At 40.9% G+C, this 144,179-nt stretch overlaps 1 protein-coding gene, 1 non-coding gene and 1 pseudogene across 10 annotated transcripts; 2 read left to right on the forward strand and 1 right to left on the reverse strand.

Annotated features, from left to right (window-relative positions):
• The first annotated feature begins 3,398 nt into the window (after nucleotides 1-3,398).
• On the forward strand, nucleotides 3,399-76,292 carry USP28 (ubiquitin specific peptidase 28). Of its 9 annotated transcripts, none has more exons than XM_037151321.2 (26): nucleotides 3,399-3,529; nucleotides 22,697-22,774; nucleotides 24,055-24,187; nucleotides 27,151-27,256; nucleotides 28,396-28,555; nucleotides 35,986-36,072; nucleotides 36,861-36,998; nucleotides 37,932-38,005; nucleotides 39,604-39,683; nucleotides 41,112-41,260; nucleotides 42,984-43,111; nucleotides 47,476-47,571; nucleotides 50,982-51,161; nucleotides 57,187-57,401; nucleotides 58,091-58,161; nucleotides 59,503-59,731; nucleotides 65,834-66,028; nucleotides 66,859-66,998; nucleotides 67,165-67,350; nucleotides 68,364-68,459; nucleotides 69,390-69,568; nucleotides 69,681-69,759; nucleotides 71,128-71,207; nucleotides 71,747-71,870; nucleotides 73,281-73,476; nucleotides 74,758-76,292. In XM_037151321.2, exons 1-26 carry the CDS (start codon nucleotides 3,473-3,475, stop codon nucleotides 74,931-74,933), a joined length of 3,432 nt encoding a protein of 1,143 aa, XP_037007216.2. In that variant the 5' UTR covers nucleotides 3,399-3,472; the 3' UTR covers nucleotides 74,934-76,292. The 9 variants fall into 9 exon arrangements, with proteins under 9 accessions (XP_037007216.2, XP_053526423.1, XP_053526421.1 ...); XM_053670448.1 differs by having other exon boundaries at nucleotides 67,165-67,278; XM_053670446.1 differs by having other exon boundaries at nucleotides 39,607-39,683.
• Nucleotides 76,293-110,734: 34,442 nt separating this feature from the next.
• On the reverse strand, nucleotides 110,735-110,898 carry LOC119053690 (U1 spliceosomal RNA). The gene has a single exon (XR_005083349.2). It is a non-coding gene; the product is annotated as a U1 spliceosomal RNA (small nuclear RNA).
• Nucleotides 110,899-130,563: 19,665 nt separating this feature from the next.
• Nucleotides 130,564-131,619, forward strand: LOC119053678 (protein FAM118B-like; annotated as a pseudogene).
• Nucleotides 131,620-144,179: the final 12,560 nt, after the last annotated feature.

The following is a 144,179-nucleotide window of genomic DNA, read 5'->3' on the forward strand; positions in this document are numbered from 1 at the left end:
AAATACAAGTATACATTTTCTTTTCCTAACACCTTACATTCCTTCACATTTATCCCACACAAGTTCTATACACATATTCAATCATATTGAAGTGGGATAAACTATATTTGAGGTTTGAGGTAAATAAATCCATCGACACAGAAAAAATTACCTAGCATTGGGACAAAAAGTTTTCTAGGAAAGAAAAATAATTCAATTTCTTCTTTGAGAAAATACTCTGGAAACGATTCCCCCCCTTTTTTTTTTTAGCATATTAACTACTTATCGTTCCATATTATTATTTTTCTTGAATATTATTGAAATGATTATCAGTTGATAATGTAATTATTCTGGAGCCTTTGTGTATGGGTTTTAAGGAGGAATGAGAGGGGATTTTCTGTGATGACAGTGTATATTCCATGATACCCACTTTTGTTATTTGATGACTGTAAAGCTTGCCAACTGATGACCAAGCACTGATATAGAGTGCTGATTAAATACACTGGTTGGACAGGGTATCTCTAGCTGATTACCATGTCCAAAAACAGGTGGCAGTTAAACCCAATGTGGCTATGGCTGTCGAACTGATTAGGTTGAATTTATTAATATGGAGTCATGTTTAGAACCATGTAGCAGAAAGCCACTTAATCAAAACTCAGGGGCCTGTATTAACCAAACGGACTATACATACCTCTTTCAGAAACATGCCTATAGACAGTTTCTGGTAGTCTTTTAAGGAAATTTTCATAAATGAGGGTAATAGGTTTCCTCCCACTTACACACATTAAATAACCAATTTCCTTAAATGAATTTGCAAAGATGAAACAAGAGTTGCTCCAGAGACACAGTAAAGACACAAAGATATAGAACTTTCTAGCAATATACAAGTATGCAATGCTGCAAATAAACTAAGCTAAGAAATCCATTTCTTTTATAATGACACTCCAGTTTGAGGCCATGAACACAGGTTTTGGTTACTCATGAAAAAAAAAAAGGCAAAGGCACAAAAAGTAGTCCTACAACCATTAGACACAAGCATAGTCAACTTGTTGAATGTGGAAGATTCTACAAAACTTACCTGCCAGGGAACGGGGACTCCTGTATCTCCAGGTGAAGGAAGTATCTATCCCTAGTTCAGGCTCCTTAGAGTAATCAGGTCTCTTATGGGAGCTGCACCTGATCTGCACCTGTGACCTTATGCCACAAGCTGTGGTCACATGCAGACCAGAAAGACCTGCAGGTGAAACCTCCCAATGGCATGGACGACAATGCCTGGAGCACAAGGAAGGCCACCATCCATATAAAATTCACACCTCAACAGAGGTGCTGTTGAGGACTAGGCCGAAGCAATGGTAAAAGCAGTAACCCTGAGAAAGGTCCTTCCATACCTCAAGTCCAGATAGATTTAGGATAGCCAAAAGTGTGCCAAGTGGATTACTGGTGTGATTCACACATGAATGTGAATAGTTACAATTTTCACCAAATTGTTGAAAATACAACTCAACTGGGGGCAACTTAGCCTTAATATGCTATAAGCATCTGGCTCAAACTTAACAAAATACTACCAAATTTAGTTTGAACATCAGAAAATCTAAGATGGGGCAACCTAGAAATTTTTTATTTTATTTTTTAATTTATTGAGGTAACATTGGTTAGTAACATATAAATTTCAGGTGTACAGTCTCATAATATGATATCTGTATACTCTATCATGTATCCACCACTTGAAGCCCAATCTTCACCATATATTTGACCCCCTTTACCCTTTTGTCCTTCCCCCATGACACTTCTCTTCTGATAACCACCATTCTACTGTATCCAGGTTTTAAAAAGAAATGTTTATTTGCTCATTTGTGGCTTTTTAAATATCCCACATATAAATGTATCCATATGGTTCTCGTATTTTTTTGTCTGATTTATTTCACTTAACATAATACTCTCAAGGTATTCTGTGTTCATGGATTGAAAGAATTAACATCGTTAAAATGGCCATATTACCTAAAGCAATATACACATTTAATGCAATACCCATCAAAATCTCAATTTTTCACCTAACTAGAACAAGTAATTCTAAAATTTATGTGGAACCACAGAAGACTCCAAATAGCCAAAGCAACCCTGAGAAAAAAAATACAAAGCTGGAGGTATTACACACCCTGACTTGAAACTATACTACAAAACTATAATAAGCAGAGCTGTATGGCATTAGCAGAAAGACACACAGACCAATGGGATAGAATTGAGAGCCCAGAAATAAACCTGTATTTATGTGGGCAACTAATTTTTGACAAAGGAGCCAAATGCATGCAATGGAGAAAGGAAAGTGCCTTTAATAAATGGTTTTGGGAAAATTGGAAGGCCACATGTAAAAGAATGCAACTATACTGCTGACACCATATACAAAAATTAACTCAAAATGCATTACTTAAATACAAGACCTGAAACAACACAGGGACACACACAGAGGCACTAAATTTATGGATCTTGGTCTCAGTAGGGTTTTTGTGAACTTGACCCCAAATGCCTTGTTGATCCTGATAAAGATTTTGACAAGAACAATGGAAGGGCCTGTGGGAGAAACTAGCGTTTATGGGAGAAGTGCTCAAACTCAGTCATCAAAAGAACCCTACTGGCAGAACTCTGATTAAAACAAAGCTCTGTGGTTGTAAATGCCCCTCTCCTTAAATTCCTTTCCCCCCTCTACTAAAATACCTCCCCATCTTGGTAGCAGTGCGGTGTGTGCACGAGGCTTACCGAGTCTGTATGCACTGAGTTGCAACCCTTTCTTTCTCCGCCCACCCCCTAATCCTTTTTGATGACAAAACACTTAGTGGATACTGTCTACACTATGCCCAGGTCGGTGTTAGGGCACCACGTTTGGCATCAGTGAACAGAGGTCTGTTAAGTTTAGAAAGACCACACTCCATTCAACTTCTGCCTCTCCTTATTAAAAGATGATTAATAATTTTATTTGTCACTGGACTTTGAAATAGCAACATGACCACATGGGAGACCCTCTATTTACACTGTCCCTAGACAGTGTCCCAAAATGGAGAACAGCTTTAACTCGTCCGAGGGAGAAGACTGAGCCACTAGTGAGTCCTAGAAATAAGTAGATTTGGAAAGCAGAACACGCAGAACAAGCCTCAGAGACCCAGAGACCGCAGTCCAGCAACCCACTTCCTGGACAATTACAGTAGCAGCCCCCGGAGAGTCGCTGGGGATTAGCCGGCGGCGGGCCTGGGTCACGTGGCCTACGTCGGGTCAGAACCCCGAGTGCACGAGAGCGCGCAGAGCAGCTTGCCCCTCGGCTGCGCTCACTGCGTGCGCGCTCAGGCCGTAGGCGGGGCGTGTGGGCCGAACCTCTGGGGAGCTTGGGGGCGGGGTCGGAGTGGGATGGAGGACGGGGGTGGGGCCTCCTCGTCTGCCTAGTCCGCCCGCTAGGCTAGGCTGGTGGCGGGAGGTTGGTGAACCGTGGAGGGTTGTCTCTGCCATGACTGCGGAGCTCCAGCAGGACGACGCGGCCGGAGCAGCAGATCGCCACGACTCGGTGGGCCCTGTGGAGGCAACGGGGCGGGCTTCGGCTCCAGCGTGAGGAGGGGGTGCGAGGCTGTAGCGAGAGTGGCGCGGGTCGCGGGCGGGCTGGCCCTGCCGGGGCTGGGCTCTGGGGGGTGGGGCTGCAGAGGGCGCCCGGGCGGTGTGTCCGCGAGGTTGAAGAAGGGGGTTCGGGAGGAGGTCGAAGTCTTTGCAAGGCTTGGGTTGCGGGGGTTGATTTCGGGTCGCCGAAGTTAGAGGTGATTAGATGTTTTGGAAAAAAGAAATAAAGGGCTGGTCGTGGGGTGTTCTGCATCAGAGATCCCTAAGGAGAGCGCTTCTCGGCCGCGATTAGGTTTGAGAAACTTCCAAAGGGTTGACTTGGGTGATTTTTGTTTTTAAATCCGTTTCATGGCAGTGTTGCTTTAAAGAGCCTCACGCAGAGAGAAGTTATCTAACTTAAAGTGAGGATTTATCAACACCTTGTGAAAGACCAGGGGCCCTAGCTACTACTTCCTATCTTCCCCTACCTCCCACCGCCGCTTTTTTATTTGTAAACGGAGAGCAGCCGCCCCATAGTGATTGTTATAGTAGCATTCATCACTTTAGGTTTTTTAAGAAGGGAGAAGGAACAGCTTGATGAATAGAAGGTTGCGGATAATGTTTTCCTATTATGTTAATTGATTGCAATCAGTATGAGGGTTTCAGAGCTAAGATGGTGAGAGTAAAAACAACTGGTTTGGGAGAAAATCTAAAGGCTAACGTTTGTGTGGAGAACCTTGGGAAGTGGGCAATTGGCGCATATCTTCTAATGTTACTTTGGAATGTTATAACCTCACACTACCTCATCACCCCTCAAACACTGCACTTTCTCAATACGAAATGGGAAACTTGTGCCAGGTATTCAAATTCGAGTTTGGAAGTGAGGAATGCCATAAAATATTTACAATACAAAGCTGTCGCATAGAAAACCTTTATACTTTTTTACTGTTTTCATGCACTCAGGAGGCCAATAGTATATAAAGTGAGCACACTTCCTTTTAAAACTCCTGTAGTATAATACCCTCCAGGTCAGGGGCTTGGAAAAGAAAGTATGTTCTAATTCCTAAGGGAAATTGCATTGTTAGGTGTTCACTAATACCTACTAGAATCAGGATTTTCTCTGGTTTCAGAGATCAGTGCTAATAGTTTTTAGGACAGTAACGAAAAACAGGTGGGAAAAGTCTTAGTTCTGAGACAGTTATGTTGATTAGAGTAGGGACCATTTTAAGGAAGAGCAAGTCATTTAAATTTGTCAGGACTGTCAGTTAAAACCATGTGCCCGTTAATCAGCTGCATCTTCATTTCCCTTTGCTACATTTGGGTAGTGACCCCTATCTCATCACTATCTATTTGAGTCTTTTGTATGTGAGGTGTTTGATGAACACTGTATATAAGTCATAGCTATTTTTGGAAAGCTTGGAAGACTAGTGGCAGTGGTTGGCTGGAGTAACTGATTCCTGGCTTCCTGCAGAGTGATGACATTAACTGTTCTTTCCAGTGATTCACTCCACAGAGACAGATGATAAGCTTGGTATGTTCGATAATGTTTGCCTTTTAATTTCTGCTAATGTAAAATGCTTGAAGTTGACAGGTCAGAGTGAAGGAGTCTTGTATGCAGAAAGTAACTCACATCTCAGAAGAGAAATTTTTATCAACTTCTCCCTCATTTGATAACTTTCGTGTTAGAATGGACTCTGTTTTGAATTCTCTGTAGCATTCTACATTTCTCTTAGAGGATCTTCAGTTGGTCTTGTTGAGGAGACCTCTCCTCCCTAGACATCAAGAAGCTATTTAAAACCTAGAATGTTCTCCTCCCTTATTGGTCAGTTGTACATGGGACATACAGAACCCTCTATAGTCTCCCAAGGTTTTTAGTGAGGGAGAAATATACTACTTTTGAAATAGGTTTCAGTATCTATTGGAACCTAAAGGAGGAGGATACTTTATGGTAATACTAAATCCCCCGGACTGCAGAATGATAATTGAGTATCTAAAGAAATTACAGAGAGGTCCTATATTTTAGTCAGTTCTTCACTTTGATAAAAAACCAGTAGTAACATTACTGTTGCTGTAGGATAAACAACTTGAAGTCAGGTTAGTTCTTAGAAACCTGTTGTCCTTGGCAGTGGTACCAGGGTTCATCACACATTCTTTCTGCTCACTGAAACCCTATGAAAACCTGCCAGCCTCAGTGAAAATTTAATGTCCTTTTTGTTTTCCCTCGATTTATTGGCTTTTCATTCTCATTTACCTTGTCTCATGAATTGTGATTTTTGGAGCATTAGCAAGTGAGTGCTTGGTTGCCTTCTATAACTCTCCTGCCTCCTCAGCTACACAGTACAATATTTATAAAATGTGTGGACAAAAAAATACCTCATGAGGCAAGGTCTTGCCATGTGTTTTGTTTCATCAAAGAAATTTAAAGCAATAGCCAAGTGAAGCAGATATATTTCAAGGAAAATAATGATGTTGATAATATAAGTAGTTAACATTGAGCACGTACTGTGTACCAGACTCTATGTTCAGAACTTAACATATATGAGTATTATCTCAGCACTTATGACTACTCTATAAAGTTTTCTTATGAGAAGGCTTATACTTGTTAAATAATTTGCTTAAGGTCACCCAGCTAGTAATTGGTACAACCAGAATTGAACCCAGGCAATTCCGACTCCAAGAACCAAAGATGTCCCTGATCCTACTTCTTAGTCAGTAGACCCATCCATTGTTGTGGGTTAGAATCTTTCCATTACTCTCCAGCACTCTCCTGTTATTTTAAACTTCCAGTTCTCCTTGCTCTCTTTCTAAAGAGATAATCTGTTTCTCTACCTAATTTAGCTTGCTGACATCTAAAGAGAGTTCTTTGTCTCATGTTTGTTTTGCCCCCTCTTCAGCATCTTTTCTCAGTGGAAGAGGTACCCATCATGTCTGCCTTCATTTCTTAGAGATGAATCTAGATCACTGGTGTTTGGACACCTTTTTGATTGTGACTGTTGCAGGGGGATGCTCCTGGTATCTGTGGGTGAAAGCCAGGGGTGCCACTAAACATCTTGTAGTGTATGGGACAGCCCCTAAAACAGAGAGTTGTCTGGCTTAATGTATCAGTAATGCTGAGCCTGAGAAACCCTGACCTAGGTGTCTTTCCTTATTCTCCTAAAATATCATACGTCTCTTTTGTCCTAGCCTAATGCCTAGACACATTTACTGTTGTCTTCTCCCATGAGACTCAGAATGTGGTTCATGGACGAGCAGCATCTGCATCACCTGGGAGTTTGTTAGAAATGTAGAAACTTGGGTGTGCTGGAGCCAGCTTTTACCACCTCTCCAGCTGATTGCGTATCTGTCTTCCCAGCTCTGTTTAGTGAACTCGTGTTGGTAGCTTGAACTTGCCATAGGAAATAAGCAAGCTCTACAAATCATCCCACTGCTGTTTGGGCTGCTGCCCTAGACCTATAGAATCACTATCTGCCTTTTGACAAGATCCCTGGTGATAAAATTTGAGAAGTTCTGTCCTACTCCACAGAATTCCCACTTTCCATTAAGCTATGAACACAAAATCCTCTTTTGCCCTATTCAGCTGTTGCCTTGTCCACCTCCTTTCTTTAATTGTTTACTTTTTGAACAGCTTCTAAATCTCCTTGTTTCTTTTTTAGAGTGTTTTTCCAATTACAGTGTAATTCCAGTTCACTGTAGAAAACTTGGAAAACAAAGATGCAACAAGATTAGATCTTGGCTGACAGGAGGCACAGCTCCTAGGCTGAGGTTCCCAGATTCCACGACAGTTTAAAGGTGGCAGCAACAGGTTCTGCAAATGCTCCAGGCAAGAAGAGAGCTGATTGCTCAGAGAGACCAGGCAGCAGAAAGCTAGATTGTAGGGTAATGAGTAGTTTTATGTGATCAGCATCACCAGGTTGCCCAGGAAGAGCCTTGCCAATAGAAGGCTTTTAGTATTTGTCACTGGCAAATGAAACCAGATCTTTTGGAAGTGACCGGCAACTGACCACTTCTGATCAAATCAGTAGTAATTATTTACTTATTTATTTTAATATATTTTATTGATTATGCTATTACAGTTGTCCCATTCCCTTCACTGCTCTGCACATCCCCTCCACCCACACCCCCCTTTTTGGCTTCTATAGTTCCTATATTATTCTTAACCTCCCCCTGTCTATTTTCTACATACCATTTTTACTACTTATTCTCTGCACCTTTTCCCCCTCTCTCCTCTTCCCACTTTCCTGCTGATAACCCTCCATGTGATTTCCATTTCTGTGATTCTGTTCCTGTTCTAGTTGTTTGCTTAGTTTTTGTTTTTGTTTTAGGTGTGGTTGTTAATAACTGAGTTTGTTGTCATTTTACTGTTCATATTTTTTATCTTCTTTTTCTTAGGTAAGTCCCTTTAACATTTCATATGATGAGGGCTTGGTGATGATGAACTCCTTTAACTCTATCTTATCTGGGAAGCACTTTGTCTGCCCTCTATTCTAAATGGTAGCTTTGCTGGATAGAGTCATCTTGGATGTAGGTCCTTGGCTTTCATGACTTGGAATACTTCTTTCCAACCCCTTCTTGCCTGCAAGGTTTATTTTGAGAAATCAGCTGCTAGACCTATGGACACTCCTTTGTAGGTAACTGTTTCCTTTTCTCTTCCTGCTTTTAAGATTCTCTCCTTATCTTTAATCTTGGCTAATGTAATTATGATGTGCCTTGGTGTGTTCCTCCTTGTGTACAACTCCTTTGGGACTCTCTTGAGCTTCCTGGACTTCCTGGAAGTCTATATCCTTCCCCAGATTGGGGAAGTTCTCCTTCATTGTTTGTTCAAATAAATTTTCAATTTCTTGCTCTTCCTCTTCCCTTGTGGCACCCCTATGATTTGGATGTTGGAATGTTTAATGTTATCCCGGAGATTCTTAAGCCTTTCCTCATTTTTTGAATTCTTGTTTCTTCATTCTGTTCTGGTTGAATGTTTCTTTCTTTCTTCTAATCCACACCATTGGTTGGAGTCCCAGTTTCCTTCCCACCACTTTTGGTTCCCTGTACATTTTCCTTTATTTCCTTTAGTGTAGCCTTCCTTTTTTCATCTAATTCGTGACTATATTCAGCCAATTCTGTAAGCATCCTGATGACCAGTGTTTTGAACTGTGCATCTGATGAGTTGGCTATTTCTTCATCATTTAGCTGTATTTTTTCTGAAGCTTTGAACTGTTCTTCCATTGGGACCTTTTTCCCTTTTTTTTTTTTTTGGTCTCCTGGTGCACCTTACGTAGTAAGGGGTGGAGCCTTAGGTATTCACCAGGGCAGGGCCACCCACGTCACTGGGTTGTGACTCTGTATGTGGGGGAGGAGCCAAGAGGGAACAGTGCTGCTTGCTTTGCTTTCTGCTGGTTTTTAGTCGCTTCCCTCACTACTCACAAGCAAAGTAGGCCCTTCTGGTGCTGATTCCCAGGTGGGTGGGCTTGTGTACATTTTGTGTAGGTCTCTCTAATGAACTCTCCTGTGAGGCTGGAAGTTTCTCCTGCTGCCGCCTCAACCCCCACAGGTGTTTTCAATCAGAGGTTTGAGGCTTTATTTCCCAGAGCTGGGACCCTGGTTTGCAGGTCTGTCTTGCTCCCCAGTTGTTCCTCCCAGTTTATCTGCATGTGAATGTGGGGTCTCCAGTCCTCCAGTCGCTGCCTTGCCGTAAGTCCTCCCCACCCAGTGGCCCTTCTCTGCCCCCCCTACCGGTCTGGATGAATGTTTCTTCTTTAACTCCTTGGTTGTCCGACTTCCATGCAGTTTGGTTTTCTGTCAGTTCTGGCTGTTTTTTGTTTTTAAATTTGTTGTCCTTTTTTAGATTGTGCGAGGAGGCACAGTGTGTCTACCTATGCCTCCATCTTGGCTGGAAGTAGTAGTAATTTTTACTATTTTCCCTCAGTAATTCAGGTAACCTGCAAGGCCCATTGTCATGCTTTTATTTATAAAAGAATGATTCCTTATTGACCATTGTTTTGTTGATGTTTATTTTGGCATTTGATTTTGTTGCTACTTATTATCAACTGTTCTGTTTTTTCTCTGAAAATTTTCCATGTATATTTTTATGATTTGCCATAGTTTCATCACAGACAGAAGTACCTTGTTAAGCTCTCATTCCTGAATTGGCTACCTAATTTACTGTTTTCGTAAGAAAATTAGCCCTGCAAAAGATGTCTAAATTTATTTAATACAGTCTTCTTCATCTCAATAATGCAGTAGTGGGTTTGGGCAGTTGAAGGCCTGGCCTTGGGTTTCAGTTTAGTGTTTGATTAGTACCCTCAGTGCTTCAGCTACTGATTTCCTGAGTCGTCCTCCTTTGGACTTTGGGTCCTGTATTCTGGTTCTTCTGTCTTTTCCACTGTGGGCTAAACTGTTTGCTTTCTTGGCTCTTACTGTCCTTTTATTAATCACTTCCCTGTCTGTATTGGTAATCTCTACATTGGGGTCTGCATTGCTAACCCCTCTATTTGCAGATGCTTGTTGAACATTTTTACTTGCATATCAGCCTCCTTGGCTGAAAGTATTTGCTGCATAGCTACTTTTCCCACACTTATTATAATAAGCATGGCAATATATACTAATAGTAAAAGCCTTGGCCTTGTGACAGTTACTGCCATAAGCATTTTTCTGTGCATTTCTAATACTTACAAAACTTCTGCAAGGTGTGAATAATTATGTTTTATTACTGATGAGGAAACTCAGACTCAGATTTAATATAGTTTATAAGGGTAATCTCGTATAGCTAATACGAGATTTTAAACCAGAGTCTCTTTGCCTCCGTATTATAGATGAGAAGTGTGGCTTACTTTTACTCAAGATTAAATTTTAAGTAGCAGAACTGGGACTTAAAGCCATCCAGCTTTCCCCCACTGATACACACCTTTCTAAAAGCAAGATTTTGACTATCACTTGAAATTTATGAAGCACTTTAGCATATGTTGTCATTGAACTGATATGGCAACCCCATAAAGAAAAATTCAGTGTGACTGGGAATGGAATTTGCAAAGTGGGACACCTCGTAAGTGATAAATCCAAACTCATAACACAGTTAATTGTCTCCCAGGACATCAGTAGTTTTCCTACAACCTCTAGAAGAATTTCATTGGATGGGCAGGTTACTATATTTTCTATTTATATAGCATTTTAATTTATTAACAATTTTTATGCATTATTTCATTTATAATAACACCAGTGCAATCAAAGCTGACGCTGTACTTTATCTTACAGATGTGGAAATTGATGCTTAGAAAAGTTGAGAGTTGCTTAGAAGTTAGTGTGTGCTGTTTCTATTATATAGGCATTCCAAATAAAAGGGGAGGTCAAAATACTAGATGCACAAAGCCATATTCAAGATCTGCCTGAGTAGGTGCTAGCAGCATGCTACGTGATGTCTGGTAGTCAGGTTAAACTTGAGATGTCCTAAGCAAGTATTTCCTGTGTCAGTATTACTGGTCAAGTTAGTACTTTCCTGGTGTTCTTTCTCTTTTTTGGTGTGTGTGCATGCGTGTGTGTGCACGTTAGCAAACACCCAGTAGCAAACAGATTTCTCTTGATATTTATTCAGTTGAGAAAGTCATATCAAATGAACTGAAGCATATGATTCAGTGCCGTTTAGTGTATTCACAGTGTTGTGCAACCACCACCTCTGTTTAGTTCCGACATACTTTCATCCCCCCCAACAGAGAGCCCACAATCTCTGAGCATCCCTCCAGCCCCTGGCCACGCTGATCTGGTTCTGTTTCTGCATTTACCTGTTCTGGATATTTCATATAAATGCAGTCATAAACTATGTAACCTTTTGTGTCTGGCCGTTTTTACTTAGTGTAATGTTTTTGAGATTCATCCAAGTTGCAGCATGTATCAGTACTTTATTACTTTTTTTAAAGATTTTATTTATTTATCTTTAGAGGGGAAGGGAAGGAGAGAGGGAGAGAAACAACAATGTATGGTTGCCTTTCGTGCGTCCCCTGCTGGGAACTGGCCTGCAGGGAACTGGCCTGCAACCCTGGTATGTGCCCTGACTGGGAATCGAACCTCAATTGTCTGGTTCGCAGGCCCGCGCTCAATCCACTGAGCTATACCAGCCAGGGCCAGTACTTTATTACTTTTAATGACTAATATTCCACTCTGTGTATCTATTATAGTTTACCCAGTTTTCCGTTGGTGGACATTTGATCTTTTAACCTTTTGGCTGTTATATGAATAGTGCTGCTATGAACATTCATGTACAACTATTGTTTTATAGATTTTATTAATTTATTTTTAGAGATAGGGGTAGGGAGGGAGAAAGAAGGGAGAGAAACATCAATTGGTTGCCTCTCACATGCACCCTGACCTTGGACCAAACCTGCAGCCCAGTCATGTGCCCTGCATGGGAATTGAACTGGGGACCTTTTGCTTTGCTGGACAGCGCCTAACTAGCTGAGCCACACCAGTCAGGGCTCATGTACAATGTTTGAGTACCTATTTCTGATTCTTTTGAGTATATACCTAGATGTAGAATTGCCGGGTCATATAGTAACTCTGTTTTACTTTTTTACCAGGAACTGCCAAGCTACTTTCCACAGGAGCTGTACCATTTTATAATCTTGCCAGTAATGCATAAGGGTTCTAATTTCTCCACATCCTTACCCAACACTTGTTATTTTTCATTTTTTTGTTTTGTTTTATAATAACCATTATCGTGTGTGTGTGTGTGTGTGTGTGTGTGTGTGTGTATGAGAGAGAGAGAGAGAGAGAGAGAGAGAGAGAAGTGGTATCTTCTGTAGTTTTGATTTTCATTTTCCTAATGGCTAACAATGTTGTTAAATATCTTTTCATATGTTTATTGGCCATTTGTGTATCTTTTTTGGAAAAATGTCTATTCAGGTCCTTTGCCCTTCTCTTTTTCTGGCACATACGAATTAATTAATTATGATTAAAAACCATTTCCAGTGCTACCTGTCTGTTGCTTCTTTCGGTGCCCACCACCGTGCCCCACTGCCCCACACCACTGTGCTTAGAGGGGCTGTCACGCAGCTAATGGACCTGATGTGACCGCACTTCCCAGTGCTGCCACAGGAAGTCCAAGTTTCTGAACAGGTTTTATTACACACACAGGGGCTGGGACCCAGACCTTCTTGGCTGCTGCATTCCTCACAGTTACAAGGACATTGTCAGATCCTCTCTCTTCCTCTTGACGTGAATGTGTGTCTGCACCCTTTTCATTTTTTTAAAAATTCTCACTCAAGGATATGTTTTTATTGATTTTAGAGAAAGAGGAAGGAGGAGAGACAGACCTCAATTGGTTGCCTCCCATATGCTTCCCCACTGGGGCTTGAACCCCCAACCTAGGTCCTGTGCCCTGACAGGAATTTGAACCCACAACCTTTTGGTGGACATGATGACTCTACAACCAACTGAGCCACCTGACCAGGGCTTCACGCTTTCCCTAATGAACTTCAGTGTCCACTCGTTCCTCCACTGCACATTGTTGATAGAGGGCAAAGCCACATACCTCTCAGGTCACGTTCCATATGAACTTGGTGTGCTTGGGGGAGGCACCTGGCACGGTGCCTGTGGCTTGCCTTGCTCATGTTCTTGGTCACATTGTGGCGCTTGTTGAGGTCAACAGCGCTGGGATAGTGCAGAGCCACAGCTGCTGCTCGTCAGTGGCCGCTGCAGTAAGTGGAAGGGCAGTCCTTTGCCCATTTTTGAATTGGCTTCATTTGTCTTTGATTGTTTGAATTATAAGAGTTTTTAATATAATCTAGATACTAGACCCTTATCAGACTTATGATTTGAAAATATTTTTGCCTAGCCTATATGTTGTCATTTCACTTTGTTAGTAATGCCTTTGATGCACAATTTTTTAATTTTGGTGAAATCCTGCTTATTTATTTATTTATTTTTCTTTTGTAGCTCATACTTTTGGTATCATATCTAAGAATCTATTGCCAGATATCCAAGATCATGAAGATTTACACCTATATTTTCTTCTAAGAGCTTTATAATATTAGCTCTTGTACTTAGGTTGTTGATCCATTTTTTAGTTTATTTTTGTGTGAGGTGGGGGGTCCACCTTCATTCTTTTGCATGTGGATGTCTTGTCCTAGCATCATTTTTTAAAGGGACTATTTTGCCCTATCAAGTGGTCTTGGTACCCCCATCAAAAATCAGTTAACCACAGATATATGGGTTTCTCTGAACTTTTAATCCTAATTCAGTGGTTTGTATGTGTTTCCTTGTGCTGGTACCACACAGTCATGATTATTGTAGCTTTGTAGTAAGTAATATTTGAAATCAAGAAGTGTGAGTTCTTCAACATTGTTCTTTTTTCTGTATTGTTTGACTATTCAGGGTGCATCGAAATTCCATATGTATTTGAGGATCAGCTTTGCCATTTCTGCAAAAAAAGGCTGTTGGAATTTTGATAAAGATTGCATTGAATTTACAGATCACTTTGGGGAGTATTGCTGTCTTAACAATGTTAAGTCTGTGTGATGTTAAAATTTATGTTTTAGCTTGACTGGGCCATGAGGTGCCCAGGCAGTTGGTCAAACATTATTCTGTGTGTGAGAGTCCTCCTGGATGAGATTAATGTTGGTGTCTGGAGACTGAATAAAGCAGGTTGTCCTCCCTGATGTCTGTGGGCCTCTCTACTCAACTCAGGGCCTAAATAACAAACAGGCCAATTAAGAGGAAACCTCACTCGACTGCTGGGCTAGAACATCAGTTTTCTTCTGCCCTCAGTCTGGAACTTACTCCATCAGCTTTCCTGGTTCTCAGGCTTTTAACTCAGACTGGAACTGCATCACTTACTCTCCTAGGTCTCCAGCTTGCTAACTGTGGATCTCGGAACTTCTCAGTCTCCATAATCACAAAAGCCAGTCTGTATAATAAATTAATTTACTGCCCCAGCCGTGGTGGGAAACTGGCAGTGTAGGGTTCCTTTACATGCACACTACATCCCTGTTGGTTCTGACTCTGGAGAAACTTGACTAATCTAGTCTTGAAGTGCTGGATATCTTTCCATTTATTTAGGTTTCCTTTCATTTCTTTCTCGGTGTTTTGTACCTTCTAGTGTCCAAGTCTTTTACCTCCTTGGTTAAATTTATTCCTAGGTATTTTATTCTTTTGGATATTGTTGTAAATGGAATTATTTTTCTTAATTTTCTTTTCAGATTGTTCATTACTGCTTTATAGAAACACAACTGATTATCATGTGTTGATTTTGCTTCCTGAAAAATTGCTGAGGTTGTTTATTAGCTCTAGTACTTTTTGTGTGGATTCTTTGGGGTTTTATATGTCATATCAACTGTGAATAGAGATAGCTTTGTGGTTTCCAATTTTCTGTCTTTTTTTCTTACCTAACTGCTCTGAGGCTAGTGCTTCTAGTACAGTGTTCCACGGGGTGGGCGAAAGTGGGCTTCCTTGTCTTGTTCCTGAGTTTAGTAGGAAAGCTTTCAGTCTTTCACCAGTAAGTGTGACATCAGCTGTGAGGTTTTTGTTTTTTTTAACTAAATGCCCTTTATCATATTGATGAAATAGTTTTCTGATTGTTTTTTCTGATTGGTTTTGTCAATCAGAATGATCACTTTTTCTATGTCAATCAAGATGATCAAATTGAACAATAATAAAACAATTATTAAAAAAAGATGATCGTGTGTTTTCCCACCTTCATTCTATTAGTGTGGTATTATATTGATTGATTTTCTTTTTTTCCTCAGTGCCACCATTTTTATTGTCCAGATTATTGACATTTATCTATTGCAATGATATTTTTTTCTTTGTGCATTTCTAATTGAACACAAAATGCATACAGTTGAATTAGACTGGAAATTTAAACCTTTTTTAAGAAAACGTTGCTTAATTGTTGCTTTATCGTTGACAATTACAGTTGTCCCCATTTCCCCCATTACTTTTTCTGGCCCTGCCCCCCCCCAATCCTCCCTGACATCTGGTCCTTGTCCATGGGTCCTTTATACATGTTCCTTGACTCGACCCTTCCCCTTCATTGGTTGGTTTTCTTACTGCTTTTATTTTATGTCATTGGCAATGGCATCATCCTAGGCATCCATTTTTAAATATTTGACTAACATTTGAAATGTTCAGAGTATATCCTACCTTTCTGTTTCTCCAACCAGTATTCGGCCAGCTGCTTCACACCTGGCATATTCACCTGCAACTCTAGTTAAGCTTTCTTTCCCTAGTCTCCTCCCACTTTTGACTGGTTGTTCACATGTGCTCAATTAATTCCCTTAAATTCCCTCTCCCCCCACCCCCGTATTTCTTTCCTGCTGAGGAACTTGGATTTGTTTTCCATTGTTCATCAGGTCAAGTCTAAACTCAGGCATTTAGAACCCTTTCTAATCTAATGCCACATCAAAAATAGAAGCTGCACAATGGGGTTCACCTAATAAGAACTTAAACTTTTACTGTTAGATTTCTAAAATTGTGTAAGCATGGAAACCTGATTTCTGAAATCTTTCCCCATACTTTCCTTGTTTCTCAATTAACCTTAGTGATATGTATATTGCTAAAAATGGCATTTTCTTGGCCCCGGCGTGGTAGCTCAATTGATTGGGTCAGGGTTGTGAGCTTGATCTCCAGTCAGGGCACATACCAGAAGCAGGCAGTGCATACATAAGTAAGTGGAACAACAAATTGGCACGGCCAAACAAAAAATTGTAACTTCCACTGCTGAAAGTCTTTATGAATGAAAGAGTTTATCAGGCCATTGCTAGCCCCAAAAAGAAAGAAAAGAAAGAGAAGAAGAAAAGAGAAAGAAGGAAGACAGGTCTTAGGGTATGAAGTCTATCTAAACCAACCACAGCAGCATGGCTAGATAAGAAAGACAACTTGTCCATCTGGGGTGTTTGCAAGCCTTTTTATATGTCAAGGGGGAGGGGAGAGAAAGGTGAAAGTCGTTCTGAAAGAATTTGTGTAAGCTGTAGACAAAGGGGATAGGAGATGGTGAAATGGGACTAATTCTGGGATAGGTGCAACAGAGTCTGTAAGTGTTCAGTCCTGTGGATTAGGGCAGGAGATTGGAATTTCATGGATAAATAAGAAGCCAAGTTTCCTGGGATTCTGTGGCACCTGGTTATTCTCTCTTTTGGAAACAGCCACCTGGAAATTAATACAAAATTCCAACAGATATAGTGGAATGTGAGCAGTTTTTTGTCAGAGCTGGTCTTCAGCTATTTTATCAGGCTAAGTGTTCTGTCTTTTTCTCTCATTCTCTATCCGCTGTGATTTTCATTTAGATTATCTTAGAATTTTTTTCTTGTCAATATGTTAGGTTTTTGTTCTATGGGTAAATTGGCCCAACAGAGTTGTTGCTGAAAGAAAAACTGAAAAAGCACCAGGGCTCTTGTGGACTGTTCTTGTCTTGTGCAATTTGGAAAGGGTAGCGGCAGTCTCAGAATGCATTGAAACCCTGCTGTCCAGACTGGCTTTCTGCAGTTGCTGCTGTGCATTTTCTTTGACTCCTAAAGTTATTATTTTGCCTTTCTTGGGTACTTGTTTTATTTTAAAATTGAAAAACCAGATCTTTAATTTTTGAGGGAATTTTGTTAGTCACACCTTGGAATTTCTTTGGAGTAAAGGAACATTTATCAATATTTACTTAGTTTTAAGTAGAGAAATGTTTTGTAAGAATAGACCATTGAGATCAGGAAACATGTGCATCAGAGTGATGAGAGTAGCATCCCTGTTTGGAAGAATGAAATAACCTAGATAGCCGATTGTCCAAATACTAAACTGGAGATTTTAAAAGTAAACTTTTAGTAATCTCACAAGTTTGCCTCCTCTAACGAGAGAGAGTTTTAATTAATTGCAGTGGGATTAGGCCAGTTACTGTTAATTACAAAAACTTGACAGCTTAACGCTTTTATTGTCTGAATAGTCCTGTTTACTGCTTATTATGAGTCTTTGCTGTTAGTGAACCTCTGTCCTGAGAAGTGAACTGGATTATGCCAAGACCAGCTAGTAACTGAGGCCAGGAAGCTTGAGTTCCTTCTTTCTTGTGCCTGCCTGTCTGTCTTCACTGCCTCTGGGCAAGGAAAGAGAGTACTTTCTGTTTAATGAAAACAATGTGAATTTAGCTAAGGGAAAGCAAACCTGTTGGCTCTTGTCAGTCATTGGACGTGGTTATGACTGGAGGGCAGGCTTTGTCTTGTCTCACGTTGGGTGTATAATATGTATGTAGCAGCATCGCAGTGGTGAAGGTAATATTTAAATCAGTGTCCCGTGGAGTTCCAGAAGAAACTATGGATTAGTAATACAGTAGGATCCTAGTTATCTTAGTTTGTCTGTTACTGTAAACTTAACATTCAGTGTCTAGTACTTACTAGGATTTTAGTTGTGGGTACCATTTGAGACTTAGTTTAGCTGAATATTTATGAAGATTGAATCATGTAATAGCAGTTGTTTGTGTCAACAGCATAGCTTAATCCTTTGTTATTCAAACTCTTTTTAAGTATATTTTATTGATTATGCTATTATAATTGTCCCAATTTTTTGTCCCCTTTATCTCCCCTCCACCCTGCACCTCTCCCCCACCTCCAGCATTACCCTGCCCCTTAGTTCATGTCTGTGGGTTGTACATGTAAGTTCTTTGGTTTCTCTGTTTCCTACACTCTCCTTAACCTCTCCCCATCTATTTTATGCTTACCAATTATGCTTCTTATTCCCTGTACTCCCTCCCACTTCTTCCTCTCCCCCTCCCCACTGAAAACCCTACATGTGATCTCCATTTCTGTGACTCTCTTTCTATTCTAGTTTGTGTAGGTGTTTTTTTAGGTTCATTTGTTGATAGTTGTGAGTTTATTATCATTTTATCATTCATAGTTTTTGATCTTATTCAAACTCTTAATAGCTATCTTTGATTTACCTTTTAATTCAAGACATTTGATGACAGAGTAGGTTTTGTAAACTTTAGTTTCTAATTCCTACAATGAAGATAATGATTCTTACCTTTAAGGGTTATTACAAGGATTACGTGTATGTGAAGCTCCTAAGGTTGTTGACACAGAGAAGGTGCTCAGTAATGTTAGTTACCACTGTTGTAGGCACTGTTCTGTGGAGAATTCAAATTAGGTAGTATGTTTTATAATTCCCATTTCATACTTAAAACAATTAGACAACCAAATGATGAGAAATACCCAGTAAACACAGTCTCATTCATTCACAGGCTCATCTGTTCCCTCAACAGGAGAAGTTAGAAGGGGGAGAGAGCAGTAAGGACCAGAGTTCTTGGGAGTGACTTTAAGGGAGAGGTAAAATGATTATAATCTTGGCATTCCATGGTTAATCTACAAGAAATAATAGAAGTAACACTTCAAAGGCATGAGAGGGTGTAGGGTAGGTGAGTTTGTGAGGTAAGGAATAGTGTAGTAGAAAGGGTTGAGCAGGGTAAGGGTAGAGTCGGGTAATGGTCTTTTGAATAATAGCAAGATGAGGAATTGGGATTTGAATGAACATGGAGAACACTGTTCCTAGAGCTGTACAAATGGTTTTACAAAGTCCTGACTGGTGTAGCTCAGTGGATTGAGCATGGGCTGTGAACCAAAGGGTCACCAGTTTGATTCCCAGTCAGGGCACATGCCTGGGTTGCGGGCCAGGTCCCCAGTGGGGGCCACGTGAGAGGTAATCACACATTGATGTTTCTCTCTCTCTTTCTCCCTTCCTTCCCCTCTCTCTAAAAATAAATTTAAAAATGATTTTACAGAGTTGTCTCTGCCAAATAGCTTTAAAAAAGGGAAACTAAAAGTATTTCCCTTTCCTGAGTGTATTATTCTGGATGAATTGATGTTCACTGCTACCTATTATAAAATAGAGAAAGGGGAAGGGGGCTTTAATCCATGGCCAGATGTAATGATCAGCAAATTATGTAGTATTTACACACCATATGTCATCGATTCACATTTACTTGACATTTTGAGGTCTCTGAAGCCGAGATGCTCTTCCCACTTCCTGTCATCCAGATGGGATGTGGTCGTCATTGTCTGCACATGCTGGGCTTGGTTGTAGCTGTTCCTGCCATCACTGTCTCAGCAGTTGACTTACATGACTGTGGGTACTGCACGGTTAGTTTACTTGCCATTTAAAGTGTCTTTAAAAAGATCACACTGTGACTCTACATTTAAGTGGGGAAAGAAGTGTGTGAAGAAAGGCGTGGGGTCCTGGCCCAGCGGCTCCGTTGGTTGGAGTGTCATCCAGTGCGCCGGGGTTGCAGGTTCTATCCCAGTGAGGGCACACACAGGACTCAACCACCGAGTGCATAAACAAATGGAATAACAGTCCATGTTTCTCTGTCTTTCTCTAAAAAAAATCAGTCAATAAAAAAAGAAAGGCATAGAAACAGAAACACAGGATATAATTTGGTTTTATGTGAAACAAAATGACTACAGTTTCATATTTTCTTGCAAAGCTACAATCAAGTGTTTTATGGGATTTAAGGAAGGATGATGCCATAGGTATATTAAGTTTTGTTATTGAAAAACATGTAAAGGAATTGCCTACAGGCCAGGCTCTGCACCTGAAAGCAGGGGAAATTGCTATATTTCACAGCGTAAATAAAATTTTAGAGCTACAAGAAACTGGTGTGACCAATCCATGTGTCTCCTAGGACTGTCATGAAGGCATTGTGTCATGGATTAAGCGGCAATAGATTTTCTCCTTAGTAGTGCATAAAATACTTTTTATAACTGATGCAGCTTAGATTCAGTTAAAGATAGTATTTACTTCAAATACAGTATTTTCCCGATGATAGCTTGTTTGAACATACTGTACTTTTAAGTAATCAAAGTTGTGATTATTTGAAGGTAGACAAAAGAAATAGGAAACTGGTTAAGATGCAAAGGTTGAAGTCATAATACAAGAGTAAAATATTTCTGCCTCATAGAGGATCTGTTGCCTGTTTTGTTTTTTCAGATACTGCATAGCGTAGAGGTTAGAGTACAGAATCAGTTAGGCAGCTTGGGGGGTCAAATCTCAGCCCCACCCCTTACTAACAGTAACCTTGTATAAGTTATTTCACCTCTCTGTGTCAGTTTTTTTTTTTGTCAAATGGTCATCATGTCTCTCTCAGGTTTGTGGTGAGGGTTAAATTAGTTAATACATGTGAAGTGTTTAGAAGAACACCTGGCTAAAAGTAAGCAGCCTGTGTTACTTATTATTTTTTTACTGGGATTGTTTTCTGTCAGTCTTAAGTATCAGTTCACATACAGAGTAATTTGAGGTGAAGATGTAATTATCTATCCTATTGTTATCTTTTTGGCTACTGTTACATGTCATATGATACTCATTTCCCTCTTCCAATTCTTTCTACCTCTTTTGGGGGTATATTGATTTTTTAGAAAATTGTGTATGATTGAGATGTATAGGTTCATATACCCAATAAAATCAAATGGAATTAGAATTAGTTTGGAGAAAATTTTTAATATTTTATTTTTCTAAAAGTCACATGCTTTGTGTTTTCAGCATCTGCCAAGCCTAAATCAGGACACCTGCTTGTCTGTCACTTTCCCAAGACACAGGCAATGACTTCCTGTGACAAGACTCATAGCCTCAAAGACTGCTGGCCTCAGCAGGGTCAGGTTCCATTTCTAGCTTACAACTGCGGCCTGGGATTAGAACAGAAGGACTGACTACAGGGATGTTTCATTTAGTTATTTCTAGTTGTGTGATACTTAAGTGTTGCACCAGACCGTCAGCTGTTGAAGAACATGCGGTACTGTGGCTGTTGTAGCTGGCAGTGAATGTGCACTGCCTCTTGAGGACATGCTACTAACTGAAAAATAGTTCATGTGAACCATCAAGTACTGAATCCAGGCCTAATTCTTGGATAACCTTAGGAATAGTATAAATTAGATTTCTTCTCACTGAATTAAATGTGAACTATTTCATTTTCAGTGTTCATCTAAATAGTTATTATCTTCATTTGGACAGCCAATTGTTTAAATGAGCTTACTTGTAAATAGTTGTTTGGGGTTAACTTTTGTCTTCATGCAAACAGGATAAAATGTTCCAGTGAAGATGTTACGTCTGGAAAGGGTTATAAACTGATCTTGTGGTACAAGATAGGTTTTTCCATGATTCAGATCAATGAAGAGAAAGCATTCCATAGTGTATTCCCCCTGGAATTTTATTTACAATTCAGAAAATTCTAGCTTTATCTATACTTCATTTTAAGCAATTAAAACTAAAGTTTTAACTATAATGTTGGTGATAGTCATTTGTTAATTACATGATTGGAAACTTATTGTCAGTGAAAAACGGCACATAGAAATGGCATGTGCAGTGAAACGTAACATAGCACAACTTCGTATCTGTTCACACTCCCTGGGTTCCAGATAGAACCTACTCACTTACATACTGCTCACAGAAAGAAAGGCCTGAGGCACTTGAAGCATCCCTTAGGCTAGAACATTACATTTAAATGTTTTGTATACTCATAGTTTTACTGTTTACTTCTATTTCTTCCACGAGTGCCAAAGCATTTGCGAGTAATAGAGTGTCATATCGTGATGTTTCTGGGCAGTGTTGGGGCTGGGACAGTTTTCCCTCACTCCTTTAGTTCTTCTGGCTGATTGAATAATTCAGATGACAAACAGCAGGTTAACAAGAGAAAATCAGATTTTAATATGTGTCACAGAGAATTCACATAAGCATAAAAACTCCAAAGACTGAGTCTGTATGAGATAGATATGTCAGTCCGGACAAGAAAGAAGAACCTGAGATTCCCAAGGGGAAATAGGCAATTTACAGGTAGAGGACAAAGTGGCAAGTAAATTCTTGCTAGGTGACTCAGAAATAATGGGACACACTTCATTCACATGTGCTGAAGTGAATATGCTAAGTTGATTATGCTAAGGTCCCCTTCCTGAAGCAAGTTTTTCTGTCTGAATCTTTTTCAGTGGGAAAGGGGGAGGTAACTTTTCCTATTTTGCTAACACTTTGTTTTCAGCTCAAAATATTCTGCATGGCAGGTGGCACATTCCAGGAGATCCTACCCCCACCCACAACAGTGAAGAATACAAGTCTCAGGCCTTTTTATTTAAGATGCTTGTATTCTTTAAATGTGTTCTAATTTATGTTTTGACTGACATATGTCTGTGGTTTTTTGTTTGTTTCTTGAATATAGAGCTGCCAAATGCTGTTAAATCAGCTGAGAGAAATCACGGGCATTCAAGACCCTTCTTTCCTTCATGAAGCTCTGAAGGTTAGTTTCAAGGCTTCTTTTAGTCAGTGGGCTTTAAAACAGTTGTCCATATCATAGTTATGTCAGCACAAGCTATTTTAATGCCAGAATGAAAATGTATTTAGGGACAGAAGCTCTACAGGTCAAATAACCGAGTATCTTCAACATGCAAATTAGAAGGATAGGGGAGTTTTAGAAGGGGGAGACTGGCAGTGGGGGTGAGGGGAGCACCCTACTGGGTAAAAGAAATTTATGGAATATCAACCAGTTGCATGGTATAGAATATATGGATCCTGACTCAAACAAACAAACTAAAAAATATTTGCACCAGGGAAGTTTGAAATGGTTGTTATTTAAAAACTTGCCATTTACTCTTAAGATGTGATGATAGCATTGTGGGTTATATTTTTAAAAAGATGTGTTCTGAAGTGTTGACTCATGAACTGACAAGATGCTTAGGGTTTGTTTTAGAATATCTGGGTAGAGGGCAGGATGGGTAAAACAAGATTGGCCACCTTGATAATTGTTGGTACCGAGTGATGGGTACATGGTGTTCAGTTATATGTTCCCTCCACTATTGTAAATGTTAGAAAGTTTCCTAATAAAAAATTGAAAACAAATATAAGTATGGTCACCACTACAGAATAGGTAACTGCTTGGCATTTTTATTGTAGGGGCTGACTTCATTTAGAATCTCTGTGTTAGTTGCCAACCCCCTTTTCAATACATCATGCTGTATCTGTGAAATCAGGAGGAGTATTGTTGCATTCAAAGTGGAGAGAGCAAATAACCAGCAATATTTCTTTCTTTTTTGCATGTTGTGATCAGTCATAGCATAGCAGCTCCTTTCCTGTGAACAGGAATTTGATACATGTTTTAAGCACAATGTCTTACTATTCTCCACTGTCCTCTTTTTTTTTTTCTGCTTTCTACCCTAGACATATGCCTAGACTTACTCAGGATGTCACCAGGGTAGTAAGAAATTATAAACAAAAAACTAACTCATTACTTATTTTAAATGCTGTGATGCTTTACTTTTTCATTTTTTAAAAGATTTTATTTATTCATTCTTAGAGAGAGGGGAAGGGACGGAGAAAGAGAGGGAGAAAAACATCAATTGGTTGCCTCTTGCATGTCCCAGACCAAGGACTGGCTGGCAGGCAACCCTGGCATGTGCCCTGACTGGGAATTGAACCAGTGACCTTTTGCTTTGTGGAACAATGCCCAGCCAACTAAGCTACATGGGTCAGGGCTGATGCTTTACTTTTTAAGTTTTTATTTTTATTTTTTTCCCTCTTTAGGCCAGTAATGGTGACATCACTCTGGCAGTTAGTCTTCTCACTGATGAAAGAGTTAAGGAGCCCAGTCAAGACACTGTTGCTACAGAATCACCTAAAGGAGAGAGGAGTGCCACCAACAAAGAAGTATTAGCAAGTAAGTATGCCTTGTCTTAGTCCTGCTCCAAACTAGCCAAAATAAGAGATGAGTATGTGTGTTTCCTATTAATCACATCAACCCTTTGGAAATAATGGTAATGATAGCTAATTATTAAACCATTACTATGTGCCAGGCATAATTATAAGCACTTACATGGTTTCATCATTCAACACTTATTTCATGAGCACCTACTCTGTGCTAGGCACTCTTAGGCACTGGAGATGAACAAAATAAATAGGAATTCCTGCCTTCATATCACTTATTTTTTCAAGGGGAGATGAACAATTTATATAGCATATTAGAGCATGATAAGTACTATAGAGAAAAAGTAAAGGATGGAAAGAAAAAAAAGAGTTCCAAGGATTAGATTTGAAATAGGATGGGCCTTTTGAGAAGGGGTGAGTGAGTGAGTCGTGTGATGCCTTAAGATGGGAATATACATTGGTTTGCTTGAGGAGCCGCAAGGAAGCCAGAGCTGAGACTTAGTGAATGAAGAGGGCAGTGAGAGATGGGGCCACAGAGTGGACAGGAGGCAGGTCATGCAGAGCCTTCGTAAGTACTTGGCTTTTATTCTGAGTTAGAGGGTTAGCCAATGGAGAATTTGGAGGAGGGGGATGGTCCAGGCTGTTTTTGTTTTCTAACATCATTCTGACTGCTATGTTGGAAACAGAATGTGGAGGAGTGGCTAGTGAACTTGGGTCAGAGCAGAGAGCCAAGGACCAGTCAGGAGGTTATTGCAGATGATGTTGGGTGGGCCAGGATGTAGTGGTGGAGGGGTGAGAAGTGCTTGTTTTATGGGATTTGTTGACAGAGGAGATAAGGTTTATGAAAGAAGAGTAAAAAGTGACTCAGGGTCCCCCCCACCCAAGCAGATGAAAGGATGGAGTTGCACTTAACTGACATGGGAATGACTGCAGATGTAGCAAATTTGGGGTGGAAGATGAAGCGATCGGTTTTGGCAGTATAAAATTTGGGATGTCAGTTAGACATCAGGTGGAGTGTTAAAACACGCCATTCAGGTGGAGGGGAGAGATCTGGGCCGGAGAGAGATAAAACTTGGGATCATAAACCTGTAAGTGGTTTGTAAAGTTATGAAATTGGTGAATTCTCCAAGGGAGAATGTATAGAAAACAGAAAAGGTTTAGTGACTAATCATTGGGCACTCCCAGTGTAGGGAGGCCTGGGAGATAAGGAATGTCCAGGGAGGTTGGAGGAAGACCAAGAGAACTGAGGGAGTGGTACTTCGGAAGCCAAGGAGGCTTCCAGGAGAAAGCCATCGGCTGGTTGGATGGTGTTAAGGGATATTTGGTTTCTTTGTAGTTTTGAGTGATTCTGAGTAATGCTGATATAAATATTCTTATATCTGTCTATGGCACACACAGTGACTTTTTCAATCAGTATTTTGGAAAACTCATCCATGTTGAAGGTTATAACTGTAGTTCATTTATTTTCATTGCTGTGTAGTATTTTATGGTCTGAATATACCATAGTTTATGTATTTATTGACTTTGGGGTTGTTTCACATTTTTTGCTATTATAAACAAGGCTGCCGTGAGCTATTTGATTTATATTACTTTGTATAGCTAGTGATGTTGAACATCTTTTCATGTACTTGCTGGCCACTTGTATATCTTCTTTGGAAAAATACCTGTTCAAAATCTTTGCCCATTTTAAAAATTGGGCTATTTGTCTTTTTTATCATTTAGTTGGAGGAATTCTTTAGATAGTCTGTATATAGGCCCTTTACTAGATATGTGATTTACAATTTTTTCCCATTTTGTGGGTTCTCTTTTCACTTTCTTGATGATGAAGCCCAAAAGTTTTTTTTGTTGTTGTTGTTTTTAATTTGGTGTCAAATTTATCTATTCTTTCATTTGGTTGTTTGTGCTTTGGATATTATCTCCAAGATGCCATTGCTTAATGCAAGGTCACAAACATTTTAGCTGTTATCATGAGGGCACAATCCTCTGTAAGCTCATTTTGTAACTGGTGTGAGGGAGGGGTATAAAAGTCACTCCTTTGCATGTGCCTATCTACTTGTCTCAGTACCATCTGTTGGAAAGGTGCTTTCTGTTTTGAATTGTCTTGGACCTAGTGATGAAAACCAGTTGACCATAAATATGAGGGTTTATTTCTGTTCCATTGATCTGTATGTTTTTCCTTAGGCCAGTAGCCCACAGTCTTGACTACTACAGTTTTGTGGTTTTTTTTTTTTTAAATTAAATGCTCTTCATTGCTGATGTATAGAAGTTCACTTAACTTTTGTACATTGATCTTTTATCTAACCACATTTTATTAATTATAACTATTTTCTGTAAATTATTTTGGGTTTCCTTTGCAGGTGATCATCATTTGTGAATTATGACAGCTTTGTTTCTTATTTCCTAATACTTATATTTTTATAAATTTTATTTTTTGTTTTATTTTCTTATTACCTAATCAGAACTTTCAGAACCATAGTGAATAAAAGCCTTGATAGTAGACTTGTTTGTCTTAGTCTTGGTTTTCAAGAAAGCATGTTTAACATTTCATTCACCATTAAGTATAAAATTTGCATTGGGCTTTTCATGTGATCTCTTTCTCAGCCTGAGAGTATTCTCTTCTCTTTCTAGGTAGCTTGGAGTTTTTATTCTTGAATAGAGTTCGAATGTTATCAACTACTTTTATCTGTTGAGCTTATCATTTTTTTCTTTAACTGTTAAGATAGTAAATTTTACTGGTCTGTTTTCTAATGTTAACTCAATGTTTCCTATAGTGAACCCAACTTAGCCTTAATATATAATCTTTTTTTACATATTAGCAGGATTCTGTTCACTATTGTTTTGTTTAGGTTTTTTGCATTCGTAATATGTGTGAGTTTGAATATATCTAATTTTATGAATGCTTTTACATTTTTCTGCAATACAGAGAGAACGGTGTTTTCTGCATGTAGACTAATTAAATTTCAATGTATCTTACAGAAGTAATAGACCTTACTCATGAGAACAAAGATGATTTTCAGGCTGCTATTGCTTTGAGTCTACTGGAGTCCCCTAAAGTTAAAGCTGATGCACGAGATCTTAACAGGTAATTGATTTAATTTATAATCTTTGCTGCCCACATTAGTGTGTAGGTCAAAGGCAATAGCTCTTGTGTCATTCAAGAACAATTCTGCCATGCTCCTTTAATTGCACCTGAATTAAAAATTTTTAGGAGGAAATTTAAATTTCACATTAGCTTACTTACTCTGGTTCACTTTTGAAAAAGCCAGTTATAAATATCTCATTGCATCCTGTGGTCTGAGTAGAAGACTGCAAATGTTGTACTTCATAATTGGTGATTGATGGTGGGGGGGAGGAACCAATCCTAAACTATCCAATAAATATTTATGTCCTTATAAACTTTGAGCCTTTGTACACTTTGAGGGTTATGTTGACTATTTGAAAATGAAATAGTGACTCAGCTACCTTGTCTCAGAAATGAACAGAGAATATATCTTTTGGTACCAATTGGTACTAATTTGGTGATTGTTTGGAATTTTTCACAAATACCAGTTCCATTGGGGTGGGCTGTCAGTTTCCAGATGTGTTTATTCCCTCGTAGTGTTGAGTTGTTTCTTTTAGGGAGACACAGGGGCGTGGTTTGGGTACCAGACAGTTGGGCTCTTTAGCAGGCTGTCTCTCTGCCTCATTCCATGACGGTGGTCTGAGATAAGGCGCTGCTGTTGAAATCTAAAAGTTTTCATATGGTAGCCATAAATAGTTTTGAGTCTTCAGTCAGTTCTATCTGGGACCTTATTAAATAATAATCTCTGTTATGGAAGAATTAATATCTCAATGTTTAAACCTTACTTTTCACTTAGGTTATAATCTTTTTTTAAGATATTATTTATTTATCATTAGAGGGGAAGGGAAGGAGAGAGGGAGAGAAATATCAATGTATGGTTGCCTCTCGTGTGTACCCTGCTGGGACCTGGCCTGCAACCCAGGCATGTGCCCTGACTGGGAATCGAATTGTGATCCTCTGGTTTGCAGGCCCATGCTCAATCTACTGAGCTACACCAGCCAGGGCAGGTTATAATCTTATAATTACTCTGTAGCCAGTAATTACCTAAAAAAGTTTTCTGGCATTTTGAACAACCTATGAAAGGTTATCAACATCCTCCATATAGTAACTGTTCTTTAACTTTTTCCTTTTTTGATGTGTGGTATGTTGGCACAATGTAGGATGCACGAGGTAACTGCTGCAGAAACTAAACGCTCAAAGAGAAAACGCTGTGAAGTCTGGGGGGAAAACCCCAATCCCAATGACTGGAGGCGAGCTGATGGTTGGCCGGTTGGGCTGAAAAATGTTGGCAATACGTGTTGGTTTAGTGCTGTTATTCAGGTATGGTTTTTTAAAGAGACAATGGCGTCTTCTGGAAACAAATTGTAATTTATTAAACTGAAATGTGAGAAGCCTAGCTTTAAAAACATGGAAACACATATGTAAAATGGGAAGGTTTCCCCACGGCATTATTGTGTTTGGTTGCTTTCTTGTGTTTTGGGGTTCATATGCTCTGGTGTCTAAATTGGGCAGTGCTAAAAAACAACGTCTTCTGTGGTTCTAAATATGTCGAATGGGTGTTTTGGATCAGCATTTAGTGAAAATCGCGTTATAGCAGAGCAAGAGCTAATGACGAGTTGACTGTTGGGCAGCCAGTCGGGAACAGAGAAGTGGCGTATGTCGTGGAGGAGGAGAAGGAAGTCATTCCAGAGGCCTTTAGGAGATCAGAGCTGCGGGGTTTGGGAAGCGATTAGATCCAGGGTCCGTGCAGGAGACGGCTGGGAGAGACTCCCAGGTTTTCTGGCTTGGATAACCAGGTGGATGAGAATGCCATTTGACACTTCAGAAGGGCTAATTTGGGTGCGTATTAGGAATGAGATTTTAGTTTGGTTTTTTTCCCTAATATTTATTAGGTGGCAGAGCCAAGATATGTAAGAAAAATAAGATAGGTTGTCACTTAAAGAATCATGGACTATTAAGGTACGCTAGTCCAGAGTCCTCATTTTAACTTTTTATGTTTTCTGAATCCGCAGATAATGCTCTTTTCATTAAAAATACTTCTAAATACTTAAAAGAATCACATTCTAGACAGTGGGCTCCCTGAAGGCAGAACCAGTGTGTAATTCACCTCTCAGGGGTTCTTGAATAGATGAATGAGTGAGTGAATTGAGTGGGTGAAAAAAAGTGTGTCACATACTCTGTGATACAGAGGGATTAAGAGAACAAAGCCAGGTTGTTGAGGAAGACTTGAGAAGCCAGATGACCCTCCAGGGCCCCACCATGGCTTTGGAGTCCCTCATGTGAGAAATGGGCAGACTTCGCCCCATCCTCCTTACTGCAGTGACGGGAGCACTCACATCTGGGCTGCTACCCCTGCAGGTGGATGGCCTTGCCTGTCCCGCTTTCACTGAGCTTCCCAGGTGAACAGCTGAGTTTTTCTCTTGATGACGTGACTGGGTTGCCCATCTTCCCTGATACACATGTGCAGATTTTCCTCCTAGTATCTCCAGAGAGGGCCAGGACTCCTCCGCCACCTTCATGCTCCTGCGTGACAATCTGGATTTACTTTGTGAAGTGACTTTTAGGATTAATTTATCAGTAGGCTTCCAGTTTTAACTAAACCCAGCAAGAAGGCACAGAGCATCCCTGTGGACCCTTCCAGCTCCATTTGAAAAGCCAGCCAACAGCATACTCCCCACAGGGTTTGCTCCGATGTGCCCATCACCCTAGTGTCTGCTGCCATCCCACTCCTGGAACCACCTGCCTCCTGACAGAGTGGAGCCAGGAGGGTTTGCAGGGTGGTCATGACCTCCAGTCTCAAACCCAGTCACGTGGCCCAAGTGCTGCTGTGACAAGGGCACTCTGCTATTGGGATGGCCCTGGCAATTTTGCACCTCAAAACACTGATTCTTGTGAGGGCAGGCCTCAGGAATCAGTTCAGTTGTATACGTGCTGAGTTTGAGGTGTCACATGAAGGTATCTTGTGGTGAGTTAAATATGTATATATAAATATATGTGTATGTATATATATATATATATGTCTATAGTTAAATAAAAAGATCTGGGCTGCAGATATAATTCTGGGAATCAGTAGCATGGGTGGTAATAAAGCCAAGGGTTTCTTAGGGGTGTCCAACCTTTTGGTGTCTCTGGGTCACACTGGAAGAAGAAGAATTGTCTTGGGTCACATATTAAATACATTGCAAGACATAGTCAAAAAAATCTCAGTGTTTTAAGGAAATGTATGATGTTGTGCTGGGCTGCACTCACAGCCAGCCTGGGCCACGTGCGGCCCAGAGGCGGCAGAGTGGACACCCCTGGAGACGAAGTCCCTTAGAGAGAGAGTCGCCTCTCTGGAATTGTCTTCAGACGTCTTACACCTCATGTGGCCACGAGGCAGCACTTGATCCTACCTCTTCAGTCTTCTCCATCATCTTGCTTGACTCAGCCAGAAGTGGAACCCTCCTTTTCCACACAAAATCCATGCATTCATGTGCCAGGCACTGTTTTAGCACTGGGGAAACAGCAGTGAATTAAACAACCCTTACTCTCATGGAGTTTACCTTGGAAAGAGTGGGAAACACAGTAAACAAAATATGTATCAGGTGGTAATAAGTGCTCTACAGACAAGTGAGTGAGGGTAAGAGGAGCCCAGAAAGGTTTGGCTACAGAGGGAGGGCTGTTATTTATATAGGGTGGTTAGGTATGACCTTTTTGATGAGGTGGACATGTGAGCAGAGGCCTGCATTAGGGAAGAGAATGAGCCATAAACGTACATAAAGAATATTTCATGTAATTATATAAACATAATGTAGACAGAGGGAAAAGCAAGTCAAAGACCCAGGTTCAGGAGCTTCCTTAATGAGTTGAGAAATAGGAAAGAAGGCCAGGACTGAGTGATGGGGGAGAGGGGGACAGATAGCAATGAAGTCAGAAAGGTGGAGGTGGGGTGGGGAGCTTAGATTCATGATGAGGATTTAGGATTATATATGACATGGGAAAGTGTTGGGAACTTTGAGGCAAAGAAGCGATATGGTCCTACTTCCATTTTAAGAGGATCACTGGAATCTGGCTGAGAATAGAATTTGGAAGGTAATGTAGAGTTAAGGACATCAGTCAGTTCTTGGAAACGGAGATTAAGAACTCTGCCTGTATTGACATCCCCTTCAACCTTCACTCCTGTGAGAGATATCGTAAAGAACTAGCAATAGAAGGATAAGGAAGTAAGCTTTTCTGCGAAAGCATGAGCGGTCACATAGGAAGGGAATGTAGGAAAAGGGCAAGAGAGTGGTAGGGGAAAGAAGAAGAAAGAAATGATGACTCCCAATTAAAGTTGACATAGTTTTTAATAATCATTTGTTCCTGTGAAATAAGCAGCCAGTTTTTTTGGAGACAGGGTGGTGAAGTGATAGAGTCAGATTTGAAGTGGAGTGAAAAGTTTAAAAGAGGTGTTGCAGACAGTGGGAAACCAGTTGGCACCAGATTTCTAAAAATTTGAAAGTCTACTTGAGGTTGTCAACCTTGAACATATGGTGGTATCAGTATGCCCTGTTTTTATTGGGACTTCTTTTTAGCAGTGCTCTGAAACTTGAGTGGAAAATCAAATTCATTTAGGTTGGAGGACTTGCGGGGTATGATGAAAAACATAGGGCAGTTAGAGAATTTAATGAGGGGTGGTTACAAACCATGGAATCAAAACTAGAGAGGGGGAAATGAAGACAGGAAAGAACTAATGGGGAAAAGGAGAGGTCAGTTTGCCCAGGTTCCTGATGAAATCGAAGGATAGCATCCTGTGGGTAGTTGAATAAATGAGCCACAAGACAGATTATGGTTCAAGAGTGGAATTTTCTGAATTTGTGATCTGAGAATTGGCAGTTTTTCAGGCATGGACATATCCCGGGTATGGCTTTAAGTGTGGGCTTAGAGAAGGAATGGAGGAATATGCCACTAGAGCGAGGATGCTCAGGAGGACAGAGGGTCGCTAGGCTGAAGGGATGAACATGTGCCTTTAAGTTCAACATCTACTGTATGTCTAGAACTGTTCTAGGCCCTTGAGATCCAGGAGAGAACAAAACCATGACAGAGCCTTACCATTATGGAATTAACATTTAAATACATTTATATAATATGTTAGACTGTGATCAGTTGTGGGGGTGACTTTGCCCTCAAGTCCCCCTGTCTGCCACAGATGAAAGTAACACTATCAAGACATGATCTGCTTGGGGAGGAGAGGTGGCCAATTTCTCAGAGGAAAAAGGCCAGGAGCCCCTTCCTCCAGGGGCTTTTATTGGGTTGCAGTACACAGGAATACAGGTGGCAAGGATCAAACAGTAGATAACATATCAAAGAAATCTGAGGGCTTAGTCTGAGTCAGTGTCTGTCAGGAAAGGGGGTTGCCGAAACTTTGGGAGACATACTCATTTCCTGCTCGGACCCTTATCATGTGAATGAAAGCACTCTTAGCAAAGCAGGCTTCACAGAACTTTTAGGAATTCTTTGTTATGCCAGATTACCCCAGATCCCACTCTGGCTGGCGGAGGACCGCACTGCCTCCCCATCATAGGTTTTCAGGATTAGAGCCAGGAAGTGCTTCTGCCAGAGGACATGGGGACTTGGGCTGTGTCAAAGCTGGGGTGGTGAAGGTCCATCACTCCCTCTTTGTTGCAGTCCCTGAGTCCTTCCATGATGGCCTCCCAAGTAATCGTGTCTGGCTTAGGTTGCCCCTTCTCTGAGGAGTCGTACCTGTCATGGACTAATTGACCAAGCTTTGGGGGCAGGGGGAGGAAGCAGAGGCAGCGTTTGCTACCAGAGACAAGCTTTGTCTCCTTGTGGATCATATTTCGGAGGTTGCTCACTCAGCCTTAGCCATAGGGGATAGTTAAAACTCCTGAAACCAGGCAGAGCAGTTCCCAACAATCAGTGTGATAGAAAAAAGATCAGGGTAAGAGCGATTGTACTTGCTGCAGGAGAGATGGAAGCAGATTGCAATGTAAACCATGATGTTAGGCTGAGATGAGACAGGAACAAATGCCAGCTATGCAGGAGGACAAGGAGTGAGCCAGGTGGCTGTGAAGAAAGAACATTCTAAGTCGGGGAAACCACGGAGCAATACTTTAAAATGGGAGTGCTGTGTCCAGGAGTCCCAGTGCACATGAATGTGCACAGGATGTCTGAGAAGTCCCAAGTGGCAGAAATGCTAAGAGTGGAGGGAGAGTCATTGGAGAGGTGTTGTCTTTTTTTCTGTGAGAGATGGGGAGTCACTGAGGGCTCTTAACAGAGGAATGATGAACTCTGACCTAAGTTTTAGAAGCCCACTCTGGCTACTGTGAGCAAAGGTGCAAGTGGAAGACCTGTTAAGGAGGCTACTCCAGTCATCTCCATGAGTTGCGATGGTGGCCTGGACCAGGTGGGTAGCTGTAGAAACAGAGAAGAGTCTGGATTCTTGATTTATTGTGGAGGTAGAGCTGACAGGATGCCCCATGGATTGAATGTTGACTGAAGCCTCCTAGAAGGATGACAGGACTGGGGGTTAACCATAAGAACTATTTCTAGGTAATGATCTTCGAGTCAGGAGCATTATTTGATCATTTTAGAAAGAGAGAAGAACCTGCATGGCAAGTAAATGGTACAGCGGAGTTTCTGGAGGCAGGGTGACCATGTGCAGTGATCCAGGTGAACAGTGATGGGAGTTCAGTTAGAGCAGTCGATGGGGAGGAGGTGGTTATATGTAGCACCCCAGAGGGTGAGTCCAAGGGCCTTCTTCCTTATTAGATGTGGGTGGTTAAGAAAGGGAAAGGATTCAAAGATAACTCTGAATTTCTAAACTTTGATAACTGGAGAAAGGATGTGATTAAGTGATAACAGAGAATACAGGAGAAGCAGATGTTGGAGGATCATGTAGATAATGGATTGGGAAATGGGAGTGAGTGCTCTTTGGTGTTTTTTAAGAACAGTAGTATTTTGAGGGAAAGCTTGACTTTGGTGAATGTGAGGAGATGGAGTGACATAACTGAAAATGGGAGGCCATTTTTCTCTTGGTAGAACTGAAGACCTGGAAAATTACAGGGTGGTAAGCAGAGTAGGAGTGTAACTGGGTTAGCTAGACAGTTGAGGTGGAAGAAGACAGTGAGCCGTTGGTCCCAGTCCAGTTATACACTCACCCTAGTGGTTGAATCCCATTGGGCCTTGTGATTGCATGAGGGAAGTTGGAGACCAGTTGTCTACCCTGGATGCTGCTTAAGCAGCCAAGGAGCAGTGAACAGCAGCTACTACCTTAGTGGACGCCATGCATCATGGGAGTGAATGGAGTGGAAGGGCTGGTTAGCATGTCCAGAATGAGTGGTAGATGGGGAATGTAACTGATCCTTATCACTGACTCTTGGTCAGCATTGTTAAAAAACAAACAAACAAGTTTAACAATTTTGCAGTATGAGCTTGTGATTGATGCTTTAAGTAGAAATCAGGACTGTTTTAAAGACTTAAGGTTCAGTATTTTTGAACACATATTCATCTAGGATGTAACTAAGTTGAGTGAACTGTAACTATTAAACAGTTTTTAGCTTTTCTCAAGTTCTGTTGTAGGATGTACTTAAGCAGTAAGTGTTTAGGTCAAAGCAGTTGAATTATATTAATTGTCACTCTTACACCTCATTACACTGAATGCTGTTTGGAAGCCATACTTATTTTTTTGGTAAAACTCAATATAGGATCTGTGTCTACATTTAAAAAATGAAACATTTAACAGGAACCTAATCAAGAAAACAAACAGACAAGCAAAATATCACCAAAGACACTGAAATAGAGAAGAGGCTGACAGGGACCAGAGGGGAGAGGGGAGGGAATTTCAGGGGAAAAGGGGAAGGGTTTATAGGAACAAGTATGAAGGACACATGGACAAGAACGGGCTGCAGGGGGCGGGTGGAAATGGGAGGGAGGTGGCGAGGGCTGGGCGGGTGGGCTGGCGTGGGAGTAAGAGGCAGAAAACTGCACTTGAACAACAACTTAAATAAAAACAAAGAAAAACATTTGGCAAAAAAAAAGTTTCAGTGTGCAGGCTGCAGGGGCTTTCATTTAAAAGGTAGTTTGTGATAAGGAGTTATGGTCAGTCATATAAGGAATTTGAAGAACATTACCTTTCAAAAGATATTCATAGTAGAAAAATGTATGATTTACAAAACAATTAAAAGAATGCTTCTTTCTCTATACTTATTACCCAGCTTCAGAAATAAATATTACCGATCTCTGTTCTATTGAATCCCTGTGTGCCCATCCCCAGTCCTATCCTCCCTCCCCTCAGATATGATCACATATGTATGAATCCTAAACAGTGTGTAATATGACTTTATATATAATGATACTTAACATAAATAATATACTCTATTAATATAAAAATATACTTTTTCTGCAACTTTTTTCACACAGTTCATATGTCTGTGATCCATATTGATTCTTGTAGCTCTTGATTAATTCATTTTCACTGTTGTCTAGCAGTCCATTTTATGAAAACATGTTTTCTACAAAATTATTTTAATGACTGCATAGTAGTCTACTGTATAAATATGCTGTAGTTTATTTAGTCTATTCCTCTTGTTAGTTGTTAGGTTCTTTTTAGGTTTTTACTAAAGGGATTAACATTCCTTCAGCTCAGTTTTAATGCATAGTCATTATTATTTTCTTTGACATAATAGAAGTGGAATTACTATGTTGACAGTATTTTTTGCTTCGAGTTATTTTGAAGAAATGCTATGAATTCCTTTCTTTCTTTATTTCAGTCTCTCTTTCAGTTGCCTGAATTTCGAAGACTTGTTCTGAGCTACAGTCTGCCACAGAATGTCCTTGAAAATTGTCCAAGTCACACAGTAAGTTGCTGTTGAGGAATCTTCACTGTTGTTTCGTCCCTTTTGTCCCAAAAGCTTTTAATTTTTCGGCTAAAGTTAGTAACTATGATGCTTTTTGGCTTGTGCTAATGTTATTTTCACTTCAGATGGTTCTTTTTCCTTCTTCGTGACAAGAAAATAAGGATTTGCACAAAGATAAAGTTAAGTAGCAATACAATTGGAAAAATGGCTCCAAGAAAGCTATGCGTCATCCTGCTGGTCTCAGCATTCGGGAGATGCAGAAATCCCTGTTCTGTCCGTGGCCCTCTTCACTGTGGCCCTCTTTCACCTGAGTTCAGCAGCTTTCCTTAGCTCTCTTCTAAATGTTAGTACTTTCTTTGCACTGCCTCCTGTTCACATAGCCACTCAGACCCAGTGGTGCAGAAGAGATGACCAGATGCTGGCGGTCAGGACCTTCCTAGAAGAGGCTTTCATAGTTTCTTGCCAAAGGATGAAGCCTCTTGCCAGTGATCTATGCCTTCCCAGTATTTCACTTGGGTGACAGGAGGGAGGACAACAGCTTCAGAAAGCAAACCTGTTTGCTTTTCTGACACCATTTTCTCTATTGCTTCTACACTGATATTCTTTCAGGTTAGGGTGATCTGCTACAGAGACTGTATCAGAGCACTGGTAACATAGTTTGAGACCTGCCCCTGGTCTAGATCTAGGTAAATATAAATTAGGGAGCGATCACTGATGACTTTCTCTTTATATGTGTTAATTTTCCAAGTAAGAGGTTGTAAGAGTGCACATTGCTGTGTGTTTTACAGGAAAAGAGAAATATCATGTTTATGCAAGAGCTTCAGTATTTGTTTGCCCTGATGATGGGATCAAATCGCAAGTTTGTAGACCCGTCAGCAGCCCTGGATCTCTTAAAGGGAGCGTTCCGATCACCTGAGGAGCAGCAGGTGCAGAAGGCTGTTTTTGCATGTTTTCCCTTAAACTTTGTGGCATTCAAATCATAACTAATAATATTGTAATGTTGCTTTATTTTAACTGTATAATAAACTGTGAACATGACTGAACAGGCCTATGGGTGCCTGCCTTTGCCCTTTATAATGTCTCAGGAACAGGTGGTGGTAGAGGGAGAGAAAGAGAGAGAGTGTGTGTTGGGGGTGCAGGTAGGCTGATAGTTCTACAAAGGAATCTAAAGGGAAGAAGTAGTAGTCGACAGGAGAGAATTATACAGAGGCCCTTGAAGTAAGAGACTGGAAAACATCTCAGTGAATCCTAGCAAAGGGTCACTGAGAAAAGTAAAGTCCTTTGTCTGGGGATGGCGCAGATAAAAATCGTAGCTATCAAACTATCTAAACCTGAGTTCAGCGGCTTTTCTTAGCACTCTTCTAAATGTTAGTACTTTCTTTCCACTGCCTCCTATTAAAAAACAAAGCTCTCACTATTTGAGTGGCTTCTTCCTCATAAAATTAATTTTTTTCTCTAAGGGTCCTACAGTTCTACAAGATCTCAAAATATTTCACAAGTGTCCTGTCTCTATTCAGATCTCACACAAATTCTAGAGGAGTACCGTGTGTTCTTTCGACCTTTTTTTTTTTAAGGCCTAACTGGAAGATTTTGTTAGTTTGTTACAAGATGTGGCTGGAAGTAGCAAAATTCCAGTTTCCTTCCAGCCACATCTTAGAGACTGCCTAACACACCTTCTGTTTTATCTGTAGTAGCTGGGTTCCAGTATTGCTTGTATCTTTATGATATCCGGCTCTAAAATAGAAATGCTTTTATGGTAACAGAATCTTAGTTATCGGTGAGGTAAGAGCAAATGTTTGTTTCCCTAAGTGTAGTCTTGAGACTAACTCATATGCAAATTGTTATTTCCTCTCTTATAGCAAGATGTCAGTGAATTCACACACAAGCTCCTGGATTGGCTAGAGGATGCATTCCAGCTAGCTGTTACTACTAAGTGAGTGTCAAGGATTTGTTTGTACCTCCTACTTACTCACATTGGTCCAGTGAGAATTATGATAAGGGGGAAGGTTACTCAGGTAGAAACTGCTGGTTTTTACAAAACTTCATGGGGTAACCACTCATATATTTGTCCTTGTGTATCCCATTGCCTTTGCTTTTCTCTGAAGATAATAGGTAATCATGTCAACTCATATATTTTTTTTTTGCTAAAAGGGCCATAAATATTAACTTTGTTAAAGTCATAGCCTGTGCTATAAAATGTGTGGATGTGAACATGGTGGCCTAATATAGATACATAAAATTTAATCTAAGACAACTTTTGAAATCTATGTAGACTGTTAGAGAATAGCATTTAGTCATATCAGTCATTGAAAGAAGTGAAATTCAGGACAAAGATACAGGTATCCCTCACCCATTACAGGTGCTGTGAAGTTTGTTTTCTGAATTGCTAGAACTCTGTGTAGAAGAAATGTATAAGACAGCTGTGCATATAGAAACATATATAGTTAATAACAATTTAAGGTAGGCTTGTAGATATAAACTACAGTTGACCCTAGAACAACATGGATTTGAACTGTGTAGGTTCATATACACATTAATTTTTTTTCAGTGAATATATTAGAAAACTTTTTTGGAGATTTGTGACAGTTTGAAAAAACTTACAGATGAACCATATAGCCTAGATATATTTTTGAAATTTAAGAAAAACTTAGGTATGTCATGAGTGCAGAAAATATATATGTATTTTATGATTTTTAATAATTTCTCTAGCTTACTTTTTTGTAAGAATATAGTATATAATACATAACATCCAAAATAGGTGCTAATCAACTGTGTATGTTATCAGTGAGGCTTCAGGTCAGCAGTAGGTTATTAGTAGTTAAGTTTCAGGGGCATCAAAGTTATATACGGACTTCTTAAAAGATTTTATTCGTTTATTTTTAGAGGGAGTGAGAGAGAGAAAGAAAGAAGGGAGAGAAACATCAATGTGCAAGAGAAGCATTGATAACTTGCCTCTCGCATGCCCCCAGCTGGGGACCTGGACCACAACCCAGGCATGTGCCTTGACTGGGCATTGAACCGGCAACCTTGTGGTTTGCAGGATGATGCCCAGTCCAATGAGCCACACCAGTCAGGGCAGTATGTGTGGATTTTCACCTTTTCCCCTAACCTCCTTATTGTTCAAGGGTCAACTGTATTTTCATTCCATTACTATTATGCCACTGGGAAAATTTTTTTCTGTGTATTTGCCAATCTGCACAAGAGGGTTCCTCCTTTTATCTATGTACTACTTCTATACCTTGTCTACCTTGGAGAGAGAGATATATATATATGGAATGTATACAAATACATGTATTAGACTTTCAGCTCCTTAAGGTCAGGGATCATGCCTTGTTATCTTTGTGTTTTCAGATTTTAGCATATACTTGTTCAGTGAATGTTTGGATTGAAATAATTCATTACTTATTTTAAACTATACATGGCTCTTTGGAGTTTAATGAACATGTCCTGTTTTTGCTTTTGAATGATGGTTGGGGTTAGTGTAGTGCTTACCTTATTAAAATGATACTAAGTTGTCTCCTTTTTTAAAAGCAGCAATCCCAGGAACAAATCTGAAAATCCAATGGTGCAGTTATTCTACGGGACTTTCCTCACTGAAGGAGTTCGTGAAGGTAAATTCTCTGCTCTAAACGTTGATGCTAGTCCTGTGACCAAATCTGTATGACTGTGTCAATTTGGGAAGGCAGTGTAATGAAAAGGCTTGAGAATCTGACAAACACAGGTCTGAATGTTGGCTCTGCCTCTTAGTATCTGCGTTTATTGTGGACAGATTGTGTGAGCTCCTGGATCCTTGATCTCTTCACCTGTAAGACGGGCCTGGTCGTTGTCTCAGCGTTGTTACAGTAAACTGTGTGACATTCGCATTGCTCAAATCTAGTGTTAATTTTAGACACACAGTGATGTAACTCAATTTTCTCTGTTGTTTTTTTTCCAATGTAATATCTAATCTCAAAAGGTTTTATTGTGTTAGGCTGCCAGAAATGTTTGTCCACCAGAGAAGCCACATGTTGGACACATGAGGTTTTTTTTTAGTTTCCAAGTATAGAGAATTTTGAGCACATGGATAGACTAGTATAAAAGCTTCCATTAACTCAGCAGCTGTCAGTCCATGGCCAGTCATTCCCCATGTAACCCCTGCCTACTCTTACCCTTCTGATATTCTTTAAAAAAACAACAACAATACTGTCACTCCAAAGAAAATAGTATTTCTTACATCAAATATCTAGTCAGTGTTCAAATGGTTAATTTGTTGTATAATTATATATGGAGGGAGAGTGTGAGTGTTTATTTTTACAGTTTCTTTTTTTTTTTTAATCCTCACTTGAGGACATTTTTTCATTGCTTTTAGAGAGAGAGGGAGAGAGAGAAACGTTGATCAGTTGCCTGCCATACGTGCTGTGACCAGGGATCAAACCCGCAACCTAGGTATGTGCCCTGACTGGGTATCGAAGCCTCAGCCTTTTGGTGTGTGGAATGACGCTCCAACCAACTGAGCCTCCTGGCCAGGGTACAGTTTTATTTTAATTAGGATCCAAATGTGGTTCATTGATGATTGGTTGATATATTTAAGTATCTTTTCAAAATCTACAACCTCTCCCTCATCTGTCAGTCTTTTTTCCTTGAATTTTTTAAAAGAAATTGGGTTGTTCTCCAGTATTTATATCCCCACATGCTGATATTCTGCCGCTTGCATACCTGAGATACAGTTTAACATGTTCTTCTCTACTCCTCTTGTCATAAATTAGTAGTCGCAGCTAGAGACTGGATTCAGGTAAGGCTTTTTTAGGCAAACCAGATTTACGGGCGGTGGGATAGTCTTGATCTGGAGGCATTTAATGTCTGGTTGCCCTTCTCTTTGCAACGTTAGCTGTTGTTAATGGTCAGTGCCTGGATTCACTGGTTCATACAGGTTGCACTTCATATCAGTTCACAGGATGTTGTTGAATTAAGAAGGTAATGTCCTTGTGGTACCAGAAAAAAAGGCTTTGGATAGTGCTATGGTAGTAATGTCTTTTAAAAAGTAATGTTTCTTTGTCTAGGAAAGCCCTTTTGTAACAATGAGACCTTCGGCCAGTATCCCCTTCAGGTAAATGGTTATCGCAACTTAGACGAATGTTTGGAAGGGGCCATGGTGGAGGGTGATGTTGAGCTGCTTCCTTCCGATCATTCACTGAAGTACGGACAAGAGGTGAGTTGCTTATTTTTATTTGGTTTGCCGAAGACAAAGCCAGTTCACTAGGACTGAGTGTTTTGGCCACTCGTTTTCCCATCACATGTCAAATAACTTTACACTTAACAGAACTTCAACTAGTCTGAAGTCTGTCATGAGTTGATACGAGTTACTAAGTCTTACTATTTGACAAATAAATTCTTTACCAAAAGTATGAATTTGGAATTTGAGTTAATCGTGTAAAGGTTGCATGCTGCTTCTGATGTTTCAAGTATGATCAAGTTTCTCTCTTTCTGTTGAAGCCTACCTGTACCTGAGTAGGGAGAACCCACCTCCTCCATATTTTCGGAGGGTAAAAGTACAGTGATTAACTCCTATGGTATGCCATTTAGAATATTTTCCCTATTATAGTATTTACTGTTTTCAATTGTAACTTCTGCCTTTGCTTTAAATTTTCTTTTTTAAATTTTATATTCGTTTATTTATTTTTGTGGGTTGGAAAGAAAAGGGGACATTAGAGGGAGAACAAGGGTAATTAATATTTCAAGATTCTAGCTGGGTCAAGAATGAGTGAGTTGCATTTGCAGCAGTACTGTCAACACCACACAGCTTGGATTATTCTCTTTTCATCATATATTTTTGGACAAAATTGCAGCTTATATGATGAGTCCAACTCAATAATTACTATAGGAGAAAGAAAAGCTTTTTTGAATTAAAATAGGGAGCCTAACATGTACTAAGTCCTGATTGGCAGAGCTGAGCAGAGCTCTGTGGTGAATGTGCTTACAGAACGGGGAGTGTTTATTAGCTACTCAGCCCTCTGCAGACCTTTATTTAAGGGTGTGAACTCTTTAAATAGATAAATATATATGAAATCATTATGCTTGTTTGGGCTTAGCCCTGAGGTAGTCAGGCCATCTGGGTTCACCTCGTGCCGACAAGGGTATGTGAAGGGAATGCGGCTGTCTGTACCTTTGGTGAAGGGGACAATTTAAAGCTGTTCATAAAGACCTCTGGCATCCAGGTGAACTGAACAGAAATGCCTTTCCTGGTTCAGCTGTTCCTCATCTATGAGAAGTGACAGTTGAGATCTTTTTATAAGTTAGGCCTTTCTTTTCTTGAAATTCAAGGTAACATTGTGGGTTCATTTGTTGGGGTCTCTTAGAAGAAGGCTGTCAATTGTTGGAATTGAGAAGTTTTCTCAGAAACTTGAGAACTCATAATCATGAGGCTATTCCAGGTTTGATTTTTAGACACAAAGACGATTCAAATTATGGTTAATAGACTATAAATAAATAGTTCATAATATATGTACACGTATTAGTGTTTGTAGCTGATTCATAGAGATAGTTATCTCCTTACTTACATGCTACTTAGATCATAGTTTCTAATTCTCTGGTTAGACTAGCCATTTTCTTCAGGTTTTCAATCTCTCGAGTACCGATGGCTTCATGAATGAGTTGTAGGTGCTTGGTGCAGTTCCCGTATTTAAGGGTGGTCCTTTCTGAGATGACAGTGGAGTTGGAGTGTAGAGGAATGTTCAGCCATGTTCCCAGGGGGGGCATGACTCTGAGTCGTCATTTCCCTTAGGAAATGAGATTGAACAAAAGCCCTAGTATGAGTTTGTTTTGAATATAAATTCTATACCAAAAGAACAAATTTGATGAGGGGTATTTTAAGTCTGGCTGTTGCCATTTCCTAAAAATAACTTCTTTCTCCCACATTTCTACTCCTGGCATAGTGTTGGTTTACAAAACTACCTCCAGTGTTGACCTTTGAACTGTCAAGATTCGAGTTCAATCAATCCCTTGGTCAACCAGAGAAAATTCACAATAAACTGGAATTTCCTCAGATAATTTACATGGACAGGTGAGTGCTTCTGATGGATTGTCTCCCCCCCCCCCCCAAATTTCAGCAAGTTTTTATTCGGAATTTGACAAACTGATTTTTTTTAAAGATTTTATTTATTTTGTTTTTTAAAAAATATATTTTATTGATTATGCTATTATAGTTGTCCCATTTTCCCCCTTTGTTCCCCTCTGCCCTGCACATACCCTCCCACCCGAATTCCCCCCCTTTAGTTCATGTCCATGGGTCATACATACAAGTTCTTTGGCTTCTACATTTCCTATACTGTTCTTAACCTCACCTGTCTATTTTCTACCTACCATTTAATGCTACTTATTATCTGTACCTTTTCCCCCTCTCTCACCCTCCCACTCCCCTTTTGCTAACCCTCCATGTGATCTCCATTTCTGTGATTCTGTTCCTGTTCTAGTTGTTTGCTTAGTTTGTTTCTGTTTTAGATTCGGTTGTTAATAACTGTGAGTTTGTTGTCATTTTACTGTTCATATTTTTAATCATTTTCTTTTTCTTAGGTAAGTCTCTTTAACATTTCACATAATAAGGGCTTGGTGATGATGCACTCCTTTAACTTGACCTTAACTGGGAAGCACTTTATCTGCCCTTCCATTCTAAGTGATATCTTTGATGGATAGAGTCATCTTGGATGTCTTGCATTTCATGACTTCGAACACTTCTTTCCAGCCCCTTCTTGCCTGCAAGGTTGCTTTTGAGAAATCAGCTGCTAGACTTAGGGGTACTCCTTTGTAGGCAACTGTCTCCTTTTCTTTTGCTGCTTTTAAGATTCTCTTATCTTTAATCTTGGGTAACATAATTATGATGTGCTTGGTGTGTGCTTCCTTGCATCCTACTTCTTTGGGACTCTGAGCTTCCTGGACTTCCTGGAAGACTATTTCCTTTGCCAGATTAGGGAAATTCTTCATTATTTATTCAAGTAAGTTTTCAATTTCTTGCTCTTCCTCTTTTTATTCTGGTAACCCTGTATGATTTGGATGTTAGAATGTTTAAAGATGACCTGGAGGTTCCTAAGCCTCTCCTCATTGTTTTGAATTCTTGTTTCTTCATTCTGTTCTGGTTGAATGTTTCTTTCTTCCTTTTGTTCCAACTTATTGATCTAAGTCCCAGTTTCCTTCCTGTCACTGTTGGTTCCCTGTACATTTTCCTATATTTGAATTAGCATAGCCTTCATTTTTTCATGTAGCCATATTCAACCAATTCTGTAAGCATCCTGATTACGAGCGTTTTGAACTGTGCATCTGATAGGTTGGGTATCTCTTCATCACTTAGTTGTATTTTTTCTGAAGCTTTAATCTGTTCTTGCATTTGGGCCATGTTTTTTTGTCCCAGGGCACCTGTTATGTAGTGAGGGGTGGAGCCTTAGGTGTTCACCAGGGCAGGGCAACCCACGTTGCTGCATTTTGACGCTGTATGTGGGGATGGGGCCGAGAGGGAACAGTGCCACTTGTTATGGTCTCTGCCAGTTTTCAGTCACTTCCCCCACTACCCACAAGCAAAGTAGGCCCTTCTGGTGCTGATTCCCAGGTTGGTGGGCTTGTGTACATTTTAGGACCCTGTGGGTCTCTCCAGTGAACTCTCTTGTGAGGCTGGGAGTTTCTCCTGCTGCTGCCTCAACCCCACAGGTGTTTTCAGTCGGAGGTTTGGGGCTTTATTTCCCTGGGCTGGAACCCTGGATAGCAGGTCTGTCTCACTCCCCAGTTGTTCCTCTGGCTTATCTACATGTGAATGTGGGACCACTCAGTCCCCAGTCTGCTGCCAGCCTGGGTCTGTGAGTGGCAGCCTTACTTGCCCCAGCCCTCCAGCCGGAGTCCTCTCTACCCAGCTGCTGGTCTTCGCTCCTCCTACTCATCTGGATGAATGTTTCTTAACTCCTTGGTTGTCAGACTTCCATACAGTTCAATTTTCTGTCAGTTCTGGGGGTTTTTTGTTTTTAAATTGTTGTTGTCCTCCTTTTGTTGTGTGAAGGAGGCACAGTGTGTCTACCTACACTTTCATTTTGGCTGGAAGTGTGTCTTTGATATATTGCAGCAGAAGTGAGCCCATACTAAGTATATTATGCATATAAATCATTTTTTAAATCCTTATCCGAGAATAAATTTTGTTTATTAATTTTAGAGAGAGAGGAAGGGAGAAAGAGAAACATCGATGAGAGAGAGAAACATAGGTCGGTTGCTTTCCATATGTGTCCTGACAGGAGGTGGAACCTGCAAGCTAGGTATGTGCCCTGACTGGGAATCAAACCTGAGACCTTTCTGGTATATGGGATGATGCTCCAGCCAACTGAGCCACCAGGACAGAACAAGCATTTGCATTTCTGAGGAGCTCTCAGGATACTGCTAATGATGCTTCTTATCTCTGTACCACAATTTGGGGAGCTAGGTTTTAGGTGAAGCCCTGCAAATTTGAGGGTGAAGAACAGTATGTGGAGTACCCACAGTCTTTTCTTTCTAGTCTGGTTTATTGATGTATAGTTTCCATATGAAAAAAAGTTACCATTTTTAGGTATACAGCCAATGAGTTTCGACAAATGTATGTAGCCAGGTAACTACCGTCATTGCCAAGATATAGAGCGTTTCCATCACCCAAAAGGTATGTGTGCCCCTTTGCAGTCCATCCCTTGGCTCTGCCACTCGTTTTCTGGCCCTCTAGTTATGCATTTCTAGAATGTTATAATTAAGAACATTAATATTTAGTATATACCTTGGTGTGGCTGTCTTCTTTCATTTACGATTATGGTTTTGAGATTCATCCATGTTGTTGCCGGTATCGGTGATTTGTTCCTTAGTATTACTGAGTAGTGTTCCTTTGCATGGATGTTCCACAGTATTTTTTCCATTCACCAGTTGGTGGACATTTTGGTTGTATTCACTTTTAGGCTATTATGAGCAAAGTTGCTGAAACATTCACATAAAAGTCTTGGTATGGGTTTTAGTGCTTCTGGGTACAATACCCAGGAGTGAGATTGCTGGGTTGTATGAAAAGTACATGTTTATAAGAAATTCCCAAACTGTTTTCCGAAGTGGCCGTATAATTTTACATTTCTACCAGCAGTGTACGAGAGCTCCGTTTGCTCCAAATTCTTGCTGGTATGTGGAGTTATCAGTCTTTTTAGCATTAGCCATTATAGTGGGTTTATAGGACTGTCTTATTTTTTATTTATATATCCCTGATAACTAATGATACTGAACATCTTTTTATATATGTAATTAATGGTCATTAGTATATTTTATTTGGGGAAGTATCTGTTCAAATAGTTTGTCCACTTCTTTATCTGGATTTGTTTTATTCCTGCTGAGTTTTAAGAGTTTTTTAAAAAGTATATTTTGATACAAATTCAAATGTATCCTGTATGCTTGTCTCTTCTGGTTTTTTTCCAGTGTTTTTGAAGAGCAGGAGTTTGAGTTTTGATGAAGTGTAATACACCAGTTTTTCTTTTATAGTTTGTGCTTTTTATCTTCTCACTAAGAAATCTTTGCCGAACCAAGCTCACAAAGATTTTCTTCCATTTTTTTCTTAAAAATTGTATAATTTTAATTCTTAGATTTATGTCTGTGACCCTTTCAGAGTTTGTATTCATATGCAGTGGGAGGTAAAGGGTTTTTCTTTTTTCCGGGGGAGGGGAAGGCGGCCTGTGGCTGTCCAGTTATTCTCTCACCGTTTGTCGAACAGACGTTCCCATCCCTCGTTGAATTACTTTGGGACTTTCCTCAAAATTAATTCATCTTATATTTGTGGGTCTGTTTCTGGGGTCTCTATTCTGCCTGTGGTCTGGTCTTCTGTCAGTGCCACATTGTCTTGGTTACTGTGGTTTTATTATATATCTTGACCTCAGTATAAGTTCTCCAAGTTTGTTTTCCTTTTTTCAAAACTGCTTCGGTTACCCAGGTCCTTTGCATTTCTGTATAAAGTTAGAATCAGCTTGTCAATATCTACCTGATAGCAATTGAAATTTTGATTGGATTGCATTGAATCTGCAGATCAATTTGGGGAAATTGATTTAACAAGTTTTAGTCCTTTAACCATTAATGTGGTAGGATAGCTTCATTTATTTAATGCTTTATGAATTTCTCTCACTGTTTTGTCATTTTTATTGTACAGTTCTTGCACATATTTAATTGTCCATCCTTAAATTCATGTTTGATTTTATTGTAATTGATTTTTTTAAATCTCATTAGCTCCAGGCTGTGCCTCCAGAGGAAAGCTTTCATTTTTCACCTTTAAATATGATGTTAATTATGTTTTCATAGATGCCCTTTGTCTAATTGAGGGTTTCCTTATATCCTAGTTTGCCGAGACTTAGTGTTATCAATGTTTTTAAATATAAATTGTGTTTTGGGGCTTATTTTTTTTAGGTACATGTACAGGAACAAAGAGCTTATTCGAAGTAAGAGAGAGTGTATTCGGAAGTTGAAGGAGGAAGTAAAAGTCCTACAGCAAAAATTGGAAAGGTAAATCAAGGATACCTGTGCTTAGAAAGGTCTAGGAGTGGAACACTGAATTCAGATAATTTGCTTGTAAAATTAATTCAGAGTTTAAGTCTTAGCCAGTGTATTTCATAAAGTAAAAATTTTTTCTAAGTGTGCAGCAGTCTTCACATACCCAGGGATGTAAGCGACCCTGAGCCACGCAGTCAGTTGCTGGCAGTGCGCCGCAGAGGCCCTTCGCTTTGGCCTCCCGCCTTGCCACCTTTTTCACAAGCATGAGGGAGGCGGTTGTCATAGTACTTCTCTCCCTTTGTCTTGGGAAAACAGTTTCTGAAGTGTCTGGGAAAGGTGAAAAGCAATACAAATAAAAGTGCTGTTCTAACCCGGAGCAGTACTAACTGATTAAAAAGGCTAATATTTCTGATACATACCAAGTTTCTTGTCTTATAGAGGAATCACTCCCTTTTGTTTGTTTATTTTACACTCTTTCTGTGGCATCACCCCTATGATTTCCTAAGGGAGGAGTCAGTGTAATGTTCTACTCAAGGCAGAGCCTGTTGATTTAGCATTTAGGAAGGAATCTCATACACTGTCGGTGGTTTTTTCCCCCTTTATCTGCTTAACAGTTTTGCTGCTATCACCACCCCAGCTCTATCCCACTTCATTGCTTGGTCATTAACTTTTCTGAAAGGCAGTGCTTTGTATACCAGTCCGTGATAGACCTAGTACCACTAGTTCCCTCTGCTCTCAGCTCCCTCTCTCTCACTTAGGGAGAACTTACCCGAAACAACTATGATGGCTCATCTCTTTGTCTTAGTGCTTAAGCTGAGGATTGATTTCTCAGATTTTGTCCTGAGAATGATTTACAGGACTCTCCTTGCAACAATATTTCACTTTCAAAGTTTTAATGATACTTTTTAAGACTGGAAAGTTTTAATTGTTTTATAGAACCAAATATACCTGATGTAAGCTCAGAATACTCAGTTTACCAGTAACCAACAAGACATTCAGGTTTATTTGGATTTTAAAACAGTGTATCAGAGCATTTTCTGTAGTATGATATTGTTCTTTTATAAATAAAATGACTTTTTAAATTTCAGATCATTTAACTTGGGTAATTTTTTTATAAAGTGCTTGTTTATGTGTGACATACTCCTGGGAAAATAAATATACAAGACACTGTTCATTAGGTAGTGGGACTGAGATGGAGGTGGGTGACTTTTATGATTTCTTTTACACTATTTTGTATTTGAATTTTCTTACTAGGTGATTGTATTGCTTTCATCATTAAAAACCAAGTTCACCATTTCTTCTCTAAGATACCTTGATATAAAATTAAAAATAAGCCCTGGCTGGTGTGGTTCAATGAATCGCATTTTGGCCTGCAAACAAAAAGGGTTGCTGGTTTGATTCCCAGTCAGGGCACGTGCCTGGGTTGTGGGCCAGGTCCCCAGTAGGGGGTGTACAAGAGGCAACCACACATTGATGTTTCTCTCTCTCTTTCTCCTTCCCTTCCCCTCTCTAAAAATAAATAACTAAAATTTTTTAAATTAAATTAAAAATAAGATTTTTTAACATACAGTATAGATATCTTTTTAAAACAACCTTTGCTCCAATTTTATTAATTAATGCAGATGCTGCATTGTATAAAGTAGTTGATATGAAGGAATTCAATTAAAAAACAGGAAAATAATGTCATAAAATTGAAGATAAGTTTCTTTTCTTTTTTAAAAAAATTGTATTTGTTTTTAAAGAGAGGGGAAGGGAGGGAGAAAAACATCAGTGTGTGGTTACCTCTCATGTGCCCCCTACTGGGGACCTGGCCCACAACCCAGGTATGTGCCCTGACTGGGAATTGAACTGACAACCCTTTGTTTCACAGGCCAGCACTCAACCACTGAGCCACACCAGCCAGGGGTGAAGAGACGTTTCTTAGAGAAAAATTTTTCCTGAAATTTTATATGAGTATCATATTAAAATACAGCAAACCTGCAAAGAGTCACAGATACAAAATGATGGTTTAAAATCCTGTGGCAGATTATTAATATTGCATTGCTAGTAAGAAAATGTTTCCTTTGGTCCAGGCCAGTAGTATGTTAATTAATTCAGCAAACACTTAGGGCTTAAGAAGATACATTATTCGATAGACGAGAAGTTTAGTTTGTATACTGTAGGAGTTCAGAGACAAAAGATGTTTTTTTCCAGCATTGGAAGGATGACATATTGGGAAAGATTTCATGGAGAAAGCAGATCTTGAAAGAAAGCATTTAGATAAGCTGATAATAGAAATTAAGGCAAGGAAATATATTTAAGGAATAGAACAGTTCTTTAAGGTTCCTTTAGCTTTGCATATTCAACATCCTTTTTTAATGAAACTTGTATCTCTCTGCAGTATCCAGGTCCACAGCAGCAGTCATTCCATTTCTCCTCTGTTAGTGAAGACGAAGTGTATTCGCTCCATATCCTCTAACATATGGTTGACTTTGAGTTGCACTGTACTTATTTTCCGCTGGTGTTTTCATTTCATAGTGTGTTTTTTGATACAGAAATAGGCACTTTTCCTTCTTCCTAGTTCTATAGCTGTTTCTTTTTTTCGCTTTATTCGGAGAAGAAAAATGTGAAGTGACTCTATGTAAATAGAATCTCAGCATTACAGAGTTTACTTGTACCAGTTAGTCAACTTAATTATTGTACCATTTTAAACTCTGTGTACTCCAGTGAACTGTAGAATTCATTAAAGTAAATTTCTTTACTGAGTCTAACATGGACTAATAATGGCAGAATATTGGGTATTACTAAAATTTGCTGGCTATTTTGGTTACACACTTCAGGTATTTATGATTTACTAATCCCAAAGAAATCTTGAATATCTCGTGCCTGGTCTGTGCTGTCAGGTGTGTGAATAACAGGGAACTCAGGGCTCTGCAAAAGAAAGATTTGCTAGTTTTCTCGAACTTCAACCTTTATCAACACACACCTCCCCTCTCCAGCTTTCTTTCCCTTTTCCCCTAATAATTGTGAAGTGGTTGATGTAAAGGACAGCAAAGAAACCTCTTGGCTGCTAGTTCAACAGCATAATTTTCAGATTTGAGTACTGGTTATATTTCTATTTTCCTTTAAGGAATAGCATTTACTTTTAGGATCGGAGCCTAAATGTGACATGATAGTGGGAGAAAGAATAACTGGCATGACTTTGATGAGGAGACCATTTGAATTGTTTTCTGCCAGGTATAGAAACTTAGGTTAAGATTTTTTACTTTTGTAGTTAGAGACGTTTTTTGCCCTATAGATTTTCTGAGTAATGTATTAAATATTGTGTAGGCTTTCGCAATAGCTTTTTCATTGACTCTTCACACAATAACAGATCTTTTGTCAGCAAGCCTCAAAATATAAGACAGAACGGCCAGTAGCGTACCATTGTCTTTGCCTCTTAGGTATGTGAAGTATGGCTCAGGCCCAGCTCGGTTCCCACTCCCGGACATGCTGAAATATGTGATTGAATTTGCTAGTACAAAACCGTGCTCGGAGCGCTCTGTGTCTCAGAGTGACGCAAGCATGACATTACCACTTTCTCCAGTGCACTGCCCAGTCTCTGACCTGACATCCAAGGAAAGGTAATGGATTTCTTTAATAATATATACATATTTTTTGTGTTTAATTTGAACTGTGCACCATCTTTCCAGCTGATTAACACTCACCCCATATAAGCTCAAGGTCTATGAGCGTTCTGTCTTCAAAGGTAGGGTTTTGCCAACTGTCGCTTGGGAAAGTGTTCAAATTCCCACCAGGGCACTCACCTTGCCCATGGGACGGTTGGGGTTCAGATGCTCCCTGAGCTATCTGGAATGAGAGGAGACCTCAGCTCTTGCTCTTCTAAACATTTTAACTCTTCCTACTGAAAGTATGCATGGCTAAGTAAACATCAAGGAAAGGGAGGCTTATTCACAAATAGAAAATTAGAATATGGAAAGAACTGGCTAGCAATTGAAGAGGACGGCCTAGAGAGACTGATTATCCAGGGAAGAAGCAGGGAAGCCAAGGCTCGTGAGCCCTCTGATTCTGCTGTGGCTGAGGCACATGGGCACCCTCCGTAGCCTGGAGGGTCAGCTTGCATTAGATTTGATGTGTGTGTCCTCATTTAAATATCAAACAAATAAAAAACGCTAGAACCTATTTATTAAAAGGTTAGGTTTTTTGTTTTTGTTTTTTAAGAAAGAGCATCTTGCCTTGGCCAGGTGGCTCAGTTGGAAGAGTCATCCCATACACCAAAAGGTCACAGAGTTGATTCCCGGTCTGGGCAATACCTAGGTTGCGAGTATGATCCCCAGTTGGGGTGTGTGCACGAGGCAGTTGAGTGATGTTTCTCACATTAATGTTTTTGTCTCTCTCCCTTCATCTTTCTCTAAAATCAATAAGCATATGCTCAGATGGGAATTTGAAAAAAAAAAGATCACGTCTTAACTGCAGAATTATTAAATCAACAGCAGTACTTCCTTCAGTACATTGCAAAGCACTTTTCAGGGCCAGGGCCCCACATTGCAAACACTTTCTCGCATAATATGACGTTTAAAAAATATTATGGCCAGTACTGAGGTTCACATCAGCTTTCCATTGGAGACGAGGGGTAAAAGTCAGCTCATCTGAAAGCATCAGCAGCTGTTGATGATGGGGAGAGGGCCAGTTCTAATGCTACTAATCTCTGAGAGAGCTGGGGTGGGTGGACCGAAGCAGGTGCCTCCAGGGCCTCACTCCTACGGCCTCCTAGAGCACCTTCTGGAATGGGGAATATATTCACAGGCCTAAGGAAAACAGGGTCAGGCTCAGGCTGCACTGCCTACCCCAGGCTGGGCTCCTGCCTGCTCAGGGATTTGGGATAATTTGGGCTGTGTTTGTGGTGGAGCATTAATGCTGCTGTGGGGGGATAGGATGGGGATAAGGAGCTATCCTGGATTTTCTTTCTTTCATACTACATATCACATCTGTCAGCATATGCTGTTGGCATATCCAGAATCTTCCCCATCTCACCACCTTCACCATCTCACAGGTTCAGCCCACTGACATCCCTGGCCTGGGTTATGGCATTTGCCCTCTCTAGTCCTTCAACATATGAGCCAGAATGACTCCTGCATTTAAAATATGTCAGATCCTGTCCCTCTGCCTGAAACCCTGCAGTGGCTGCTATTTCCCTCAAACCAAAATTCAGTGTCCCTTCTGTAACCCACAGGCCCCCCCATCACTGTGACCTCATCTCTAACTGCCTCCTCTCCACTCCTGTCTTCCAGCTACTCTGGTCTCTGCTATTTCCTGGATGCTTCAAGGATGTTCCCATAGCAGGGTCTTTGCCTTTGATCTTCCTGCTTGAACCTCAGACCTTGCGTTATGCCTTACTCTCTCCTTCCTTTACGTCTCCTCAAATGTTTCCTGATCTGTGGGGCTCCCTTGGCCATCCTGTGTGAGACAGTACACCCCTACCTTAGCACTCCCCGGGTTATCCATAGCCATTACAGTCACCTGCCTATAACCCTGTGTTCACTTGTTAATTTGCTTATTTCCTGTCTCTCCGCTAGAATATAAATCCAATGAAGATTAGGGATTTGGCTTTGTTTTCTTCTCTGTCCCTAGAACCTAGAGTAGTGCCTGGGACATCACAGGCCCTCGGTAAATACTTGCTGAGTGAGTCAGTGAGTGAGTATGTGAGTACATGATGTGCCCACACTGCCCATTGCCCCCTGCCCCCCAGGGGTCTGCCACCAACTAGGAGATCCAAAGGACATGCAGTTCTCTCTCTCCTAGCCTGGACCAGCTGGGACCCAACAAAGGACACCTTCTGCACCATGGTTATAGCCATCACATGGGCTGGCAGAAAAACCCACACTGCCTAACCAGGGCCCAGCAACCTGACCAAAATTCTCTGCTGGGTCACTGCAAACAGAAAATGAGAGAAAGAGACCAACTCTAGGGCATATTTTTTGTTTGTTTGAAAGTGGAAACTTGTGGATGAGAATCACAGGAAAATTCGGTGATGGTTATTTAACTCCTTTTGCATTTCACAGGGCGGTGGGGAGGGGTCAAGCCGGCCTCATTGGAAATGGCACGTGGAGGACACTAAACAAGCAGCTGATAAATAAACCGTCTGAGACCAGAGGCCTTGGGAAGGAGCACTGGAAACTCCCAGGCCTTCAAGAGGCAGGGCTTGCACTGGGCTACAGACAGAATCAAGAGTGCTGTATAACAAGATATATAGGGTAGTGTTGGGGAATTGGTATTTTTGTACTCTATAGACAGTTTTGGGCACTGCTTTGTTAACATTATATGTGAAAATACACTTTTCCTGCAGTGCTTTCTTGAATTACTCAGCAAGGGTGTTCCTCTTTACATTCTGGGATGAGGGTTTTTCTGGTGAGAAGACGTCACCCAATTGATAATGGGAAAGACAACTTCAGAACTGCGCTCTGGAAGGCAGCGCCCCATCAGTGGTGCTGCCTGGAACCCTGCAGGTACCTGCCCATCTGCCTGTAGTGCACCACTCTGAAGTTCTTAATGCTCCTGTGCTGCAGTTGCCTTGCTTTTCCTGCTCCCTGGAGAAGACACACAAGCTTTGTCTAAGGCCCCCATGGAGGAGCTTTTTCTTGGTCCTGAGAAAAAATGCCTGAGGAGACCAGGCCTGGACTCTGGAGTACCTCTGGAAGAAGCTACAGATTGAAGGACTCTCTGGGGCTTGGCTGTTCCTGCAGAAGCCAGTAGAAGTCATGTTCTGAGATCCAGCTCTTCATTTTCAAACTGGTGGATGAGGAAACCACGAGGCTCAGTATAGCTCCATCATCCACCGAAGGCTTCTGCTGGCTACTCCCTAGGCTGACCGCTCTCACAGGACCAGGAATGCTGGTCTGAAGTGCTCCCCAAAGTGACAGCTTAGGCGGTGCCCAGATACTGGCAAGCCCATAGTGCCAGGTGACTTGGAAAGTGGCTCCTGCTTGTGTGCACCATCTCGAGTCCCAGAGAGAGACTGTGGGGCAGGGAGGGGCTTTGCAGGCACATCAAAGTGCAGGTGCCTGCTGGTGTGGAGGCAGAGGCCATGGAGGGAGAGTGAGGACTGCAGTACGGGAGTCTTCATGCTCGGCTCAGTCCGTTGGTTGGCACAGAGTTTACCTGGGTGTCACTGAACTGTGACGCCACCACCTGCAGAGATGGGTCTGAGTCATGAGCATTTGCTGTCCCCAGGTCTGAGTTATACAATGTGGGCTCCTTAGAATGACCTGGACTCTTGGACCCATTCTCTTGAAGTAGGGAGCTCTCAGAGATTAAGCTATAGGATGGACAGCTGGGATGAACTAGCCGTGTCCAGGCTGAGGGAGGAGGCAGTGTGCTTCCTGTTCCATCAGGTCTTATGGCCCCCCGAGTGCTGACCTTTATGTCCTCTGAGCTTGAGGAATGGGAAGCAGAATCCAGATACTCCGTCCACTGTAGTTCTTTACCAGAGGTAGTTACAGGGTTGAGCTCGGAGAATGGACACAGCCCAGAGAGGCTGGTGGGGTGAGCATCTGCATGTTTAAGAGGGCAGACTTATAGGAGAGATCTTGGGATAAGAATGTTAGTCTCCAGCCCTGGCTGGTGTAGCTCAGTGGATTGAGTGCGGGCCTGTGAACCAGAGGATTTTGGTTCAATTCCCAATCAGGGCACATGCCTGGGTTGCAGGCCAGTTCCCAGCGGGGGATGCACAAGAGGCAACCATACATTGATATTTCTCCCTCTCTCCTTCCCTTCCCCTCTAAAGATAAATAAATAAAATCTTAAAAATAAAAAGAATGTTAGCCCCTATAGGAAGCTGAGAAGCTCACTCTCCTCAGCGTCCAAAGCGGAGAGGTGGGCTGCTAGTACTCACCCAGGTAGGCCTGCTCCTGGAAGAGCAGCTTCAGGTAGCACTTTATTGGGCCATTGTTCCTGCTGGCAGAGACCAGGTGCTCCAATCCTGAGTTTGTTGGGTGACAGCTTTCAAGAGGGTCCAGAAGACAGAGGTTTCTGGTGTGCACTTCTCCCACCCCCTACCCCCCGCAGCCGCTTGAATGTGCTTGGCATCAGGCCCTGGATAAACAGCCTCTAGGGGGCTGCACAGTGTGGCATCTTCGTCTTCGGTAGTGATCACTGTGTCCAAGGACGGGTACTGTTCCTGCAACGCCTCCACGGGTCCCGCTAGCTGCTTCCTGATGACTGACCAGGGTGGCAGCCTGGGGATCCATTCCATCCCCCACCGCTGAGAGCATTCCCACTAACACAGCAGCTCCCAAGGAGAGTCACAGGATGCCTGCTAAGGAAGCAAGGGAGCCGCAGCCGTTGGGGCAGGTGGGGTGGGGTTGGACGGGCAGTAATCCAGGCCGTGGTGTTCCCAGAAGCTCCCCCCCACTCTGTGGCCTCCTGGTTACTGACTAAAAAGGTTAGGTTTTTATGTTTAAAAACTTACATTTCCCCATATTGATAATTATGTATGCATATAAGTGCACATCTGGGTAGGACATACCCAGTGTCTCTCTGGATTTCTTGTAAGTCAAAGCTGAAGGAAGTTTATGTTACTCAGTTTTTGTTGTTGTCTTTTTCTTTTTCTATTGTTCAAGTGCAGTTTTCTGTCTTTTACTCCCATCCTAGCCCACCCACCCACCCAGCCCTCTTCCCTCCTTCCCATTTCCGCCCCCCCCCCCTTAGTTTTTGTCCATGTGTCCTTTATACTAGTTCCTGTAAACCCTTCCCCTTTTCCCCTGAAATTCCCTCCCCTCTCTCCTCTGGTCCCTGTCAGCCTCTTCTCTATTTCAGTGTCTTTGGTTACTCAGTTTTAATGGGAAACCTAAGTACAGTTAGAAACTTCGTTTCTATTCCTGCTGGTTTATCTGTGTGTAGTTTGTTTGACGATGGTAGTAACCATTTACTTTTACATACTTAGTTCTCAGTTAGTTTAGGACAGTGGTGCAATACAGAAGTTAACATTTAGATTTAGAACTGAGTATTAGAAACTTACCTGAGACTACCAAGTTTTCCTTGGGAATGTAGCTACAGCGGTAGATCTGGGATTGCCTGCCTTTAGTCCCGCCCTCTGTTACTCTCCCACAGTACCACCTAGTTTGTGTTTCTGTGAATCAGATGTTCAGCTGGTGCTTCATTTTTCTTGCTCTGTACATTTGTTCCTGTGTTCACCTGTTTATCCCACTTTGGTAGGTTGCATCTTGGAGACTCTGCAGTTGATACCTCAGTTCTTCCCTTTTTCAGGTTCTCTCTTCTCCCTTCTTCACAAAAAGGCCTTATAACAAGTGGTGAGAGAGCGTGAGCCAGAGACTCAGGCAGATCTGGGTTTGATACCTCTCCACCGCTTATGAGTTGAGTGAACTTGGGTCCAAGTTTCTTAGTTTTTCTAAACCTTAGGTTTGTAATTGGTTAAGAGAGATAGTATCTCTATAGTAATAGTATCTGTCATATAAGCAAGTTGTATTAAATGAGATGTTGCATATAAAGGAAAGATTTGACTCAGTACATGTACATAGTGAATACCAACTTACAGTTGTACTTTTCCACATAGCAGCTTACTTTACAAAGCATATTTAGGCCAAGTATATTTTGGAAATGATCATACAAGCATGATTTGTCTTCCTTCAGTACAAGTAAAGAAAGCTCTTCTCAGGATGTTGAAAGTACCTTTTCTGAAGATTGTCTGCACAAGTCTACACCAGTGAATAAGCCCCTTCCATCTTCACGGTCTCCAGTGGAAATGCCTGCACACCCAGCTCCTCGAACAGTCACAGATGAGGAGATAAACTTTGTTAAGACCTGTCTTCAGAGGTGGAGGAGTGAGATTGAACAAGATATACAAGGTTGGCTCTTTAAAACTTGTCAAACAGCTACTCTTGGCCTCCTCTCTTTGTTTGACTATTTGGAAGTTAGGCACCTTGGGCACACTTGCTGCATTGCCATGTATACTGTGGAATTGGGGCCCGGGGATTACGACTTCCTTCTTCAGTTCCCTACAGGTTTCCTATTGGGTCACACACCCGTTACACAGCCATGGAAACATTTCTGGGGATTCTGGGGTGGCCTAGACACTGGTGACCACCTTTGGCTAGGGTTTTTCTGTACACTCACGGTCCTGGTGCTCAAACTCCTCCCTCCCGTTACTTTTTCCTTTTATCTGGGGAGCTAATAATAAAGTCAGATTACTGCCAAGTTCTTATTCACAGAAATTTAGCCCTGCCCTGCTCTGCCACCTTCTTTTAGGTTTTGTCTCTGGGACACTTATATTATACCCAAGTGACCCATTACGGTCTTTTTCTAAGTAGATGGTATTTTCTTTAAGAAATTTTGGTGCCAATGATAAGAGATAATTTTTTAAATCTTAATGTAATTAAATTAAAAGCCTTTAGAACCTAAAGCACTAACTGTGTGGTTTATAGAGTGAGGTTAAAATTACCGGAACCCCAGGTACAAATAAGCATTCTCTTTGTTTAGTTGAGTCCTTGACATGGAATGGAATTGTTTTAACTAAGTATCCTTTTTTTTTTAACAGATTTAAAGAATTGTATTGCAAGCACTACCCAGACTATTGAGCAGATGTACTGTGATCCTCTCCTTTGTCAGGTAGAATGAAATCGAGGGAAAGTAGCGAAGGAGTAGTCTAGTGGTGGTAATGGTGGGTACAAAAAGAAAATTGGATGGTTTTCTTTGAAAGTGGATGGGAACCTCCCTGAAATATAAGATAGCAACTTAGGGAAAAAATTGTTAGTGTGCTATTTTTTATTTTAGGCTAAAAATAAGTGGTATATGTTCTGCCATCAGTTGAAACCAAAATATGTTTGTTTGGATTCTGCCTTGTGTTATTTTTTGATATAGTAAATAGGTTTGCTCTCAAATATTAATACAAATTTCTCATATAATGGGAATTTAAGTAGTACAGTGGGGAAATGTGAACTAGGGATCAGTTACCTGTCATTTCCAAAGTCCCACGACCCTTTGTTTACCAGCATGCTTTCAAGGTTGTTTATGCGATGACTGTAAAAGGGAGGTAGGCAGGGTGGAAGTTCTAGTCATCCCCACAGAATTTTGTTTAGAGTAACAGTCTGGACATGGAGGGAAGGAGGTTCCTGTCCAGGGCGACCTCAGTGGCTCTCTGTGCCTGGCGGGAGGAGAAGAGCTGTTTCCGGGGTGGCAGGACAGGCGTGCGTTGTGTCAGTCTAGCGCTTCCCCACTTTCTCTTTTGAGTATATCAGACCTCTCTGCACTAGTAAAATCACGTCAAGGTACTGAGGAAATGTAAGTTTAACTCGATTCTATGGCTGACTTTCCCTTTTTCCACCAGTAGTTACTTGACACTTAAGTATTGCTTTATTTTCTGCTTATTGTGACAAGAAGTGCTTTTCAGATGTTGGGACAAACAAGTAGGTAGCTAAAAGAGTCTTCACCTCAGGTAGGTGTACAGTTCCCAGAAGAAACACAGGGACCGTGTGACTGATTCATAATGAAATGTGCTAACTTAAATTTTGTCTCTGTGCCAAATAAAATAGGCACAGAACAAGATAGCCGCTAATCTTGCTGTAGGTCCCAATGTGATAAGCATTTCTCAACGAAAGTGGTCAGGGTGCTTCTGCTTGTACATGAACCGAGTTCGGGATTGTGGGATAAGTAAGTCTGAGTTATCTTTGGTTTTAGATCCGTAACCATGAGAGTTTAGAGTTGAATGAGGTCTCAGAGGAGGTTACCTAGTTCAGCTCTCTGGTTTTAAAGATTTGGGAACTGAGACATAGTTGGTAGGTTCTAAGGCTGTGCATCACCAAGATGTTTCAGTGTGAGCCCTGTGACAAATATATGTATAGTTAGTTTTCTTATGTCTGATAGTTGGGCATAAATTTTTATTTTAGTAAGCTCAACTTTGTCAGATTACTTTGCTTAATCTAACTCAGAAATATGCTTTCTGATTTGCAGGTGCCTTATCGCTTGCATGCAGTTCTTGTTCATGAAGGGCAAGCAAATGCTGGACACTACTGGGCCTATGTCTATAATCAACCCCGACAAGTCTGGCTCAAGTACAATGACATCTCTGTTACCGAATCTTCCTGGGAAGAACTTGAAAGAGATTCATATGGAGGCCTGAGGAATGTTAGTGCTTATTGTCTGATGTACATTAACGACAAGCTCCCCCACTTTAATACAGGTAAAAATATGTTAGCAGATACTAAAGATAGGGGAAATATGTACTAATCAGGGAAGGGGAAACAGTTTAAACATTTTTAACCTAGCATTTATTATAAAGTAATGATGCATTTAAAAAATACATAGTACAAACGAGAATAAAGAGGAAGAGTAAGTTTGCTCTCCAGCTTCCATCCTAGAGCCCAACAAGTATCCATTGTTACGTTTCTTATGTGGGGTTCAAATACACTTTCTGCAGATGCCACATTTATTTATTGACATCTCTACCTCTTCCCATGTTCTTCCCCTCATGGGACATTTTTGTATACATAGTTTTGTACCCTTTGGAAAATAACTAAATTTTACAAGTGGATTTGCCTGAATAATTTCATACTTCTCATAATACTATTATTAATGTTAAGAGCAGTCATATTTATATTGGTACTTTGCTGTTTACTGCATGCTTTCAATTTTTATTTTTCTAATAACTTAGAAAATAACTTTAGAGTTATTTTTCTAATAACTCTAAAAGGGAGATAGGCAGGGTAGAAATTCTTATTATCTACCTTTTCCAGATAAGATTCTCTAGCTGTCCAATAAGTAAATAGCAGGCAAATGATTCAGATCCAGTTCTGACCCCAAATTCTGTACTGTTTTCCATATACATTATTATCTTCCTTTCACATCTTCTCTGAGAGGTCTTATGGCCAGCGTTTCACATCCAAGATCGTAGAAGGCTTTTCTTTCAGTCCTCGAACTTGACTGTGTCCAATAGGTAAGAAATTGTGTGAGGCCTTTTGCCCAGGTAGCAGGTTGTCTTTCTGATTCAGTAATGAGAGTGTTAGGGTGGGAGGGCGGGAGGTGAAGGAATGGTCACCCGACAGTAATTGGCCTTCATAATTTCGTATTTGCAGTGTGAAAGTAGGAACAGCTACTTGTGGGTGTTACTGTACAAGTAATGGTACTGGCTGTTGGTAGTGTACTGGAGCCTTGATATTACACGTAGGGCTCATTTTTATTTATTTTATAAAAATTTTACTTATTTATTTTTAGAGAGGGGTGTGAGGGAGAAAGAAAGGGAAAGAAACATTGATATGTGAGGAAAACATTGACTGGTTACGTTTCACATGCCCCAACTGGGGACCTGGCCCACAACCCAGGCATATGCCCTGACTGGGAATTGAACCAGTGACCTTTCAGTTTGTAGGCCGACACTCAGTCCACTTAACCACACCAGCCAGGGCTCTTTTGTATTTTTTAATCACCATATGGTTGTGTCTATGAGTTTGGTTTTTGTTTGTTGGGGTTTTTATTTATTTGTTTGTTTGGGGTTTTGTTTTGTTTTTGCTTAGTTCCTTTACCTTTTCTACCCAGTTCTGCAACCTGGCTCCCCTCTGAGAGCTGTCATTCTGTTCTCCATCTGTGAGTCTCTTTCTATTTTGTTAGTTCTATTTTGTTAGATTCCACATATAAGTGAAATTATATGGCACTTGTCTTTCTTTGACTGGCTTACTTCACTTAGCACAATGCTCTTCAGGTCCATCCATGTTGTTTCAAAGAGTAGAATTTCCTCTTTTATGGCTGCGTAGTATTCCATTGTGTAAATGTCTACAGTTTTTTATCCATTCGTCTCCTGATGGGTACTCCTGATGCTTCCAAATTTTAGCTATTGTAGATAAGGCTGCTGTGAACATAAGGGTGTATATGTTCTTTTGAATTAGCATTTCACGTGTCTTCACATATATTCCAAGAAGCGGAATTGCTGGATCATAAGGCAGTTCCATTTTTAATTTCCTTAGGTAACTCTGTACTGTTTTCTGCAGTGGCTACACCACTCTTTATTCCCACCAGCAACACACAAGGGTTCCCTTTTCTCCACATCCTGGCCAGTACTTGTTTGTTGATTTATTGGTGATAGCCATTCTAACAGGCATGAAGTTTTAATCTGCATTTTTCTGATAATTAGTGATTTCGAGCATCTTTTCATATATCTGTTGGCCAACTATCTTTATATTCTCTTTGGAGAAGTGTCTATTAAGATCCTTTGAGTGCAGTATTTTGTTTTTTTGCTGTAGTTTTGTGAATTCTTTATAAATTTTAGGTATGTCATTGGCAAATATGTTCTCCCATTTAGTAGGTTTCTTTTTTAAGTATATTTTATTGATTATGCCATTACAGTTGTCCCAATTTTTTCTCCCCTTTATCCCCCCTTCACCATGTACCCCCTCACCTCCAGCATTACCCTCCCCCACCTTAGCTCATGTCCATGAGTTGTACATATAAGTTCTTTGGCTTCTCCATTTCCTATACTATTCTTAACCTCTCCCCATCTATTTTATGCCTGCCCATTATGCTTCTTATTTCCTGTACCTTCTCTCCACCCCTTCCCACTGAAAACCCTCCATGTGATCTCCATTTCTCTAGTTGTGTTTCTGGTCTAGTTGTTTGCTTAGTTTTTGTTTTTGTTTTTTAGGTCCAGTTGCTGATAGTTACAAGTTTGTTGCCATCTTACTGCTCATAGTTTTTGATCTTCTATTTCTTAGATAAGTCCCTTTAACATTTCATATAATAAGGGCTTGGTAATGATAAACTCCTTTAACTTGACCTTATCTGGGAAGCCCTTTTTCTGCTCTCCATTCTAAATGATAGCTTTGCTGCATAGAGTAATCTGGGATGTTAGGTTCTTGCCTTTCATGACTTGGAATACTTCTTTCCAGCCCCTTCTTGCCTATAAGGTTTTTTTTTTGAGAAATCAGCTGCTAGACTTATGGGAACTCCTTTATAGGCAACTGTCTCTTTTTCTCTTGTTGCTTTTAAGATTCTTTCCTTATCTTTAATCTTGGGTAACTTAATGAGCATATTCCTTGGAGTGTGCTTCCTTGGGTCCAATTTCTTTGGGACTTTCTGAGCTTCCTGGACTTCCTGGAAGTCTTACTTCCTTCACTAGAATGGGGAAGTTTTCCTTCATTATTTGTTCAAATAAGTTTTTAATTTCTTGCTCTTGTTCTTCTTCTGGCATCCCTAGGATTTGGATGTTTGAGCATTTAAAGCTGTCCCAGAGGTTCCTAAGCCTCTCTTCAATTTTTTAAATTCTTATTTCTTCATTCTGTTCTGGTTGGATATTTATTTCTTCCTTTTGTTCCAACTTGTTGACTTGGGTCCTGGTTTCCTTCCCTTCACTGTTGGTTCCCTGTATATTTTGCTTTATTTCACTTTGGGTAGCCTTCATTTCTTCTTTAATTTTGCAACTGACCTCAATCAGTTATGTGAGCATCCTGATTACCAGTGTTTTGAACTCTGCATCAGATAGGTTGGCTATCTCCTCGTCACTTAGCTCTTTTTCTGGAGTTTTGATCTGTTCATTCATTTGAGCCATATTTCTCTGTCTCGGTGTACCTATTATGTTGTAAGAGGCAGAGCCTTAGATATTTTCCAGGGCCTGGCAAACCCTGTTCGCTGCATTTTGACACCGTCTGTGGGAGAGGGATCAGAGAGGGAACAATGCGGCTGACTTGCTCCACTCTAGCCCTGCTTTCCAACTAACTCTCCTGTGAGACTGGGAGTTTCTCCCACTGTGGCAACCCCTGCAGTATTTTACAGCTAACTTTGAGTCTTCAGTTTCCCATATACCCAGCCCCGCCTTGCCCATGCAGCCTGCCGCCTTGCCAGCTGTGCTCTCTACTAGGTTGCCCTCTCACGTCTCCATCCCACCCACCGGTCTGGGTGAATGTTTCTTAAATTCCTTGATTGTTGGAGTTCCATGCAGTTTCATTTTCTGGCAGTTCTGGTTTATTGTTTTTAAATTGGTTGTTGTCCTTCCTTTGGCAAGGAAGCGAAGCGTTTCTACCTATGCCTCCATCTTGGCTGGAACTCTGGTGAGTTTCTTTCCATTTTGTTGATGATTTCCTTTGCTATGAAAAATTTTTTAGTTTGATGTAGTGTCATTTGTTTATTTTTTCTTTTGTTTCCCCTGCTGGAAGAGATATATCAGAAAAAATACTTTTACTAGCAATGTCCAAGATTTTGCTGCATGTTTTCTTCTAGGACTTCTATGGTTTTGAGTCAAACACATTTAAGTGTTTGATCCATGTTGAATTTATTGCTTATGGTGTAAGAAGGTGGTCTAGTTTCACTTTTTTTCACATATTTGTCCAATTTTCCCAACACCATTTATTGACTAGACTATCTTTACCCCATGTTATGTTTTCACATCCTTTGCCAAATATTAATTGACTGGAAAGGCATGTGCTTTTTTCTGTGCTCTCTATTCTGTTCCATTGTTCTATATGTCTGTTTTTATGCCAGTAGCATGCTGTTTTGATTACCATAGCCTTGCAGTATAGTTTGATATGAGGTAGTGTGATTCTTCCACCTTTGTTTTTCTTTCTCAACATTGCTGTGGCTATTTGGGGTCTTTTGTGGTTCCATGTAAGTTTTTGTAATATTCTAGTTCTGTGAAATATGCTGTTGGTATCTTGATAGAAATTTTGTTGACTCTGGATTGCTTTGGGTAGTATGAACATTTTCATGATGTTAATTTTTCGTATTCATGTACACAGTATAAGCTTCCACTTATTTGTGCCTTTTTCAGTTTCTTTATTCAGTATCATAATTTTCTGAGTGCAGTTCTTTTACATCCTAGTTTAAATTTACTGCTAGGTTTTTTTTAAGCAGTTGAATGGAATTGTTTTGTTACTTTCCCTTTTTGATAGTTAATCATTGGTTATTTTTGAATATTTACTTTGTATCCTGCTACTTTACTGAATTCATTTATCAGTCTATTAATTTTTAGGTGGAAGCTTTAGGGTTCTCTGTACACAGTGTCATATCATCTGCAAATAAAGACAGCTTTACTTCTTTTTCTATTTGGATGGCTTGTATTTCTTTTCTTACCTGATTGCTGTGGCTAGGATGTCTAGTACTATGTTGAATAAGAGAAATGAAAGCAGACATCCTTGTCTTGTTCCTGATCTTAAGGGAAACACTTGTAGTTTTTGACCATTGAGTATAAGGTTAGCTGTGGCTGTCACATACGGTCTTTATTCTATTGAGATAAAGACCGTATGTGACAGCCTATCATTTTGCTGGATTTTTGCTGGATTTTATCATTTTGCTGGATTTTATCAAGTGCTTTTTCTTCCTTTACTGATATGATCATGTACTTTTTATCCTTTGTTTTGTTTATGTAGTGTGTCATGTTAATTGATTTGTGGATATTGTACCAACTTTGCGTCCTCAGAATAAATCTCACTTGAATAGGGTATATGATCTTTTTAATATGTTGCTGGATCTGGTCTCCTAATATTTTGTTGAAGATTTTACTGAGTTCATCAGGGATATTGACCTATAATTTTCTTTCTTTGTAGTGTCTTTATCTGGTTTTTGAATTATGATCATGCTGGCTCATAAAATGAGCTTGGAGAGTCTTCCCTGCTCTTGAATTTTTTTGGACTAGTTTGAGAAGGAGAGGTTTTAATTCTTTGAATCATTTTTATATTATAGAAGCACAAAAATGGAAACTGCCATTTGCTTAGTGAAAAGACTAGTTAATGGCAACCAATAAGTGGATGTTGTTGTTCTGCTGTAGAGTATTTTTATTTTGTTTTTTTTTGTGTTGGTCAAAACAAAAAAGGGTTAGGAATGAAAGTTAATCTGTGCTTCATATCCTGCTGTTTTTCATCATAGCTTTTAATGAACCAGGTATTATTGGCCATTTAAATGTTGTAACAGATTGCTTTGTGATAGCACTTAATCAAATAAACTTGACACAGTGTAAGTGTCTTGGAATTCAACTCTAACCATCTTGAGGTAGATATTCTTTTCAATAATGGAAGCAGTGGTTACATCAACAAAACTATTTTACTTGAACTTTCCTTTGGATATAATAGTTTTTCTGAATTTCCAAGAAATGTTTGGTCTATTATTATTTTGCCAGTGATTGGCATCTGTTCTAAATTTCTACATGCTTATATTCATTTACCAGGTATTAAGTGTGTGCCTACCTATTTACACTAGGCACCGTTATTGATGTGCTCTGTTGGCATTATATTATTAATACCTCTGATAGATTATGTATTTTCATTGGGAAGGACCTTTTGATTTCTCTACCTTTGTTCTTTCTCAGAGGCAGCCCCAAATGAATCAGACCAGATGTTAGGAGAATTGGAAGCCTTATCTGTTGAACTTAAGCATTACATTCAGGAAGATAACTGGAGATTTGAACAGGAAGTAGAGGAGTGGGAAGAAGAGCAGTCTTGTAAAATTCCTCAAATGGAATCTTCTACCAACTCAGCGTCACAGGATTTCTCTACGTCCCAAGGTATTTGAGAAGGGCAGTATGCCAGTGACCCAGCGGTAGTCCCGCTGCGCTTTGTCAGCCAGCACAGTGTGCGTCAGCTGGGAGAGCCGCCGCAGCGCGCAGCTGCAGCATCGTTCCCACGCAGCTGGTGTTGCACAACCTGACGGAATGGCTTGTGGCTTCCGAATGTGATCTCTGATGAGTAGAAGTACTGGCAGAAAGACTAGCTACCTGTACTTCTACTCTGTTTAGTTTTGCTTATTTCCCAGGTTGTAAGGTAAATTATGATACAATTAATAGGTAGAATTTATGAAAACAATTCTCCAAAAATGACCTTCACCAGGTCAAACACATGGTAGTGGAAGGAAACTAGACTTTGGGGAGCACGCAATAGAATACACAGATGTCAAATTATAATCTCGTACACCTGAAAATTGTATAATGTTATTAACCAATGGTACCCTGATAAATTTAATTTAAAAATAATTTATAACATTATTAATTATAATGCTATATGTAAATGTGTCAAAGCTCAAGAACTTTAAAGTGTGTGTGTATACAATATATATGAATTTTTTTTAAAGGTTATTTTCTTAACAGATTATGTGGGAAGCCTTCTTGGTATAAAGGAATATGACAAAGTTGGGAGTGCATTAAATTTTATGGGGTCATCATTGGGGTTTTGCTGAAGTTGCCATTTATTCTAGTCACAGTTTCTAGGGGAAACTTCCATAGACTTTTTTTAAAGGTTTGTTAGAAGGGTTGTATATTAAACTGTGTGTCCATCGTGCTCGGCTTTTACAAAGTTAATTATCATCAGGTGCTAATTCCTGTGTACAATTCTTTATCAGAGCCTTCAGTAGCCTCTTCTCATGGGGTTCGCTGCTTGTCGTCTGAGCATGCCGTGATCGTCAAGGAGCAAACTGCCCAGGCCATTGCAAACACTGCACGTGCCTACGAGAAGAGTGGTGTGGAAGCAGCCCTGAGTGAGGTGAGAGTCACTGAAGGAGCCTGGATCCCAGAGGGGCAGGCTTTCAGCAGTGATTTCTGCAGTTTTCTCACATTTTGATTATTCTGTATCTCTCCTGCATTAAACCAATCCCCCTTTATTTCTCCTGTTTTTTTCCTTACTCTTTCTCTCTGTTCTGCTGCCACAGCTTAAGGAACCTGAATCCAAGAAGCCCATGCCCCCGGAAGCAAACCTTGCAGAGCAGTCAGAACAGCCCCAAAAGGCTAATGATGCAGAGTCTGCAGCCCAGCCTAATTCTGAGGTCTCTGAAGTCGAGATTCCCAGTGTGGGAAGGATTCTGGTTAGATCTGATGCAGATGGATATGATGAGGAGGTACAGAGATGAGTGCAGGGGTTAGTTGTTTGTTGTTAGTCTTACATTCCCTTCCCTTGTCCCTGGTGTGCTTCAGGGTGTTTGGCAATGGTTAATATTTTCTTACTGAAACAGATAATGGACGAGAAGGCCTATCTGGTTTGACCTCAGTTATTATGTTTAAAAAGATAACCTCGTTCCCATTGTATACTGCTTCCAGTGTACATCTACCCAGGCTTATATTTATGGGGGCCACCGCAGAGTTTAGATGGCTCAGAAAGAGAATTTAGTTCTTTTTCTGGTGTTAGGAACACAAAAATTGCCTTTTAAGTTAGGAATCTTTGCCTTCGGTAGTATTAGTTAATGCTTTTCCAACAAGTGTAAAATTTTCAGGTGTCTAGTGAGCAAATGTAAAGTGGACTTGTTTTTACTTCTAACGCTTAAGAAGGAGCTGTAGAGCCCAGGTTGTTGTGTTTCCTCTTTACGCCTGTCACCGCACACAACCAGTGACGGATTCAGTCCCTCAGATTCTAACGGGCTGTGAGACAGCTCTGAAATCATTGAAAGGCTTTCATTTTGTGAAGTTATATTTGTGCATTTCCTAGTTCCAGACTCTTTTAAATGTGCTATTTGACCTAGTAAAAGTCTGAAATAATTGTGTGTTGGGGCTGTACTCCCAAATTATAGAACCAAATTGGAATTCTCACCTCAGACAGTTCCCCACTGAGAGCTCTAATTTTCCTGATTCTTTAGCAGTCCCAGAATAGATATTTTTAGACCTACATAGTTATTCATCTGCTAATGTACGGGGCATATATAGAAATAGCTGGTCTGGGGCATTGTGTCGAGGGCAGGGTTGCAAGTGTGTGTAGGAGTGGGTGCGTGTGGGAGTGGTGTGTGTAGGAGTGAGTGTGTGAACCCGACTTGCAGTGTAGCCATGCTTCCCTTTAACAGTCTGCTCACTCATCTGTCATACACTCCTCTTTTGAACCTTTTCTCTCCTTTTCTCTGTGTTTTGTGCCCTCTTGTGGTAGGTGATGCTGAGCCCTGCCATGCAGGGGGTCATCCTGGCCATAGCTAAAGCCCGTCAGACCTTTGACCGAGATGGGTCTGAAGCAGGGCTTATAAAGGTATTTCTGAGTGGGGTTTTTTTTGGTTTGTTTGTTTTTTAAAGATTTTATTTATTTTTAGAGAAAGAAAAAGGGAAGGAGAAAGAGAGGGAGAGAAACATCAGTGTGTGATTGCCTCTTGTACACCCCTTACTGGTGACTTGGCCCGTAACCCAGGCAGGTGCCCTGACTGGAAATTGAACCAGTGACCCTTTGGTTCTCAGGCCGGCACTCAATCCACTGAGCTGCACCAGCCAGGCTGTTTTTAATTTCTCATTTTTATACCACAGGTGCCATAATAGTAAGGCAATAATTTTATTAGATGCTAAACAATAGAATTAAAAATGTCCTTCACTGAAGTAAAGCATAAAACTCCCTTTCCTGCCCAACCGATGAATAAGCTGCCCCATCACGTGACTGCACCTCCCCAGCTGGTGCCCATGGGCCTGGGGAGTGGGGCGGTCCTGTGTCGCACCCCCCCCCCAGGGCCTGTTGTTCTTCGGAAATGTCTGTTAATAAAGCCATTATTGAGACGTTGCCTTTGTAATTGGAGCTGTAATGTAAGAAAGTAGGCTTTGCCTTTTAAGGTACATGAATAAAATTCAAGGTTCATGAATAAATTGTATTCATGTGGATTTTAAAAATTTGGGTCCATGGGACTCAAGGATTGCCTGAAATAATGAAAACTTGGTGTTTGTTTTTTTTCTGAGAACTTTATGGAAAATTTTTTTTATGAATATAGTATATCTTTTGTGCCAGAATGCTAGAGGAATTTTATCCCTCATGATGTGCAAACACTTTACAAATGCCATAGTTACCTCTGTAATCTCTTAGTAAGAATTTCTTAGAAGTCTTTTCAGAGTTATAAAAACCTCTGTAGCCCTCAGGGACCAATTTCTGTTCCCAGAAGCCCAGAGTGCACCCGTTCTGACCACCAGTTGTCTCTGGCAGGCATTCCATGAGGAATACTCCAGGCTCTACCAGCTCGCCAGAGAGAGCCCCACCTCGCACAGCGATCCTCGGCTGCAGCACGTGTTGGTCTACTTTTTCCAAAATGAAGCTCCCAAAAGGGTAGTAGAGCGGACCCTTTTGGAACAGTTTGCAGATAAAAACCTTAGCTATGATGAAAGGTGAGAGGGGAATTCCCCGAGGAACCCCCACTCCTGGGTCTGGCTCGACTCAGTCCCTGTGGGGAAGCTGCGTACTGTGTTCTTTCATTGCTTTCTGAACTTGGCCCCGCAGGTCAATCAGCATCATGAAGGTGGCCCAAGCTAAACTGAAGGAGATCGGTCCAGATGACATGAATATGGAGGAGTACAAGGTGAAGTCTTTCCTCTAAATCTACAAAGCCACAACCATTAATCTCTGAGGCAAAACTAACAATTCTGTAACTCCTTCCCCACCCCCACCCCCCAAAAAATGGGTAAAAATGTATAAATGATCTTTTCTTACCTTCAGAGTAGCAGGTTTCTTCATTCCATTCTTCTGTTAGAGTGAATCAAAACTTCATTTTCCTAAATATGTATTTTAGCCTGATTCTAGGCAACAAAACTCTTAATTCATGGTTTGGGTTAGTTTTAAATAATATAATTTTCTAATATGTCTATTTGAGATTAAATTTCTCTTCATTAAAAGTTCATATATAACTACACAATTTTTTAAAAAGCACATGTTGTATATAAAACAGTGTCACCTCCCACGTAAGGGTTGCCCACCACACTTAGCTCGAGTGTGGTCCTGCATGACTGGGGTGGCCTTATCCTTCTGTCTTCCTCACATCTGGATGGTTTCATCAGAACTGGAGAGGTCATCCGTTTATACCAGAGCCAAATGACTTTGACATGGGTGTTGGCAAGAAGATGATCAATTCTGAAGTTCATATGAAATACATATGAGGGGGAAATCCCCCGAAACTGGAATTATCTTCTAGCGGGCAGGCCCCTCGTAGTACAGGCTTCCCCAGACTAGGTGAGTGTCGTAGGAACCCATCTTTGTCAGTGTACCAACTGGTGTTGTTATGAGAGGCTATGTTAGGCTTCAGTGAAGTTTTTGGAAGACTCTTTCAACATGTGTGCCTAGTTCATGATGGGTGATTTATGAGTGCACCTGCCCACACTGCTCTGAGTGTTCAGCAGTTTTTGATGAAAAACAATATGACCCCCGTTCTCTGCCCTCTCTGTTCACCTGATCTTACCTTGAGTGACCTTGCCTTGCCTTGGATGAAAAAAGTCCTGAAAGGGAAATGTTTTGCCAACATGGAAAAGGTGAAACAAGAAACAGCAAAAGCACTAATATGCATCAAAATCAACAAATTCAGAAACTGTTTTGAGCAGTAGAAAAAAATGTCTCGATAGGTATATTGCATCAAATGGAGAGTTCTTTGAAGATGACTGAAGTTGAAATGTGTAATAAATACACAATTTGTTATAAATAAATTCTGGCGTTTTTTGGGTCTGCCCTCATATTTCTGTTCCTTAGGAAGGAACAGGACATTAAAAGTTGAGGTCAATAGTAGACTTACTCTAAATGTTGAATATGCTTTTATCTAAAAGTTTTTGTGTTTATTGCTTTTGTGCCTGGCCATATGTGCTCAATAAATATTTGTATAGAGTTTAAAACATACTGTGGTAGAAAGTAGAGAAATAGTTTATTGTGGTCATAATCACTAATAGTAGTTATTCCTTTTCAGAAGTGGCATGAAGATTATAGTTTGTTTCGAAAGGTGTCTGTGTATCTCCTAACAGGCCTGGAACTCTATCAGAAAGGAAAGTATGTTGGCCTTTTATGTCAGTAAGGTTATGGGTCGGGACCCTGTTACCGATACCCACCAAGGAGTACTGAGAACCACAGGCGTGCATCACCTCCCCTGTCACATATGTTAGTGTGCCTCCACTTTTCCCACCGTTGCACTTAGTTTGGCTCTGGACGTCACACTTGTTTTTTCATCCTTTACCTAAGGATAGATTTATTAATAGAGATAATGGCCAGATTTTCTTTGTGATAAATGACAATGAACTCAGAAAGTCAATTTTAGAGTTAGTGAGCATCTAGTCAACTTCTTTGTTTTACAGTTAAGAAAAACTGAACCCCGGGGAGATTTTATGATTTGTTTTGGGCTTTGGGCCAATTTGTAGAAGAGCTGAGACTGGCTGCAGTTTTTTAGGCCCCAGGCTTTTCCCAGCACCACCTCCACCTTAAGACTTTTCCAGAACTGCAGCCACATGAATGCTTGTCTTGGGAAACAGTGAAGTCTGGTCTTGGATTCTGGAGAAGGAGCACTCAGCTGTCATTATCTGCCATTTTCTAAGGTACCAAGAAGCCCTTTCCTACTTGGTGTACGCCTACCAGAGCAACACCACTCTGCTGACGAAGGGGCCCCGCCGGGGGGTGAAGGAATCCGTGATTGCTTTGTACCGGAGAAAATGCCTCCTGGTTCGTACTGTTTGTAAAGCCTTGCTGTCTTTATTGTTTTGTCTTTACCTCTGCTCCTTGAAGCCATGAAGAAATATAACTTGGAAATCTCCAGCAGGTTTTAGATTTTTCCAAACTCTCAAGAGGATATTAACATTGAAAACAGATTATTTTAAATTACTTAAGCGAATATCATTCTTCTTCAATCCCTGATAGAAGTTAGGATGTGAATGTTGTCCCTTTTTCTGTGCCTTTTATGTATACCTGCATTTCATCACAGTGGTTTCCTACTAGATTGTGAATTCCTGGAGCACAAGTTTTCTTAGCTGTTTTCTCTGTGTCTGAAAGATAGTAAGCATGTAATAAATGTGTGTAGGAGGAATGCAGTATTTTTTCTGTGTCCTTGCTAGTGGATGAGAGTCTTAGTGACTTCTAAAGACACTCCAGTTTTTTTTAAGGTATGAACCACAAGAACTGGTCTGGCCATTCTGTTGTTATCGTTGTCATACACCACTGGAGGCCTCCTGGCCTGTTTTGCATTTGACAGCCACATGGGAGGGCAGACCCACATCCCCTCTGCCCACCGACGGATTTAAAGAGGTGCTTGTCCTTCTGAACACTGAAGAGGCGCTTGTCCTCGGAGTGTGCTTGTGTCCATCCTCCCTGACACCAGCAGCGGTGCCCTCACAGGGCAGTCAGGCCAGTGTTTCCACCCTGCCTTCCTGTGAACACCGAGTGGAGGAATGAAGTCATGATGTATAGTGACCTCAAGAGCTTCATTTTTCTCATTTATGCTTGATTTCTGTATTAGTTATAGTCGTGGCAGGGCATTTTGAAGCTGAAGAAAAGGGGCTTGTATACTTGATGGATCTGAATTTTATTAGAGTCATACTTTAATTTTTTTAATCACCAAATGCAGAATACTTGTGAAATACCCTGCTCAGTTTCCGCAGGTAGGCAGCAGTAGTGATTTAGGTTATTTCCATGGCTTGCTCTCTACCCTCAGTGTGGGTCAGAATCCCCTAGGGAACATCCACACGAAGGTGATGCACAGATCCTCCCCAGGCTGGTAAACTGGCTCCTGGGCATCTGCATGTCTTCTGCAGGTGATTCTGATGCTCAGTGGAGATTGAGAACCAATGAATAGGCCTTTTGGTGGAAGCAGGTATTAGGCACTATCTTGTAAGTTTAGGCTTGTGGGTCAGAGGCTTAGCTGCATGGGAATCACCTTGGGAGCTTTGAAAAAAATCCCAGTGCCCAGGTCCCCTGCATTCCAGTTACAGCAGCTTATGGAGTGGGACCTGGGTACAGAGTGATTTTTAGAGACATTCCCTAGGCAACTCTAATGCGCAGTAAAGTTTGGCAACACTTGCTAGGATCTTCTAAAATAGATACCTTTCTCAGACTCTTTTTTTTTCCTTTTATTTGTAGGAGCTGAATACCAAAGCGGCTTCTCTCTTTGAAACAAATGATGACCACTCTGTAACAGAGGGTATTAAGGTTATGAATGAGTTGATCATTCCCTGTATTCACCTTATCATCAATAATGACATCTCCAAGGATGACCTGGATGCCATTGAGATCATGAGAAAGCATTGGTGCTCTTACCTTGGACAGGATATTGCAGGTATATTGTTTAAGGCTTCTGAGAATTATAGCACTGTATAGCACTGGTTGCCAAGATTTTTAAAGGGATTATTGGAACCCCCTGGGATATAAATGAGTTAAAAGTGGATCTTCTCTATTAAAACAAAGGATGGCAGCCTGGGCCTCTGTTCCTCTCCGCCCCTGCCACAACCCCTTACCTCTTTGGCGGCTGCTGAAGCATCTTCACAGAAGACCAGGAAACCCTGTTTGAAAGCACCACTGCCCTCTAGGAATTTCATTTGCCAAAATCTGAAATCTAATTTTATCATTTAAAAAACAAAATGTAGCCCTGGGAGGTGTGGCATTGTCCTGTAAACTGAAGGGTCGTGAGTTTGATGCCTAATCAGGGTACATGTCTGGGTTGTAGGTTCATCCTTGGTTGGAGTGCGTACTGGAGGCAACCGATCGATCTTCCTCTCTGTTTCTCTCTCATTCCCTTCCTCTCTCTTTCTAAAAATCAATAAGCATGTCCTCAGGTGAGGATAAAAAAAGATAATCAAAATCTGTTTAGGCAGCTTGATTATGGTGCCATCACTAAATTTTCCACTGGCATGAAGTAGCAAGACAATCATATCAACTGTGATGCCTTTGAGATGAATCAATTAGTAAATGGAATATTCTTGCCCAACATATTTTAGGAAGGGAGCCTAAAACTAGTTATTTTTAAGTGAGTTTGGTAGACTTAGAAAGTTGGTGTATATTCTAATATGATCTTTTCATTAGTGTCTCACTGATGTAAAGATATTCCATTGACTTGTTCAAGTGTTCAAGTTTATAGTTACTTAAAAATTCTACTATAATTAGTAGGTATGAATTTCCCTTTAATGTCTTCAGTTTTTGTTTAGATCATGTGTGATGTATAGCTTTACTTAATGTTCTGTGTACACACTGTATTTTAATGATTTGAAAGAACATAGCACCATTATGTTTATGACACAGAGCTTTATATCTACTTTCTCAAAGTTTAAAAGGATGATTGATTGGAAGATGTGTTCATAATGAAGTCAATATATAGTGTTAGTCTGCCATATGTCAGATAGTTTAAAGCAGTGGCCTAAAATAAAGCTTTGGTATATTTGGCAAGTAGGTCTTTGCTCCCAGTTTGGTCTGAAGGAATGACCACTTGTTAGCTGGCCAGAATAATGCTTTGAAGTTGGGTAATAAGCTATACGGACAGCTTTCTCATACAGTTGCAGACTTAGTTTTTACCCAGACATCTCTCGAGCTGTCTGAGATGTAACCATCCATTCTCTCTCCACAGAAAATCTGCAGCTGTGCTTAGGGGAGTTTCTACCCAGGCTTCTAGATCCTTCTGCAGAAATCATTGTCTTGAAGGAGCCTCCAACTATTCGACCCAATTCTCCCTATGACCTTTGCAGCCGATTTGCCGCTGTCATGGAGTCAATTCAAGGGATTTCAACTGTGACAGTGAAATAAGCCGTCACACGTTCAAGGCCCGTCCCGGTCCTTTGATTGCCTCCCTGTTTGGACAGAAGTCTGTTACCATGGTGTTTACCTTGGGAAAGGAATTAGGTGAAAAAGTAAGATTCAGATCTAGATCCCAGCCATGCTGTGTGTACAACAAAGGATTGAAAATAAAATTGCACTTTTTAGGAACAGAATCACTAAAGCAATTGTACTGAAAAAGGCAGGAGCCAGTGTATGAAAATGTTGAGTTATGCAGAAGACCTGAAATGTCCTCTTGCACCTATGAGAATGCTTGGACTTTTCTAGCCTTTTACCATGTTTTAAATTATCCTTCAGGCACAAATATTTTTGACAGCAGAGTAGAAGGGTGATTCATCAGAACCTGAACCAGATGAATAGCTACTCGTTAATACAGATGACATTTGAAAATTTTTAACTGCAAGAGATGAAAAATGTAAACCTTGCCTGGCCCTGGGCCGGAGACGACAGACCAGGATGCTGATACACCTCTGCCCGTTGCCTCGGGCAGGCTGTAAAGTCATGTGGCAGTGAAACGCTGCAAAGTGAAATGAAAGCTGCCTTTCCTTTCTTTCTTCTCTCTCTTTCATTTTATATTTTAAAATAAACCAGAAAACCTCATGCTCAGTCCTCAGTGAAAGAAAGAAAAGCATTAAGAACTTTAGATGGACTAACATTGCAAAACTTGACTAAAGGTAGTGGGTTTTTTTGTTTTTGTTTTTTTTGGTGAGGGAGCCTTTATTTTTTTAACTTAAGTTTAGTTGGTGTATAATATTATATTAGTTTCAGTGTACAACATAGTGATTTGGCATTTTTGTACCTTACGAAGTGATCGCCATACTAAGCCTAGTACCCATCTGTCACCATACAAACTTATCCCAATATTATTGACTGTATTTCCCTTTTCTTCTTCACCCATCCCTCCCACTACCACCCAACTAAACAAAACAGAAACGAGCTCATAGAAACAGAGATCAAAGTTATGGTTAATGATACAGCATTTTGTCATTAACCATTTAGGTAAAATTTTCTAGGTTGTGAAAATTGTCAGAAACATATCTGCGACTGATGCTAGCCCAAAAGAAAATTTTGTTGCCCTTACCCTTTTTGTTTTGAAAGAATAAGGGATATGGGCATGTAAAAAGAGGGGGAAAAACCCTCTACATATGTGTATGTAAAGAGAGGAATATCCCATTGACCATTTTTGGGTGTCCCATTGACCATTTTTGCCTCCAGCTTGGGTGCTTTAATGAAATTTTACAATGAATGAGGAAAGTGTGGGAGGGAAGAACACTTGATACAACTATGCAGATTTTATAAATGTGCAATAAAAGTATTTGTTTTACCTTTGGTGTGCAGTATGGCCTTTATTTAAATACACCTTTTTTTATTTTGGAAGTGAATGAACTCGGTACACATTTGCCATGTTTCAGTTTTTCTTTTTTTAAAGAAACAAGGGTTAGGTTAAAGGGTGAGAAGCCCAATGGGGAGGGATGGAGTGCGAGCGGCGCCAGCCCATCTTTGGGTGGTACCTAGAGGAGGCCGGTTCCTTTTCATCTCATTTGCTAGTTGTATTGCATGTAACCACTTTGTAATCTGTCAAATTTAGGAGGCAAAAAGAAATTTTAACTTTTTAATGCTTTGGTTAAATGAATGGTTTGGTCATCTTTTCCACAAATTCAGAGGTATCTTTTGTGTTTTAAAGTTCCTGCAGAGATTCGTTTCATGGAAATTGATCAATTTTTTTACCCATTTTACCTTTTACTGTTTAAAATTATAGACCAATTGTCTCTTTTAAATCCCTGTCATGATTGAGTACTGTGCAGTTATATTATTTTTTTTATTGCAACACTGCTGAGGTGTTGGTTTGAGGACTGTGGTTTGTACAAGGTCATAGGTGTCCTAAGTAGTGGAGCCAGGACGCGAACCCTTGGTGGTCTCACTTGTGCTTTTAACAACTGCTCCCCTGTACTTGATAGTCTTGTAATGTCTTTCCTTTGTGCCTTTCCACATTAGTTATTTCCTGGTCACCTTCTGGGAATGTACAGTTGGCCAAGAAGGGAACAGATGGGCATCTAGTGTTTGGTGCTGAGTAGTTTATAAGGTTGAAATTCACTGAAACCACCAGGGGGAGCGCTGAGAAGTAATTTCTTTTTCCTCATGTCAGCTGGCTGCCTTAGGTACAGTCTGGTTTCTTACACAGTTTGCATAGGGCCTCAGGCTCAGAATGGCTCTTACCTGTTTAAAGGGTGTAAAAAGAATGAGGGCTGGAGAAGGAGGGGGGAGAAACCCAAGTGACAATTACCTAAAATGATTAAAGAGTTTGGGCAGGGTACTTGACCTTAGAATAAATTCTCCGGAGACTGGGTTTAGACACTGTGTGTAACTGCGATGGCAGTCCTTTTTTAACTACGAGGCATATAAGCTCATTTTTACCCCACCCACTTAAAGAAAGAGGTGTGAAGTGGATACATAGAACAATTTAACCAGTGTTCTAAAGGCTAGTATTGAATGAAGGGCTGTAATATGGCAGGGATAGGATAGAAAGGGAAATTAGTTGTAGCTGTAGTTTATCATTTTCACTGCTCAGTTTATTGTATTTTATTGTATGAATAACCTCAGAATTTATTCACTAGTTGTTTGAGTTGTTTCCAGTTTTTGGCTACTACCCACACTGCTACCAGGAACATTTATGTATATGTCTTTTGATGCACACAGGAATGCATTTTCTGTGAGTGAAATTATGGGGTCATGGGAATAGATAGATATATCTTTATTGGCTACTGCCCAACAGTTTTCCAGAGCACTTACACCAATTTAAACTCCACCAACGGTTTATAAGAGTCCCAGTTGCCCATATTTTTGTCAAGATTTGTTTTGTCAACATATTTGTTATTTTAAAAAAATTTTATTGATTGTGCTATTATAAGCGTCCCAATTTTCCCTCCTTTGTCCCCTCCACCCAGTACCCCCACTCCCTGCAGCAGCCCCCCAACTTAGTTCATGTCCATGGGGCATGCATATAAGTTCTTTGGCTTCTCCATTTCCTGTATTATTCTTAACCTCCCCCTGTCTGTTTTGTAGCTACCATTTATGATTTTTAATCCATGCACCTTTGCTCCCATTCTCCCCCTTCTCCCCCAACTGAGAACTCTCCAAATGATCTCCATATTCTATGATTCTGTTCCTGTTCTGCTTGTTTGCTTATTTAGATTCAATTGTTGATAGTTGTGAATTTATTGCCATTTTAGTGTTCATCATTTTGATCTTTTTCTTACATAATTCCCTTTAGCATTCCATATAATAATGGTTCAGCGATGAGGAACTCCTTTAGTTTACCTCATCTGGGAAGCACCTTATCTGCCCTTCTATTCTAAATGATAATTGTGCTGGATAGAGTAATCTAGGTTGTAGATCCTTGCTTTTCATCACTTTGAATACTTCTTGCCGGTCCCTTCTAGCCTGCAAAGTTTCTTTTGAGGAGTCAGCTGACATTTTTATGGGAACTCCTTTGTAGTTAACTCTGCTTTTTCTCTTGCTGCTTTTAAGATTCTGTCTTTAGCTTTTGGCATTTTAATTATGATTTATCTTGGAGTGGGCCTCTTTGCATCCATCTTGTTTGGTACTCTGTGCTTCCTGGGCTTGCAGGTGTATTTCCTCCACCAAATTAGGGAAGTTTTCTTTCATTATTTTTTCAATTTCTTGCTCTTCCTATTCTTCTGGCACCCCTATTGTTCGGATGTTGGTTACATTTAGAGATGTCACAGAGGTTCCTTAGCCTATCCTTGTTTATTTTGGATTCTCTTTTCTTCTTAATGTTCTGATTGAATGCTTTTTCTTCCTTGTGTTCCAGATTGTTGATTTGATTCTTGGCTTCATCCCCTCCACTGTTGGTTGCATGTAAATTTTTCATTTCACTTAGTGTAACCTTCATTTCTGCCTGGGTTTTTTTTTATGCTGTTAAGTACTTGATGAGTTCCTGGAGCATCTTGGTAACCAGTGTTTTGAACTCTGCATCTGATAGGTTGTTTATCTCCATTTGTTTAGTTCTTTCTCTCAAGTTTTGTTTTGTTTTTTCTTTTAGGCCATATTTCTTTGTCTCCTCATTTTGGCAGCGTCCCTCTGTTTGTTTCTGTGTATTAGCTAGAGCTGCTTTGACTCCCTGTGTTAGTAGCGTGGCCTGTTATAGAAAAGTGTACCTGTAAGTTGTATGGGGTTGAGCCTTAGGTAATTGCCATGGCAGGGTACCTTGTGTCACTGCTCTGTGGCTTTGTATGGGGGAGAGCTCGGAGAGAGGACAGTCCACTGCCTGACCTCTGGAGTTTTGCCTGGGAGGAAGCTATCCCTCAACACTTACCCTGTTGCCAGTCCCTTAAAGTGGCATTTCTCCTCACATGCCACTGGTGCTATTCTAGCGGTTGCCCGGTGCTGAATCCCAGAAGGGGTGGGTTTGTGTGACTCCTAAGTCCATTTTGGGCCCTTGAAGAGGAATCTCTTCAGAATATTGCAGTTTCTTTTGCCGCCCCCAACCCTCACTGGTTTTTACAGCCATAAGTTACGGGGACTTATCTTCCTAGGCTGGAATCCTGAGGGGTGGTCTGGTCTGGGGCTGGGATCCCTCACTCTCGAGCTATCCCTCCCTATTTTTATCTACTACACGTGGATGTGGGGCTGCCTAATCCGTGTCTCTGTGCCTCTCTGCTTCTCCACCCCTCCTACCTATTTGGATGAATGTGGCTTCTTTAAATCCTTGGTCATCAGACTTCCATACAGCTCACGTTTCTGACAATTTTGGATGATACATGTTTTATAGTCTAGTAGTAATTTTTGCTGTAGTCGTATGAGGAGGCAAGAGGCATGCTTACCTGTGCCTCCATCTTGTCTTTTGTCAATGTTTTTAAATTTATCTTTCTGGTAAATGTGTGATGGTATTGTTTTAATTTGTACTTCCCTGGTGCTAGTGATGCTGAGCATCTTTTTTTATACTAAGTGGCCTTTGGCTATTGTCTAAGTCTTTTGCCACTTTTACTGCCTTATTGATTTATAGGAGTAAAAAATATATTCTGGTTATGTAAAGTTTTGGTTATATGCATTTTACTTTTGACATATTTTGATGAAAACAAGTTTTTATTGTTAATGTAGTCCAATTTATCAGTATTTTCCTTCATAGTGCCTACTATGCCCCATTGAGGAAATAATTACCAAGGTCATGAAGATACCTGTGTTATCCTCCAGAAGTTTTACTATTTTACATCTCACAATTAGCTAGTTGACTTGCACAATTTATTGAAAACATTTTCCAGTTCCCAGTGCTCTGCCTTTGGCACAGATCGAGCGTCCGTGGAGGCGTCTGTCCCTGGGCTGTCATGTCTGCGTGTCTGTTCCACTGGCCCGTTGGTCTGTGTGCACCAGTGTCACAGTGTCTGAACTAGAGCAGCTTCATGAGTCTTGATTTCCAGTGCAATAAATTAATCCAGTTTTGAGCGTCTAGATCATCTAGATCATCTAGTCTAGTCTTTGTCTTTTATATTTCCATATAAATTTTAGAATCAGTTTGTCAATTTCATACATGCACACACAAGTCTCCAGAGATTCATCTAGATTTACATGACTATAGATACTTCGGAGAGAATCAACGTCCTCTGATCTATAAACATGGTATATCCCATTTATTTAGGTTTTCTTTAACTTCTGTTAAAATTTGTCTACACCTTCCATAAAATTTATTTCTGGATGTTCTCAAACTATTGTAAATGTCACTTTTAAAATTCCATCTTAGTTTTTGTTGCTGGTATCGAAAAACAAAGTGATGTTTTTATATCAACTCTGTATTCAAAGACTGATGAGTTCACTTATTTAATTATAATAGTTTATCAGTCATTGTTTTTAGATTTTCTATGTACCCAATTATGTTATTTGGGAATTACTTTTTATTTCTCTCTTTAAAATTCTTACAACATTCATTTTTCTTGCATGGTCATATTTACTATAGAATGCTGATAAAATGCTGAATAGAAGTGATAATAGTGGGCTTACTTGTCTCTTAATATCAGGCTAAAAGTTTTCAATATTTTACTAATAAGTATACCATAGGCTTTTTGCAAATTCTATTTATTAGATAAAGACTAATTTAAGCCCTGGCTGGTGTAGCTCAGTGGATTGAGCGTGGGTCTGCAAACCACATGATCGCCGTTCGATTCCCAGTCAGGGCACATGCCTGGGTTGCAGGCCAGTTCCCAACAGGGGACTCACGAGAGGCAACCATACATTGATGTTTCTCTCCTTCTTTCCTTCCCTTCCTCTCTAAAAATAAACAAAATCTTTAAAAAAAGACTCATTTTTTTCTATTCCTAGTTTTCAAAGGGTTTTAAAATTATAAATAGATGTTGAAATTTATCAGGTGTTTTTTCTATCTTGAAATGATTACATGGGCCTTTCTGTTCATGTGTGAATTACATTTATTAATTTTAAATGTTAAACCATGCATTGCCAGAGTTAACAATTTGATCATGATATAATTTATATGTATGTGAGATTTTTCATATGTTTATATTTTTGCATGTATATTCATGAAAGATTGGCCTTTAATTTTTTTCTTATATTGTCCTCAGGATTATTCTGGCCTAATTGATTTGGGAACTGCTCTCCCATTTTCTGTTCTCTGAAAAAGTTTAGATAAGATATAGCTATTTCTTCCTTGATGCCTGGAAGAATTCAGCACTGAAGATATCTGAGCCTAGAATTGTTGTGTTTTGTAGGAATGGTTTTAATTGCTGTTTTCAAAGAACTATGTTTGTTATTCTCGGTTTTTATTTTCCCCACCTGTTTTAATTCAAAGCACTTCAGTGATTCTTAAACCTGGGCCACCAACCCAGAATCAGGTCTCTCCCTTTGAAAAAACAGTTGTGACGACCTTGTTAGGTTTGGGTGGGGGCCCTGGTGTGTTCATGCTTAGGAAGCATCACAGATGATTCTGATAGTCAGGACTGAAAACTACTTCATAGAACTCTTATGCCTACTAAGAAAGTGGCTTTTACATTGTTATCAACACACTGAATTCTGTGGTTTTATTAAAAGACTGTAGAACCTTCTTCAATAATAGTTTACAGGCCTCCATGCTCTCTGAATTAATGTTTTATCTTTGACACATGGCTCATATTAAAATCAACTTTGATAAAGTATAGAAAAATATTTTGTATAATTAACCTTTCCTTTAATTTTCATAAATACATTTTCCTAAAGTTTGCTCACAGCTCTACTTCTCAGCTATTCAGTCATTAACATTACTTTTCCCTGAACTATCAGCAAAATGCAAAGACAACCTACTGATTGGGGGAAGATACTTGCCAGTGACACATTTGATAAGGGGTTAATATCCAAATTTATTTTTAAAAATTAATACAACTCAATACCAAAAGAACAAACAATACTATTTTTAAAATGGGCAGAGTATTTGAATAGACACTTCTCCAAAGAGTACATACAGATGGCCAATATATGAAAGGATGGTCAACATCACTAGCAGGTTAGTTTAGGGAACTCTGGAACAACATCAAGCATAACAACATTCACATCATAGGGTAACCAGAAGAAAAGAGTAAGAGATTGAGAGCCTATTTAGATAAAAACTTCCCAACCTGGAAAAGGAAATAGACATACAATAAAAGTCCAGCGAGCACAGAGAGTCCCAAACAAGATAAACCCAAAGAGGCCCTTGCCAAGACACCATGATTAAGATGGCAAAATTTAAAGAGAAAAATCTTAAGAGCATCAAGAGAAAGTTACCAACAAGGGAGCTCCCATAAGACTGTCAGCTGATTTCTCAACAGAAGCTTTTACAGGCCTGCAAGGATTGACACAAAATATTCAAAATGGTGAAAAGCAAGGACCTACAGCCAAGATAACCCAATAAATCTATTACTTAGAGTCAAAGGGTAAACAGTTTCCCAGACAATAAAAAATTGGCAGTTCACCACCACCAAAAGCAGTATTATAACAAATGTTAAAGGGAATTCTTTAAAAGGAAAAAGGAAATATGAATAATAAAATGGCAATAACTATGTACCTATCAATAGTCACTTTAAATATAAATGCATTATGCTCTAATCAAAAGACACAGGGTAGCTGAATGGATAAGTAAACAGCCCATATATATGCTGACTACAAGAAACACTTCAGATAGTTCAAACACATAGACTGAAAGTAAGGGGTGCCAAAAGATATATATATATATTTCATGTATATATTCTGAATTAGTGTTTTGAGTTTCTTCAGATACATTCCCAGAAGTAGGATTGCTGGTTTGAAAGGAAGCCAGTTAGAGAAAGACAAATATCATATAATCTAATTTTTATGTAGAATGTAATGAACAAAATAAACAAAAAATAGAAACAGTCATGGATTCATGGGACAGACTGACAGCTATCAGAGGGGAGAAGGTTAAGGGATTGGATGAAAGAAGGTGTAGAGATTACACACAAACCCACATATATATCCTACATAGACACAACAGGGTGGTGATAGCCAGAGGGAAACAGTGGGGGGAAGTGGAGGTGGGCAAAGGGGGCATAAATGGGGACAGAAATGCAGGGTGATGGATGCACAATGCAGTCTGCAGATGATGTTTTGTTGAGCTCTACACTTGATATCTGCACAGTGTTGTGAATGTCACTCCAGTAGATTCAACAAAAAAATTATTTCATGCAAATGGAAACAAACAAAAAAAACGTAGCAATACTTGACAAAATAGCCTTTAAAACAAAAGCTATAATAAGAGACAAACAAGGACATTACATAATGATAAAGGGATCAATCCAACAAGAGGATATAACCCTTATAAAATGTATGTACCCAACATAGGAGCACCTAAATATATAAAGCAAATATTGTTTGATATAAAGGGAGAGGTCAGTAGTAATGCAGTCATAGTAGGGGACTTTAATACCCCATTGATATCAATGGATAGATCTTCCACACAGAAACCAATAGGGAAACTAGCATTAAATGACACATTAGACCGGACAGATTTAATTGATGTTTTTAGAGCAGTTCCTTACAAAGCAGCACAATATACATTTTTTTCAAGTACACATGGAACATTTTCTAGGATAGACCACATGTTAGCCAAAAAAAAAAAAGACACAGTAAATTTAAGATTGAAATCATATCAAGCATCTTCTCTGACCATGAAAACATGAAACTAGAAATAAGAACACTGAGAAACACACAAATACATGTAGGCTAAATAACATGTCACTAAAGAACAAATGGGTTAACAATGAAATCAAGGAACAAATAAAAAATACCTTAAAACAAATGAAAATACAACCCAAAAGTCAATGGGACACAGCAAAAGCAGTCCTAAGAGGGAAATTCATAGCAATACAGGCATACCTCAGAAACAAGAAAAATCTCAAATAAACAATCTAACCTTATACCTAATGGATCTAGAAAAAGAACAAACAGCCCAAAGTGAGTAGAAGGAAAGAAGTAATAAAAATCAGAGTGGGTATGTCCTGAGTCAAACTGCTTTGACTTCTTCAAATACAATGTCTCCATTGGAAATTTGTTTTCTCTGAGCAACAAAATTTTGCCTGTGCAAACATGAACAAAGCGACAATACATGATTAATAAATCAACCTAAAAGTTGGACTAAAGTAAAGGCTGTCACATTGTCAGGACCTGCTGGTCCAAGGAAAAGCAGATCCTGAATGAAGGTCTTGACAATACAAGTCACTGCTGAGCTTGACTTGGTCAGAGCCCCAAGCAAGCACACCTGCACAAGGAACGAAGAGCAGAGAGGAGGTTTTGTCTCACTTTTCTGTGGATCTAGAGCACTGTTTGAGTATTAAGAGTTACCAATCTGTATATCAAAATAATAGTCAGCCTCATCCTCAGCCTGCAGCCCAGTGATGTGTAGAACACCTGAGTTAGTTGAGGTGTCTTTGGATCCAGAGAATTGGCTAGGGACCCTGGAGACCCAGTGCTTATCTAAGTCTGATTTAAATGACAGAAGATACTGGGGAGGGCTCCCAGGCTTCTGCTTAAGCCACCTTTCAGCAAAGTCACCAGCACTGACACTGGTGTTCATAGTGCAGGTGAGTCTGGCTGTTCTCCCCTAGAGACAGAGGGGAAGGGGGACAAAGTCAGCACAGACTGAAAGAGGAAACTGCCAACAAAGACACTTGTCAGAGGTGGAGCAGGAACCTGGGTAAAGTTTCTTAGGAAACTAAGCATGTAAGGAATAAAATTGAGAATTAATACCTTGTCCCCGAGGCCTGTCCCTACCTATGCAGTGAGAGAGAAGCATAAGGTGGAGCAGAGCCCAGATCATGGGGTGCACAGCCCCTGAGCCCCACAGTTGGGCTGGGCTGTCCCAGGCCTCTGCCAGAGGAAGGGCTGTCCATGCAAATACATGTCCCTCCAGGGACTACCCAGCCCCTCCCTGAGCCCTGGTGCTGGAGCTCAGCTTGCACCCAGACTGAGGAGGATGGAGGTCAGCTTTACCCCTGGGGAGAGTTGTGAGAGGAAGAACCTGCTCAAGGCACTCTGCTAGGCTAGAGAAGACACATCTAGTGAGTCCTTTGTGGGCACCTGGTCCAGCCCCCAGGCCCAGACTCCTTTGAATGAAAGAACAGTCCTCACAGTGCACCTATGTAGAAACTGAAGGCTGTTCCCACAGTGCCCCCTAGGGGTCACAGTGCACACACTTTCCTGGGTCCTAAACTCTGGAAGCCCAGTTGTTTTCTGCTGTCTCTATTCATATACCTAGGGTCTGAATCCTTGATACTATGACTGTCATTCACTGAACATTGGACTTTTTGGTTGTTTGTTCTATTTAGTTTCTGAAACAGTCTCAACACCTTTAATTTGTTTTTGTGTTAGAATATACCTTAGTATGTTATGTAATTTTACTTCCTTTTTGTTCATATGCAAAATGTATTTGCAACCAGTATTCCTAGATATAAAATTTTCTATTTAAATATTTGAAAAAATATATTTCCCAAAAATTCTGACTGGTTTTTGTTAAAATAAACTTTTAATATTGACAAATAAGAAAAATTTCAGACTTTTTTGGATATTAATCAGTCGTCTGCATCAACACTTCTATTTCTACATTTATTTGGGTTTATTTTTTCCCCTCTGCAGGGATTTTTATTCTGTCCTAAAATGTCCACTTGCCTTCTTTGTCATGTGGTCGTCAGGAGCCCGTGTGGGCCCTGCAGTTAGTGAAGACGCACTGCAGTGGAGGGGGCTACGGTCAGGCCCCACCCACCTCCTGGTTCCCAGGGAAGCGGCCTTGGCTAAGGCATCAGAGGACACAGGCTGAGCCCGGTATTGTATAAATTGGTGACTGAGGTAGAGGTGTGCTCATAAGGACACTCTAGAACTATCCCGGAAAATATCCAGTGAGCCTTGAGGCTGCAGTCCCTGTCACAGGCTGAATCCACAAGACTTTCCTGTCTCATGGTCCTCACATGATTAGGTTGGCTTCATGTTGTCCATTCATTATCTCTGAGAAAAGTTCTGTTCCTGAACAAGGATATTATGCTGTTTTGAGGTTGAGAAGGTTGATTGTGTTATTTCAGCAGTAGCTAAGTCTACAATTTCTTAAAGTCAATGGTGAGAGTGCTTAGAACCTTAGCTGCTTACAACTTGGAAAAAGCAATACAGCAATGAAAAGATGTTCAACATCATTGATCTCTAGGGAAATGCAACTCAAAATTGCAATGAGATACAGCTTCACCCAGACTAGAAGGGCTGGGATAAAAATGAGAGAGAATAACATATGTTTGTGAAGATGAGGAGAACTTGGAACCTTCATATATTGTTGTAGAAATATAAACCAGTGCAGCCATATCGGGAAACATCTGACAGTTCCTCAAATAACACAATATAAAGTCTCCATATGACTCAGCAATTGCCTTCCTAATGTCTCCCCCAAATTAGAACATGATTCTACAAAAAATAAAAAAGAAAACAAAGATCTTTGCACAAATGTTCCTAGCAGAGTTACACATAACGCACACAAGATGATAGCTAACCCAAATATTCATTGTGGGATGAATGGAACAACAGAATCTGGTATGTCTATACAATGGATGTGACTTACTAATAAAGAAATGAATTACCGGTCCATGTCACAGCATGGATGAACCTCAAAAACAACTAAGAATACAGCAAAACAGTGAAATAGTAACACAGGACCATGAATTCCCTGGCTGCAATTATATGAAAGAAGCATCTATATTGAGAGGTGATACAGATGTCCTAAAATATATTGTGGTGATGGCTACACAGCCCTGTAAATACAATAAACATCAATGAGTTGTACAAGGGAGACTGCCCAAAACAGAATTTATATGTAAAAATTGTGTATTTATTCTTACATGTTTAAACTTCAGTCACCTTCAGAAGTACTCTCCATTTGATGCAACACACCTATCAAGACTTCTTCCCACTGTGCAAAACAGTGTTTGAACTCGTTGATTCTGATGCCTTTAGTGCTCCTGTCTTTTTTATTTCATCTCTTTCACATCGGTAAAATGTTTCCCTTTGAGGACTTTTTTCATCCCAGGAAACAAAAAAAGTCACTTAGGGCAAGATAGGGTGAACAGGAAAGGTGGGGCTTGGGGTTATGCCGTTTCGGGTCAGAAATTGATCAACACTCAGTGTGGTATGGGTAGGTGTGCCCATAAATCACCCATCATGAAGTGGGCAAATGTGTTGAAAGGGTCTTCTGAAAACTTCACTGAAACTGAACACAGCCTCTCACAACAGTGCCAGCTCATATACTGACACACATGGGTTCCTAGAACACTCACCTACAGGGAAAGCCTGTACTACAAGGAACCTGCCCTCCAGAAGATAAGTCCAGTTTTGGGGGGTGCCCCCTCCTATAGGACGAATATAAATATACAGAGTTACAGAATATGCAACATCATTATACATTCCGTTACATTTTAAGACAAAAGTTGTTTTATATGAAAATGTGAATTATCTATATTTCAAGGGAGTAGAGAATATAAAAATATTATGGAAATTGATATAGTTAAATAACTTTATAACAAGTTATTTGTATAAGTCATTTTTGGAGTAAAATATTGAAATTCTTATGAAATAAAAAATTCTCAATTTCTAAAAATATTCTTGATTCCTCGTAGGGGACCGGTTTGTTCTGGTCTGGCAAATGTGACTCAGCTCTGTATGGAAAACCTACAGATGCAAAGTGGTGGGCAGGAGCCAGACCTTCAAACTGAGTTTTCCCATGAAAATCAGGCCTAGAAAATGCATACAGACTGTTATGGCTTGCTCTTGCTGAAGCTCCCTCACCCTGGTCTAAAACAGCAGATGTATATCGTCTATCTTCAAGGTAATTTCCAAAGCCTGTGTGAGCTCTCCCAAGGACAGAGCTGGTCAACTCGCTGCTATTACCCTCTGCCTGTTATTTTCATTTTCTTGATTGTACCTAAAATGTAGACAATATTATTCTATGTAATAGATAATAAATCTTTCTCTGATGTAAGACCCCAGGAAAACAATAAAAGCCTGTCTAGGCAAGGGTTGGGGTGCTCCCCTTTTGAGGGAGTGGCCGAGGCACCCACAGGCACTCTCCCCTTGAGAGAGCAGCAGTGCTGTTCCCCTTTTCTCCACAGGATTGCTGTCGCCTGTGCATTTATTCTGGTCTTCAGCCATAACAGGCAGACTCTGCAGGCTGGAGTCTGCCACAATCCCTGATGATATACAAATCTGTTGTAACTCTGCTATGTTTCTACAATCTCTCTTTAAAAGGTACACACACATCAGCCTGACATGAAAGTCCACCTAGAGAGTAATACATCATCATTACAGGAATGCTGAGGCAGTTGAAATCTGAGTAAGGCAAGGATTCAAGATTATACATAACCATTTATTTGTACTAGGCTTGTTGCCAGAAAAAAATTGAGATGGCTTTTACTGAAGTAGACTAAAGTATTAAAACAGTTCAAAACATAAAACAAAAGATGTCAACAAGCAAGTACAAACGATTTGTTTCATGAATAATAATTATTTAATCTTTTATTGAAAATTTGTGAAACATTTACTCTGTTACTGTGCTTTCAATCAAACAGCACTAATATTCTAAAAGCAAATTACAATGGTGTTAATAAACCACTAGAGATATTTTTCTGCAAGTCACTTACTCTCCATAAATATTCATTTTTCCCAACAATAGAATGACATGATCAAAATACCTATTTGATTATCTTAGGGCAATTTTTTCTTACAAATATAAATGTTTTTAGCAACAGAAAAATTCATAGAGCAATCTCAATGTCTAAATATGAAGTTTAGGTTAGACATTCCAGAATTAACTCTGTAAATTCTTTTAGACTTGTTGGTATAAGATATTCTAAGGGAAGCGATAGGTACTCTGTTATTAGTTAAAAACTAACATTTTCTAAAAACACACTCTATGGCATTTATATACAATTCTCATAACATTTTACATTTTAGATATCTTTCCAATACTCTTGTTACACAGATGAAAATATTAAATTTTCAAAAATATTCATAACTTCTCCAAGATCACGAAATTAGGTTTTTAAGAGAATAAGTTTAAATTTAAATATCTCAGAGCACATTTAATTAGTCATATTTATTTACATCTTTAAAGTATTACATTTTTGGAGTGATAGATTAGATACTTTAAATAGAATCAGATAATTTTTATTTACTATTTTATAAAGTCATTTTACTAATTCTAAATTAAATGTCAAGAATATTAAAGGGCACATATTTATATCAGAGTCTACTTCTCAGGAAAAAAAAATAACCTATTTGCTATTATAACATAACAGATCCAAAAGCATATTTGGGTTATAAAAATAATTACATAAAAAACTATTATTTCATAAGTGCTTAAAGTTTGATATTCTTGAGATATCTAGAAATTATTGAGGCCATATATTAAAATAACTGAATGTATCAAAATATGTAATGATTACGTTCAGTCATGATACCAATAGCCTGGCCTGGCCACTGGGAGCAGGCGGAGGGCAAAGGAGGGAGGGTGCCCCTGAAGGAGATTGTGAACCCCTGGGGGCGGTGGGTGAGGCCCTGGGTGTCTGGGTAACCCCGTGAGTGCCCCACCCCCACTGCTCCCCCTGTGGGGAGCATCCTTTTCCCACTGCAGACTTCTCGCCCACAGGCAAGAAAGCAGCAGGAGGAAGTATTGTATTGAGCACAAACAGGGCTCTAAGATAATGGGGTGGGGAAAGCCCTCCTTTCCCCTTAGTGTATCTGACTGGGAGTCGGATCAGCGGAAGGCAGGCACATGCACCGAGGAGGTCAGAATGGTGCCATGGGAAGGAAGTGATGTGCGACCCACCTGGCAGACCTACTGACCTTCTGGCCCTGGAGGCTGCTTGGCCAAAGGGGGCACCTGCCCCAGGCACAAGTTCCTGGATGAAGCCTGGAGCAGATGGTGACTGGGAGTGAGCTGAGTTGCCTGGATGGCTGCTGGGAGCCACCCTGCCCAGTTTCAGGAGCTGTAACCCCCCATGGCTAAGGCTGAGTGGGTGACCTTCAGATCATAAGCCACCGAGGAGACAAAGCTTATCTCCCTGGCAGGAGCGCTGCATCTGCTCCTTTTTTCATAACCGGCCTCCAATGGTTGATCAGTTAGCCAATGACGGGTAAGATTCCCCAAGAAGGGAACGACCTAAGACAGGCATGATCACATGGAGGCCCCAGGGAAGGACTTGGGGGGCTGTGGAGAAAGGGGGTGATGGACCCTCAACCCTCTCAGCTTTGACGAAGCCTGACTCCCCTGAGTCCACCAGAAGTCTCCAAAAATTCCTTAGCTATCTGCCTCCTCTGCCTGACTTATGCCTGAACAATTTTTTCAGAGGACAGTGCAGAGGACAGAGGACAGTCCTCCCCATGACAGAGGACAGTGCAGCCCTGTGCTGGAAAGGGCAGGCTCCCCGGGTGATCAGGCCTGAAAAAGGATATGTAAAATCCTGTGAAGCCTGCTTTGCTAAGAATGTTCTTAGTTAAATGAGAAAGGCTCAAGCAGGAAATGAGTTTGTTTCCCAAAGTTTTGTAGCCTTAGTGACTCAGAAGAAGCCCTAATAGTTCTTTGTATGCTATCTACTGTTTGATCCTCACTGTCTGACAATGATTAATGAGCTGTACCTGTGTTCCTGCGTGAATTAAATCCAATAAAAGCCTGTCTAGGCAAGGGTCAGTGCATTCTCCCCTTGAGGGAGGAGCCGTGCCCTCCCTTTTCCTCCACAGGACTCAGTGGTCTCTGTGAATTTGTCTCATATCTCATCCACAATGCCACAGACACTGTGGGCTGGTGTCTGTGTCAGATAGCCACTCTGCAGCTGCCTGTGTTTTCCGAAGGATGGTACTTTCAATGGGAGAAGAAAGTCTGGGGGCTACCTCTGGTTTTGGCTGGTGGAGGACAGCTGGGCTTTCCCCTGGGTTTCCTGGAGGGGATGGGCTTTGAGACAAGAGTCTGCCATTCTCCCAGATCATGCAGCATTCACTAAAAACCTCTTTCCTTCCTCACCAGCCTCTGCCTCTGGAATCGCCTATTGGTGATGGTGGGCAAACAAACCCTCACTTTGGTTCAGTAAACAAAGTACACAGATTGTCTTTTTAGAAATATTGAACACATTTCAATGGTATTGCATGGAAAATATTCACAAGTATATATAAATTCAAAACTGTCATTTAAAATTTCTGATTTACATTAATTTTATAAAGGATTATAATACTAATTGGGCTAACATTTGAAAAGACAAAAATAAAGTATTCAAGAAACTTATTTAATGATTTTCTGTATAATCGTCCTCACTAAATGCAGATTTAAAAACATTAATGTTGGAAAATAAAAGTTTTATCATAAATTTTGTACACATACATACAACTAACCATAAGGACTTCATAAAAATCAGTGGCAAAATATAAACACAAAATGTTGTTATCTTGAGCCCTGGCTGGTGTGGTTCAGTGGATTGAGTACCAACCTGCGACATTCTGATCGTTATGACCATTTGAGCAGTCCCAGGTCAGGTTCACAGTCAGGCAACATGCCCAGGTTGCGGGCCAGGTTCCCAGTAGGGGACGTGCAACAGGCAACCCCACACTGATGTTTCTCTCCCTTTTTCCCTTCCTTCCCCTGTATCCAAAAATAAATAAATGAAATCTTTAAAAAATACTGTTATCTTGAAACTATATTAAATTCAACATACTATATGTTTCTTTAAAAATTGCTTTTTAAAGGTACATGAAAATTATGAAACAATTTCAGAATCCTGCTATACATATGGCACACTGCTTGATGGATAAAAGGACTAAAAAACGTATAGAACATGTCAACTTGCAACACCAGCCACCAATATATTTGTGGTAATTAAAAAATGCATGAATAAATTACAGCAACCTTGTTCATTCTTTTTTAAAAGTATTTTATAATGACAAAAGTCAAGTTACTTCTGGGTGAGACAGGTTTGTTGGAAAATACTCAACCAAATGGAAAAGTAGTATTAACATAGCTACCCTCTCACAAGATCTGTTTGGATACTGGCACTAATTCATCAATTGATTTGTCAATTATATTTCCCATGAATTTCTTATATTCTCCTCACTTTTTGAAAGCATTTTTTATATATGTAACTTTTTTTTGTCCTCACCCAAGGACATTTTTTTATTTCTTTTTAGAGATAGAGGAAGGAAGAGAGAAAAGGAGAAACATCAATGCAGGAGAGAAGTATCAATTGCTTGCTGCCAGGACTGGGAATCATGCACACCCAGACCTGGGACAAAACCCACAGCCTAGGCATGTGCCCAGACTGGAAATCAAAACCACAGCACTTGGTTTTATAGGATGATGCTTCAACCAACTAAGCCACACACTAGTGTGGGCAATGCTTCACAGATTTTATGCTGCAAAGTTATAGCCCTGGCTGGTATGGCTCAGTTGGTTGGAGTATAGTCTTGTAACAGAAAGATTGCCAGTTTGATTCCCAGTCAAAACACATGCCTAGGCTGTGGGTTTGGTGTCCTATTGGAGCATGTAGGAGAGGCAACCAATTGATGTTCTCTTACATAAATGTTTCTCTCCATCTCTCTCTTCCTCCCCCTCTAAGGTCAATAAGCATGTCCTTGGTGAGGATAAAAAATATTTATGAAACATTATATTAAAATGAACACCAATCGCCCTATCACTTAACAAGGAGAATGCCAGTATTTATTTTCTCTCTATCCCTGGCCTTACTCTGATTTCTCACCAGCAACAAACATTCCTGTATTACGGCCATCTCCATTCCTATATCATGGAGATAGGAATATATCTCCAAACAACAAAAAAATTTAATTTTGCTTATTTATTTGTAAGATTTGTACAATTTATATTATACTGGTTTTTAAAGATTTTATTTATTTATCTTTAGAGAGGGGAAGGGAGGGAGGAAGAGAGGGAAAGAAACATCAATGTGTGGTTGCCTCTTGAGTGCCCCCTACTGGGGACCTGGCCTGCAACCCAGGCATGTGTCCTGGCTTGGAATCAAACAGTGATCCTTTGGTTTTCAGGCCGGCATTCAATTCACTGAGCCACACCAGCCAGGACATATATTATACTGTTATAATTTTCTGGGACTTGGTTTCTTAACTCAACATAAAGTTTCTAGGAGTCATCCATGTTGTGGCACGTCACTGTAATTCATTTCATTCGTCTTATTCCATCTATGCATACATTATGCTTAAATTATAAATACAATACACATTACTTATCTATTTTCTAAGGTATATTTATTAGGATTATTTTTAGTTTGGCTTTTACAAATGATATGGCTGTGAATAAACTTGTATATATTTTCCAGTACAGCGTACAAGAGAATCTATCAAATTTAAGAGTAGAATGGCTGATTTACTGTACACAGAAAATGCAATGGTTTGAATTTATTTCAATTTATGTAAACCCAAATTGTTTTCTCAAGGGTCACACCACTTTGCAACACCATCAACAAGGTGTAATGAGTGATTTATAATGCATAATGTCTCTATATTGGACATATTCAACACTTCATATTTTCAAGGATGTTAATATTTTACATCTGTGGTATAACATGGTCTCATGGTTTGAATTTGTATTTTTCTGATTGCAGTGAGGTTGAGCTTCTTTCCTTGGGCTTATGTGCCACTCCTGAAGATTTGGGTTTAAGGTAGGAAAGATGGCATGACTAAAAGAAAATTGTAGAGTTGTGCCAAGAAAAGCTAAAAAAAAAGAAACCCCTAGTTGTATTTTTCTGGATCAAAATAAGAATGAACAATTATGGAAATAAGAAATTTGATTTAGGTATATTAATTTTTAAAAACATATTAGGCACCCAAGTGATATGTCAAGTGGGCATTTAGCTTTACATAAATTGGAATAAATTGGAACAATAGCGTTTTCTGTGTACACTGAATCAGCCATTCTACTCTTAAATCTATAGATTCTCTTGTACTCTGTATGAGAGTCTCAGGCCTGCTGCAGGGTCCTTGGGAAAGAGCTAGGTCATCAGCTCCCTCGCTCCCCGGCCAAGCAGGGTTTGGGCAATTCTGGGAAAGACCTGGTTGCTTGAGGTTGCAGAGAGGGGAATAAGGACGAAGAGGCCAACACAAGGGCTGTGATCACCCCCAAAGTCTGTGGTTGCCAGCTTGGGAGAATTGAGAGGTGCAGTGTCGGGCTCTGACCTGGATAGTCACCGTCTGGCTGGAGAATTGGGCTGTACTAAGAGGACAGCAGGTTTGATAAGGAGGAATTTCTCAAAAAGTAAACTGTTTGAAGGATTCTCCTGCAACAGTCGCTTGGCCTACCTCCTACGCAGCCTGGCAGCGAGGTTGGGCGGAAGGCCTTGTGTCTTCCCATAGCACTGGGAAGGATTCGCACCCAAACCCGCAGGACCCAGGCAGACTGGCTGGGCACATATGCCCACACCCCATCCTACAGCGATGACCCCCAGGGAAAGAGTGCTCTAAAGAGGACCTAGATACCCTGCCTGGGGCACTAAGGAGAGGCACCAGACGAGCTCTTGGGAGAGTGCTCTCAGACTGGCTGAGCACACATCAGGAAGGGAGAAAGACCACACAAATTGCCCCTCAGCCTGCTGCAGCCAGCAAGACCAGAAAAACTGGTTTGGCCAGTTTGAAAACAACAAGAGGTGGTTTTTTTAAGTAATCTTTTATTTTTTAAATTTTATTATTGTTTTATCTTTCAATACCTTTTTCCTCTCTTTCCTTCTTGTTTTATTCCTTCTTCCTTTCTTTCCAAACCTATCACTTTTTCCTCCCTTCTCCTGCCTTTTTTTTTTCTTTTACCCACAAGTGAGACAAACAACTTGGAACTGTGAAAAGGCCAGAGTTGGACCCAAAGAGGGGGCATCCCAACAGAAGAGACAGAGAGACAAATTTCACTTTGCTACAGCAGAGAAGCTACAAATTACTGTATATTCGTATTAATATTTTTCACTACTCTTACATCTTTTATTTTAATAGTATTTTTATATTCCTCTTCTTTCTGTATACTCTTCTTTGCCTTGGCTGGTTATATTGTACCATTTGACAGGTTTCCCCTGTTCTCTCTTCCACAGTGTATTGTTAATTTACTGTCCTTCACGTCACTTGTGTTCCTTTAGCACACTGCTCAAAGTTCTATGCCCCCTATTCTTGTTATCCAGATCACAGAGATTCTGTCATATAATTGTTACTCTAATATTATTGCAAATAATAGCTGATCCATACAATTGTAAACACTTCACAGCACCCCTCCCAGATCTTAGCCCACTTCAGTTTCCTGAACTCTATTACTGTAGTGGTTAAATCCATTCTCTCACACACTATACCTATTTACTATACTTTATTCTCACCTTCTTCAGAATCTGACCTCCCACAACCTCACTGCTTTCTAGATCCAACTCACAAGCCTTCCCTCCCCAACAAGAGTCTTACCTTCTATCCATCCTTTCTTAAAAGTAGCTAGTTGGATTGAGGATTACGGTTAACACCACACATAGCCTAAAGATCTCCTATCTCTTTTCTACCAGCTGCTATTATAAATATCATAGAATATGATATTTTGCTTCCCCCTCCAACTGATCACAAGAAAAGAGTAGGTGGAAGTGGTGCACACCAGGATACCCACTGGAAGAGGAAACCCAACAACAAAGGAGCCACCAACAGATAACAACAGAAGAAGGTGAAGGAGAGAGTGGGAACAACACAAACCTCAATCCAGGACCTATCTGGTAATACAACTAAATAGTGGAGAAACTACCCAGTACAAACAACTGAACAAGAGCAAAACAGGATCCTCAAAACCTTGTACAAATGGAAGAACTAGCTTCAACACAACCTGCCCTCACCGGTACAACAAATTACAAGAGGTGGTGGACAGAGAGACTGTTAGAGGAAATTGGCAGTTATTTTAAAACATAGCACAGCACCCAGGAAATGACTTGGTTGTTTTGCTTCTTGCTTCTGTAAACAGCTTGCCGCCTATGCACTAACGATAACACTTTGCTTCTTTGGCTTCTGTTAAGCTGCTTCCTGCTTTCAAGCCAGAAGTAATGGTCTAAGTGACAGACTGCCCCTCACCCTATATAAGCAATTGCTTCCCTCTGATTTGGGCCCAGAATTTGGAGACTGCCTCCTCTGGGTCCGTGCGCATAAATAAAGAAACCACGTCGCTTCCTACAGCGTTCAGACTGAGTTCCTCCCGAAACATTTTGGTTCCCTGACCGGAAAGAACTCACTTGAGCAGGCGTTTGCCTCTGGTGAGGTGGCCACGGGCACTCCGTGGAGTCCTGTGATGGAGGGGAAGTCCGTGCCCCAGCTGTTTCGGGTCCTCACCCATCCTGGACTCCGTAGCTAGCTGCCAGCGAGACCCACTCTCTACCTGGGTTGGAGAGGGAGCAAGTCAGTCCAGGGGGAAGCTACGCAGCGGCAAGACAGGTAAGTGCCCCAGGGACCAGAGCCCAAGACCAGACCCACCCCTGTGGTGGAAGGAGAGCTTGATCACCTTTCAGTCAGGCAGTTAGCCATAAGTCTCCTAAAAGTGAAAATGTAACCCCACTAGGAAGGGGAATTGCATCCCCGTCAAGTAGGGCAGTCCTACTTGGGCAGGACTGTATAAACTCTTAGATGTTTGTCTGTGTGTTTGTGTGAGTGACTGAGTTTGTGGCTCCACAGGTGAAAAACCTACGAAATCTCAGTGGGCCCCAACCTGTGGGGCCTGATGAACATGTCGAAAGTAGCCAATGTCACCCAGCGCCCCAGGGGATTTTTATGAGCACCTGTGTGAGGCCTATCAGGTCTATGCTCCTTTCAATCCAGAAGGGCCAGACAACCAGAGGATGGTCAACCCATCCTTCATCTCCCAGTCAGCCTTAGACATCGGAGGAAACTCCAGAAACTTGAGGGGCTTGCAGGCATGAATATAAGGCAACTGATAGAGGTCACTAACAAGGCCTACAACAACAGGGAGGAGATGGCAGCTCGAGAGGCCTAGAAAAAGATGAAGGAGAGGGCATCTTTTGGGCATCCTGGCAGCCGCTCTTGGTAACCCCCTACCGAGCAAGAAAAAGCTGACAAAAGGAGGGGGAAAACAGCTACATGAGAAAGGAAATAGACCAACAAACTGGAGTGTAGACCCAGACCAGTGCGCCTATTGCAAAGAGAGAGGGCACTGGAAGAGAGAGTGCCCTGACAGGAAAAAGGGAAGGGCACCTGGTGGGTGACAGGGACCAGGGTCACAGGTACCTACAGTCCTCAGCCTGGCTGGCTTAGGCTCAGACTAGGGGGACACTGGGCTCACTGAATCTCGGCCCCCATGAGCCCATGGTCAAAGTGACAGTAGGGGACCAAACACTCCCTTTTATGATAGACACCGGGGCAGAACAGTCATTGGTGACTATGCCCATTGCACCGTCCTTGGGCTGTGAAATCTCCATAGTCAGAGCCACAGGACAGCCCAGTAGCACCAAACAATTCTGTTGAACTTGGGGGCTACCAGATAAAGCATGAGTTCCTATACCTACCAGAATGCCCTATACCGCTTCTAGGACAGGGCTTGGTCACAGAACTAGGAGCCCGAGTTATTTTCCATCCATTGGGAGAAGCCCAGATACAGGTTGGCATCCCGAGCCTCGAGCCTCATTGCAGTCCTGGTCCCCTGGGAGGAAGAGTATCGGTTATATCTGGAGACTGGAAGGGACTGGAAGAGAGAGGCAGAAAATGAAGAAGTCAGCCTGTGAGAAAAATATCCCAAAGTGCGGGTGGAAGATAACCCACCGGGATGGCAGAAAACCATCTGCCTATAGTAATAGGTCTAAAACCAGGAGCCAGCCCCAGGCAGGTCCGCCAATACTCCACTTCCAGAGAGGCCAGGATAGGCATCGAGGAAGTCATCCACAAGCACAAGCACCTACGAGAAGGCATACTCCTGCTGTGCCAGTCCCCATGGAACACCCCCCTTCTGCCAGTATGGAAGCCAGATGGGAGTGGGTATAGGCTGTTCCAGGACCTGAAGGCAGTGAATGAGGCAACAATCACGCTACACCCGGTGGTGCCAAACCCATATAGCCTCCTTAGTCAGCTCCCGCCAGCAGCCGCATGGTTCACCTGTCTGGACCTAAAAGATGCCTTTTTCTGCCTCCGGATTGCAAAGTAAGTCAGCTGCTCTTCGCCTTTGAATGGGAGGATCCACACACTGCGTCAAAAACCCAGTTGACCTGGACCAGACTGCCGCAAGGCTTCAAAAACTCTCCCACTCTCTTCGGAGAGGCTCTGGCCAGGGACCTAAGGCCATTCACCGAAAGGAAGACTGATCTGGTATTACTACAGTAATTAGATGACCTCCTTTTAGCCACACTGACCTGAGACCAGTGCTGGGAGGACACGTGCCAGCTGCTGAAACTGCTGACTAGGGCCGGGTACCAGGTATCATGGAAAAAGGCACAAATATACCCGACTCAGGTGAAATATCTAGGATTTATCATCTCTCAGGGAAAGCGAGTCCTAGGCCAGGAGAGAAAGAAAGTAATCATAGCCCCACCAACCCCAACAACTCAGAAGGGTCTCCGAGAGTTCCTGGGGGCAGCTGGGTTCTGCCGAATCTGGATCCCAGGATATGCTGCCCTGGCTAAACCCTTATATCAAGTATTAAAGGGACCGGACACAGTGCCTCTCTCTTGGGACACTGAGCAAGAGAAAGCTTTCCAGGCCATAAAAGACCACCTCAGTTGTGCCCTGGCACTGGGGCTACCAGACCCCAGCCAACCCTTCAATCTGTATTTGCATGAAAAAGAGAAAGTAGCGCTGGGCGTTCACCCAGCAAGTTGGGCCCTGGCAACGACCAGTAGCTTACTTATCCAAACAACTGGACAACGTAGCAGCAGGCTGGCCACCTCGCCTCAGGGCAGTAGCAGCTGCAGTCACCCTCCTGCAGGAGGCTGACAAGCTCACACTAGGACAGGAAATCAGTGTCCATGTGACGCACGAAGTGACCAGCCTTCTTGCTGGACAGGGACACCGATGGCTCTCTAACCCAAGACTGACCCAATATCAAGGCCTCCTTCATGAAAATCCCCACATAAAAATCAAAACTGTTCGGCAGATCAACCCAGCCACCTTTCTCCTGGAGGAGCTGGGAGAACCTGACCATGACTGCCTCGAAGTAATGGAGGAGATCCATGCCAACCGGCCTGACCTGCGAGACCGGCCTCTAACAAATCCAGAGTTGACATTCTATACCAATGGGAGCGGCTACATGACAGAGGGGAAATGAGTAGTAAGTAGGGTATGCTGTAGTAGACAACCAAAAAACAGTAGAGGCCAAGTCACTGCCAGCGGGGTGGTCATCCCAGAGAGTGGAACTGTGGGCATTAATCAGAGCCCTAGAATCAACAGAAGGGAAAAGAGTCAATATATATACTGACTCAAGGTATGCTTTTGCCACTCTCCATATACATGGGGCAATCTATCGGGAGAAAGGACTATTGACAGCCAGAGGGAAAGAAATAAAAAATAAGGCTGAAATACTCTGACTATTAGAAGAAGTCTGGGCCCCTCAAGAAGTGGCCGTAATACACTGCAGGGGCCACCAGGGAGAGGAAACAGAAGTAGTCAGGGGAAACCAGAGGGCTGACCAGGCAGCAAAAGCAGCAGCGACAGGCCCAGAGGTGACAACCATGCTGCCGGCTCTGCAGGGACCCCTGACAGACCTGGATGTAAACTAGCCAGACTACGCCCCAGAGGAGCAAAAGTGGGCAGTGCAAGAGGTCTGCCTACAAACAGCCTCTGGGGGATGGAAACTGCCAGATGGCTGGCTCTACATCCCACAGGGCCAAGCCAGCAACCTGGTCAGGCAATGCCATGCCCTCACTCACCTGACAAATATGTCCCTGGAGACTTTGCTTAAGAGATACTATTACTTCCCCAACATGTCTACGCTATGTGCTACAGCCTCAACACAGTGCTTGACCTGTGCCTGGAACAATGCAGCAGGCCACCCAAAGACCCCGATGGGAGTCCAATACAAGGGATTACAGCCTTCTGAAGATTTACAAATAGACTTTATGGAGGTAAAACCTAGCAAACGAAACAAATACCTCATCGTAATGGTCTGCACATTCTCCAGGTGGGTAGAGGCATTCCCCACTCAGACAGAGAAAAGCAGAGAAGTAGTAAAGGCTCTACTCAGAGAAGTAATTCCAAGGTTTGGACTCCCGCCACCATTGCGAGTGACGATGGACTCACCTTTAATAGCCAGAGTGAGCCAAGATCTTGCAACTCAGTTAAGGATTAATTGGAAATTACATACTCACTACCAGCACCCTCAGAGTTCAGGAAAAGTAAAACATATGAATCAGACTCTGAAAGAGAGGCTGCCCAAATTTTGTCAATAGACTAACCTACCCTGGCCTGACCTGTTGCCTTTGGCACTGTTCAGAGTTTAAAATGCCCCAAACCCCACTGGGTATACACCGTTCAAGCTAGTCTACGGCAGGCCACCAGCTATCTTGACCCTGCCTAGGGGAGAGCTTAAAGTTCTTGGAGAAGCAGGGTAGACTAGGTATCTCCAGAAGCTACAGGAAACACTTAGCCAGATACACCAGGCCAGATTAGGCCAAGAACCCTGTCCACGAGGGGGGCCAGCCCACACATAAGCCTGGAAACTATGTATGGGTAAAAGATTGGAAAAAGGATCCCCTCCAACCCACATGGACAGGGCCTCATTTAGACATTTTAACCACCCCAACTGCCCTTAAGTTTGCAGGAATCATGCCTTGGATCCACTACGGCTGAGCCTAGACAGCAGCAGACCCTGAGGACCAGAGGGCTGACAATGATCCAGAGCTACCATCATCGAGGCTGCCCACCTTGAGGTTGAGAAGAAGACCAGCTACCAGCAAGAACTTCGGCGAATGGATCGTTGTTCCTGGGGATACCTGACTCTCGTTGCCATCTTCGCAGTAATCCTAGGAATTGGACTAGTGACTGTAACTCCCCCTGGATGGAGTTCTGGGGAGCGGGCTGCTCTTGGGGTAGCCTACCTCTGTATTGTCTGTACTTTTGGATACTTAATATGTTTTGCTTAGCTTGCTCAGCCCCTGACTCAGCCCCAGTTTGCAAATGCAGTGTACCAGGAGAAAGAATAAGGCTAGGAGGCAGCATAGTAAGCATGTATACAGAACCAAAAGATTTTGTGGTAAGCACCTGGGGGGTACCCCCAAACTGTGTAAGGGCGGTGGGGACCTGCACTTGGGGAGGAAAGCTATACTCCACAGGCATTATGGCCAGCCAAAGCTGGACGTGTAAGCCACATGGGACCCTAGGTAAACAGGTCTGCTGAGAGTACGAGCCACAGCTGAGTAGACTAAGCCAGAAAGAACCTGAAGGTTATCCATAGCTGAGTAGCCTAAGCCAGGAATAATTTGAAAGAGTCAGGAAAAAGGCAGTAAAAGAAATAGCAAACTGCCTTGACCAAGGAAAGGTAGAATAGCAAGGTGCCAATTTTACTGCTTTCCAGGAAGTACTACAAAAGATAAGCCCAGCAGTACAGGTCAAATATCTAGTGGATAATATATACTCAACCATCAGAACTCCAGCAATTCTACTCAGGGATGCTAGATATGCCTGCCTCTGCGAGAAAGAGGATACATCGTGACTCCAGTCCCGCAGAACTGGAACCATACCAGGAGGTCCCTCCAGACCAGTCAGATTGTAATCCAGGGCCCAGTAGCTTCCAGAGTCCTTCTAGATACAAAAGAAATTAATGTCATCTGTTTAATAGCTAATAAAACCTCCCCTATAGAGAATGAAGTAGGTTCCCTCAGCCCCCAGATTTGCTCCAATCAGCTCAGCATCCCCAACAACAGCAGCCTCTGCACAGAACCAGAATTATTCCTCCTATGTGGGCAAGCATCCCACAAGTGCCTCCCTGTGAACTGGACTGGGATATGTCTAGAAGTCTTCCTAGCCCCCAGCGTAAGCATTCTGAGCCTACGAGAAATGCTGAAACTCTTCAGGCAGGGACAGAGAAAGCCTGCCCGGGTTAGGAGACAGGTAGTTATAGCCGCCATGGCTGGGGTAAGAATAGCTGTAGGAGTTGGTACAGGCATCGGAGCCCTAGGACTGTCAGCAACCACCTACTATAAACTCTCAGCCCAGCGTAATAAGGAAATGGACAAAGTGGCAGACTCGCTGGCTACAATCCAACAGCAGATTAACTCCCTAGCAGAAGTCACCCTCCAGAACCACGGAAAAAGGGGGGACATGTATGTTCCTAGGAGAGGAAAGTTGCTATTATGTAAATCAGTCAGGGATTGTAACAAAGAAAATTAAAGAGATCATGAAGAACATAAACCACCATGCCAAAGAAATAGAAAGTTGGAATTGGGGGAATTGGGGAATAAACCCTCAAGCCTGGCTTCAGTGGCTGCTTCCCTTTCTAGGACCCATAATTATTATCTTCCTAGGAATAAGCTTTGGGCCCCGCATATTGCAGACCATAATCCAGACTCTAGAGGCCACAGTGACTAGACGGGCCATAGGAAAAGTCCTCACCCTCCAGCAATACCAATATAAGTACCAAAACTTACTGAACTCCGGGAGCCTGGCTGACAGCCAGCTATAGGTGATGCTAAAGTAGCCAATAACGGCCTGTAGCATCAAAGGGGGCAATGTTAGAGGAAATTGGCAGTTATTTTGAAACATAGCACAGCACCCAGGGAATGACTTGGTTGTTTTTCTTCTTGCTTCTGTAAACAGCTTGCTGCCTATGCACTAATGATAACACTTTGCTTCTTTGGCTTATGTAAACTACTTCCTGCTTTCAAGCCAGAAGTAATGGTCTAAGTGACAGACTGCCCCTCACCCTATATAAGCAATTGCTCCCCTCTGATTGAGGCCCAGAATTTGGAGACTGTCTCCTCTGGGTCCGTGCGCATAAATAAAGAAACCACTTCGCTTCCTCCAGTGTTCGGCCTGAGTTCTTCCTGTAACAAGACCATCAGTTAATCAGCTGGTTGGAAGGACCCACAAAAGAAAGACCCCAAAACAACCAAAACCCAAAGACAAACACAGAGCCAATGTAAAGGACAGCCCAAGACCAGTGAGATTGGGAGATCAAGGAGACAACACCACTGAATCTCACAGGTATTATACTACATAAGTTCACACCATAAAACAATTTAAGAAGCTGAACCTAACAAGAAGAGTCTCACAAACAATGGGAAGACTAAGAAACAATCCCCAAATGAAAGGAAAGGAGGAGTCCTCAGAAAGAATGCTAGGTGAAATAGAGGCAAGTCAACTATCTGATACTGAATTTAAAGTACTGGTTATCAGGAAGTTCAAAGAGCTCACAATAAGCTACCAGAAACTACAGGGGAACTACAATGAACTCACTGCTAACTATATCAACATGAAAAAGGAAATAGAAACTATCAGCAAGGGACAAGAGGAGATGAAGAATACAATTTCTGAACTAAAGAACACAGTGGAAAGAATCAAAAGCAGAATCGATGAAGCAGAAGATCAGATCAGCGAGTTGGAGGACAAAGTAGAAAAAAAAAACACCCAGAAAGAGCAAGAAAAAGAAAAGAGGCTCAGAAAGAATGAAGAGGAATTAAGACAAAAGCAAGCCAATATGAAACATAATAATAATCTGAATAATAGGGATACCAGAGGGAGAAGAAGAAGAGCAAGGGATAGAAAATCTATTTGAAAAAGTAACAATGAAAAACTTTCCTAATTTGATGAGAGAAAAAGTCACACAAATCCAGGAAACACAGAGAATCCCAAGCAAGAGGAACTCAAAGAGGCCCACTTCAAGACACATCATCATTAGAATGGCAAAATTCCAAGACAAAGAGAGAATCTTAAAGGCAGCAAGAGAGAAAAAGGAAGTAACATACAAGGGAGCCCCAATAAGGTTAGCTGCTGACTTCTCAATGGAAACACTTCAAGCAAGAAGAGAATGGCAAGAAATATTCCAAGTAATGAGAACCAGAGGCCTACAACCAAGGCTACTTTACCCAGCAAGGCTCTCAATCAAGATAGATGGCCAAATAAAGAGCTTCCAAGACAAAAGAAGCCTAAAAGAATATGCCTCCACCAAACCAGCTCTACAAGAAATACTAAAAGGACTGCTTTAAGGGAAGGAAAGATAAGAGGGAGACAGAGAGGAACACAGGTACAAAAATGGCAATGAATAAGTACCTATCAATAATAACCTTAAACGTAAATGGATTAAATGCTCCAATCAAAAGACACAGAATAGCTGAATGGATAAGAAAGCATGACCCACACATATGCTGCCTACAAGAGACCTACCTCAGGACAAAAGACCTACACAGACTGAAAGTGAAGGGCTGGAAACAAATTTTCCAAGCAAATGGACAGGAAAAAAAATGGGGTAGAGATATTTATATCAGACAAAACAGACTTCAAAAAAAGCACTGTAAAGAGAGACCCAGAAGGTCACTTCACAATACTCAAGGAAAGAATCCAGCAAGAAAACATAAACATTGTAAATATATATGCACCCAACATAAGAGCAACCAAATATATAAAGAAAATCTTAGAGGACTTCAAGAAAGATATTGACAGCAACACAATTATACTAGGGGATTTTAACACCCCACTGTCAAAAATGGACAGATCTTCCAAACAAATTATCAACAAAGATATTGTGGCATTGAACAAAGCCCTAGATGAAATGCACTTAACTGATATATATATATATATATATATATGTATATATATATATATATATAATATATAGAGAGAGAGAGAGAGAGAGAGAGAGAGAGAGAGAGAGAGAGAGAATGTCCTTCATCCCAAAGAAGCTAAATACACATTCTTTTCAAATGCACATGAAACATTTTCAAAGATAGACCACATGATAGGACACAAAACAAGCCTCAACAAATTCAAGAAAATTGAAATTATACCAAGCATTTTCTCTGACCACAAGGGACTGAAACTGGAAACCAACCCCACAGGAAAAAACCCAAAACACTAAAAATCATGAAGATTAAATAGAATGCTATTAAACAATGAATGAGTCAAGAATGAAATTAGGGAAGATATCAAAAGGTTTCTGGAAACAAATGAAAATAAACTCACCACAACCCTAAACTTATGGGACACAGTGAAGGCAGTCCTGAGAGGGAAGTTCATAGCAATACAGGCCTACCTAAAAAAGATAGAAACATTTCAGACAAACAACCTAACCGTACACCTACAAGAACTTGAGGAACAACAACAAAGACAGCCCAAAGCAAGTAGAAGGAAGGAAATAACCAAGATCAGAGCACAATTAAATGACATAAAGACTAAAAGCACAATTCTAAGGATCAATGAATCCAGGAGCTGGTTTTTTGAAAAGATAAACAAAATTGACAAGCATTTAAGCAGGCTCATCAAGAAAAGAAGAGAGATGACCCAAGTAAACACAATCAGAAATAAAAGAGGAGAGATTACCACTAATACCACAGAAATACAAAGGATTGTAAGAAATTACTATGAAGAACTGTATGCCAAGAAATTTGAAGACCTAGGTGAAATGGACAGATTTCTAGAAAAGTATAATCTCCCAAAATTGAATGAAGAAGAAGCAGAAAGCCTGAACAGAACAATAACAGCAGATGAAATTGAAGCAGCAATCAAAAAACTCCTGACACACAAAAGCCCTGGACCAGATTGTTTCACAGGAGAATTCTACAAAGCATTTAAAGAAGAGCTAACCCCTATTCTTGATAGACTATTTCAAAAAATCCAAAATGATGGAAGACTCCCGAACTCTTTTTATGAAGCCAGCATCATCATAATTCCAAAACCAGACAAAGACACAACAAAGAAAGAAAACTTCAGGCCGATATCGCTGATGAACATAGACACTAAAATCCTCAACAAAATATTGGCAGACTGCATCCAACAATACATTAAAAAGGTCATACACCATGACCAAGCGGGTCATGAGATTCAAGGATGGTTCAATATTTGCAAATCAGTAAATATAATACATCACATAAACAAAAGCAAAGACAAAAGTCACATGATCATATAAATAGATGTGGAAAAAGCATTTGATAAGGTACAACACCCATTTATGATAAACACACTCAGCAAAGTGGGAATAGAGGGAGCATTCATCAATATAATAAAGGCCTTGTATGAGAGACCTATAGCCAACATCATACTCAATGGGCAAAAACTAAAATCTTTTCTACAAAGATCAGGAAAAAGACAAGGTTGTCCACTTCCACCACTTCTATTCAATATAGTATTGGAAGTTTTAGCCACAGTGATCAGACAAAAAAAGGAAATAAAAGGCATCCAAATCAGAAAGGAGGAAACAAAACTGTCACTGTTTGCAGATGGCATGATAGTGTACATGGAAAATCCTGTAGACTCTACCCAAAAACTGCTCAATCTAATAAATGCATTTGGCAAAACAGTGGGATACAAAGTCAATATTCAGAAATCAAAGGAATTTTTGTATACCAACAATGAAACAGCTGAAGCAGAAATCGAGAAAAAATTTCATTTGATATAGCAAAAAGAAAAATAAGATACCTAGGAATAAACCTAAACCAAGAAGTAAAAGACCTGTATGCAGAAAACTACACAACACTGAAAAAAGAAATCAAGGAAGACACAAACAAATGGAAACATGAAGAATTAACATCATCGAAATGTCCATACTACCCAAAGCAATTTACAGATTCAATGCAATACCTATTAAAGTACCAATGACATATTTCACAGACATAGAACAAACACTTCAAAAATTTATATGGAACCATAAATGACCCTGAATAGCAGCTGCAATTCTGAGAAAGAAGAACAAAGTAGGAGGAGTCACAATATGTGATGCCAAACTATATTACAAAGCCTCTGTAATCATAACAGCCTGGTACTGGCATAAAAACAGGCACATAGACCAATGGAACAGAACAGAGAGTCCAGAAATAAACCCAAGTCTCTATGGTCAATTAATTTTCAGCAAAGGTGACATAAGCATAAAACAGAGTAAAAATAGCCTCTTCAACAAATGGTGTTAGGAGAACTGGACAGTTATGCCTAAAAAATGAAACTGGAGCACCAACTTATACCGTACACAAGAATAAATTCAAGGTGGATAAAAGACTTAAATATAAGCTGTGACACCATTAAAGTCCTGGAGAAGAACATCGGCAAGAAAATCTCAGATATTTCACGCAGCAACTTTTTTACGGATATGTCCCCTAGAGCAAGGAATATAAAGGAAAGAATAAACAAATGGGATCTCATCAAAATAAAAAGCTTCTGCGTGGCTAAAGAAAACAGTATTAAATTAGCAAGACAACCAACTGTATGGGAAAACATATTTGCCAATGATACCTCAGACAAAGGTTTAATCTCCAAAATATACAAAGAACTTACACGACTCCACTCTAAGAAGACACCCAACCCAGTTAAAAAATGGGAAAAGGACTTGAACAAACACTTCTCCAAGGACATACAGAACATTCAGAGACACATGAAGAGATGCTCAATATCGTTAGCTATCAGAGAGATGCAAATTAAAACCACAATGAGATACCACTTTACACCAGTCAGGATGGCTATCATAAACAAAGCAACAAACAACAAATGTTGGAGGGGTTGTGGGGAAAAGGGGTCCTTAGTTCACTGTTGGTGGGATTGCAGACTGGTACAACCATTATGGAAAACAGTATGGAATTTTCTCAGAAAAATAAAAATTGACCTGCCTTTTGACCCAGCAATTCCACTGCTGGGATTATATCCTAAGAATCCTAAAACATTAATATCAAAGAACCTATGCACCACAATGTTCATAGCAGCACAATTTACAATAGCCAAGAGCTGGAAACAACCTAGGTGCCCATCAGTAAATGAATGGATCAAAAAATTGTGGTACATATACACAATGGAATTCTATGCTGCAGAGAGAAAGAAGGAGCTACTACCTTTTGCAACAACATGGATGGAACTGGAAAGCATTATGCTGAGTGAAATAGGTCAGGTGCTGAAAGACAAATACCATATGATCTCACCTTTAACAGGAAGCTAAACAACAAAACAAACAAGCAAGCAGAAAAAAAAAAACCAAAGACACTGAAATAGAGAACAGGGGGACAGTGACCATAGGGGAGAAGGAAGGGAAGTTAAGGGGAAAAAGGGGGAGGGATTTGGAGGAACAAATAGGAAGGACACAGGGACGAGAACTAAGGGAGCTGGATATGGGAGGGAGGTGGGGAGCAAGGGGCGGGGGAGGCTGGGAAGGGAAAAATAGACAAAAAACTGTACTTGAAAAATAACTAAATAAAATTAATTTAAAAAATAAATAAAAATAAATAAATAAAAATAAATAAAATACAAACAAAAAAAAAAGAACTTATTTTCTTAGGCATTTATTCTACACGATCACTTTGGAAGTGGATGGCAAGAAGTATGGATGTTCAGAAGTATGTCTTTTTTGTGACATGCCGAGCTATGTGCTGGTTCAATTCTGTGTTAAAGCTCACTGAAGAGTTGCTTTCCTTCCTGGTTTGTGATGCATTTGGTAATGTAACTTCCACAATAATTTGGTAAGCTTGCAATATCTTTGCCTTTCTTGAGCCTTGTATGTCAGTAACTATATTCAAAATTTTGATTTTTCTTTTCTGTATATAATTTTAAGATAGGTTTTATTTAATTTTTTATTCATTGCCTTTCTCTCTCTTTGTCTTACAAATTACTAGCATCTATTCTAAACTCATAAGAAACACGAGGATTTCGTGGGATAACACTCTCAATCTGATGGCTAATTCATAACTTTGAGGCTTCCTGTTTTCTGGGTTTTCCAGTCTCTTTAGGTAATAATTTTTTATCCAGATGAAGTTTACTATTCCATATTTGGAAGGCTGTCACCTTTAAACTCTGTTCTCTTTGATTTCTACATGAAAACCAGCCAAATCTTGCTTGAATTCTTTTCTTGTAGTATATATCTATATCTTAATATATTTACAAAGGCAAATATATGTGACATATTTCTAAAGTCAGACCACATTTTCCCATACTCACTTTTGGTATTTTTAGCCACTTCTTGAAGTAAGGTTCCAATAGGCTCATTGCTGTGCCTTCAAAGTTCTTAGAGAAAAATGCTTTCCCTAATGCTAAAATCAATCTTTACATTTCTAGCCTGTGATAACTTCTCAATGCCCATTGCCTGTAACACTTAAATAGCTATTGTACAAATTATTTTCAAGGAAGCACAAATGGCAAAAAAAGGATAAAAAACTTAAGTATTAAAAGAATTGTAAAATATTCTAGATTAAAAATAACACAATCCAGAATATAATTTTTTTTCCAAATAGAATCATTTTATTTCTACCTCTGAGAGACTGTCAATATATCAATTACCCATATTTTGCTGTGTATAGTGCATATTTTTTTGCTCACATTTTTGATGGAAAAATAAGAATGTGCACTATACATGGGTAATACCTGCAATACTTTGTATCTGTTCTTGTGTTTTGTAATTCTTTGTTATATACAATTTTTTGTGCCATAATATGTTTAGAAATAAATGCTAAAATTCCATTATAATACAAAAAATAGTATCTAAATGTGAGTAAATAAAAATTGAATTTAAAATTTTAAATTAAAGATTTTTTTCCTGAAAGTTTGGGCCAAGAACATGGGTGCACATTATACATGGCAAAATATAGTAATTTGCATCTAATAAGGAAATGTTCAATGAAGACAAAAGTTTTTTTCACCTTCATCTCTCATCGACAAGTTGAGAATAAGTAGCAAGGCTTGGACATACCCATATGTTGCTGTGTATGATGTGCACTTTTTGCCTAAGTTTTTGGAGAAAAATAAAGCTATGTATTATATTGGGCAGTAATAATTCCATATCTATATAAATGTTTTAAATTCTATTTTTATGCTTATGCATTAAAAGTATAACTCTAGAAAGCAATAATGATATCTATATACAAAATAATACCCTGGAATATGATAACTGGTTTCGTTTCTAAATATAAATAAATAATTGAATTAAAAAATTAAAACAAATTTTTTTCCCTGAAAATTTGGGCCAAAAACATAGGTGTGCATTTTACATAGCAAAATACAGTATTTTGATACAGGCATGTGTGCTAAAGCTCCTGAGTCCCTGCTGTTTAATCTGTATCATTCTTTGTCTACAGACATAAAATTCTGATTTATAAAGTTTTATTTCTTTTTCTTTTTTTTTTCAGAAGAGAGCACGAATATAGCCCCCTACTACCACAAATCATGTAGTCAAGTTTCCCACATCTGGGGAAATCACAGGGGCCAGCACATTCAGAGTGCAATGCATAAGCCTCGCTCTGGGAAAACCACCTTCATGATCATGGTACCTCCCCTGCCAGGTAGGTATGATTTTTTAATGAATTTTCATCTCTGCTCTCTCCCTCGTGTCTTACCTAACTTAACACGATCTCTACAGCCTCTCCTCCATCAGAGCCTCCCTTTGGTTAGTTCACTTCTCCACAGAGAGGCTGACAGAAAGACTTCATCTAATTTCTTGAGGTTTTCTCTTTGTCCTACGGTGATAAGAGAAGGTTAAAGTAGTGAGATACTGAGTTAGGTAGTATGTAGGTAGTTTGTTCTTGATTAACTTATAAAATATGCTCAATACAGTGCTCACTGACTAAAAGTTTAAAAGCAGTTTAATAAAAAACTTATGATCATCACTCTTATGATCTAGTCTTAATTTTTAGGTCAATAATGTAAATAAAATTTTGAAAAATATGACATAAGTTTATATTTTAAGTATTTATAAATATAAAATGAATTCTACTAGTACTTTATCAGTGAATTTTTTATTCTTAAAAAAAAGCCTCATTTAGTTTAAGATACTTACATATTGTTAAAACTATGTTTTGAGAGTGTCCTAGCAGGACTAATGCCCAGAACCAATGAAAATTGTGGGGAAACACTGTCATATAAAAGTCTAAACTCTGGCTTTCTGGCCTGGGGAAGGCAGAAGTGTGTGACCCGCCAGAGCTGGGTGGGGGTGGGGATGGGGAAATGGGGAGGTTGGGGCAGTGCAGGCAGCCAAGGTGCCCTTGGGAGCTGCAAGGCTGAGGCAACCTGCAAGTCAGACCACCAGGAGTGGTCTCCGTCCCTGATGGACTGGCTGTTCTACACTCCTACTGAGGTGGTGTTTCTCCTGTTCCTGTACCTGTGGCCTTGGTAGATTACCTGACACCTGCATTGAGAAGCTGGCTCCTGGACTATATTCTGAAAACAATTACAACTTCTTGAACAAAGAACACAGACAGGTTGGTGTAACAGAAGAATTTCAGACTCTAAGGGACCTTCCTTTTGTGTTACACATTCGTTACTCATTTGGGGAATATAGTAAATGGTTAATGATCTCATCTATTCATCGCTAACTTCTTAAAACTAGACCCTTTGAGTCATGTTCTATAACTTTTTTCAAACATCTGATGGCTTTATGGGAGCTGAATTAAAATATTTATACAGAAAGGTTTAGTGTATTCATTAAGAACTACAGTAATGTCTTTCCTTTAACATTTTAAGGGTAGACCAAGGTTTAGTATGATGCAAATGATAATGTGATAGGGTAGTAACAAGCTAGGAAAATTCCTGGGCAAATGGAATGGGGAAACTGAGACAAAAAAATTAAGACTAAATGGTTTGAGTAACTCGTGGCCAGCTGATGAATTTCAAGACCTTATGTCTCCTAACCTAGATCATTTGAAAGCAAATGGTTTACTCCTCTCCTCCCTAACCAGAGATACACAGCTTAAACCACCCTGGGCCGAGAACTTCCTTTGATATTTCTTGCAGATGCTGGCCACAAACCACAGGTGTGCTGGAAAGAGAGGAATGCTGTTGCAGACGGAGAGATGACACCGGAACAGAGGGAGCGAATTTGGGAAGAAGCTGCAGGACTCCTCTTCCAGCTCCTCCTCCCCTTACTCCCAAGAGAAAGGACAAGTCTGCTCCCCCTAGAAATTTTCTCTCTCCAGAATTCCCATGTTTCCTCTATATAAACTTGCTTCTTAAAGCTCAAGAGGAAGGTGAATGCTAGGGTTTTTACCCATCACCTTCTCAGATTCCTGGCCTCTGGTATTAATAACAGTATGATTATAATCCAGTCTCTGTCTCTGCTTTTTGATTGAACAGTGACAGGCAGCCTGAGCCCCAGACTCAGTTGCCTTCCAATTTCAGTACAATGAAATAATAAGGTGAAGTATTTAAAAATAAATTACTCAAAAGCAAGGGAAGGAGTTTGAGAGAAGGAGTTGAAAGGTACACAGAAAATACAGGTCTACAAAGTATCGGATGTAAGTGGGTCTCTGTTGTGGCTGCCAGACTGATGTGATCTTAGAGAAAGTGTATAATATCCAATATCGAAAAGCTGGAGTGCAAGTCTTCCCACCCCAACCTCTTCCTTTTAAGCTCTTGAACTCTCTAAAGTAGGATGGTACATTTCAAATCTATTTTAAAAAAATTACTGGGGTTGCACTAAGAGTGCTTGTGGCCAAAACATGTTTATTTTTATAATTCCTGTAACTCACTTAACTACTTTAGCAAAGTCAGCCCATTTACTCATTCAACAAACTTTTGAGCTTTCAGTATGGGCAAGGGGTAGGGCAGTGAACAAAACAAGCAAAAATTCTTGCCTTCATGGAGCTTACCACCTTGCTTTAAAAAAATCTAAGCCCAATCTAAAGTTTGGCTTTTAATTAGAAAGGCCAAACTCCCAGAGTAGCCACTGTAAGCCCTCAGGACAGATATTCCTTTGTATAACATTAGAAACAGCCTCTCATCAAAGTGGGTGACATTCAGTGTTTTGAGAATTGCCTTTGTATTTTGGGGATACTTCCCTCCTTTCAAATTAGGGTGTAGAGCTGGTAAACTCTATGTCCTTTACCTTTTAGAATGACAGTTAGGGTTACAGTGAAATCTGAACTGATTTTGGAGGATTTTATCTGTGGACCATAAGGTTACAGTACCTTCAGGGTACTATTGTATCTTTCTGAAGAAAACTTTTTTCAAGTTTGTAGCATCTAGAGAAACACAGAACTGGGATTTCCTTGAGCATACCAAAAATTGTATGAACTGTTTTTGTGCTGCTTGCTAATAATTTTATCTAATGAATGTTTATTTCTTAGCTAAAAAATGTCTAAATTCTGACTTCTGGCCAAGATGGAAGCATAGGTGGAAATACTATGCCTCTCTGCAGAACCAAAAATAAGGACAACAAAGATTTAGAAACAAAAACACAACCAGAACAGACAAAAAAATTGAACTGTAATGGAAGTCCAACAACCAAGGAGTTAAAGAAGAAACATTCATTCAGACTGGTAGGAGGGGCAGAGATGGGCAGCTGGGTGCAGAGGACTTATGGCAAGGCAGTGGCTGGAGGACCTGGGTGGGCAAGGCAGTGGCTGGCAGTCCCACATTTGCATGCAGATAAACTGGGAGGAACAACTGGGGAGCAAGACAGACTGCACAACCCAAAGTTCCAGGCAGGGAAATAAAGCCTTGAAACCTTTGCCTGTAAAAATCTGTGGTGGCTGCAGCAGTGGAATAAACTTCTAGCCTCAGAGGAGAGTTTGTTGGAAAGACCCACAAGGTCCTAGAATGTACACAAACCCACTCACCCAGGCATCAACACCAGAAGGTCTAATTTGCTTATGGGTAGCAGGGGAAGTGACTGAAAACCAGCAGAGAGCAGAGCAAGTGGCATTGTTCCCTCTCAGACACTTCATCCACATCCAGCACCACAATGCAGCGATGTCAGTTACCCCGCCCTGGTGAACGAACACTTAAGGCTCCAACCGTTACTATATAACAGGAGCGCCAAGACAAAAAAAAATGGCCCAAATGAAAAAACAGATCAAAGCTCCAGAAAAAAATACAACTAAGTAAGGAAGAGAGATAGCCAACCTACCAGATGCACAGTTCAAAACACTGGTAATCAGGATGCTCCCAGAAATGGTTGAGTATGGTCACAAAATAGAGGAAAAAGTGAAGGCTATGCACAGCAAAAATAAAGAAAAATATACAGGGAATCGACAGTGAAGGGAAGAAAACCAGGACTCAAAGCAACAATTTGAAACAAAAGAAAGAAATAAGCATCCAACCAGAACAGAATGAAGAAACAAAAATTCAAAAAAAAAAAAAAAGGAGGGGCATAGGAATCTACAAGACAACTTTAAACATTGCAACATCCGAATCTTAGGGATGACAGAAGGAGAAAAGTAAGAGAAAGAAATTGAAAACTTATTTGAACAAATAAGAATGGAGAACTCCCCCAATCTGACAAAAGAAAATAGTCTTCCAGGAAGTTCAGGAAGCCCAGAGAGTTCCAAAGAAATTGGACCCAAGGAAGAACACACCAAGGCACATCACAATTATGTTACCCATGATTAAAAATAAGGAGAGAATCTTAAAAGCAGCAAGAGAAAAGGAGACAGTTGCCTACAAAGGAGTGCCTGTAAGACTGTTGAGTGATTTCTCAAAAGCAACCTTGCAGGCAAGAAGGGGCTGGAAAGAAGTATTCCAAGTCATGAAAGGCAAGGACCTACATCCAAGATGACTCTATCCAGCAAAGCTTTCATTTAGAATGGAGGGGCAGATAAAGTGCTTTCCAGAGAAGGCCAAGTTAAAGGAGTTCATCATCACCAAGCCATTATTATATGAAACATTAAAGAGACTTATCTAAGAAGATGATCATAAATATGAACAATAAAATGACAATAAACTCACAACTATCAACAACTAAATCTAAAACAAAAACAAACTAAGCAAACAACTAGAACAGGAACAGAAACACAGAAATGGAGATCATATGGAGGGATATCAGTAGAAAGAGGGATGGAGAAGAATCGGGGGAAAGGTACAGGGACTAAGAAGCATAATTGGTAGGCATAAAATAGACAAATGGGGTTAAGAATAGTAGAAGAAATGGAGAAGTCAAAGAACTTATACGTATGACCCATGAACATGTACTGGATGGAGATGGAGAATGCTGGTGGGAGGTGAGGTGCAGGGAGGAGGGGAATAAAGGGGAGGAAAAATGGCACAATTGTAATAGCATAATCAATAAAATGCATTTTTAAAAAGTTTAAAGACTTTAAAAAACATAATGAGAATCAATGTACAATTTTACACTTAATGTGACTTCCGCCAAGATGGAGGCATAGGTGAATAAGCCGTGCCTTCTCACACAACCAAGTTTAGAGACAACTAAATATTAGCAACAGAAAACATAGTCAGAACACAGAAAATTGAACTTTTCCGAAGTCTGTTAACAACAAATTCTTCAGCCTGACCGGTAAGGGGTGAAACCAGCAGCTGGTGGAGTGGGGTTGCACAGGAAAACTTGGTCAGACGACTCAGGCGCAGAATCCGGGCGCAGGGTTGGACCTACTGAGCGACCTAGTGAGCCACCGAGCGAGCAACCAGGCGAGCAACCTCAGGGAAACAGCGAGAGAGCAGGGCTGTGGGTTGACTGTGGTCGCGCATTGGTGCTCGGATAGACAAGTGAGGGAGTGGGTGATTGGACCGGGACCCAGCCAGTCCCCATGGCCGGCAGCAGGGAGGGCGCTGCCATTTCCCTGCTCTGACCCCACCTCCACATACAGCATCATAACCCAGCGACTCTGAGTGGCCCGGCCCAGGTGAACCACCTAAGCCTCTGCTCCTCACCCAGCAGCATGAAACAGCAGAGGGTGACCACGCCCCCACATACAGCGTCACAACCCAGCGACCTGGGAGTCCAAGGCTCTGCTCCTCACACTTAAAGGGCGCGAACAGACCAAAAATGGCTCAAGAAGATCTCAAAGCCCCAGAGCATATAAATCTAAGTGATGAAGAAATAGCGAAACCCTCAGACACACAGTTTAAAACACTGGTCATCAGGATCCTCACAGAACTGGTTGATTATAGCCACAAATTAGACAAATATATGAAGGCGAAACTAATTGAAATTAATGGAATTGCACAGGAAGCCAATAACAATGAAAAGGAAACTGGGACTCAAATCAATGGAGTGGACCAGAAGAAAGCAAATAATGGCCAAACAGTAGAGAGTCAAGAAGCAATAATTCAAAGAAATGAAGAGAGTCTTAGGAACCTCCAGGACATCTTTAAATGCTCCAACATCTGAATTATAGGGGTACCAGAAGGGGGAAAGGCACAGCCACCAGTGGAAAACTTATTTGAACAAATAATAAAGGAGAATTTCCCCAATCTGGCAAAGGGAAATAGACTTCCAGGAAATCCAGGAAGCTCAGAGAGTACCAAAGAAGTTGGACCCAAGAAGGAACACACCAAGGCACATCATAATTACATTAGCCAAAATTAAAATGAAGGAGAGAATCCTAGAAGCAGCAAGAGCTAAGGGGACAGTCACCTACAAAGGAGTCCCCATCAGACTGTCAGCAGATTTCTCAAAAGAGACCCTACAGGCAAGAAGGGGCTGGAAAGAGGCATTCCAAGTCATGAAATCCAAAGACCTACAACCAAGATTGCTCTATCCAGCAAAACTTTCATTTAGAATGGAAGGACAGATAAAGTGCTTCTCAGATAAGATCAAATTCAAGGAGTTCATCATCACCAAGCCCTTATTATATGAAATGTTAAAGGGACTTATCTAAGAAAAAGAAGTTAAAGAAACATGAATAGTGAAAGGACAGCAAACTCACAGTTATTAACAGCCACACCTAAAACAAAAGCAACCTAAAAGGACAGCTAGATCAGGAATGGAAACATAGAAATGAAGATCTCAAGGAGGGTTAGCAACAGGGGAGTGGGAGGAGGAGAAGGGGGGAGAAGGTACAGAAAATAAGTAGCATAGACAGTAGATAGAAAATAGATGGGAGGGCAAGAATAGCATGGGAAATATAGAATCTAAAGAACTTGAGACACATGGTCATAAACTAAAGGGGGGTAATGGTGGGGACGGGGGGGTAAGGTGTAGGGGAATGAAGGGGGGAATAGAACAACTGTAACAGCATAATCAATAAAAATTTTTAAAAAAAATAAAAAATTAAAAAAAAATTTACACTTAATGTAATGAAAACCCTTAACATCCCTTTGTGTAAATATGTTTCTCAACTTTTACCAGTGGGGTGTTGTCATTGATGGAGACTTGAGAATCAAGAATGGCTGGATCTATACTATCTCAAAAGGCTGTTTAATATGTATATAATATATACTTATGTACACACATATATGTGTATATATGTATGTGTATTCACATATACCTATATGCCCATAAGCTGATTATAATATTTTTAACTTTCTCTATTTAAAATAATTAATGTAAAAGCTATAGTTTTAAATAAAAAGGCTATTAGCATATTAGTGCTTACAATGAGATTAGGGGGAGAAGACATAAAGAGTGGTAAAAGATAGAGGAGAAAAGAGAGGACTTTACCTACAAATAAAAGTGAGAACATCACCAAAAGCTCATGATGTCGTGATTGTTAAATAAGAGAATTCATGAGAAATGGCTTGGTGAATTGTCTAGATACTAAAAAATACCCATTAAAGTTAGTGTCATTAGTGCTACAAATCAAAGTCCACTACTCTTTTCTCTACTCTTTGGTATGCTATGGCTGAGATAAATTGTATGGTAACACCAGCATTCTAATTCTGATTCCTCATTACTTAACAGTGAGATTTTGGATATGAATTATCTTACAATTATACTTTGGTTATATAGTCCTTAAAAATGACCCAAATGATATACAGAGAATTATCTGTTGAAATAAGCTATTAATCTATTTAATTTCAAAATGAATACAAAAACACACACAGGAACAAGTAGATATTTAAGTTAATCTCTTCTCTGTGAGACTAAATCATGCATTCCCTAATAATATCAGGGTTTATGAATTGCAAATAATTCATGGTAATTTCAAGATGGCAGTAATTGTACTATTAAAGGAAAAGGTAGCTGTGCCAATATTTGAATAGTTGTATCCTTTGCTGAGGGTAAATGAGCTTCTGTGAAAAATAAAATTCCCAAAAAAGGCATCATGCGTGAGAAAGACAAATCCACAATGCTAGGACCATGTGCTTGGCATAGATCTAGACCTGGAAATGCAACAGATGCTAATATGCATGTGAATATGGATAGTGTTTCAGGTAGATATGGATATGACTATGAAGAGGTATAAAAAGGTAGGTAACCATCATCTGTTTCTACTCTTTTTTAATTCTTTACACTGTATTGAAGCTGGAAGAATACCTCTCTTTGCCAGTAGTATTGTTAGATTTTTTCCAAAGAAAGCCTTCCGTAAGATTTGGAATGTAAATTGAAAGTGTCAGCCATCGTTATGTCTTGGTGGGTGAGTGTCTGGATTGCAGTGAGTGGTGAATGTGAGGTCTTCCCACCAGCTTACCAGACTCCTCCTTTAAAACTATTGTTTTGGTGCTACAAACAATTGAATTAATCATCACTGTTTTCCTAAAATCTTTGTAGAAAATGTTTTGAGATTCTACACGTCAACGTATTATCTCTAGAGTCACAGCATATAAGTAACTCATTCATTCCAGTGGGTTTGGAGTTTCATTTTCAGAATCATCATTTTATCAGGAACCATGGAACATAGCACTAGAAATTTTCTTCAAAATTCACCCTTTTCAATTTCTTTTCTATCTGCTGCAAATATTACCAATGTCTATAATGTCTCTGCTTTCTGATCTTTTAGTTGATTCATTAAATCACTTATTATTAAAGCTATAAGTAAGCATAATCTTAAAGGCAGTCTAGGTGAACCAATGAGAAATCTTGAAGTGCAGAAAAGACATGTTGGGCAATTAATCAATGTCAGACATTTTAATAAATTTTACAGCATCCCCACCTTGCAGAAATAACTGCAATTTTTTAAAAACTCTAAGTTTGGTATTTTTAAAAAGTTGATGTTAATGATTATGACCTTGGATTGTAAAGTATACAACTTGAAAACATATTCTACTCCTTATCAACAATTTGGTATTAGGTAAGTTACTTTATCTAAATATAATAAAGTCATATAAGGTTAATACAAGAAATTATACAATAGTCGTATCGTGAGAATTAAGTTGGGTGATTCTTATAAAAATGTAACAGTGCCTAGCACTTGCTGAATATTATTTTTACCATAATTATTGTTATGATAAACCTAGCCAGGGTTCATCTAATTAGCATAAACACATTAAGTGGAAACTCTTGAGTGAATTAAATGCTGTAAATCTCAATGTTGCCATTGTGTGGCTTTGACAGATTACTTTGTCCGTCCCATACTGTTTCCTAACTGGCTAAATGTGGATGAAATCTTATAAACCTACTTGTTAAGCACTTACCAGTTTTAAATAAGTTAATACAATCAAGTCACTTGCAACAATGTTTGGCTTTTAACAAACAGTACAAAAATGTTTGCTACTATTACTATCCACTCTTGAAGGCAGATGTGAGAATTAGAAAGCATTTTCACATACCCACCAGATTTTCTTCCTGTAGTGCCCAATTATTGATACTCACAATAAAATTGAATTTGAACAAGTGTAACTCTTCAAGTGTATTCCATTATGCTCTTCTAAGTTGTTTTTTGTTTCAACTAAGTTTAGCATTCTAGTGCTTATGATTATTTTGGGTTAAAATTTGTAAAGACAGAATACATGCCATTTGCTTTAGGTAAATTTAAGGCAATACTATTATCAAGAAAGGGATGAGCATTATTACAAGCCCAATTATTGATAAAGCTTCTCCATAGAAAGAGGAAGGAAAGCAAGAGAGAGAGAGGAAAGGAGGAAGAGACAAAGAGATTAAAAGACCTCCTTACTGGAGCATAAGTCTCTAAGAACTTACCATATTGGGCACACTGTTTCTGCCCTTATTTTCCCACTGAGGGGAAAATAAAGATATGTATTATACATGGGTACTACTAATTCCATATCTATATAAATGTTTTTAATTGTTTCATTTAGGCTTATGTGTTAAAAGTGTAATTCTAGAAAGCAATAATGATATCTGCATGAAAATAATATCCTGAAATATGATAATCAGTTTTGTTTCTAAATATTAATTAATTAATTAAAAATTAAAGTGAAAGTTTTTTCCTGAAAGTTTGGGCCAAAAATGTGGGTGCACATTATACACAGCAAAATATGGTACAGTTCCTGAGATTGGGTTAAGTGATTCCCCAGCCCAGCCCTATAAACCCTGATATCTGTTTTTGTACATTGCAAAGACATCTAGCAGACAGTATTATATACACATTATCATATAATTTTTACTATGTTTCTTTATGGATCCTCTACATTCAATAAAAAAATACACGTTTTACAAATGTATATTTTGTATTCTTCCTTACTGACAATTATTTACTTGAGCCATTTATTCAATGCACATCAATAAAAGTTTAACTCAAAGTGAATGAGTCTTTTTCCCAGAAAAGCATTATAATTGGTCAGCTAGGTTTAGCAAAACATAAAATTTACCATATCTGACTGCTATTATGTATGCACTTAAATCATGTGTATATTAAAAACACAGGATTTATTTGTTTATTTCTTCCAGGTATTAAAGGGTTTGCTCTAAAGAGAAATGACTGCACATTCAATGTTCTTATATAGATACATAATATATATGTATTCATTTTATGTTCTTTATGATAGGCCCTCGTGAATAATACAAATTATAATTTTAATGAACCTAAAATAATTGTAGAAGATGTTTTAAGATTCTATGCCACTCACCACTTTGATGGATTTGGATGTGTAAAAATGTATTAACAAATAGTATTATATGGTACATAAAATAAATAGAGCACTGCACTTGTAGAGTTTTAAATATAGCTTCATGCTGCTAATAATTCAAATGGTCTATTGAAGATGCTATACAATTTAACCTGGATAGTCAAGCAAACAGAATAAAAACAAAGACGCTGAAATAGAGAACAAGTGGGCAGCGACCAGAGGGGAGAGGGAAGGGAACTTAAGGGGAAAAAGGGGGAGGGATTTTGAGGAACAAGTATGAAAGACACAGAGATGAGGACTGGGGGGGGGGGGAATGGGAGGGAGGGGGGAGACCGGGCGGGGGGGGTGGGGTGGGATGGGAGAAATAGATAAAAAAAAATGTACTTGAAAAGTAACTAAATAAAAAAAAAAGAAAAGGGGAACTTTTAAGAATAATTTTGGTTCTGTTTTCAAGTCATTTTTTTCAAAGCTATTGGATAGAAGCATTTGAGAATATAACTACTCTTACAAGAGGTACAGAACCATTAATTGTACCTACTGTGCCCAACACCACTTTTATAAATGCCCTTTGATATTCTCTCTCTGTGTATATGTATATATATACATATATATGCATATATATGTGTGTATACATACATGTATATACACATGTACATATACACAAACTACATACACACAACTGGTGAATGTATTGCATCTCTAATCATTTTAGATTAAATTGTAATTCGTCTGTATTGGAATACATCACAAAGAAAAATTAATGTGGGGCTGCAATGATATAGAACAAATGTGCAGTCATTTCTCTATCTAATTAGTGAATTGGACATGATTTATGAACAAATTTAGTGTTATCAAATGGAAAATAATTCTGCCCATTAGCCTAGTATTTGAAAATAATCATATTTTGATCCAATCACTTTAAATTGGATGACTGATTAGAATGAATTACTTCTTATAGTGTTATAAGCTGCATATAAAGCTTTAAAAAATTCACCCTTATACCTTATCAAGATATAATATTTGTAAATTTTCCACTTTATAATACTGAAGATTATGAAGTTCAATAAATATTAGTAAACATAATAATAGTATAAATATTCCATTTTTACTTTAGAAATAATATCTTTGTATATCTTGATGCTCTATTTTCAACTTCTTAGAAATTTTTGAGTGATTTTTAAAAATATATTTTATTGATTATGCTATTACAGTTGTCCCATTCCTCCCCCTTTATGCCCTCCACCCTGCACACATTCCCCCACCTTAGTTCATGTCCACGGGTCATATATATATAAGTTCTTTGGCGTTTACATTTCCTATACTATTCTTAACCTCCCCCTGTCTATCTTCTACTTATCTTTTTTTTGCCTGCAAGGCTCTTTTGAGAAATCAGCTAAAAGTCTTATGGGAACTCCTTTGTAGGCAACTGTCTCCTTTTCTCTTGCTGCTTTTAAGATTCTCTTCATATGATTAATCTTGGGTAACATAATTGTGATGTGCCTTGGTGTGTGCCTCCTTGGGTCCAACTTCTTTGGGACTCTCTGAGCTTCCAGGACTTCCTGGAAGTCTGTTTCCTTTTCCAGATCGGGGAAGTTCTCCTTTATTATTTGTTCAAATAAGTTTTCAATTTCTTGCTGTTCCTCTTCTTTAGTCACCCTTAAGATTCGAATGTTGGAACATTTAAAGTTGTCCTGCAGGTTCCTAAGCCTCTCCTCCTTTTTTTGAATTCTTATTTCTTCATTCTGTTCTGGCTGAATGTTAATTTCTTCCTTCTGGTCCAAATTTGATTTGAGTCCCATTTTCCTTCCCTTTGCTGTTGGTTCCCTGTGTATTTTTGTTTATTTCACTGTGTGTAGCCTTCACTTTTTCCTCTACTTTGTAACCATACTCAACCAGTTCTGTGAGCATCCTGATTACCAGTGTTTTGAACTGTGCATCTGATAGATTGGCTTAAGGGGACAGTCACCTACAAAGGAGTCCCCATCAGACTGTCAGCAGATTTCTCAAAAGAGACCTTACAGGCAAGAAGGGGCTGGAAAGAAGTATTCCAAGTCATGAAATCCAAAGACCTACAACCAAGATTGCTCTATCCAGAAAACCTCATTTAGAATGGAAGGGCAGATAAAGTGCTTCTCAGATAAGATCAGATTCTAGGAGTTCATCATCACCAAGCCCTTATTATATAAAATGTTAAAGGGACTTATCTAAGAAAAAGAAGTTAAAAAAACATGAACAGTGAAAGGACAGCAAAAATAACTCTTTCTGAACAAGAGTGTTTACATAGACTAAATTTTCTTAACAATTGGAATTTCTTTACATTTTTATGATTTCTGAGAATACTGTTTCAAGAAACAGTTTTGGTTTTGAAAAAGAATGTGTTCTGATGCGTTAACATTCTGCCACCACCCGGTTCATTACTTTAAGAGCTGTTTGTTGAGGGCCTCTTACAGAGTACTCAGTGCATAATGGCACTGGTGGTAAATTAGTGAGTTCCTAGCATTACCTTCACAAAGCTTTGTTTCCAAAGGAAAGAGATACTTAATAAATAATCATAAATATAAATTTTAAATTATAATTAAATAAATTAAAGTGAGAGTTTATCTTTAAATCTATCAAGAAATTTGTTATAGGAGGCAGTAAAACAAGTTAATGCAAATCCTCATAATGAGGAGTATCATAAAAATAAGTTTAAAAGCATACATCTTCTACTGAAATGAAAAAGACATCTAATTCCCCTATTACACAACATGATACTCTGCTTATTTAAAGATAAGTGCAAAAAACCCCAGCTTTTCATAAAAGGAAAAACACTTTTCACACTGTCCTCTGTCATCTTGGGTAATTGAATGGTAAAACTGTTGTAAAAGTTGTCTAAAATAATGGATTACTTAAAATATCTGAATGAATGTTAAAAACCTGAGATTTTAAAATAACTTGTATGTTTATGGGGAGATCAGTAGTTCACATGTGCAAGGTTTCAATTCAACACACTGAAGACAGTGAGAGGGGAAGCAGGCTCTCACTAGAAAGCAGGACACAATAACTTATAGTCTCAGACCTGCCTCTGTTGTGAACTTGACCAAGTTGTTTAATTTCTTCCAGGATCTCGTGCCTTCTAATATAAAGATGGAATTGCATGTTTTACTTACATAGAGAGATCTTCTTAAGTCGTAGTGAAATAACTTTCCTACTAAGAGGCTCTAAATCTACTCATGTTGCACATTAACATGGGTCTCAGTTACGCAGAGTGGTCACTTGGTTCCATGGGGTTTCTGTATTCATTTATACAATAAATTAACATTTAGAAACTTAAAAAGTTGTAATATAAAGTGAAGAGAGAGCTATGTCTCGATTCAGTATTGCTGCTGCAACATATTACCACAAATTCAGTGGTTCAAACGTTATAAACATGTAACTTGCAGTCTGCAGTACTGAAGTCCAAAGTGGGCTTAGCTGGGTTGAAATCAAGGTGCCAGCCTACCTGCATTCCTTCTGGAGTCTTGAGGAGTGAATCCATTTCTTGCCTTTAGCAGCTTTTAGAAGCTTCTTACCATTTTTTGGCTTGTGGCTCTCTTCCGTCTTCAAGCTACTGATGGCATCAACTCAACCTCTACTTCCATTATCATACCCACCCCTGACCTTTGGTATTCATTCATTCATTTATTCATTCATTTATTATTTCTTCAGAGAGAGGGGAAGAGAGAGAGAGAGAGAGGGAAAGAAACATAGGCCTGAGAGAAACATATATCAGTTGCCTTCAATATGTGCCCTCACCTGACACTGAACCTGCAACTCAGGCATCTGCCCTGACCAGGAATTGAACCAGTGACCTTTCTGTTTGCAGAATGATGCCTAACCACCTTAGCCACACTGGCTGGAGCCAGCCTTCCTCTTAATAAGTACTCTTGTGATTACTACTTTGGGTCCATCAGATAATTTAAGGTGGTTTATTCTTTTCAAGAACTTAATCACAGTGGGAAATATTCTGTCTTTACATTGGTATATCAAGAAATGAAGCTGAAAAATATCTAAAATTATTTAACAACTAATTGGTCCCCTGATGACCCTGCAATTCTACTACTCAATATAATTCTAATACAAATATGTATATATGTTGACAAAACTTTTTAAAAATTTCAATGGCAGTATTTTTCATAAAACACCCACCTTGAAAAAAAGTTCAACAGTAGAATGGATATATAAACTGAGGTATATTAATAAAACATACTTTTACATAGCAAAGAAAGTTTCATATTACTGCTGCAATAGTGCAGACATAATTTAACTCAAAGAAGCCAGAGGCAGAATAATATTGTATGAATCCACTTATGGCTTTTGCATGATGAGTTCCTCACTCTGAAGCATGAAGAGTGGCATTGGAGTTAGGACAAATGTGTGTCTTTCAACATTGCCATCTGCAGAAGAGTGTCACAGAGGTTCCCTACTGGAAGGAGGTAGAGAACAGCAAAGAAAGGACACAAGTAAACTGAGCCCCTCACTTTGTCAGACTGCACATAGTTGTGGTGTAACTGGGTATGGTGTGGGGTGCTGGGTGAGTGGTCAGCAGCCCTGAGAGGCCCTTGAAAGCTCTTGTCTGAAGAGAAAGCTCAGGTAGGAAACCCTAGGTAGTGACTCCTTTCCTTATGAATACAGCTCAATAGAACTTTAAACCTTGGTAACCGGGCAGCTATTTTTAAAGAAGCCCTTATTTAGCTTGCTTAGCTGGAGGAGGTCAAGAGAGCAGGATGTTAAGTTGCTGCATCCACATGTCCCAAGGCCGTAGTCTGAAGAGAGCTCACAGTGACAGGCTTCTTAGATGTTGCAGACTTCGGGTCAGATCTCACACAAAAAACCTCTGGCCATTTTCCTGGAGAGACGCGAGGGTAACAAACACATGGAGGCCCAGGTGGTCCAGTTCAGGTCAGGCCACCACTCTGATCCCACCTGGGCATCTCTATGTCTTGTCTGTGCACGTGTGTGTGTGTAGAAGAAAAGAAGTTCACATACAGAGGGCCTGTCCTGAGCAGGAGCAGGCTGAGGAGGGTTCTGAAGCTTTGGAGCCCTCCTCAGCCTGGTGACCTGGTTGTGTTCATGTTCACATTCCAGGCCAAGGCTGGCTGGGTGTACCTGGAGTGTGGAGAGGATCCCTCTGCCTGAAGTGTATCCTGATCCCTGGATGTGAAATTCATTTTCCCTCGTGGGTGTCTGTGCAGACACAGGCCTGGGCCTGAGCAGGGAGCAGAGATCTAAAGGAAGCAGCAATGAAGGATTGACAGGGTTCTGACGCCTCTGGTCTAGCTGCCAGTCACTGCCATTGCAGAGCTCTAATGAGGACATCAGCGAAGAGATAATCTAGAGGGACAGCCATCTGTACCACTGAGGGGCAGGTACTCCAGGCCACCAAAGGACCAGTGCAGGTTCTGCAACCACCTGCAAAGATTCACTTATGGCTTTTGCATGGTGAGCCTCTCACTTCTACCTAAAACATGATGGGTGGCATTGGGATCAAGACAAATATGTGTCCTCCAACACTGACATCCTGAGAAGAGTGTCACAGAGGAGCCCCAGTGGTTCCTTAGTGAAAAGGGGTAAAGAACAGCAAAGAAAGGGCAGAAGTAAACTGAACCCCTTACTTTGTCAGACTCTGCATGTGGACAGTTATGCTGTAACCGTGTATGGTGTGGGGTGCCAGGTGATGAGTCAGCAGCCCAGAAGTGGGGGGCTTGTGTCTGGGGAGGAAGCCCAGGCAGGGGACCATAGGCAGTGACCTCTCTTCTAATGATAGACCTCAACAGAGCTTGGAACCCTGGTCACCATATTCTAAATAAGACCTGCACCAGCTCACATGGCTGAAAAATCTTCCCAGAACAAGACGTTAAGTTGTCGAATCCCCCTGTCACAATACTGTGGCCTCGGGGAAGCCTACAAAAGCCTCTTTACACATCACAGATGCTGGGTAAAATCTCACCCTCAAATCCTTTGATTTTCCCCAGAACATAAGGAAGTCCAGGGTGTTCTAGTTCAGGCCAGGCCGCCACTCTGATCCCACCTGGGCATGTCTGTGCCCCTTCCAGTGTGTGTGGAGTGAGAGGCTTTCACACAGGGAGCATCTGCCCTAAAAAAGAGAAGGCTGAGGAGGTGTCAGAAGCCTGGTGGTCTGGTTATGTTCACACACAGGTCAAAACTGGCTGGGTGGATATGAAGTGCAGGGCAGTGCCCTATGCCTGAGGTTTACCCTGAGCCCTAGAGGAGAATCCCATGTCCCCCAGGTGGAAGCCTGTGTAGACACAGTGCTGGGACTGATCTGGGAGCTGAAGGTCAAATGAGCAAAAGAAGCAGTGAAGATAGCCCTACAGGGCACTGCTGCCTGCAGATGGGCTAATGGTGATTCTCACTGCAGAGCTCCACTCAGGACTTCCTCCAGGAAATGGTTAGTGTGCACATCACTCCATCCTCCTAGTGAACTGCAGGTGTGCCACACAACCCTCAAGGGCCAGTGAAGGCTTGGGCTGATTGATTGTGGTGGCTACTAAGGGGTCTGTAGAAACAGGGCTCGTGTATAGCTGGGGATGACCCTGACACTGCCCAGGCAGCCTCCCAGGTTCCTGTCCCTAGTTGGTGTGCACTTCATCCTGCGCAGTCTTGACCTGGAGCACTGTCAACCACCTTGGACTAGGTTTGAGAACCTGGGGCCCTCATTAGAGGTAAAGGCCAGCCATGAGGAGGCACTGGGGGTGAGGTGGGGGGTGTTACAAAGACAGCATGTGGGGAGGAGCCAGGGCTGGACACACAGAACAGAAATCTGGAGGCTGGCATTGGGCCAGGAACAAAGTCTGCCTTTAGACCACCCGTTTGGTGGACTTTGCAGGGAAGATGTTCTGTGGTGCGTCCTGGACTGTAGTTTTCTGGAAGGCTCTGGCTGTGCTGTCTCTGGAGGGCACCTGGAAAGGCAGGCACGTGGCTAATTTTTTTCTCCTCTTCCAGTTCTAGCACAAGCCCAGGAAACAGAGCTGGCCCCAGCTTTGGTGCCTGCACACCCTCAGGAGCCAGTTCCAGGTGCTGCAACCAGTGCAGAAGTAAAAGTTAGTTCCCAAACTGGACAACTGTCTACCTCCAGCAGCCACTTCAGTGCCGCAGGAAACACCAGCATTCATTCCATCAGCAGGTCTGGAGCAAGAGGCAGCACGTGGAGTAATGGACTGTTGCAGGGACCCAGGACCCAGCACTCCTGCAGAGAAAATAGATCATCAGTTACATCCACAATGGCTCTTGCACAGTGCCCTAACATTTCACAGCAACTACCACCCTTGCCAGGTGAAGTGTCACCTGCACCTGTGCTGGATACTGTGGGAGACCAGGCGATGGCCCAGGGTCCACCACCCTTTATGCAAGAACCATCTTCTGCATCAGCAATGGCTTCTGCAAAAGACCAGGAGTTGGCACATTACTCAGCACCCATTCTTGGAGAACGTCACCTGCACCTGCATCCAAGAGCTGGCAAATTAACTACCTCCCCTGCAGTTAGAACCATCACCTGTGCCTACACTAGATTTTTCAGGAGACCAGGAACTGGTCCATTGCTCATCACCCAGTGAGAGAAGGGCTGGTTCTAGAAAATTCTTCAGTGCCAGCTATAGAGCCTCGTGTTTCAGCTGCTCTCCCACCAGAACTTCCCTGACCCTTCCTTTCATCATTGTTTTTGGTGTTATTTATAGTTTATATTTTTGTATTAAATATTGTATCTTTTAATTTAGTTCCAGTTGTAAGTTACACATCATGAACTGTGTTTGTGTTAAATTGTGCAAGTTGTGAGCATTATGTACATTCACGAGACTGTGCAAACATTCCCACTACCTATTTGTAAAATATTTTATCTCTCCAAATGGAAACCCTTTAACAAAAGCACCCACTCCCCATTGCTCCCTTCTTCAGCCCCTGGCCACCTCTAATCTGCTTCCTGTCTGTGTTCCTTTACCTATTCTGGATGTTTCCTAAAAATGGAATCTTACCACAATTATTTGCCTTTCTCTGGCTGTTCACATATTCAAGAAGGAACTGATTAACTTGGTTTTTGTTTTTATTCGATCTAGTATTTGATCTTGTTATTTTAAAGGGAAATTCCAAATGAATTAAAGATTATACATAAAGATGAAAGCCCTTTTAGTTAGTAAGTGTGTAACCTGAGCTGTAGAAGCCTCTGTAATTTTTAAATTCCTTGTATGTAAGAGAAAACTATACAGACTCTGCTTTCTTTCTTTCCTGTTCCTCTCCTTGTTGTCTTCTACCCCGTAAGATGGCCTGGCAGCTCAATCCATGCTTGCCAACCACCTTTACATACACTAGCACTTTGTCCAAAACAAGAGCAGCTTCCCTGAGTGTTGGGAACTTCCCCACCTGGTTTCAGAAGCTGTAAACCCCCATGGCTAAGGCTGAGTAAAAAAACCTTGGGACCATAAGCCACTAAGAGGACAAAGCTTATCTGTCTGGCAGGAGTGCTGCCTCTGCCCCCTTTACTTTATCCTGCTTGGCCCCAAGACAATGAAGGGTAAGAGTCCTCAAGAGATGGACAACCTAAGACAGGCATGGTCATGAAGGGGCCCTCAGGGAAGGCCTTGGGGAGCTATAGAAAAAGGGGGTGATGGACCCTCGCCCCTTGGCTTTGACATAGACTGAGTCCTCATTCTGTCTGCAAGATGTCTCCTAATCTCTTGGCTGCCTTACTTCCCCTACCTGACTTAAGCCTGAAACAATGACAGAGGGCAGTGCAGCCCTGTGCTGGAAAGGGGAGGTTACCTGGGTGATTAGGCCTAAGAATCTCACCTGTTATGCCACATACATGTGATTTCAATAGGCAGACATGCATATGTATCAATTAATGACAGAGATGGGAAAAGACAATGAGAAGCAGAGTCTGAGAGAGACCCACCACAGCACTCACAATGGTCACCTCTGAAGGCGAGACTTGCAAATCCGTTCTCCCTTAGGTGGTGGTTTTATTTTTTATAAGGTGCATTACTTTTATAATTCTAAAAACATTAAGTTTTCCCTGCATCACTTATTTATGGAGTAAAGACAATCATTTAGTTTTTAGTTTTAAAGGTGATTATTACAAAGATAATAAGAGTTTATTATAGTAAAATAGTGACTGCTAGAGGAATTGAGAATAGAATTAGAGTGGTGGTGGTTGGAGCAGACATAGAATGGACAGAGGAGGAAGAGCTTTCACTAGAAGGATGGGCAGGAAACCAGGAAAACTAGTACCTGGAGGAGACAAGAATGGAATTAAGCATTAGATGCTTCCGACAGAATCTGGATGTCTTCTTCAAGGAGCCAGGCATCTGATATAAACAAGATTCTTTGATTCTTCATTGATGTACACCGCCCCCCCACCAAAAAGCCCAAGATGCTGCTTCCAAGCTTAAAAACTGAAGGCAGGGGCACTTGTGCTGGTGATTGTATCATGCATTAGTGCTGTGGTTGCCCCTCAGTTTCCAGCCCTGGGATCCTGGAAGGGGTTAATTCAGGCCTGACTGGATGCTGTCATTGATTTTGCTCTTCTAAAAGGTGAAGAGAGCAAAACATTTCAGAAATGTATACATAAAGATAAGAATTTTATTTATGGTGTCCCTGGCCTTATTCAAAAACTCTCTCCTCATACTAGTAATGTTCAAACCATGTTTTTCAAAGATCATTTGTATGCAGTATTCCATGACAAGGAGTCAAAGATGGAAGACTCTGAAAAACAGCTATTTCAGTCAGTTCTCCACCAGATGGAAAATGGAGCCCTGGTAGTATCCACAAATTTCAACAGTCTCCTGGAACTGTGTACAGCAGATCAGGGAAAACATCTTGAGTCCCTTGACCTTACTGATGGAAAAAAAGGCCCTAGAGTGGGCTTGAGAGAAGCAGAAACTGAATATGTTACACATCCATGGCATCTACACCAACCTTTATGGCATGCTCTTCATCCAGCTGGGCATCAGATGTGCTTAGGAACACTCGAGTTATGAGAGGGATTCAGAAACTCAGAAAAGAAATCACTTCTTTTCTGGGCTGTGGCTGGACTGCAGATGACATCATTTTCCAAGCCCTGTTTCCAGAGACTGTCAAGCATAAAAGTGACTTAGAACATTTCATGCTTGTTCAGAGAGGAGATGTAGATGAGTTCAAGAAGCTTTGAACAGACATGGGAGACAAAGGGATTTTCTTTGTCCCTTATGGAAATGAATATGCTGATCTTCCAGAATATTTCAAGTGACTGACCAGTGAGATCTCCATGAGGGGCAGTAGATCAGCAGGGATGGTGAGAGAATGTCAGCTAAATGGCTGTTGTGCAGCACACTGTGAAATGAGAGACCACAGTACTTGAGAATGCTGCAGATGTTACCATCTTTAGACCAAGCTCTAAGGCCCTACCATGGACAGTGTTTACCAGTCGATTTATAAGAACACAACACAATTCTTGGAAAGAACTAAAACCCAGAAATTGAAGGTTGGAGCTATATAAAGTTTGGGGATGGGGATATTTCAACTTAATTCTTCATGCCAGATGGTTCTTGGTCTGTTCCAGTTCAAGGATACCCAAATGATGGTGGGACCCAGATGAAGCTCCTCACCCCACAGGCTGGACATGCCTGTGTTTCAGCAGCTGAGGAGGCTGCTGCTCTGCATGAAGGACTTGGAATGCAGATGCCATGGAACAACCATGGCCCTTGTTACAATTTTGTACTCTACTTGGTTTTTCACTTAATGGTTTTTTAAAAACAAGACTTGAAGCTCTAGTTTTCTAGATCTTTTACAGTGGGCAGTATTTTACATACATGAGCTGTACTAAAAGCTTATTTTAAAATAAAAAGAATAAACAACTAAGTGTCTTCCCTCAGGAGTATCTCCCTCAAAGTGGTGAGCACTGTGTGCAGCTCTGTTCCCATGCATACACGTGCCTATGTGGCTGGTCATGCATGTGCAAATACATGGCTGTGTAAAATCACATGGCTTGATCTGACCATTTTGGTGGGGTTTTCTTCCCCCTACAACTGCAGATGCAATCAAGCATTAGTGATACTTGTATGCATTTTTGAATCACTCACTGGCTGAATTTTAAAAATGGAGTTGTGCCCTGGTTGGCATAGCTCAGTGGATTGAGCACGGGCCTGCGAACCACACGATCGCAGTTCGATTCCCAGTCAGGGCACATGCCTGGGTTGGAGACCAGTTCCCGGCAGGGGACTTACGAGAGGCAACCACACACTGATGTTTCTCTCCTTCTCTCCTTCCCTTCCTCTCTAAAGATAAATAAATAAAACCTTTAAAAAACAAAAGGGGAGTTGTGTTTTTTTCTTATATAGCCACCGTATTCTGGGTTCTGAAATAGGCACGAGGGTGTGATGAAACAAAATGTGGTCACATATATAACACCACGGCCAGTGGGTCTCTAGGAAAGTGTTATGAATCCAGATAAAAGAACAAGGTCATCTAGTGGCATCCAGCACAGCCTCACTGGTGCCAGAAGTAGGGGTGAGCCCTTCTCTCTAATAATGCTCTTCTTGCTGTCTCTCTCTATGGAGAGTTTGGAGAGAGTTAGCAATGATGCAATCTGTCCTGCTGGGTCAAAGTACTCCAGGTAGGAGCAGTCAAATATACTGACAGTGGTTTTGAAAAAACTACATCCTGCCAAATAACCAGGTGCACCCTACAAATCACTCAAATGAAGCTACTGTGGAAATTACATCTTTCAGTTGATTCAGAACTAATAGTTGTAGTTCTTTAATGCTACTTCACATGTAACAGAAAACTGAAAAGGCAAAGCCATATTCTTTTCATTTACATGTGGAAAATCATGTAGCAATCAGTATATTGCTACAACCACAGATTGAAAGATTCATTTAAAAGCCAAGTGCAAGTGCCCTGACAGGTGTGGTTCTGCTGGTTGGGCATCATCCCACAAAGTGAAGAGTTCTCGGGTTAGATACCTGGTCAGGGCACATGCCTGAGTTGTGGGTTCTGTCTGGTCAGGGCACATATGAGAGGCAACCAGCAACCAATCAATGTTCCTCTTCCTCTCTTTTTCCCTCCCATCCCTCCGCTCCCTAAAAAGAAATAAAATCTTTAAAAAAAAGTGCAAGTGCAGCCATTGCCAGGCTCATCATGTCTCAGTCAAGGCTGAGCAGACAGTAGAGCTAAAATCTTGAATCAGCCATGTGTCAGGACCTTACAGACTTAACATGTTAACTCAGCAAAGCGCCTGCCCAGCTGGCCCCTTTTCCACTTGGTTGCATTTACTGCTCTTCCAGGGCCGGTCAGTTAAAATAACTGCTGGTTCTTGGCAGCTGTCATGTGACAGTTGGTTTGGAATATTCTGTGTTCTGAGACAGTTTGAGAGCCAGACAGTTGATCACTGCTCATGACAAGGGCTCAGGGCCAGAGATCCGACCCTGAATGCGTGTGTGTGAGGAAGCTAGGGACGGGGAGCAGGGCTGGGGGTGCCTGAGTGCTCGTTTTTCCCAAGGGACCTCAGGCATTGGTTGGAGGAAAATGAGCAGGACGCTAGTCAGCTTTTAGAATCTTTTCCTGACTCCCATTGCTTGCATTTCTTTTCCAAATATTAGGCTGATGGCCTTGATTGACCCAAGGAAGGCTAAACCAGTGACAAGGACAACAGATTCTTGGCTCTTCCTTGGAGAAAGATTGACTTCATGAGAGTATATGTGAGCATGGTTTTATATAAATGAACCAAAGATGCCCAGATTATTTGTCCCTGTGTTTTTTACTACACTGCAGGCTGGACCACTTGTTCAAAAACTACCTGACCCAGCTCCAGTTTTCACACATGCAACTGTTTAAATTAGAGCTGAGTTAAGCACATTTTAGCCATTTAAAGTCTGCCTGCTTTGCATATGTGATATGTGCACCACCATCTTCTCGCCATGGAGAAGACAGACCCTGGGGTGGGGTGGGGGTATGAACAAGCTCAACCCACTGTAGCCCTTTGGCTTCTCTGACCCAGAGCCCCCTCACCATGCTGCTGAGAAGAATCACTAGACACTTAAGGTCCCCAACTGTGTCCATTCTCCCCCTAGAACTACCTGCCCTTTCCCCTTCTGGATAGGGACCCCCTCCTGTTGTCTCTGGAAGGGCCTCATGCTGGGTGGGATTCCCCCTGCATACAAACCTGTCAAAGTGCTCCCCAAATAAAACATATTGTGTGTTACTGCCTCCTTGTTGTGGGCACATATTTTCGCTTGCTCGGCATGAAATCCCTGAACTGAGTACACAGCAGAGTTGGAGCCAAAAATCAGGTGCTGTATATTGTGGAGGGCAGTGATAGGAGAGGTTTCCACCTGCTCCTCATCCACTTAGACCAAGTCCTGAGTGGTTCCAGGTGAAGAATGTGGGGCCACACTTGGTTATGAATGTGCGGTCCAGTGGGTTATGATGTCAGGACTTTCTTCTAGAGCTTCAGAAGAAAGCATGTGGGACGGGTGGGAGGGGCCAACTTCATGGACATGCGAATTGTGCATTTGTACATTAATTTTTATCTTCGAACTTTTGCTTTGCATTGAAATATGGTGAGATATAGATCACGTGAATGAGCAGAGGAGCTATCCAGGTAGCCATCTGTGTACCTGTGGGCTCAGGCATGAGGCTCAGCAGGCAGAGAGTATCATGCAGTGGAGGGTTTGGCCTGCCAACCTGGTGGGTGCATGCATCCTGGACACTTCAGAGACCACAGGTCCCTAGCAAGTATCTAGGCTTTGAAGCCAGGATGAGAGCGCTAGCAGCAGAAGACTAGGTAAGTTATATAATATCTAATCACTGAAACTAATCACTAGTACAACTGAAACTAACATAATATTGTATGTCAACTGTAATTGAAAAATAAACCATGATTTATTTGTTTAAAAACAAATTATTACTTCAGTCCCCTTATACTCCCCTCCCCATACCATGGTTATTACACTGTTGTCCATGTTCATGAGTCCTCTTTCTTTTTGTTCAATCCCTCCACACCCCAAATCCCCTTTAGCTGTCATGCTGCTCTCTCTGAGTCTGTCTCTATTTTGCCTATTAGCATATGAGTGAAATCGTATGGTGTTTGTCCTTCTCTGTTGGCTTATTTTAGTTAGCATAATGTTCTCCCAGTCAATCCATACTGTCACAAAGGGTAAAATTTTCTTCCTTTTTATGGCAGAATAGTATTCCATTGTGTAAATATCCCATAGTTGTTTTATGCACTCATGTACTGATGGATATTTGGGCTGCTTCCATATCTTGGCAATTGTAAATAATGCTGCAGTGAACATAGGGGTGCTTATGTTCTTTTGAATTAGTGTTTCAGGTTCCTTCAAATATATTCCCAACAGTGGGATCACTGGGTCAAAAGGCAGATCCATTTTTAATTTTTTGAGGTGTCTCCACACTGCTTTCCACAGTGGTTGCACCAATCTGCATTCCCACCAACAAAATAAAAGGGTTCCACTTTCTCTACCATCCTCACCAGCACCTGCTTGTTGATTTATTGGTGAAAGCCATTCTGATAGGCATGAGGTGGTTTTAACTTGCATTTCTCTGATTATTAGTGATGTTGAGCATTTTACATATGTCTGTTAGTCATCTGTATTTCCTCTTTAGAGAAGTGTCTCTATTCAGATCCTTTGCCCATTTTTAATATTGGATTAAAAAATTCTTTTTGATGTTGAGTTTTATAAATTCTTTATAAATTTTGGATATTAACTCCTTATTGAATTATCATTGAATGTGTTCGTCCACTCTGTGGATTGTTTTTTTATTTTGTTGATATTTTCTTTTGCTGTGCAAAAACATTTTAGCTTGATGTGGTCCCATTTGTTTTTCTTTTGCTTCCCTTGCCTGGGGAATATATCCAATAAAATATTGCTATGAATGGATCAAAAAACTATGGCACACTTACATGATGGAATACTATGCAGCAGAAAGAAAGTAGGAGCTCCTACCCTTTGCGTCACCATGGATGGAACAGGAGAGCATTATGCTAAGTGAAATAAGCCAGGTGGTAAAAGACAAATACCATGTGATCTCACCTATAAATGGAAGCTAATCAACAAAATAAACAAGCAAGCAAAATATAACCAGAGACAATGAAATTAAGAACAAACTTACAGTAACCAGAGGAGAGGTGGGAGGGGGTAATGGGGGGAGAAAGGGGAAGGATTTTCAGGAACATGGACACATGGACAAAACCAAAGGGGGGCAGGATCGAGGGTGGGAGGTGGAGATGGCTGGGGTAAGGGGAGTGGTGGTGGGAAAAATGGAGACAACTATACTTGAACAATAAAAAACATAAAAAATAAAATTTAAAAAGCTCCTTCCTCCATTTTTTTATCAAAAAATTTTTCTGTTGAAATACTCTTTGTTTTTCATTTAATGGATCATAGGCTGAAGCTATAGAAATAATGAACTTAATTTGATTTGAATCATAGTCATAAATATAAAAGCTAAAACTATAATGGTTTTAGGAAAACTATAAAATAACATTCTTTTAGTCTAAGACCTATGGACATTTAGTCACTGGCACCAGATTCACACCTGACCAGCATCATGCCAGGGCCAGCAGAGCACAGAGAGAGTGGGCCATGGCAGGGCAGCAGTCAGGGCCTGGGCTTGCTGTTGGCCACAGGGGTGAGGGTGAGAGGGGTTAGCTACAGTCCCTCCAGAGGTGCCAGTATGTTCACAATCAGGAGCTCATGAGGAGCCAGCATGCCTCATCCTTCCCAGCACCTGGCATCATCAGGTGGTAGGCACAGGGAGCAACCTTGGTCAGGAGCTTAGGTCTGCCCAGAGAAGGACAAGGCCAGTCTGCAGTCCACAGTGGGTGTGTGGGTGGCAGCATCACTGGCAAATGGGGCCCTGGCTCTCAACACAAGGAGGGGGTAGAGTTCTGCTGCTGTCTGTCATGCTTTGGTTCAGGCTTTGGATCCAGACCACAGTAGAAGGTCCAGCTGGGCCACACTGGCATCTATTCTGCTCTCTGGATCTATCACTGCCCTTTCAGGCCAGATCCCTTCTTCCCAGCTACCTAACCTGAGCCCACTGGGCGGAGAAAGAAGAGGACAGGCTCCAAGAGGCCCTCGAGCCTGACAAAACACACAGTGACCAAGTGATGATGACAGCCTTGTTTTTCAAACTTAACACAGGCTGGATGTGCAGGGTGATGACTTGGCAGTGACAATGGCTCTTGCTAGAAGGAGCTCTGTGTCCTGAAGTCCTCTATTAAGGCTTCTGGAGAGTGGGAAGAGCTCTGAATGCAGCTGGTATCCCTGCCCAGGACCAAGGGCCAGTCTAGAGGGGGATCCTAGGCTGAGAGAGACTCCCAGTGATGACTCCAAGGCTCTGGCGTGGCCTGGCTGGTGCCACATACATTTGCATCAGGCACTGTGTGGAGGTCCTAAGGAAGGAGAAGGAAGAGGCATGGAGAGTGGGCCTAGGGTCTCCTGTGTGTTAGTTGACAGAGTCCCAGGATGCAGGCTGCTATTCAACCTCAGGACTGCTTCAGAAGGCCAGGGCACCTGAGGCCTAGTGCATGAGGCTATTGGTGATGTGGTCCACGTGCAGGCATTAGACCATGAGCATGACACACAGGGAGCCACCCACACCATCATCACCACCACAATCTCCTGCATGCCAGACGGCTCTGGTGGGGCAAGAGGAAGAAGACACCAGATCAGTAGTGCAAGCTCCTTATACAGCAATAGCAGCTGCAGGCACAGGCAGTGGCAAATGCTACCTTCCACATCTTTTAGCAGGTAGTCATGGCAGGACGCACTGAGTATCATGAAAAGTGTGTGTGAGCAGATATGCACCAAGGATCACATGTGGTGCACCTCATCAGCTACAGGAAAGCAGTGTGCAACTGGATGGCTGGTACCTGAAGCCTCGCGGGGCTGTAGAAGCATAGGTACCACAGCCTGCCTCCCACCTCTGGGAACTGAGGCAGCAATTTGTAGGGACCTTAGAGCATGTAGGCCAATACTACTGGCTGGAGGTGGAGGGTGGAGGCCAGTGGCAGGTGGGTGGGGGAGGCAGCCAGGAACAGCAGTGGCAGCAGCAGCGGAGAGGCCTGTATCTAGTGGCTGGGCCTGGCAGGTACGCAGCTCAAAGGGCCATGTGGGGCATCACCTCAGCCTGGATCCTAAAATAGCATCTTGTCCATGAACTATACAAAGTCTTCTCAGACAGGATGCAAAAATTTCTAAATATAACATAAAAAGTTTAGACTACATCAAAATTTCAAAACTTACTTAGCAGGAGAGAGATATCAGCAAGTAGGTCCTCCACTCCTATCGCCACTGAGCAACATCAATGTGACAGCAGTCCTCAGACAAAAGTGCATTTGTGGGAGCTTGGGGGTCCAGGTAGGAGACTGCAAAAGTCTTGTAGAACATAAGACTGAGGGAAGAATGGTTTGAGAAGGCAGGAAAGTGCTCAGGGGGCAGGTCACCAACTGTGGTCCTGGCTACAGACCCAAGAACAACACTTTCCCTGTGAAAATGGCTACAGAAATTGGGGATTTCCTCTTGACATCTGCACCATCTGCTAAGGCACCCAAGTAGCAGACCTGATGAAGCAGTTCTGGCTGTGGACCCTGAAGCAGTGTGTGACCTAGTTCTAGTCCCTCTCAGCCACAGTCCAGGAGCAGCACTGCCTATCCAGGGACCAGATGAGAGACATTCCTATCAGTATCTTTGGAGACACCACTAACAATTTCTGTCTGACTGTAGATCTTGAAACAGCCCTGTGCAGAGTGGCTGTGAGCACCTCTGCCTGCCATGGAACCATCTGAAGACATGCCCTCCAACCCAAGAGGCAGAACTTCAGAACTCTGTACTGGCTGTGGAACCTAAAGCAGCCCTTTGTCTCAGTCCAGCCCATCTTCTGTGCAGTCAGGGGCAAATCCTGTCCACCTGAGGAGCTGAACTGTGACCCCCTGGAAACCATATTCCTCCCCACACCTGGTAATAGGCCAGCTGTGTGCAGACCAGACTGTGGGCCCTGAAACAAGCTCTTCTTCCAGAGCCAGCCCTAATGACACAGCTCCTGGAGGCAGTCATGTCCATGCGAGAAGACATGAACAACTCCCACCTGAGCTCCTGGTTACAGGCCTACCAGCCATGGACTCAACAGAAAAGACACAGATGTAGTTACATGATGGGACACAGACCCTGCATGACCACAGTCATAGAGGCAATAATACCATTAGCCTATGGGAGTGGATAGAAGAATGGCCTGCTGAATCCAGTTCATAAGAACTGCAGAGGTGACTGGCTGCGCCTTCAAAGGCATGGACACCCATGAAAGACCACAACGATCTTGGAGAATAAACAAATATGGCAGCAGCAAAGAAATCTAATAAAGATTCCTTAGGTGACCACGAAGAAAAGGAGATCTATGAATGTTCTGACAAACATTCAAAATAATCATCTTAAAGAAGATCAAGGTGATACAAAAGAACACAGATAAGTAAACAATATCAGAAGAAAACATGACAAAATGAGAACTCTAATTTAAAAAAAAGACCCTTGTCCCCACAAGCCCCCCTGGAGATGAAGAATACAAAGACATTTAGATGCTAAATACAGGGTCTATATTATAGAGTTTATGTTTCCAGATATTTCTGGGTTACCTGACATTTGAGTCTGCTTACATCAGGTGCCTGGTGTCAAGGCCAGTTTGCAACCTAAAACAAGGAAAGGCTCATAGTCCCCCAGGGCAGACTGTTAGTTCATTCATGCTTGATGAAAAGTCTATGTGAATATCCTTAGATTTTGACTAATTTTGTTGTTGCAACAGTCTGCTTTTGTACTCCATCATCCCCATCGTACAGGGCCTGGAATCTGATCCCTGTATTTGTCATGAGGGTAATACATGAGGACAAAATGTTCTGTTTATGTTTTCCACTCTGTGTTTTCATTTGTCCTTTACATTTAGCACAGAAATTCATGATTTTTTTCTTGTGCCTTCATGGTATACACGTGATTAACTTTTCTGTAATTAGTCTAGTTTTACAATAGTTTTCAGTATGAGGATTGCCTTAAATGAACCATTATTGTAGGAGGGACTTTCATCTTCTTACAATTTCTTCATCTATTCTTAAAATAAAGGCGCCCCAGGATCTAGTGTCCCACCCAAGCTGGTCTGTGATCATGTTTGTTTGGAAAATGCCCCATGGTTTGACAGTAAGAAGACACCAGAACTTTCTAGGTTTGTTTCTTTATTATTGGGTTCTCTATGACAGTAAGCATTGGGTTCATTGGTTCTGTGCTCTAAAGTCCTGAGATACATCAAGACATGTTAACCAAAGACTCAGAGGGCTACCAAAGAGAGAAAAGAATGAAAACATCTGGAACTAAAGCTTACTAGGCTCATCTTAAGTAATTAAATCTGCAACTACCCTATTTCCAAATAAGGTCATGTCCTGAGGTATTGAATGCTTAGGATATCATTACATGAATGATTGGGGACACAATTAAGCCCATAACTATTAATGCCCATGGTTTATTTAGATATCCTGAGTTTTTCCATGGTGTCTCTTTCTTCCTGTTCTACAATCCCACCCAGGATTACATTTGTTTACACTTATTGGTCATGTCCCCTTAGGCTTCTCATAAGGTGGCAGTGTCTCAGGCTCTCCTTGTGGCAGGTGTCCTTGTCCACACTCAGTGAGAGCTAGGCCTGACGTCCTTCAGGGCCCCGTATTTATACATATGACTTGGAATTCTTTGGCAGGGCAAAGGTGTCTTCTTGATTTCTTGACTTATTTACTTGTTTAGAAGTATGGATCATGAATATTTATTTTATGATTCAAATTATAACCCAATACTATTATGTTTATTTGGCAGTTCAAATCATTCCAATGCTCTTAGATATACTGTCAGTGTGTGTGTGTGTGTGTGTGTGTGTGTGTGTGTGTGAGTGCAGGCACTTGCACAGATGTTTGTGTTTGCTTTAAATGATTCTTTAATTTCTGGGGCTGCCAGATGCCCCATGCTCATCTTGTATAATACCCAATGTTAGAATTAAACATTTCTTCAAAGAAGTTAGTATGATTTCACTTCAGAATAATATAAAATACAATACCTGGCAAAAGGCAGACTCATCACTATGGGGCACCGTCACTGGCAATTTCACTCAGCAGACAGGACAGTGAAATTTATGTAGGCACAAACTAATGCGGGAATATGCACATTTGTAAATGTTTCTATATGCAACCTTCTGTTGCTCTGAAATTAGACATGGGTTCATACTGCTATCTCCAAATGTAACGTATCACTTCAGGGATCAGTCAAGCTCCCTCCTCTTGGTTAGAAATGTCAATTTTCATTCCCAAAGTGAGAAATCTGGCTCCCAGCAGTGTCCATTCATTCACTTAAGTGTGAAATTCCAGTACCCAGCACAGCTACTTTATCGAATGGAGCACAGTGCTTTTGTACAGTTTCTTTTGCTTTCAGTCTGACAGGCTCTGTCAAAGGTACTCAGGTCAGTAGCCTTCTCCCCCTCCCCACCAATGACGCAGCTAAGACTTTCATAGAGCAAATAGATGGGTTCTTGCCATATTCTGCATTCCATCGTGGCATCCTCTGCTTCCTAAATTACATTTAATGTGCATACATTAAGGTTCTGTCATTGTGCTGTAAAATTTTCAATGAATTTGACAAAGCCGTGGTGTCATTTAACTGCCACTAGAGTATAATATAGAAAAATTTCATTACTCCTAAGGAAATACTTTGTATTTACATAATCAGCTATTTCTCTTCTAAAAAAAAAAAAACCGTGTTCCACAGATGTACATACTGTAAATAGAGTTTTTCCTCTTCCAAAAGTAAGATAATTAGAATAATCTGCTGAATAACACTGCCTTTTAAAAATGGGCCCCTCGTTGGAGGACATCATAGGTGCCTCTGGTGTGGGGTACAGACACATATAGCTGCAACAGATGCCTACTCACAGACTTGCACTTGCTCTCAGTTCTGGGAGATTGCTGATGAAGCTACTACAGACTCTCACATGCAGGTTTTTTTGTGGGCAGAAATTTTGAATTTATTTTTATAATTTTATTTTATATTATTTTTACTGAGGTGTAATTGACATACGACATTATATTGGTTTCAAGTGTACAACCTAATGATTCTATATTGGTATGTATTGGAATATCATCACTAGAATAAGTCTGGTTGACATCTGTCCCAAACCTAGTTTCAGTGTTTACTATCTCTTGTGCTAAGAATGTTTACGATCTATGGTTTTAGCATCATGCAAATACACAGCAGCACAGCATTCTCTGCCACATCACCAACCTGTCCACCCCCAGAACCACGCAGTCCATAACTGGGAGCTCATCCCCTCTTACATCCTTGCCCATCTAGGGGACCCCCTTCCTCCCCCACCTCTGGTAACCACCAATCTGTTATAATTTTGTATTTTTAAATTGCCATATTTTGTACTGAAACTCAGAAAATTAAACAAAACTGTCAACATTAATTGAAGTAAAGCAAATCATTATATGAGCTGCAAACGGAGCTGACTCATTCTTCAGGCACATCACAGAGGCACTCCTCTGAGGTCCCACGATCAGTTCAGGGGCCCAGGACAGTGTTTTATTTATTTTAACACCACAGGAAAAAATGAATACAAAACAGTATGCAAGTAAACTGTCCCCAGCTGGGAGGCAGAGGGACTTTCAGTTTTTTTTAGGACCCTTAGTCTGGGAAAGTGCTGCTGTGTGTTACTCTGAGGACAGGGAGAGGAGGATCCTTCAGTCCCAGGCAGTGTTACTGGATGAACCAGTGCCCAAAACATCTGCAAGAGAACAAGCGGAACTCACAGGTTGCAAGCTGAGCCTGAGCGGGCAGCTGCTAGAGTGTTCACCTACCTCGCAGATGAGAGAGGGGTTATGTCTCACTTCCCCACTGGCCTGGAGGACTGTGAGCTCTGAAATTGTTGTCACAGGTCTGGCAGTAATAATCAGTCTCATCCTCAGCCTGGAGCCCACTGATGGTAACAGAGCCCACGTTGCCAGAGTTGGAGCCAGAGAATTGATGAGGGATCCCTGAGAGTCAATTGCTTTTTCTACGGTTGAGGAGTTTGGGGGCTGCTCCTGGAAGTTTTTGGTGCCAGTGCACATAACTACCCCTAATGTTGGTGCTGCTTCCAGTGCAGGAGGTGGTGATTCTCTGACCCGGAACTCCAAACACTGAGGGTGGCTAAGTCACCACAGACAGAGCCCAGGATCCTGGGAGAGGGAGAGACACAGAGATGGTGATTCTGGATCTAGAGACAAGAGGAAGAAGCAAGGTCCCACCATCTTCCCAGGGTCCCTCCTCCAGTCACCTGTGTGGTGAGCAATGATTGTGAGGAGAGGGGAGCAGGCCAGGGTAGAGGGCATCACTGAGTTCTGCCTTCAGTGGCCCCACTCTGAAGCAGAAGTTCCCCAGATACCTCTCTTCCTGTCTTCATGCTCTGAGACAAAGATCAATTTATGCAAACGAGACCCCCCACCCTCCCTTCATCTATTTGATCTCTCACTGTTCCCTGGTCAGCTCTTTCTGCCTGAGGATGGCCATGAGTATTGGCAGGGGTGGGGCTGTGTGGGGCCTAGGTTTGAAGAAGTCACAGCTTCTGCTCTGTGAGCCCTGAGTAGATGGTCCTAGGCATTGCCAGCTGGCTGTTTCCAGCTGTGGTCACCCCAGATGCCTCAAGAACAAGCCCCAAGTACCTTCTAGTATCTGGGCTTATACACAACACTGTGTGGACAGAACTCATCAGAGACAACCTCTGCCTTCCCACTGCTCTGTGCACTGCCCCCTGCCTTGGGCGCTGGCCATGTGTTTCTTCTTGTGGCCTTCCCATCACCTCAGGGCATTTTTGTACTCTACTCAGGACACTTAGGGTGAGTCT

This window comes from Artibeus jamaicensis, unplaced genomic scaffold, assembly GCF_021234435.1.
Source record: "Artibeus jamaicensis isolate MK-2021 breed Jamaican fruit bat unplaced genomic scaffold, CSHL_Jam_final contig_585, whole genome shotgun sequence".
Lineage (NCBI taxonomy): Eukaryota > Metazoa > Chordata > Mammalia > Chiroptera > Phyllostomidae > Artibeus > Artibeus jamaicensis.

What these genes read in the sequence shown, in the direction of transcription:
- USP28 (XM_037151321.2), top strand. Translation starts at nt 3,473, where the DNA reads ATGACTGCGGAGCTCCAGCAGGACGACGCGGCCGGAGCAGCAGATCGC. An exon ending in AAAATTGTCCAAGTCACACA is followed by an intron (nt 36,073 to 36,860) that starts GTAAGTTGCTGT and finishes TGTGTTTTACAG; the next exon opens with GAAAAGAGAAATATCATGTT. An exon ending in TGAATATGGAGGAGTACAAG is followed by an intron (nt 69,760 to 71,127) that starts GTGAAGTCTTTC and finishes ATTCCTTTTCAG; the next exon opens with AAGTGGCATGAAGATTATAG.